Source organism: Aquarana catesbeiana, linkage group LG03 (genome assembly GCF_042186555.1).
Source record: "Aquarana catesbeiana isolate 2022-GZ linkage group LG03, ASM4218655v1, whole genome shotgun sequence".
Classification (NCBI taxonomy): domain Eukaryota; kingdom Metazoa; phylum Chordata; class Amphibia; order Anura; family Ranidae; genus Aquarana; species Aquarana catesbeiana.
In genome coordinates this window covers 707,706,609-707,812,040 of record NC_133326.1, presented here as the reverse complement: position 1 = coordinate 707,812,040, position 105,432 = coordinate 707,706,609, and the positions used below count along the sequence as shown (strand labels likewise).

Here is a 105,432-nt window from a genome sequence, read left to right as displayed (position 1 = left end):
TTCTCTCTCTCCTCTTCATTTTCTCTCTCCTCTCCTTTCCCTCCTTCTTCTCCTCCATCTTGCTCCCCCCCATACACACTCTCTCTCTGTCCTCACTCTGTATATATTGGCACCTACCCAGCCACATGACTGTCAGAGCGTGTTAACCCTTTCCGGGGTCAGCTGTGCACATTCTGGTATATCTAACATTGATCAGACCCCCTGACTCCCATCCAGGACTGTCACCGGAGGATCTGCCTGTCTGTGGGGTCCGATCAGAGATCAGCTTGTAGGTGTCGGAGCCATAACAGGCGGCACTCCCAGGTGGAATCGTCTTATCAATCACTGACCCTTGCCCGGGTATATAGGCGTGACAGCGAGCCATTATATACCATTTATACAGCAGAAACACTCATTAAATATCAAGTCAAATATCCTGTGTATACCCTACATTACCAAAAGTATTGGGACGCCTGCCTTTACACACACATGAACTTTAATGACTTCCCAGTCTTAGTCCGTAGGGTTCAGTACTGAGTTGGCCACCCATCAGAGTCCACAGAGTTCCCCTTTTACATCAGAGTCCGCAGAGTTCCCCTTTTATATCAGAATCCGCAGAGTTCCCCTTTTATATCAGAGTCCACAGAGTTCCCCTTTTATATCAGAGTCCACAGAGTTCCCTTTTTATATCAGAGTCCACAGAGTTCTCCTTTTACATCAGAGTTCACAGAGTTCCCCTTTTATATCAGAGTCCACAGAGTTCCCCTTTTACATCAGAGTCCGCAGAGTTCCCCTTTTATATCAGAATCCGCAGAGTTCCCCTTTTATATCAGAGTCCACAGAGTTCCCCTTTTATATCAGAGTCCACAGAGTTCCCCTTTTACATCAGAGTCCGCAGAGTTCCCCTTTTATATCAGAATCCGCAGAGTTCCCCTTTTACATCAGAGTCCACAGAGTTCCCCTTTTATATCAGAGTCCACAGAGTTCCCCTTTTATATCAGAGTCCACAGAGGTTCTCCTTTTACATCAGAGTCCACAGAGTTCCCCTTTTACATCAGAGTCCACAGAGTTCCCTTTTTATATCAGAGTCCACAGAGTTCTCCTTTTACATCAGAGTTCACAGAGTTCTCCTTTTACATCAGAATTCGCAGAGATCCCCTTTTATATCAGAGTTTGCAGAGATCCCCTTTTATATCAGAGTCCACAGAGTTCCCCTTTTACATCAGAGTTCGCAGAGATCCCCTTTTATATCAGAGTCCACAGAGTTCCCCTTTTATATCAGAGTCCGCAGAGTTCTCCTTTTATATCAGAGTCCACAGAGTTCTCCTTTTACATCAGAGTCCACAGAGTTCCCCTTTTTATCAGAGTCCACAGAGTTCTCCTTTTATATCAGAGTCCGCAGAGTTCCCCTTTTATATCAGAATCCGCAGAGTTCCCCTTTTATATCAGAGTCCGCAGAGTTCTCCTTTTATATCAGAGTCCGCAGAGTTCCCCTTTTATATCAGAATCCGCAGAGTTCCCCTTTTATATCAGAGTCCACAGAGTTCCCCTTTTATATCAGAGTCCACAGAGTTCCCTTTTTATATCAGAGTCCACAGAGTTCTCCTTTTACATCAGAGTTCGCAGAGTTCTCCTTTTATATCAGAGTCCGCAGAGTTCTCCTTTTACATCAGAGTCCACAGAGTTCCCCTTTTACATCAGAGTCCACAGAGTTCCCCTTTTATATCAGAGTCCACAGAGTTCCCCTTTTACATCAGAGTCCACAGAGTTCCCCTTTTACATCAGAGTCCACAGAGTTCCCCCTTTTACATCAGAGTCCACAGAGTTCCCCTTTACATCAGAGTCCACAGAGTTCTCCTTTATATCAGAGTCCACAGAGTTCTCCTTTTACATCAGAGTCCACAGAGTTCCCCTTTTACATCAGAGTCCACAGAGTTCCCCTTTTATATCAGAGTCCACAGAGTTCTCCTTTTATATCAGAGTCCGCAGAGTTCCCCTTTTATATCAGAATCCGCAGAGTTCTCCCCTTTTATATCAGAGTCCGCAGAGTTCTCCTTTTATATCAGAGTCCGCAGAGTTCCCTTTTATATCAGAATCCGCAGAGTTCCCCTTTTATATCAGAGTCCACAGAGTTCCCCTTTTATATCAGAGTCCCACAGAGTTCCCTTTTTATATCAGAGTCCACAGAGTTCCCCTTTTACATCAGAGTCCACAGAGTTCCCCTTTTACATCAGAGTCCACAGAGTTCCCCTTTTACATCAGAGTCCACAGAGTTCCCCTTTTACATCAGAGTCCACAGAGTTCCCCTTTTACATCAGAGTTCGCAGAGATCCCCTTTTATATCAGAGTCCACAGAGTTCCCCTTTTATATCAGAGTCCACAGAGTTCCCCTTTTATATCAGAGTCCACAGAGTTCCCTTTTTATATCAGAGTCCACAGAGTTCTCCTTTTACATCAGAGTTCACAGAGTTCTCCTTTTACATCAGAATTCGCAGAGTTCCCCTTTTATATCAGAATCCACAGAGTTCCCCTTTTATATCAGAGTCCACAGAGTTCCCCTTTTATATCAGAGTCCACAGAGTTCCCCTTTTACATCAGAGTCCACAGAGTTCCCCTTTTACATCAGAGTCCACAGAGTTCCCCTTTTATATCAGAGTTCGCAGAGATCCCCTTTTATATCAGAGTCCACAGAGTTCCCCTTTTATATCAGAGTCCGCAGAGTTCTCCTTTTATATCAGAGTCCGCAGAGTTCCCCTTTTATATCAGAGTCCACAGAGTTCCCCTTTTACATCAGAGTTTGCAGAGATCCCCTTTTATATCAGAGTCCACAGAGTTCCCCTTTTATATCAGAGTCCGCAGAGTTCTCCTTTTATATCAGAGTCCGCAGAGTTCCCCTTTTATATCAGAGTCCGCAGAGTTCTCCTTTTATATCAGAGTCCGCAGAGTTCCCCTTTTATATCAGAGTCCGCAGAGTTCTCCTTTTATATCAGAGTCCGCAGAGTTCCCCTTTTATATCAGAGTCCACAGAGTTCCCCTTTTACATCAGAGTTCGCAGAGATCCCCTTTTATATCAGAGTCCGCAGAGTTCTCCTTTTATATCAGAGTCCGCAGAGTTCCCCTTTTATATCAGAGTCCGCAGAGTTCTCCTTTTATATCAGAGTCTGCAGAGTTCCCCTTTTACATCAGAGTCCACAGAGTTCTCCTTTTATTTCTGAACTCGCAGAGTTCCCTTTCACTGTAAGGGGAGACTCTGCAGACTCTGATGTAAGGGAGAACTCTGGGGACTCTGACATAAGGGATGCTCTGGAAACCCTGATCTAAGGGGGGACACTGAGAACTCTGATATACGGAGAGGACTCTGATATAAGGGGGGAACACTGTGGCCTCTGGTATAAAGGGAAACTCTGATGTAAGGGGTGCTCTGAGAACCCTGATTTACCTTAGTGTACTCAGAGGCAGGAGAGAGAAGGGGGGAGACTTCAGTCACAGACAGGGATGGATGGTGAGCTCACTCACCCCTTGGCAGTCAGCACCTCTCATCCAGATGTATCTCAGGCTGCTGGACTTCAAATTTCTGGCCCCCATTTCCTTTTCTGAGACACAGCGCCGGGGATTGGAGTGTGGGCAGACACAGAGGGGGAGGGGCGGGATGAAGAGGTGCAGATCGATCCCTCTCTCCTCTCCCGTCTGTGTGTGTATAGGGGGGGGATCGTTAGTGTTGGCTTTGGACAGTGTGATGGAGAATGCAACAGACACTCTCAGCTCAGACAACTGCAGCCAGCAACCCTGCTGGGAAGTCATAGTCCGGTCTGAATAATGTGTCCGGTTTCAGACAGTCCAAAACCCGGACACATGATTCCAAACCCGAACTGTCTGGGTGATTCCTGGACAGGTGGCAACCTTAATATTAGGGCACCGGACCATGGATTCCAATGGGGGGGGGGGGGGGTTTTGAAGCACCTGATTAGAGACAAAGGCTCTAATAGGCTTCAAAAAGGGGCGGCATCGGGGCGCAGAGCACTGCACTCCGAGGCCACCCGGTTGTGTGACCATAGCGAATTAATTTTCACTATTTTCACAGTAAATTTCCTCCCCGCCAATCAGGAGGTAGGTCTGTGAGATCTGTTTCCCGCTTCGGCGGAAGAAGAGACACGTGGCGGAGGAAGCCGTTGGAGGAGCGGACACCGGAGTCACCGCGGCCGCTGCCCACACACCAGGAGAGGACACCACTGCCCCATGGGTAAGTGCCCGGGGGGGGGGGTTTGCCATACCACGCCGTCGGGAGTGGGGGGGGGGGTGTTCTTTGTTTGCCGCCTCCCCAAAAGGAGAACTCACCAGCTGCCACTGTTGGGAATGTTTAACCATTCTTCCAGAAGTGTATTTGTGAGGTCAGGCGCTGATGCTGGATGAGAAGGCCTGGCTCGCAGTCTACGCTCTAACTCATCTCAAAGGTGTTCTATCGGGTTGAGGTCAGGACTCTGTGCAGGCCAGTCAAGTTCCTCCACTCCAAACTTGCTCATCCATGTCTTTGTGGACCTTGCTTTGTGCACTGGTCCAAATCATTTGGTGGAGGGGGGATTATGGTGTGGGGTTGTTTATCAGAGGTGGGGCTTGGCCCCTTAGTTCCAGTGAAGGGAACTCTTAAGACGTCAGCATACCAAGACATTTTGGACAATTTCATTCTTCCAACTTTGTGGGAACAGTTTGGGTTTGGCTTCTTCCTGTTCCAACATGACTGCCCACCAGTGCACAAAGCAAGGTCCATAAAGACGTGGATGAGCAAGTTTGGGGTGGAGGAACTTGACTGGCCTGCACAGAGTCCTGACCTCAACCAGATAGAACACCTTTGGGATGAATTATAGCGGAAACTGCTGCACATTTGCAGTGTTTCTGAAGCACTGGTCATGTAATAACAGGAAGGGGCCATCCCCAAACTGTTCCCACAAAGTTGGGAGCATGAAATTGTCCAACATGTCTTGGTATGCTGATGGCTTAAGAGTTCCCTTCACTGGAACTAAAGGGTCAAGCCCAACCTCTGAAAAACAACCCCACACCATAATCACCACTCCACCAAATGAGTTGGACCAGTGCACAAAGCAAGGTCCATAAAGACATGGATGAGCGAGTTGGGGGTGGAGAAACCTGACTGGCCTGCACAGAGTCCTGACCTCAACCCGATGGAACATGTTTGGAATGAATTAGAGCGGAGACAGCGAGCCAGGCATATATATATATATATACACAGTGTCTATCTTTTCATGTGACAACACTGAAGAAATGACACTTGTCTACAATGTAAAGTAGTGAGTGTACAGCTTGTATAACAGTGTAAATTTGTTGTCCCCTCAAAATAACTCAACACACAGCCATTAATGTCTAAACCGCTGGCAACAAAAGTGAGTACACCCCTAAGTGAAAATGTCCAAATTGGGCCCAATTAGCCATTTTCCCTCCCCGGTGTCATGTGACTCGTTAGTGTTAGAAGGTCTCAGGTGTGAATGGGGAGCAGGTGTGTTAAATTTGGTGTTATCGCTCTCACTCTCTCATACTGGTCACTGGAAGTTCAACATGGTATCTCATGGCAAAGAACTCTCTGAGGATCTGAAAAAAAGAATTGTTGCTCTACATAAAGATGTCCTAGGCTATAAGAAGATTGCCAAGACCATGAAACTGATCTGCAGCACAGTGGCCAAGACCAAACAGCGGTATAACAGGACAGGTTCCACTCAGAACAGGACAATATATATCTATATTCTTCAATAGAGTCTTCACTTACGATCCTCGCTATGTGGCCTTGCCTGGGGCCAGGCAGCCTATCTTCCAGAAACAGACACAGCCCCAATTCTTCGTATGGGAGGGTCGTACTCCCCCGGAGGAGGCCAAGAGTGCAGCTCTCATGTAGGGATCAATGGGATCGAACACTGGAGATGGCTGTAGCAGAGAGGAAGCGAGTGTGTAACCAGCTGGACTGCATTCAGAGGGGTTTATTAAAGGACATCTTATAATATAGGCGTGGGCATAGTTGCCCTTTAAGTGGCCCCCGGTATAAGAGCTGCGGTTTCAAATCAGGCAGTAGGGATCATCTCACGGTTCGGTCCAAATATTGCTTGTTCAGGTGCTTCTAAATGGGGGGTTCGGCCAAGCCGACGGTGCTACTTTACTAGCACTATGGGCCCCCCGGGGGCAAGTAAAGCACTGGGACCCCCTACCAGTGAGATCGTCACCTGCAGCACCCGTACTGTAACTATGTGTGCCGTGGCAAACAGTGGTTGTGGCTAAATGATGCTACATATTGGACGCAGCTTTTTAGTCTGATGTTTTACATTTTCTTTTTTATTTTTACACATTTTTTAAATAATGTTTTACATTTTCTTTTTCACAACTCTGGTGTGGGGGGAGGGGGGGAGGGGTGTCTTTGGTGAAATATCAGGGGGTCTAAACAGACCCCAGAAGTCTCACTTTTGAGACAGAGAAAGGGACTGTGGAAAACACACTTTCTTTAACTGTAGCCTCAGCTGCACTGCAGATGAATGAACAGGAGACAGAGGCCCCTATTCATTCACAAACGAAAGCATAGTAAACACAGTTTACTATTGTTCAATTATGAATGAACACCGTAAGTGATCTGCACCAATTCCATGTTCATGTAGAAAACGAAGGGGCTGGTAAATGACATATTTACCAGCCCCTTCCCTGCTGTGCATCCTAACGATTCCCTATGTGCCTGCAGCTGCTGCCAGCAGGAGAGGAGAGCAGGGAAGCCTGCAGCGCTGGGGAGGGGGGCACACAGGGGGGCCCAGGCAGTAGGGGAATCTGATAGCAGACAAGAGGTGGGTGATCAGTGTGGGAGGTGGGGGGAAATAACTTGAACCAATCTTTTGTTGCTCGCCTTGCAGCAGCTGAAAGCCGGCAGGAAAGGAGAGGAGGGAAGCCTGCAACGTTGGGGAGGGGGGCACACAGGGGGGCCTAGGCAGTAGGGGAATCCAATAGTGGACAGGTGGCGGGTGATCAGTGTGACAGGTGGGTGAAATAACTTGAACCAATCTTTTGCTTCTCACCTTGCAGCAGCTGAAAGTCAGTGGGAGAGGAGGGAAGCCTGAAGTGCTGGGAAGGGGGGCACACAGGGGGGCCCAGGCAGTAGGGGAATCTGATAGTGGACAGGAGGTGGTTGATTAGTGTGGCAGGTGGGGGAAATAACTTGAACCATTCTTTTGCTTCTCACCTTGCAGCAGCTTAAAGCCAGTGGGAGAGGGGAAGAGGGAAGCCTGCAGCGCTGGGAAGGGGGGCACAGGCAGCAGGAGAATCCGATAGTGGATAGGAGGTGGGTGATTAGTGTGGCAGGTGGGGGGGGGGGAATAACTTGAACCAATCTTTTGTTGCTCACCCTGGAGCAGCTGAAAGCTGCCAGGAAAGGAGAGGAGGGAAGCCTGCAACGCTGGGGAGGGGGGCACACAGGGGGGCCTAGGCAGTAGGGGAATCCAGTAGTGGACATGTGGTGGGTGATTAGTGTGACAGGTGGGGGAAATAACTTGAACCAATCTTTTGCTTCTCACCTTGCAGCAGCTGAAAGCCAGTGGGAGAGGAGAGGAGGGAAGCCTGCAGTGCTCGGAAGGGGGCACACAGGGGGGCCCAGGCAGCAGGAGAACCTGATATTGGACAGGAGGTGGGTGATTAGTGTGGCGGGTGGGGGAAATAACTTGAACCAATCTTTTGCTTCTCACCTTGCAGCAGCTGAAAGTCAGTGGGAGAGGAGAGGAGGGAAACCTGAAGTGCTGGGAAGGGGGGAACACAGGGGGGGCCCAGGCAGCAGGAGAATCCGATAGTGGACAGGAGGTGGGTGATCAGTGTGGCAGGTGGGAGAAGTAACTTGAGTCAATCTTTTGTTGCTCACCTTGCAGCAGCTGAAAGCTGGCAGGAGAGGAGAGAAGCCTGCAGCACTGGGGAGGGGGGCATACAGGGGGGCCCAGGCAGTGGGGGAAATCTTATAGTGGACAGGAGGTGGGTGATCAGTGTGGCAGGTGGGGGGACTAATAACTTGAACCAATCTTTTGCTTCTCACCTTGCAGCAGCTGAAAGCCAGTGGGAGAGGAGAGGAGGGAAGCGTGCAGTGCTGGGAAGGGGGGCCCAGGCAGCAGGAGAATCCGCTAGTGGACAGGAGGTGGGTGATCAGTGTGGCAGGTGGGGGGGGAAATAACTGGACCCAATCTTTTGTTGCTCACCTTGCAGCAGCTGAAAGCAGCTGGGAAAGGAGGGAAGCCTGCAGCATCCATACCAGACCCTCATCAGGGATAAGGATTTTTAGGGGGGAACCCCACACCGCTTTTTTTTTTTTTGGTGGGATCCCCCATTAACATCTATATGAGACTCTCATCTAGGATAAGGGTCTGGTATCAATGAATAGAATTCCTGTCCGCTTTGTTTACAAACAGGAGTAAGTGGCCTGGAACTGTCATTTACCAGCAGAGAACTATCACTTACTAGCCAGTTCTACAACATGTCTTTCTTTTGTAAATGTCTTGCCTTAGTGAACTGTATACATCACACAGACGTGTCATTTCAGTCCCCATACCTGTCAATTAACCAGTTCCTGCCCAGGAAAATTATGACTAGTCTTCTATATGTAAAATACTGCATTTTTTTTTTTTTTTGCTAGAAAGCAAATTAGAACCCCAAAACATTATATATATTTTTTTAAGCAGAGGCCCTAGAGAATAAAATGGTGGGTGTTGCATATTTTTATGTCACACAATATTTGCGCAGTCGTTTTTCAAATTTTTCGGGATAAAATGCACTTTATTGAAACTTCATGCACAAAAACACAATACAATACCCAGAGTAATGAGATACATAACATTGTTTCAAAATTGCGTACACCCGTAGAATGGCGCCAAACTACAGTACCAATGAATCCCCAAAGGTGATGCTTTCAAAGCCCTTACAGGTTACCAGTTCGGAGTTACAGAGGAGGTCTAGTGCTGGAATTATTGGTCTCGCTCTGATGTTCGTGGCGAATGCGGCGGGACCTAGGTGTGCATCCACATTTGCGCTTGAGCAAAATTTGCTTAATTTTATTTAAATGTATTTATTTTATTTCTACATGGTACCTTTAATTTTTCTGGATCAACTTTATTGCTATCACAAGTTGGAATGCCACCTTTTCTTCAAGCCAAACCCGAACACTTTAGCGGCAGCATTTTTTTTGGGAGGGTATACACTATAAGATTGTAAAAGACCTGGGGCACTATTGGTGGCCTGAAAGAGAGTAGTAATGTGGCGCATAGCTCGCCGCAGCAAACAGTGGGCGTGGCTGAATTGTGAGCGTTCTGCACGGAATGCAGGGGTCAGATATGTCCTGGGGAGAGGGCTAGTGCTAGCAGGGGGGTGGGGAGAGTTAGATATGTGCGGCTGGTGCTTAACGTTTTTTGGGGGGGTGCAAACAAACTGAAAAATTATGGAAAAAAAAACATCATTCGCAGCCTCACTGTGCCCATCAAATGCAGCCAATGTGCCCATCATTTGCAGCCTCTGTGCCCATCATATGCAGCCTTTGCCCGTCATACAGCCTCTGTGCCCATCATACAGCCTCTGTGCCCATCATACAGCCATTGTGCCCATCAAATGCAGCCTCTGTGCCCATCTAATGTAGCCTCTGTGCCCATCATATGCAGCCTGACCCCGTCATACAGCCTCTGTGACAATCATACAAAGAGAAGCTGTACTGAAAGGAAAGATCTGTATTAGTATGCAACAATACTGGGGAGATCTGTACTGGGGGGGATCTGTACTGGGGGGGAGATCTGTACTAGGGGGGGATCTGTACTGGGGGGGAGATCTGTACTGGGGGGGGATCTGTACTGGGGGGGAGATCTGTACTGGGGGGGATCTGTACTGGGGGGGAGATCTGTACTGGGGGGGATCTGTACTGGGGGGGAGATCTGTACTGGGGGGGATCTGTACTGGGGGGGAGATCTGTACTGGGGGGGATCTGTACTGGGGGGGATCTGTACTGGGGGGAGATCTGTACTGGGGGGGGGGGATCTGTACTGGGGGGGATCTGTACTGGGGGGGAGATCTGTACTGGGGGGGGAGATCTGTACTGGGGGGGAGATCTGTACTGGGGGGGAGATCTGTACTGGGGGGGGATCTGTACTGGGGGGGAGATCTGTACTGGGGGGGGTCTGTACTGGGGGGATCTGTACTGGGGGGGGGGGATCTGTACTGGGGGGGGAGATCTGTACTGGGGGGGAGATCTGTACTGGGGGGGTTCTGTACTGGGGGGGGGGGGATCTGTACTGGGGGAGGGATCTGTACTTGGGAAGGGGGTAATCTGTACTGGGAGAAGCTGCACCCTATACTGGGAGGGGTGGGAGTCTGTACTTGAAGGGTGGGGGGGGATTGTGGGTAACAATACTGGGGGAGATCTGTGCGGGGGAGGGGGCTGTATAGTGGGAGGGATTAATTTTAGGTTTGGTTGGTTTTGGATTTTATTTTTTACGTTTAATTTTTTAAATTAATTTACCTTTGATTGCTTTCGTTTTTTTTTTTTGGTTTGTATTTGGATTGTTTTATTTACTTTCATTTTTTTTTCTTTTTACTCTTCACTGCTTTTTGTTTTTTTTTTTATATAGATGGTTTTGGATTTTTTATTTACTTTATTTTTTTTTCACTTTTGATTGGTTTTGGATTTTCCTGTTTACTTGTCATTGGATTTGGATTCTCTTATTTACTTTTATTACTTTAAACTTTTAAATTTTGAGCGTTTTTGGATTTTTTTTCCTCTACTTTTAATTTGTTTGGATTCTTTTTTTTTTTTTTTTTTTTTTACTTTTGATGACTTTTTAATGGATTTTTCTTCTTTTTTGCTCTTTTTTTTGGATTATTTTAAATTTTGTTTTATTTTACATCAAACTCAAAGTGCTCGTGCAACTCTTTTTTTTTTCATTTGTTCATTTTTATTTTAATGTCAAATGAAACTCTTTTTTTTGTTGCTTTTTTTAAAATTTCTTCTGTATTTAAAAAATGTAAAGTTTGAAGTTTAATTTGCCTATATTTTACCTTACCTGGTTCCCCTCCCCCCTCACTAACATGCTAATAACATTTTTAAATGCAATCTTTCTGTTTTTATTATATACTTTATTTCGGTCTCTGTGCTTCTCTATGCAATGCAGGCAGATCATGGCTGGTGGGAGGGGCCAGCAGTGGGCTGTAAATAGCTTCCTGAAAACATCACAGCACTCCCCTAAAGACCACTCAGCCCTGATGCAAGCAGTGGGAGGAGTTATGCAAATATCAAATTGCCTTGATATGTGTGTAGTTGTCAGTCTGGAGGAGTGGGCGTACCTAAGCAGGCCTCATTTGCATGCACACCACCCCCATATGCTGAACCTCCATGATTGAAAGAACTGAATTCCAATTAGTGAAAGGGGCGGGGCCAGGGACACTCAGGAAAGGAAAGGGGTTGGACATCCTCCAGCCAGGAAATAAGGCGGAGCTCTGTCTGTCTGACTTGCTGCAGCTTCTAATGCACATTGTGTGATCTGCATTGGCATTGAACAGCAGACTACTATGCAGGAAACGGGAGAAATCTGAGCCAATCACGTTTCCCTAGATACACAGCCCGCCCCCTATAGATGTGTGATCCAATCAGCAAGACCAGTAATAATAGAATGTTACCTCTAGAGGGCAGACTATCCCCTCCTTCTATGTCAGAGATGTCACATTGACCCTCTCCTGACACAATGCCACCTGCTGTCACACTATCCCCCCTCCTATCATACTGCCCCTCCTGTCACACTGCCCCCCCTCCTGTCATACTGCCCCCCCTCCTGTCACACTACCCCCCTCCTATCACACTACCCCCCTCCTGTCACACTACCCCCCTCCTATCACACTACCCCCCCTCCTGTCACACTACCCCCCTCCTATCACACTACCCCTCTCCTGTCACACTGTTCCCCCTCCTGTCACACTACCCCCCTCCTATCACACTACCCCCCTCCTGTCACACTATCCCCCCTCCTGTCATACTGCCCCCCCCTCCTGTCATACTGCCCCCCTCCTGTCACACTATCCCCCCTCCTGTCATACTGTCCCCCCTCCTGTCACACTATCCCCCCTCCTGTCATACTGTCCCCCCTCCTGTCACACTGCCCCCCTCCTGTCATACTACCCCTCCTGTTACATTGCCCCCTCTCCTGTCACACTGCCCCCTCTCCTGTCACACTGTCCCCCCTTCTGTCATACTGCCCCCCTCCTGTCACACATCCCCCTCCTGTCATACTGCCCCTCCTGTCACACTGCCCCCTCCTGTCACACATTCTCCCCTCATATCATACTGCCCCCCTCCTGTCATACTGCCTCCCCCTCCTGTCACACATTCCCCCTCCTATCATACTTCCCCCCTCCTGTCACACATTTGCCCCCTTCTGTCACACTGCTACCCTCCTGTCATATTGCCCCCCTCCTGTCACACTGTCTCTCCTCCTGTCACACATCGCCCCCTCCTGTCATACTGCCCCCTCCTGTCATACTGCCCCCTCCTGTCATATTGCCCCCCTCCCGTCACACTGTCTCTCCTCCTGTCACACATCCCCCCCTCCTGTCACACTGCCCCCCACCTGTCATACTGCCCCTCCTGTCACATTGCCCCCCTCCTTTCATACTGCCCACCCTCCTGTCACACTGCCCCCCCTCCTGTCATATTGCCCCCCACCTGTCATACTGCCCCCGTCCTGTCACACTACCCCCCCTCCTGTCACACTATCCCCCTCCTATCATACTTTCCCCTCCTGTCACACTGTCCCCCCTCCTGTCACACTGTCCCCCCTCCTGTCATACTGCCCCCCTCCTTTCACACAGCCCCCCTCCTGTCTGGCCCTTTATAGTTTTTGCACCGGAGCCCTGAAGGTTCTAGTTTTGCCTCTGCTTGTCGCTTCCAGTTTCTGACATCACACAGTGGGAAGCTCAACATCAGTTCCTCTGACTGTGTCCCAGGATGCCGATGCTGTCGGTCGCACCCTTACTGGGCTCCCCGATCTCATGGGAAAGACCAGTAAAGGCGGAGGCTTGGGGGGGACCACCTCCCACTGCCTGTAAAAGTTATCCACCAGTGGCTCAGATCACTTTTATATAAAAGGGGAGCCTCCTGATGCTGTCAGTCAAGGAAGGAGCCGGGGGGGGGGGGGTTAGGTGCACGCGACCGAGCTGGACTGTGTGTGTCTATAGATGCATAAAGCCCAGCTCGGGAGCACGAAGGAGTCTCCCCTCAATTTTCTGAAGGCACACCCACAAGAAAGGAGGAGGGGACAGGAGATCTGTATTGGTGGTTAACAATACTGGGGGAGATCTGTACTGGGGGTGGGAGGGAACTGCATGGGGGGAGGGGTGTCTGTACAGTGGGAAGGATTCTAAACTGGGAAGAATAATACTGAGGGGGGAGATCTGTACTGGGGAAGAGGTAATCTGTACTGGGAGAAACTGCACTTGGGGGAGGGGGGGGGGGGTGATTTGTACAAAGAGAAGCTGTACTGAAAGGAAAGATTTGTATTAGTATGCAACTATACTGGGGGAGATCTGTACTGGGGGGGGGGTCTGTACTGGGGGGGGGATCTGTACTTGGGAAGGGGGTTATCTGTACTGGGAGAAGCTGCACCCTATACTGGGAGGGGTGGGAGTCTGTACTTGAGGGGGGGGGGATTGTGGGTAACAATACTGGGGGAGATCTGTGCGGGGGGGGAGGGGGCTGTATAGTGGGAGGGATTTATTTTACGTCTGATAGGTTTTGGGTTTTATTTTTATTGTTTAATTTTTTTCATTAATTTACCTTTGATTGCTTTCGTTTTTTTTTTTGGTTTGTATTTGGATTGTTTTATTTACTTTCATTTTTTTTTCTTTTTACTCTTCACTGCTTTTTGTTTTTTTTTTTAATATAGATGGTTTTGGATTTTTTATTTACTTTATTTTTTTTTTCACTTTTGATTGGTTTTGGATTTTCCTGTTTACTTGTCATTGGATTTGTATTCTCTTATTTACTTTTATTACTTTAAACTTTTAAATTTTGAGCATTTTTGGATTTTTTTTCCTCTACTTTTCATTTGTTTGGATTTTTTTTTTTTTTTATATACTTTTGATGACTTTTTAATGGATTTTTCTTCTTTTTTGCTCTTTTTTTGGATTATTTTAATTTTGTTTTATTTTATCAAAACTCAAAGTGCTTGTGCAACTCTTTTTTTCATTTGTTCATTTTTGTTTTAATGTCAAATGAAACACTTTTTTGTTTATTTCTCCTGTATTTAAAAAATTTAAAGTTTGAAGTTTAATCAGCTTTTTTACCCCACCTGCCCCCCCCCCCCCATTAACATGCTAATAACATTTTTAAATACAATCTTTCTGTTTTTATTATATACTTTATTTCAGTCTCTGTGCTTCTCTATGCAATGCAGGCAGATCATGGCTGGTGGGAGGGTTGTATAAAGCTTCCTGAAAACATCACAGCACTCTGTGACTATGTGATTGGATGTGTTTTGACAGATTTAGCCATTCATGTACAGCAATTTGAAGCTGGCCACACAAAATAAAATAAAAATTAAAAAACAATAAATTAATTAAAGTAAAAATAAACTATAACAATAAAAAAATATAATATAAACATGAAAACAAAATATTATTTATATATATATATATATATATATATATATATATATATATATATATATATATATATATATATATATATTCAAACAATTAAAAAATAAAATATAAAAATAAAACAAAATATGTGTAAAAAATATATTAAAATTATAAAATGTAAAAAACAAAATAAAGTATAAAAATAAAATAAAGTATAAAATTAAAAAAGATATATATAAAATAAAATATACAAATATAAAATCAAATACAAAAAATTAAGTATAGAACCAAATATAAAATGTTAAATAAAGTATAAAAATATATATATAGAAAAAAATAGAAAAAAATCTCATTTGGATTTACAAAAAAAAAAAAAATTATAAAAAATAAAAAAAATAAAGTATAAAAATAAAATATAAAAAATTAAGTATTAAAATTAAAAAAATAAAAGTATAAAAGTATTTATTTTGCTTTTGATTGGTTTAGGATTTTTGTTTACTTTTAATGTTTTTATTTTTTTTACTTTTGATTGTTTTCTATTTTCTTTTTAATTTTGTATGTTTTTGGATTTTTTTAGTTACTTTTATTTATTTATTTTTACTCTTTATTGCTTTTTTGTTATTGTTATTTCATTTTATTTGATTTTTGGATTTTTTTTACATTGATGGTTTTGGATTTTGAATTTAATTTATTAATTTACTTTTGATTGTTTTCAGATTTTTTTTTTGTTTGGATTGTATTTGGATTTTGTTATTTACTTTAATTTCTTATTCTTTTTTACTCTTCACTGCTTTGGGGGTTTTTTTTTCACTTTTTATTGGTTTTGGATTTTCTTATTTTCTTTTATTACTTTCAGATTTTTTACATCTTGAGTGTTTTTTTTTCTACTTCTCATTGGTTTGGATTCCTTTTTTTTGGATTATTTTAAATTTTGCTTTATTTTACAAACTCAAACTCAAAGTGCTTGTGCTTTTTTTTTTCATTTGTTCATTTTTATTTTAATGTCAAATGAAACACTTTTTAATTTTTTTTTGCTTTTTTTTTATCTCTTCTGTATTTAAAAAACGTAAAGTTTGAAGTTTAATTTGCCTATATTTTACCTTACCTCGTTCCCCTCCCCCCTCACTAACATGCTAATAACATTTTTAAATGCAATCTTTCTGTTTTTTTTATATACTTTATTTGGGTCTCTGTGATTCTCTATGCAATGCAGGCAGATCATGGCTGGTGGGAGGGGCCAGCAGTGGGCTGTACATAGCTTCCTGAAAACATCACAGCACTCCCCTAAAGACCGCTCAGCCCTGATGCAAGCAGTGGGAGGAGTTATGCAAATATCAAATTGCCTTGATATGTGTGTAGTTGTCAGTCTGGAGGAGTGGGCGTTCCTAAGCAGGCCTCATTTGCATGCACACCACCCCCCCATATGCTGAACCTCCATGATTGAAAGAACTGAATTCCAATGGGTGAAAGGGGTGGGGCCAGGGACACTCAGGAAAGGAAAAGGGGTTGGACATCCTCCAGCCAGGAAATAAGGCGGAGCTCTGTCTGTCTGACTTGCTGCAGCTTCTAATGCACATTGTGTGATCTGCATTGGTATTGGACAGCAAACTACTATGCAGGAAACGGGAGAAATCTGAGCCAATCACGTCCGCCTAGATACACAGCCCGCCCCCTATACATGTGTGATCCAATCAGCAAGACCAGTAATAATAGAATGTGACCTCTAGAGGGCAGACTGTCCCCTCCTCTTATGTCAGAGCTATAGAAATGTATAATAATAATAATAATAATAATAGTGTGAGACTGTGGGGGAGGGGACATTAGAGTGTAAGCTCCTCTGGTACAGAGACTGATGAAGATGTATGAGCAGCTGTCATTGGTTGTACAGTCTGTCTGTAACATGCACGGCATGTGGGTGGCTACGTGATTGGATGTGCTTTGACAGATTAAGCTGTTCATGCTCAGCAATTTGAAGCTGGCCACACAAAATAAAATAAAGATAAAAAAAAACAATAAATTAATGAAAGTAAAAATAAAATCTTACAATAAAAAATACAAATAAAATAAAATATATATTAAAAAAATAAAGTATAATAATAAAAAATATAAAAGATTAAAAATAAAATATAAAAAAATAAAATAAAGTATAAAAATAGAAAATATTTAAAAAAAGTATAAAATATAAAAATTAAAAATAAAAGTATAACAATAAAAATATAAAAAATAAAATTTAAAAAAGTATAAAAATCAAAAGTATTCAAAATAAAATATAAAAAGTAAAATAAAGTATAAAAATCAAAAATATATATAAAAAAGTATAAAATATAAAAATTACAAATTAAAATATAACAATAAAAATATACAAAATAAAATGTAAAAAAGTATAAAAATCAAAAATATTAAATATTAAAAATAAAAGTAAAATAAAGTATAAAAATAAAATATCAATAAAAAAATAAATAAAAATAAAGTATAAAAATCAAAAATATAAAATATTAAAAATAAAATAAAATATAAAAAGTAAAATAAAGTATACAAATCAAAAATATATATAAAAAAGTATAAAATTTAAAAATTAAAAAATAAACGTATAACAATAAAAATATAAAAAATAAAATTTAAAAAAGTATAAAAATAAAAAATATTAAATATTAAAAAAAAATATAAAAAGTAAAATAAAGTATAAAAATCAAAAATATATATTAAAAAAAGTATAAAATATAAAAATTAAAAATAAAAGTATAACAATAAAAATATAAAAAATAAAATTTAAAAAAGTATAAAAATAAAAAATATATATAAAAAAGTATAAAATATATAAAAAATTAAAAATTTAAATATAACAGTAAAAATATACAAAATAAAATTTTAAAAAGTATACAAATAAAAATATTAAATATAAAAATAAAATATAAAAAGTAAAGCAAAGTATAAAAATAAAATATCAATAAAAAATTAATAAAAATAAAGTATATTTATAAATATGTAATATGTAATAAATGTATAAAAACAAATATAAAAACATAAAATCAAATATAAAAAACAAAGTATAAAAATAAAAACTAAAAATAAAATCAAATATAAAAAATAAAATAAAGTATATATAGATATAGATATATATCTATATCTATATATATATATATAAAAGATCCGGGGTGATTATGCTCAAGTGGTGCATGCGGTTTCAGGAACACGAGGGCTAGGATGACCGGAAATCTGTTGCTTCTCCCTGTGATCGCATGGGGAAAGGCGCCAGGAAAAGCTCTACAGGGAAAATGGGGTCTCCCAGAGCAACCGGTAAAAATGTTTGTGGTAAAGTGCCTGCCGTTACCATTGGCAACCTGTTTGGCCTGCAATGTTGCCCTGCAACCAGGTGGGGGCATTGGCCTGTGAGAGCACAACCAAGGAGGGATGACGCCCTCAATTGAAGTTTCAGACACCTGTTGCCGGGATTGGTAAGACTGTTTGGGTTTCTTATGTGAAAGAGGCTGATCATGTGGTGGGGTGGTGGTGGCAAATCCGGTAAGGAGATCCGCTTCTGAGAAGGACTTGTTGCTGTGCAGTGCAACAGATGAGCTACTGCAATGTGATGTTGAGAAGTGTAAATCTGACCAGAGCGGTGTTTCAGATGCTAGTGAGCCTCTTGGTCTGTCTAGATCTCTTTGGGCGGATGTAGTGCGACTGAGCAAAACCTATTGGGACGATTGGGCCAAGAGACTGATAGCAATGCTGGAAGAAGCTTCTGTGGCTAAAGGTGTGGTGGACACAATGGCTGCTGTGCCAAGAGAGGCGTCTGCTGAACAGCCTATAGGCCAGGGTGAGCTGGCTGTTTCAGAGATTAACCCTCTCGTGTCTGAAGGTCCAACTGAGCTTAAATGCACAGCAGAAATCTTGCCCGCATCCTCCACCAATTGTAAAGATCCAGGGTGATTATGCTCAGGTGGTGCATGCGGTTTCAGGAACACGTGTCAGTCCAGACTGTATTTTTAAGGGCATGGCAGCCCAACTTTATTTAAAAGAAAAGTTCACACAAACGGTAATCTTCAATCACAGGGGGTTCCACCATCACTGTATAACCTAAACGTCAGCCTCCTGGCTCCTCACTGTTACTTAATCAAACTCCCTCCTGGAGCTTATTTGCTTAGCTTTGTGCTGCTCGGTCGCGGGACACATCTGCCACCTGCAGACATACACGCTCAGAGTGCCTCCTGCAGACATACACGCTCAGAGCGCCTCCTGCAGACATACACGCTCAGAGCGCCTCCTGCAGACATACACGCTCAGAGCGCCTCCTGCAGACATACACGCTCAGAGCGCCTCCTGCAGACATACACGCTCAGAGCCCCTCCTGCAGACATACACGCTCAGAGCGCCTCCTGCAGACATACACGCTCAGAGCGCCTCCTGCAGACATACACGCTCAGAGCGCCACCTGCAGACATACACGCTCAGAGCGCCACCTGCAGACATACACGCTCAGAGCGCCTCCTGCAGACATACACGCTCAGAGCACCTCCTGCAGACATACACGCTCAGAGCACCTCCTGCAGCCTTAGACTCCTAGAGACCTTCTTGTCTCTCTCTCTCTCTGTCTCTCTCTCTCTCTCTCTCAGAAACCGTCTCCACCTGGAACCCTCCCGACTCCTAGTCCAGGCCTCCTGCAGACATGCACGCTCAGACTGCAGCCTTAGACTCTCTCGCTCAGGGATCGCTCATACCTAGATCGCTCAGGGATCTCTCATATCTGGATCACTCAGGGATCGCTCGTACCTGGATCACTCAGGGATCGCTCGTACCTGGATCTCTCAGGGATCGCTCAGGGATCGCTCGTACCTAGATCGCTCAGGGATCGCTCAGTGATCGCTCGTACCTGGATCGCTCAGGGATCGCTCAGGGATCGCTCGTACCTGGATCGCTCAGGGATCGCTCATACCTAGATCGCTCAGGGATCTCTCATATCTGGATCACTCAGGGATCGCTCGTACCTGGATCACTCAGGGATCGCTCGTACCTGGATCTCTCAGGGATCGCTCCTACCTGGATCGCTCAGGGATCGCTCAGTGATCGCTCGTACCTGGATCGCTCAGGGATCGCTCGTACCTGGATCGCTCAGGGATCGCTCATACCTAGATCGCTCAGGGATCGCTTGTAACTGGATCGCTCAGGGATGGCTCGTACCTGGATCGCTCATACCTAGCGATCCCTGAGCGATCTCCTATCTAGATCACTCAGGGATCGCTCGTACCTAGATTGCTCAGGGATCGCTCATACATAGATCGTTCAAAGATCGCTCGTACCTAGATCGCTCAAGGATCGCTCGAACCTGGATTGCTCATACCTGAATCGCTCAGGGATCGCTCGTATCTAGATCGCTCAGGGATCGCTAGTACCTAGATCGCTCAGGTATCGCTCGTACATAGATCATTCAAGGATTGCTCAGGGATTGCTCGTACCTGGATCGCTCCAGGATCGCTCGTACCTGGATCACTCAGGGATTGCTCGTACCTAGATCGCTCAGGTATCGCTCGTATCTAGATCGCTCAAGGATCGCTCATACCTAGATCGCTCAAGGATCGCTTGTACCTGGATCGCCCAGGGATCGCACGTAGCCAAATCGCTTGGGAATCACTCGTACCTAGATCGCTCAGGGATTGCTTGTACCTAGATCGCCCAGGGATCGCACGTACCCAGATCGCTTGGGAATCACTCGTACCTAGATCGCTCAGGGATTGCTTGTACCTAGATCGCCCAGGGATCGCACGTACCCAGATCGCTTGGAAATCGCTTGTCCCTAGATCGCTCGGGGATCGCTCATACCTAGATTGCTCGGGGGATTGCTTGTACCTAGATCGCTCAGGGAATCGCTCGTTGCCAGATCGCTCAGGGATCACTCATACCTAGATCGCTTGGGAATCGCTCGTACCTAGATCGCTCAGGGATCGCTCGTACCTAGATCACTCGTACCTAGATCGCTCAGGGATCGCCTGTACCTAGATCGCTCAGGGATCGCTAGTACCTAGATCGCTCAGGTATCGCTCATACATAGATCGTTCAAGGATTGCTCAGGGATTGCTCGTACCTGGATCGCTCCGGGATCGCTTGTACCTGGATCGCTCCGGGATCGCTTGTACCTGGATCGCTCAGGGATTGCTCGTACCTAGATCGCTCAGGGATTGCTTGTACCTAGATCGCTCAGGGATCGTTCATACCTAGATCGCTCGGGAATCGCTCGTTGCTAGATCGCTCAGGGATCGCTCATACCTAGATCGCTCGGGAATCGCTCGTACCTAGATCGCTCAGGGATCGCTCGTACCTGGATCACTCGTACCTAGATCGCTCGGTAATTGCTCGTACCTAGATCGCTCGGGGATTGCTTGTACCGGGATCGCTCCTTCCTAGCTTGCTCGGAGATCGCTCGTACCTAGATCGCTCAGGGATAGCTCAGGAATCGTTCAGGGATTGCTTGTACCTGGATCGTTCAGGGATCGCTTAGGGATCGCTCAGGGATCGGTCGTACCTGGATCGCTCAGGGATTGCTCAGGGATCGCTCGTACCTGGATCGCTCAGGGATTGCTCAGGGATCGCTCGTACCTGGATCGCTTGTACCTGGATCGTTCAGGGATCGCTCTTACCTGGATCGCTCGGGGATCGTTCGTACCTGGATCGCTCCGGGATCGCTCGTTCCTTGGATCTCTCATGGATCGCTCAGGGATCGCTCGTACATAGATCGTTCAAGGATTGCTCAGGGATCGCTCGTACCTGGATTGCTCAGGGATCGCTCATACCTAGATCGCTCAAGGGTCGCTTGTACCTGGATCGCCCAGGGATCACACGTCCCCAGATCGCTTGGGAATCGCTCGTACCTAGATCGCTCAGAGATCGCTTGTCCCTAGATCGCTCAGGGATCGCTCATACCTAGATCACTCGGGAATCGCTCGTTGCTAGATCACTCAGGGATTGCTCGTACCTAGATCGCTCGGGAATCACTCGTACCTAGATCGCTCAAGGATCACTCGTACCTAGATCGCTTGGGAATCGCTCGTACCTAGATCGCTCGGGGATTGCTTGTGCCTAGATCGCTCAGGGATCGCTCGTACCTGGATCGCTCATACCTAGATCGCTCCGGGATCGCTCGTTACTTGGATCGCTTGTACCTAGATTGCTCAGGGATCGGTCATACCTGGATCGCTCAAGGATCACTCAGGGATCACTCGTACCTGGATCGCTTGGGTATTGCTTTACCTAGATCTCTCGGGAATCGCTCGTACATAGATTGCTCAGGGGTCGCTCGTACCTGGATCACTCCGGGATCGCTCGTTCCTTGGATCGCTCATGAATCGCTCTGGGATCGGTCGTACCTCGATCGCTCATTCCTTGGATCACTCATGGATCTCTCGTGCCTGGATCGCTCAGGGATCGGTCATACCTGGATCGCTCCGGGATCGCTCGTTACTTGGATTGCTCGTACCTGGATCACTCATACCTAGATCGCTCAGGGATCGCTCAGGGATCGGTCATACCTGGATCGCTCAAGGATCACTCGTACCTAGATCGCTCAGGGAACGCTCGTACCTAGATCGCTCGGGAATCGCTTGTACCTAGATCGCTCGGGGCTCGCTCGTACCTAGATCGCTTGGGAATCACTCGTACCTAGATTGCTCAGGGATCGCTCGTACCTGGATCGCTTATACCTAGATCACTCAAGGATCACTCGTACCTAGATCGCTTGGGAATCGCTCGTACCTAGATCACTCAGGGATCGCTCGTACCTAGATCGCTCAGGGATCGATCGTACCAAGATCGCACAGGGATCGCTCGTACCTGGATCGCTCAGGGATCGCTCGTACCTAGATCGCTCAGGGATCGCTCGTACCTGGATCGCTCAGGGATCGCTCGTACCTAGATCGCTCAGGGATAGCTCAGGAATCATTCAGGGATCGCTCGTACCTGGATCGCTCATTCCTTGGATCGCTCATGTACCCTTCAGGGACCGCTCGTGCCTGGATCGCTCGTACCTAGATCGCTCTGGGATCGCTTGTTACTGCTCGTACCTAGATTGCTCAGGGATCGGTCATATCTGGATCGCACAAGGATCGCTCAGGGATCACTCGTACCTGGATCGCTTGGGGATTGCTTTACCTAGATCGCTCGGGGATCGCTCGTACATAGATTGCTCAGGGGTCGCTCGTACCTGGATCTCTGAGGGATAGCTCAGGGATCGTTCAGGGATCGCTCGTACCTAGATCACTCAGGGATCGGTCGTACCTGGATCGCTCCGGGATCGCTTGTTCCTTGGATCGCTCATGGATCGCTCAGGGATCGGTCGTACCTGGATCGCTCGTTCCTTGGATCGCTCATGGATCGCTCGTGCCTGGATCGCTCAGGGATCCGTCATACCTGGATCGCTCCGGGATCGCTCATTACTTGGATCGCTTGTACCTGGATCGCTCATACCTAGATCACTCAGGGATCGCTCAGGGATCGGTCATACCTGGATCGCTCAAGGATCACTCGTACCTAGATCGCTCAGGGAACGCTCGTACCTGGATCGCTCGGGAATCGCTTGTACCTAGATCGCTTGGGAATCGCTCGTACCTAGATCGCTTGGGAATCACTCGTACCTAGATCGCTCAGGGATTGCTTGTGCCTAGATCGCTCGGGAATCGCTCGTACCTAGATCGCTCAGGGATAGCTCAGGAATCGTTCAGGGATCGCTCGTACCTGGATTGCTCAGGGATCGCTCGTACCTGGATCGCTCAGGGATCGTTCAGGGATCGCTCGTACCTGGATCGCCTGGGAATCGCTCGTACCTAGATCGCTCAGGGATCGCTCATACCTAGATCGCCTGGGAATCGCTCGTACCTGGATCGCTCAGGGATAGCTCAGGAATCATTCAGGGATCGCTCGTACCTGGATCGCTCGGGAATCGCTCGTACCTGGATCGCTCAGGGATAGCTCAGGAATCATTCAGGGATCGCTCGTACCTGGATCGCTCAGGGATCGCTCGTACCTGGATCGCTCAGGGATCGCTCGTGCCTGGATCGCTCAGGGATCCGTCATACCTGGATCGCTCCGGGATCGCTCATTACTCGGATCGCTTGTACCTGGATCGCTCATACCTAGATCACTCAGGGATCGCTCAGGGATCGGTCATACCTGGATCGCTCAAGGATCACTCGTACCTAGATCGCTCAGGGAACGCTCGTACCTGGATCGCTCGGGAATCGCTTGTACCTAGATCGCTTGGGAATCGCTCGTACCTAGATCGCTTGGGAATCACTCGTACCTAGATCGCTCAGGGATTGCTTGTGCCTAGATCGCTCGGGAATCGCTCGTACCTAGATCGCTCAGGGATAGCTCAGGAATCGTTCAGGGATCGCTCGTACCTGGATTGCTCAGGGATCGCTCGTACCTGGATCGCTCAGGGATCGTTCAGGGATCGCTCGTACCTGGATCGCCTGGGAATCGCTCGTACCTAGATCGCTCAGGGATTGCTCGTACCTAGATCGCCTGGGAATCGCTCGTACCTGGATCGCTCAGGGATAGCTCAGGAATCATTCAGGGATCGCTCGTACCTGGATCGCTCAGGGATAGCTCAGGAATCATTCAGGGATCGCTCGTACCTGGATCGCTCGGGAATCGCTCGTACCTGGATCGCTCAGGGATAGCTCAGGAATCATTCAGGGATCGCTCGTACCTGGATCGCTCAGGGATCGCTCGTACCTGGATCGCTCAGGGATCGCTCATACCTGGATCGCTCAGGGATCGCTCGTACCTGGATCGCTCAGGGATCGCTCATACCTGGATCGCTCAGGGATAGCTCAGGAATCATTCAGGGATCGCTCGTACCTGGATCGCTCAGGGATCGCTCATACCTGGATCGCTCAGGGATAGCTCAGGAATCGTTCAGGGATCGCTCGTAACTGGATCGCTCTGGAATCGCTTGTACCTAGATCGCTCAGGGATCGCTCGTACCTGGATCGCTCAGGGATAGCTCAGGAATCGTTCAGGGATCGCTCGTACCTGGATCGCTCAGCGATCGCTCGTACCTGGATCGCTCAGGGATCGCTCGTACCTGGATCGCTCAGGGATCGCTCGTACCTGGATCACTCAGGGATTGCTCGTACCTGGATCGCTCGTTCCTTGGATCGCTCATGGATCGCTTAGGGATCGCTCGTGCCTGGATCGCTCGTACCTAGATCGCTCCGGGATCGCTCGTTACTTGGATCGCTCGTACCTAGATTGCTCGTACCTAGATTGCTCAGGGATCGGTCATACCTGGATCGCTCAAGGATCGCTCAGGGATCACTCGTACCTGGATCGCTTGGGGATTGCTTTACCTAGATCGCTCGGGGATCGCTCGTACATAGATTGCTCAGGGGTCGCTCGTACCTGGATCGTTGAGGGATAGCTCAGGGATCGTTCAGGGGTCGCTTGTACCTGGATCGCTCGTATCTAGATCGCTCAGGGATCGGTCATACCTGGATTGCTTATAACTAGATCTCTCAGGGATCGCTCGTACCTGGATCTCTTAGGGATCGCTTGTACCTAGATCGCTCAGGGATCGCTTGTTCTTTGGATCGCTCAGGGATCGCTCGTACCTGGATCGCTCAGGGATCGCTTGTTCTTTGGATCGCTCAGGGATCGCTCGTACCTGGATCGCTCAGGGATCGCTCATACTTGGATCGTTCAGGGATCGTTCGTACCTAGATAGGTAAGATACGATTTGTTGCCCTGTCACACACACAGGTAGCCCCCTCCCTCGCCGTCACACACGCAGCGATCGCCGTCCGCCCAGTGAGACAGAAGAAGGTTGGGTGTCACGCTCGCCCATAGAACGCGTTGCTCCCGCACACCCAATAGACGCTTCTGGTGACAAACACAGGCAGAGCGAGATCAGACAGCCGCAGTGTGCTCCCCCCTCCCCCCCCTCCCCGCACACACAGACCCCCTCCCACCCTCTCCGCTCATCCCAGCTCTCCGCCGCCCGCCCGGTAACCGAGGTAAGAATGGAGGAGGAGGAGGGGGGGGGGACACCGAGACACGCTCAATGGAGGAACCCAACGCCACCGACATCCCATATCACACACACCGCCATCTCCATCCATAGACAGGCCTGACCTCCCCAACCTGTCCTACACCGGGGGCCACCGGGGGCCACACCGCCTTATTATCTGATCAATAATCACCAATATTATCATTGGGAGGGGGAGGGGAAGAATGACAGCCATCCGTAATACAACCGAGAGAGCGAGGGGGGGGAGGGGGGATTATTTATCAGAGATTATACCTACAGGAGAGAACGCGAGCAACTGGGAGGGGCCTCACCGTACCGTGCTACTGCGTATTATATATCCGTGTGTTCTATATACTCCATTATATATATTATATATATCCGTGTGTTCTATATACTCCATTATATATATATATTATATATCTGTGTGTTCTATATACTCCATTATATATATAATATATCCGTGTGTTCTATATACTCCATTATATATATTATATATATCCGTGTGTTCTATATAGTCCATTATATATATAATATATCCGTGTGTTCTATATACTCCATTATATATATATAATATATCCGTGTGTTCTATATACTCCATTATATATATATATTATATATCCGTGTGTTCTATATACTCCATTATATATATAATATATCCGTGTGTTCTATATACTCCATTATATATATAATATATCCGTGTGTTCTATATACTCCATTATATATATATAATATATCCGTGTGTTCTATATACTCCATTATATATATATAATATATCCGTGTGTTCTATATACTCCATTATATATATATATTATATATCCGTGTGTTCTATATACTCCATTATATATATAATATATCCGTGTGTTCTATATACTCCATTATATATATTATATATATCCGTGTGTTCTATATACTCCATTATATATATTATATATATCCGTATGTTCTGTATACTCCATTATATATATTATATAAATCCGTATGTTCTATACACCCCATTATATATATATTATATATCTTACATACATTGTATGGTATACAGTATATACATCCCTGATGTATACATTACTACCATATGGATGATGTGTAAAGATACAACAATGCTACTATAGGTTGGTGTGTACATTGAATCAATCATCTGATACATCCAGAGATGTTCCATATTTCCCCTTTTATATCACCCCCTTTTACTCCTCTATTTCTATTGCAACTTTTCACCTTATTATCCCTGATAACTCCTCTATATCTACCCCGACCTCCCTCCTTGTTACCCATTTTTACTCCTCTATATCTACCCCGACCTCCCTCCTTGTTACCCATCTTTACTCCTCTATATCTACCCCAACCTCCCTCCTTGTTAACCATCTTTACTCCTCTATATCTACCCCAACCTCCCTCCTTGTTAACCATCTTTACTCCTCTATATCTACCCCATCCCCCCTCCTTGTTACCCATCTTTACTCCTCTATATCTACCCCGACCTCCCTCCTTGTTACCCATCTTTACTCCTCTATATCTACCCCAACCTCCCTCCTTGTTACCCATCTCTACTCCTCTATATCTACCCCATCCCCCCTCCTTGTTACCCATCTTTACTCCTCTATATCTACCCCGACCTCCCTCCTTGTTACCCATCTTTACTCCTCTATATCTACCCCGACCTCCCTCCTTGTTACCCATCTTTACTCCTCTATATCTACCCCGACCTCCCTCCTTGTTAACCATCTTTACTCCTCTATATCTACCCCGACCTCCCTCCTTGTTACCCATATTTACTCCTCTATATCTACCCCGACCTCCCTCCTTGTTACCCATCTTTACTCCTCTATATCTACCCCAACCTCCCTCCTTGTTAACCATCTTTACTCCTCTATATCTACCCCGACCTCCCTCCTTGTTACCCATCTTTACTCCTCTATATCTACCCCAACCTCCCTCCTTGTTACCCATCTCTACTCCTCTATATCTACCCCATCCCCCCTCCTTGTTACCCATCTTTACTCCTCTATATCTACCCCGACCTCCCTCCTTGTTACCCATCTTTACTCCTCTATATCTACCCCGACCTCCCTCCTTGTTACCCATCTTTACTCCTCTATATCTACCCCAACCTTCCTCCTTGTTACCCAGCTTTACTCCTCTATATCTACCCCGACCTCCCTCCTTGTTACCCATCTTTACTCCTCTATATCTACCCCAACCTTCCTCCTTGTTACCCATCTTTACTCCTCTATATCTACCCCGACCTCCCTCCTTGTTACCCATCTTTACTCCTCTATATCTACCCCAACCTTCCTCCTTGTTACCCAGCTTTACTCCTCTATATCTACCCCGACCTTCCTCCTTGTTACCCATCTTTACTCCTCTATATCTTCCCCAAACTTTCTCCTTATTGCTCCCTATTACTTCTTCATATCTGCCCCGATACCTGCCTCTCTCCATACCCCACCTCAATTTTATTTCTTCATTACTCTCCTTACTGCTGTCCTAGACTTCTCTGTATCTACCCCTCCTGTCTCCACACACTGCCTTTTGGCTAAGATCAAGTGTAGTATCTGTTCTTATCAGTTGCCAGAGGAGGCGCTGTGCTAACTGTCCCGTGGTTTAGGGAGGCGGCTATGCAAATCCAATGGTGTAATGGTAACCCAGATGGTTAGGACTGGTGGACCCAAACCGGTGCGGTCTAATGAACTTGGAGGCCGAGGGTCCATCTGGGAAAGCTGGAAGGGGAACCCCTGGTGAAGATGGGTGCTGCGCTGGTCTGGCCGAAGGCTGGGTCTTCCCGGCCTTTTGGCTAGGATTGGTGTGGTCTCTGTTCCTGTCAGTGTCCGGTGGAGGAGCTGTCACCTTGACCTTTGGGCGGGTCGGTGTGTTGCCATGCAAATCCACTGGTATGATGGGGGCCTGGAAGGCTAGTATTGGTGGGAGTCAAATCTGGACGAGGTTCTCCCTGAGAAAACTTGAAGAGCTCACTATCCGGCAGGGATGGGGGCTGCACTGGTCTGGCCGAAAGCCTGGTCCGAAAGAAGCCTGTGGTGTCCCTCTTGAGTGGCAGTCCAGGGGTGCCGTAACTTCACTGTGAGTGAGGGTCACATTGATTTATGGCACCAAGGTCACTGCACTACCTTACACTTTTTTCACACCTGCCTCTTGGGCCGAGCCTTTTGGCTAGGACCAGAGGAATTTTTTATTCCTGGTCGAAGGGCCGGTCATTGTATTGCACAATGGCACTTTCACTTCCTCTCTCCACTTCCTTCCACCACTTTATTATTCATTGCCTGTTTTGTCACATTTTTGTCTTTTTTTTGTTGTACACGGTTTTGCACGTGTGACTGGTAGGGTGTAGGTCCTCGGGCCTGCCCTGAACGTCTTGGGAGGGGGTGGACATGGCCTTCTGGCTTAGTTTGCCCTCTCTCATGGGGTCTCCCTTCGGGGGGAGCCCCACCTAGTACTTGGGTGGGTCTGTCTCGGCAGACCTTCCAAAGAATGGGGTCCGTCTGGTTTCGGCCAGATGGACCAAGTGTAAGTACCTCAGTCCCCGTCTGGAGCCTAACGTCCCGATGAATCAGGGTCAAGGTCCTTCTCCTTTGAAGGACTATATGTACACCCGTTGCACGTTTTGTGTGTCACGCTTTGTGTGTGTGCACTTGTTTTGGCACCAGTGGAGTTTTTGGAGTGTGTTCACACACCACGGGCTTTAAAAAAAAAAAACCTGTCTCCATACTTATGTACTGCTCTATATCTAACCTTACTGCCCCCTATTACTCCTCTATATCTACCCTACCTATCTTCCTATATCACCCCTCTATGTCTTCTGCCTCCACTCCATAATGCTCCACCTTGATGCTTTATCCTTGTTTCATCTCTCTGTCTGTCTCCTGTTGTTCATAATGCCCCATTTCTACCCCACCCTGTGCCTACCACTCGTATCTACCGTGTTCATTTTGTTTATCTGCCCCACCTCTCTTATTATCTTATCTCCATTGGCCCCACCTCTGTTCTTACTGACTACTGTTAACTCTCTTTATCCTTCCCACCTTTCTCCTTACTCTCCCTTTTTTTTATTCTTCATCTGCCCTTGATTACTATTCTTTACCCCTCACAACTTTCATCTTACCCCTTTTTATCTACTCAGTTCGTTTCATTACTGTTTAGAAGTACTCCTCTTTATCTGTCCCACCTCATTCTCCTGCCCCCTAATATTACTCCTTAGCTAACCCCTCCCTGCTGTCTAATATTACTCCATTTTATCTGTCCTGTCTCTTTACTGTCTCTTATTTCTCCTCTTTTTTTTCTAGCCCACTCTGTATCTCTCCCACCCCTCTTCTTACTGACTACTATTGCCCCTCTTTTTCTATCCCACCCTCCTCTTGCTGACTACTATTGTCGGTATGTATCTATCCCACCCCTCTTCTTACTGACTACTATTGCCCCTCTGTATCTATCCCACCCCTCTTCTTTCTGACTACATTTGCCCCTCTGTATCTATCCCACCCTCCTCTTGCTGACTACTATTGCCCCTCTTTTCCTGTCCCACCACTCTTCTTACTGACAACAATTGCCTCTTCTTAGCTATCCCACCCCTCTTCTTACTAAATACTATTGCCCCTCCTTAGCTATCCCACCCCCTCTTCTTATTGACTACTATTGCCCCTCTTTTTCTATCCCACCCCTCTTCTTACTGACTACTATTGCCCCTCTTTTTCTATCCCACCCCTCTTCTTACTGACAACAATTGCTGCTCTGTATCTATCCCACCCCTCTTCTTACTGACTACTATTGCCCCTCTGTATCTATCCTACCCTCTTCTTACTGACTACTATTGCCCCTCTGTATCTGTCCCACCCCTCTTCTTACTAAATACTATTGCCCCTCCTTAGCTATCCCACCCCCTCTTCTTACTGACTACTATTGCCCCTCTGTATCTATCCCACTCCTCTTCTTACTGACTACCATTGCCCCTCTATATCTATCCCACCCTCTTATTACTGACTAGTATTGCCCCTCTGTATCTATCCCACCCCTCTTCTTACTGACTACCATTGCCCCTCTTTATCTATCCCATCCATTTTCTTACTAACTACTATTGCCCATCATTAGCTATCCCACCCCTCTTCTAACTGACTACTATTGCTCCTATATTTCTATCCCACCCCTCTTCTAACTGACTACTATTGCTCCTATATTTCTATCCCACCCCTCTTCTTAGTGACTACTATTACCCCACTTTATCTATCCCACCCCTCTTCTTACTAACTTATATTGCCCCTCTTTATCCCGCTCCTTTTCGCACTGACTACTATTGCCCCACTTTATCTATGCCATCACCCTTTTTACTGACTACATTATACCCCTCTTTATCCCACCCCTCTTTTTACTGACTACTATTGCCCCTCTTTTTCTATCCCACCCTCCTCTTGCTGACTACTATTGTCGGTATGTATCTATCCCACCCCTCTTCTTACTGACAACAATTGCCCCTCTGTATCTATCCCACCCCTCTTCTTACTGACTACTATTGCCCCTCTGTATCTATCCCACCCCTCTTCTTACTGACTACATTTGTCCCTCTGTATCTATCCCACCCTCCTCTTGCTGACTACTATTGCCCCTCTTTTTCTGTCCCACCACTCTTCTTACTGACAACAATTGCCCCTTCTTAGCTATCCCACCCCTCTTCTTACTAAATACTATTGCCCCTCCTTAGCTATCCCACCCCCTCTTCTTACTGACTACTATTGCCCCTCTTTTTCTATCCCACCCCCTCTTCTTACTGACTACTATTGCGACTCTTTTTCTATCCCACCCCTCTTCTTACTGACAACAATTGCTCCTCTGTATCTATCCTACCCTCTTCATACTGACTACTATTGCCCCTCTGTATCTGTCCCACCCCTCTTCTTACTAAATACTATTGCCCCTCCTTAGCTATTCCGCCCCTCTTCTTACTAAATACTATTGCCCCTCCTTAGCTATCCCACCCCCTCTTCTTACTGACTACTATTGCCCCTCTGTATCTATCCCACTCCTCTTCTTACTGACTACCATTGCCCCTCTATATCTATCCCACCCTCTTATTACTGACTAGTATTGCCCCTCTGTATCTATCCCACCCCTCTTCTTACTGACTACCATTGCCCCTCTTTATCTATCCCATCCATTTTCTTACTAACTACTATTGCCCATCATTAGCTATCCCACCCCTCTTCTAACTGACTACTATTGCTCCTATATTTCTATCCCACCCCTCTTCTAACTGACTACTATTGCTCCTATATTTCTATCCCACTCCTCTTCTTAGTGACTACTATTACCCCACTTTATCTATCCCACCCCTCTTCTTACTAACTTATATTGCCCCTCTTTATCCCGCTACTTTTCGCACTGACTACTATTGCCCCACTTTATCTATGCCATCACCCTTTTTACTGACTACATTATACTCCTCTTTATCCCACCCCTCTTTTTACTGACTACTATTACCCCTCTTTATCTATCCCACCCTCTTTCTTACTGACTACAATTGCTCCTCTTTATCTATCCCACCCCTTCTTCTTACTGACTTATATTGCCCCTATGTATCTATACCACCCCTCTTCTTTCTGACTACTTTTGCTCCTCTGTATCTATCCCACCCCTCTTTTTACTTCTATTGCCCCTTGTTATCTATCCCACCCCTCTCCTTACCGACTACTATTGCCCCTCTTTACCTATCTCTTCCCTCTTCTTGCTGACTACTATTGCTCCTGTTTATGTACCCCACTCCTCTCCTCACTACCCTCTATTACTCATTGTCATCTGCCTCTCCCATTTCTCACTGACTACTGATACTCCTTTTTATCTGCCCCGCCTCAAGTCCTCCTTGTCTACTATATCTACTAAATCTTCTGAATTAAGGTAGCTTAAATTATTATCTATTCACCCAAAACTAAAAAAAAAGGGTTTGGCTTTACACACCTAAAATATTTGACCAATATCATTATGTTTTATTCTAGACGTCTTCCATCCTCTATGTCTCAGAATCCCACGCCGATGTGACCGAGACCAGCAAATCAACATGTTGCCATCATTGGGTGAAGATATTAAAATGGGGTACCAAGAGGTTTGTTACGGTCTACAAAGCGATGATGTGTCCTTATTCCCAATGAAATGGTTTATATGAGCTTTCCATTTGGTGTTCACCAGCTCCTCCTTATGGTTGTCGGCTTTGGACCTAAATACCACATGCCCCAGCATTATGAAACAAGATCTTCCATCTTCTATGAAACAAAATAGGAGAGTATTCGTGGAAAACAATCACCACCATGTCCAAGATGTGATATCATTCCGTCCCTGCTATAGGAAAAAACTGGTCGGATCAATTGTTCGGTTGGCTTCTTAGAAGCCCCTATTGGTTCCTGGTTAAACAAAAATCCTTCGTTGGAAATGTCTTCTCCTTCACAAACCTAAAAGGACTATTTTCCAGGGACACCACAAAGTTCCCTCACTATATTCTTCTTTTGCTAAAAAAAAGACCCCAAAGGATTCCGGGGAACCATGGGTTTCAGATGCCTATAACTTAATAATAGCAAAGCTACGTTGGCCTAAGGAAGAAAACTGGACTACAAAAACCCGAACTCACCGTGGATTCTTAGGTTCTCATGAATTCTTTGGATAGTTGTCCAGTATAGAAAAGGGTTCTAGATCTGTGGACTAAAACTCCATTCATGCAAAAGACCTATGGTCTGATTTGGTCCGTCGCTCTTGGAGGGTTGGGAAAGGGTCTATGTGAATGGAGGAGGATGTGGTTGGTGACCTTCTAGCTACAGCTGGGGTGGTTGGTTGATTCTACGTTAGACCAATGCGGTATCAGGGGATATGGCTGTGGGATGAAGATGCCAGACTGAGACTCCAAAAGGTGGGTCAGTTTAAATGTTATCCCTGAGTAATGTATGGATACACTGTACATCAACCAACAGAAATGAGAGATAAGAACTATTGTAGCTAATTGGGCTAAATTTTGACCTTCAGCTCACCTCCAACTCCATTGTGAATGTGCCAGGCCCAATCACTTTACAAATAGGGGTTGATTTACTAAAACTGGAAAGTGCAAAATCTGGTGCAGCTCTGTATGGTAGCCAATCAGCTTCTAAAGTCAGCTTGTTCAATTAAGCTTTGACAAAAAAAAACCTGGAAGCTGATTGGTTTCTATGTAAAGCTGCACCAGATTTTGCACCCTCTAGTTTTAGTAAATCAACCACACCATGCCCCAGGCACATTCATGGGCTGAAAAAAATGAATGCATACTAAATGGATGAATGCATTTTTTACTTGGATGTTTTACATCAGTCACCATTACAGTCCTCCTTGTATCAGGGTCCCTATCAGAAAACCCCTTACATCAGAGGCCCCATGCATCAGGGTTCCTATCGGAGCCCGTCTTACATCCGAGTCCTCATCAAAGTTCCCCTTGCATCTGGTTCCCCGTCAGAGTTCCTCTTACATCAGGCTCCCCTATCAGAGCCCCCCTTACATCAGGGTCTCATCAAAGGCCTCCTTACATCAGGCTCCCCTATCAGAGCCCCCCCTTGCAGCAGGGTCCCATCAGAGCCCTCTTATATCAGGTTACCCATCAGAGCCCCCCCCCTTACATCAGGTTCCCATTAGAGACCCCTTACATCAGGGTCCCATTAGAGCCCCCTTACATCAGGGTCCCATTAGAGCCCTACTTACATCAGGTTACCCATCAGAGCCCACTTAGATCAGGTTACCCATCAGAGCCCCACTTACATCTAGTTCCCCAACAGAATCCCCCTTACATCAGGGTCCCATCCAGATCCTCCTTACATCAGGCTCCCCTATCAGAGACCCCTGACATCAGGGTCACAACAGAGCACCACTTACAACATGTTCCCCTATCAGAGCCCCCCTTACATTAGGGCCCCATTAGAGCCCCCTTGCATCAGGGTCCCATCAGAGCACCCCTTACATCAGGGTCCCATCAGAGCACCCCTTACATCAGGTTACCCATCAGAGCCCCCCTTACATTAGCATCCCATTAGAGCCCCCTTACATCAGGCTCCCCTATCAGAGCCCCCCTTGCATCAGGGTCCCATCAGAGCCCCCCTTACATCAGGTTACCCATCAGAGCCCCCCTTACATCAGGTTCCCATTAGAGCCCCTTACATCAGGTTCCCAATAGAGCCCCTTACATCAGGTTCACATTAGAGCCCCCTTACATCAGTGTCCCATCAGAGCCCCCTTACATCAGGCTACCCATCAGAGCCCCACCTACATCAGGGTTCCATCAAAGGCCTCCTTACATTATGTTCCCCTATCAGAGCCCCCCTTACTTTAGGATCCCATTAAAGCCCCCTTGCATCAGGGTCCCAACAGAGCCCCCTTACATCAGGGTCCCATCAGAGCACCCCTTATATCAGGTTACCCATCAGAGCCCGCCTTACATCAGCATCCCATTAGAGCCCCCCTTACATCAGGGTCCCATCAGAGCCCCCTTACATCAGGGTCCCATTAGAGCCCCCCTTACATCAGGGTCCCATTAGAGCCCCCCTTACATCAGGGTCCCATTAGAGCCCCACTTACATCAGGGTCCCATCAGAGCCCCCCTTACATCAGGTTCCCATCAGAGCCCCCCTTACATCAGGGTCCCATCAGAGCCCCCCTTACATCAGGTTCCCATTAGAGCCCCCCTTACATCAGGGTCCCATTAGAGCCCCCCTTACATCAGGGTCCCATTAGAGCCCCCCTTACATCAGGGTCCCATCAGAGCCCCCCTTACATCAGGTTCCCATTAGAGCCCCCCTTACATCAGGGTCCCATTAGAGCCCCCCTTACATCAGGGTCCCATCAGAGCCCCCCTTACATCAGGGTCCCATCAGAGCCCCCCTTACATCAGGGTCCCATCAGAGCCCCCTTACATCAGGGTCCCATCAGAGCCCCCCTTACATCAGGGTCCCATCAGAGCCTTCCTTACATCAGGGCTGCCCTTACATCACATTCCCTAACAGTGACACCCCCATCCTTACATCAGGTTACCCATCAGAGCCCCCCTTACATCAAAGACAGAGTCCCCATAAGAGAACCCTTACTACAGAGTCCCCTTCAGAGACCCACCTACATTAGAGTCCTCCTTTACATCTGGGTCTCCATCAGAGCCCCCCTTACAATACAGTCCCCTTCAGAGCTCCTCTTACAACAGAGTTCACCTTAAGAGTCCCCCCTTACATCAGACCCAACCAGAGATCTGCCTTACATCCCTTACATCAGAGTACCCATCAGAGCCCCCTTTACATCAGATTCACCATCAGTAGTCCGCCCTTACATCAGGGTCCCCATCAAAGTCCCCCTTTACATCAGAGCCCTCCTTATATTAGAGTTCACCTTCAGAGTCCCCCCCCCCCAACCCCTTAGATTTTAGTGGTTCTTTAGAGGTTCTAGTGGTTTCTCAGTCTTAGAATTCAAGGCAGGGGGGCATGGAATGTTTCCTGAGTCCTGTCCAGCTCGGTCACTCACCTCCTCCATGTGAGGGACAACCGCGGGCCCAAATCAGCACTCATTGGCAGCAAGTCTATTTAGAGGGTCCCTCCGGGGAGGGAGGATCCTTGCAGCTCTCCAGACTCTTAGGCCCTAAGTCCTTGGACAAACAGGTGTTACACTGTCACCCTTAGAGGACAGGAGCCTGGAATGGAGGACCATGTAGCAGAAAGTGCCTCAATTCCTACTGACATGGGCACACCCCCCAGAACTACATCTCCCAGGAGCCCTTTCCATACACACATTGTCTGGACAAGTTTTTGGGAGTCAAAGCAGCAGCATTGTTTTACTGGGAAAGACATCAACATGTGTATGTGGAGGGGGGGCCGAGAAGTGGTCGGGATAAGTGGACCTCAGCAGGTTTTGACAACAGTAGTTGGAATTTCAGCTCTGTGTTGTCAACTCCAACAGGAGGCCTCGTTGGATTTCTGGCAGACCAGCAGGTATTTTCCTGCAATTGCAGTGTTTTCAAAGGGGTAAAACTTCAGGAGATCAGCATTACATTGGGAAATACAAATACAAGGGGGCTGTCAAAAAGGTTTGTGCTTCTGTTCATCCAGTCAGTGTCAGAAACCATGAAATCAGGCCGAGACAGTTAAATCACACTAGTTTAATAATAAAAGTAAAAAGAACAAATGTAGTCAAAACATAGCCAAAGTTCAGTAACCGGAACAGATAGTCAGCCAAGCCAGAAGTCAGGGATCAAGGTAGTGGAAACAGCAAGCAGGATCTGGAGCCAGAAGGGAGCAAAGCAAGTCTTGAACAGGATCGCAGAGTTTCTGTGATGATGACCAAGGCGAAGGCAGAGATCATCTGGACTGGACGGCTTAAGTAGGCAGGATTGACGAGCAGGATATCATCAACAGCTGAGTGCCTGTGGAGAGATAGGAGCTGGCAAGTATCCGACAGCTGAGCAACCAGCTCAGAGAAGGAAGGGCTGAGCCCAGCCCTGACGGTCAGGAAATCTTTACAGCTCTGCCACATAGCACAGCCCTGTCTGACACGGCAGTATACGTGATTTTGTTCTGCACTGCAGTTCAGTATTACTTATAAGTCCTGTCCCTCCCCCCAGCCTGTGAAAGGAGAAACAACAGATGATGCGCATCTTTCTGTCACTCTGCTCTTTCTTCCTATCAGCATGCTCCTTGCATAGCAGAATAACTGATTTGCTCCTTGTTCTACTTCCTCTTCTTCTGCCCGTCTGAGCTCTGTTGCACAGGATCAGACATACTGCTTGCATTAGAAAATACATACTGATAATTCTAGTTTTAAGTGCAACACAATCCCAATTTCTCATGACATGTTGCATGTTCCCCTACCCTGACACCAGGCAGCTCTTCCGAAGTCTTTGTTCTCTATTTCTTCGCCACTTCTCTGAGCTGGACGGTGTTTATTAATGCATTATGTCAGCTCTGCTCTCTGCATCATTATATGAATGAAGGGTGCTTCCTCAGGGGCGGGTCCATACTGCCCTGCACTCACAGTATATCCTCGGTCTTCCAGGTTAAATGATGCTGGGCATCATTTAACCTGGAAGACTGAGGACATCTAGAGGAAACAAATGGTACTGCAGAGAGCAGCTCTGGATTGAAGGAGGACATTGAGCATTATCTATCACTTTCCTCCCCAGACTGACAATCACTGGCCTGCCTCTTTCAATCATGGAGGCTCAGCATCACATATAGGCTTTACCTAGGACAGTCTGAATGCAGTTCGATCCACAAAGAAAAGCCGGCACATTGGTATAAATCAGCAAAGTGGTTGTCTTGTATTTTACAGAGTGGAACACAGCCATGTCCATCCAACGCGTTTCGTCTGTTTTGGGCCTTTATCATTAAAATGTCTTACTAAACCCACAACAATAAAATGAGTCTGTATATGCAGTAAAGCATGTTTGGTATACTCACTGTGTAGCCTAAGGGTTTAATCCTCTGCATTGTGTAAAAAGTAGGGATGGTCGCAATGTTCGAGTCGAACGCAAGTTCGACTCGAACATCGGGTGTTCGTTTGCTCACAAAAACGAACAGAACATATGGGGCGTTGTCATTGTTCTCTTTTTCTTCGCCTTTTCTCTGAGCTGGGCGGTGTTTATTAATGCATTATGTCAGCTCTGCTCTCTGCGTCATTATATGACTGAAGAGTGCTTCCTCAGGGGCGGGTCCATACTGCCCTGCACTCACAGTATATCCTCAGTCTTCCAGGTTAAATGATGCTGGGCATCATTTAACCTGGAAGACTGAGGACATCTAGAGGAAACAAATGGTACTGCAGAGAGCAGCTCTGGATTGAAGGAGGACATTGAGCATCATCTATCTTTTTCCTCCCCAGACTGACAATCCCTGCCTGTCCCTCTTTCAATCATGGAGGCTCAGCATCACATGTAGGCTTTACTTAGGACAGTCTGAATGCAGATAGGAACACCCACTTATCCGGACTGACACCCACCCAATTAGGCATTTTCATATTTGCATAACTTTTCCCAAGAGGAAGACCACTGCTTGCATCAGGACTGAGGGCTCTTGAGAGGAGTACTGAGGGAGGGTGCCATGACATTTTCAGGAAGCCATGTACAATACACGGCATTGCATAGAGAAACACAGATACCAAGTGGCTTATTTATAAATTTGAGGGGTGGGGGGCAGGGAAGGTAAAATATAAGCCGATAAATCATCTAACTTTAACTACTTTGTTTCTGCCAGTCAAGTTCTGAGAGCACCATTTTTCAGATTGTACCGTGTTTTTTTTTTTTGTCCCACAGTCTCCGTCATCTGGGGGGTCTAGAGGTGAGACTCCAGAAGATGACCCCAAGCTCCCCTGACACTGTGACACATCTTGGGAAAGAAAAGGCTGGAGAAATGAATCTGCTGTACAGGAAGAGCCGGGTGGAGTGGAGACAGAAAGAAGAGGAGCCTAAGAAGAGGTAGGACGGGTCCAAACTCGTATCATGTGCTAATTTTTCTCTCTCTGCAAAGTTGATGTCAGAGGTCAGGCTCGAAGACCAGTAGCTATAGCAATAGGAGAGGCTCCTACAGACCAGCTAGATAAGTACACAGGCAGGTCACCCTGTCGGATGACGTGGGCTCACCCGAGGTGCGGGGTCTAAGCACTAACCGGTATTCACTAGAGCTCCTGATGGTGGAGATGGGCTTTGCTGCGTGTTAGCACCAGGTCATGGTCCTCAGGATCGCACCACCAGGAGGTGAGCAAGCCGGGGGCCAGTAGCAGGTTTAGCAGGTTGGGATCAAGCAGAAGCATAGTCAGTAAATGAGCCAAAGGTCAGTAACAAGTGGTTGCAGGTTGGGATAAAGCAGAAGTGTTGTCAAGAGTTTGGTAATGAGTGGTAGTGGAGATAAGGACAGCTGCAGGTACGCAAAGGAGCAAGATATCTGTTGGAGGGAGCACAATAATCTGGCAAACAGTGCAGAGACATGGCCTAAATAGGAAGTTAATGGGAGGAGCAAAGAGTTTGAGGTTCACCAGGAACAAGGTACAAGGCAAGATTGTTCAAGGAATCAGAAAGGGTGCTGTCTAGCATCTCAGGTGGCTCCGCAGTGAAATTCTGATCCTGACAGTTGATTCAGAAAAAGAAAAGGCAGCTCACTATTTACTGCCCTTGATATGAAGAAAAGCCTTCCTGGTCTGAGCTAATTTCTTGGATTAGTCCAGTCTTTTCAACCATTTTTACCATGGAGGAACCCTTGAGGTCCCAGGGAACACCTCTTACATATCTACACCTCTTTAGCCTGAGTTAAAGCTGGATTAAGTCTAGCATGTCCTAAATGGATCCAGATGGGAATCGGCATTGCTGTTAGGACACCCTAGCCATAATTCAAGTGTATTTCAAAAAACTTTGTCTAAGCCCTCAAGAAGCAATCCTTTCCCTCTGAAATGCATTGGCTGTATCTAATGCCCTTAGCCAAAAAATGCTTAAAGCACAACTCCAAAAAAAAAAGGTTTATCCACAAAGAAAAGCCGTCACATTGGTATAAATCGGCAAAGTGGTTGTCTTGTATTTTACAGAGTGTAACACAGCCATAAACATTCAACGCGTTTTGTCTGTTTGGGTGTTTGGGCCTTTATCATTAAAGTGTTACTAATTCCACAACAGTAAAATTGGTCTGTATATGCAGTAAAGCATGCTTGTTATACTCACTGTGGAACCTAAGAGGTTAATCCATTGTGTAAAAAGTAGGGATGGTCCCAAGATTTTTTTTTTTTTTTGAAAAGCCAGTGGCGTGCAAAACACACCCAAAAACTTCCACCCGGTGCCAAAAAAAAGTGCACACACATCGCTTCTCTGCCTTTTGGCTAAGATCAAGAGTAGTATCTGTTCTTTTGTTTCTAGGAGGTGGCGCTTCCTTCCGTCCCTGATCTACGGCGAGGTGGAGATGGGATGGCGGTTGCTATGCAAAACCTGCTGGAGTAAAGGTGACTTGGAGCGGTTCATAGCCGAAAGGGAAGCCTTCTGATGAGGATGGAGAACCACTGGGTCCGGCTGAAGGGTCGGGTCCCTGGCCTTCAGGCCTAGATTTGTGTGGTTTTTGCCCCTTTCAGTTTTTCGGTTGGGAAAGCCTGCCCCTTTTGCGGTGTTATTGAGGGGAATTGGCCGGTACCACCGAATATAATTAGGTGGGAGTACTGGGGCCCATGGGGAGATTTTGCCAATTAATCTCCCTATGAGGCCCTCACTATGTTCTGATAGCTTCCTGGCTGGGGCGGGGCTTCATCGGCCTGGGCTGTTGGTCCAGGTTGAGAGAAAAAGCCCGTGGTGAATGTGCCCCTGAAGTGGCAGTTCAGGGGTGCCATAATCTCACAAGTGTTAAGGGGGCACTTTGAGTGTTGGCACCAAGGTCACTTCACCATACACACTTTTTTCACACCTGCCTCTAGGGCCAAGCCTTTTGGCTAGGACCAGGGGAAATTTTTATTCCTGGCTGTATTACACAATGGTCACTTTTCACTCTCCCACCTTCCTTCTCCCCACTTTCTTTTTATATATTCCCGTGTTTGTCACTTTTTTGTATTTTTTCGTTTGATGTGCATACACGTTTGTCACTGTGTGATGAGTAGGGTGTGGGTCCTCGGGCCTACTCTGAAAGTCCTGGGAGGGGGTGGATAATAGGCCGTTTGGCTTGGTTCACCCTCTCTCATGGGGTCTCCCTTCGGGGGGAGTCCCACCTAGTACTTGGGTGGGTCTGTTTCGGCAGACCTTCCAGAGAACGGGGGTCCATCTGGTTTCGGCTAGATGGACCCTAGTGAGGTACCTCAGTCTCTGTCTGGAGCCTAACACCCCGGGGGATCAGGGTAAGGTCCTTCCCTAGTGGAGGATCAGTGTAAACACCCGTTGCATGTTTTTGTGTTTCACTCTTTATGTGAGTAGGGATGGTCCCGATGTTTGAGTCGAACATCGGGTGTTCATTTGCTCACAAACGAACAGAACATATGGGTCGTGCATGGCAAATTTGAGCGCCCCATGATGAGATCGCAGTGCATTGATAACTGCTGATTGGCCAAAGCATTCACCTGACCTGCATGCTTTGGCCAATCACCGTGCGATCTGCTGTGAGAGCCATGATTGGCACAAAGTCCACGCCCCACACTATATAAGGCTGCTTACACGACAGCCGTGTATAGTGTGATAACCTGGAGAGGAAAGTTTGAGCTAGATTAGGCAGGTTAGTTAGTGGCGTGCAGGCAGCTTAGTGTATATATATATATATATATATATATATATATATATATAATGCATTCACTGTAGATTATATATACAGTGCAGGCAGTCTAGTGTGTGTGTGTGTGTGTGTGTGTGTATATATATATATATATATATATATATATATATATATACACACACACACACACATACACACACACAGTGAAGTCAGTGCAGAGTATATAATATTGCATTGAAGTGTTTAAAGGGAACCCTAAGACAGAATTAAGAAAAAAATGGCATGAGGTCCCCCCAAAATCCATACCAGGCCCTTTGGGTCTGATATAGATTTTAAGGGGAACTCCACACCAAAATTTTTTAAAAATTGGCATGGGATCCCCACAAAATCCATACCAAACCCTTATCCAAGCAAGCAGCCTGGCAGGCCAGGAAAGGGGGGGGGGACCAGCGAGCGCCTCCCCCTCCTGAACCATGCCAGGCCGCTTGCCCTCAACATGGGGAGGGTGCTTTGGGGTCCCTCCAAAGCACCTTGTCCCCATGTTGATAGGGACAAGGGCCTCGTCCCCACAACCCTGGCCCGGTGGTTGTGGGGGTCTGCGGGTGGGGAACTTATCGGAATCTGGAAGCCCCCTTTAACAAGCGGGCCCCCAGATCCCACGCCCCTCCCAATGTGAATGGGTATCTGGTACATTGTATCCCTACCCATTCACCCAAAAAAGTGTCAAAAAGTAAAAACCACAATAGACAGTTTTTGACATTTCCTTTTTATCAAAAAATAAAAAACCCTGAAAAAACTCTGCCTCCTTGGGAGGCCTCCCGGCGACTTCTGTCTTTCGGGTCCTTTCCTGGCCTGCCAGGCTGCTTGCTCAAATAAGGGTCTGGTATGTGTTTTAGGGGAGACCCCAAGCCAATTGTTTTTTAAATTTTGGCGTGGAGTTCCCCTTAAAATCTATGCCAGACCCTAAGGGCCTGGTATGGATTTTGGGGGGGGACCCCACGCCAATTTACATTTTGGCATAGACTGGGGGGGGGGGACCCACGCCAATTTTTTTCCCTTGATTTTTCATCTATATTGCCGGGAGCCAGTAATACATTACAGCCGCGAGCAAGTTTAACCACTTCCCACCCGGCCTATAGCGGATTGACGTCCGGGAAGTGGTTCCGTTATCCTGACTGGGCGTCATATGCGGGGGGCGCGCATCGCGGCGATCGGTGGGTCAATCTGACCCACCGCTCCACCGATCTTGGTAAAGAGCCTCCGATCAGCCGTGTTCAAATCACGGCTGATCACCATGTCAATAGGAAGAGCCATTGATCGGCTTTTCCTCACTCACGTCTGACAGACGTGAGTAGAGGAGATCAGATCAGCGGCTCTCCTGACAGGGGGGGGTCTGCGCTGATTGTTTATCAGCGCAGCCCCCCCTCAGATCACCACACTGGACCACCAGGGATCGCCACTAGGACCACCAGGGAAGGGGCAACATGTGGATGGCCAGGTATGTACCCCATGGCCATCCACATGTGCCCAATGTGCCCAGTCAGTGCCCAATCTGTGCCAATCAGTGCCCAGAAATGGGCACTGATTGGCACCATAATATTGCCTAGATGCCCAGCAATGCCACCCTTAGGAGGATCAGTGCCACCAATCAGTGTCATCAGTGCCACCCATCAGTGTCCATCGGTGCCACCTGTCAGTGCCCATCCGTACCCATCAGTGCCACCTGTCAGTGCCCATCCGTACCCATCAGTGCCCACCTATCAGTGCCCATCCGTGCCACCTATCAGTGCCACCCATAAGTACCCATCGGTGCCACCCATAAGTACCCATCAATGCCACCTACGAGTGCCCATCAGTGCCGCCTATGAGTGCCCATCAGTGCTGCCTATGAGTGCCCAGTGCCACCTATGAGTGCCCATCAGTGTCGCATACCAGTGCCACCTATCAGTGCCCATCAGTGCCACCTATCAGTGCCCATCAGTGCCCATCATCAGTGCCCGTCAGTGCCACCTCATCAGTGCCACCTTATTGGTGCCACCTCATCGGTGCCCATCAGTGCCGCCGTATCAGTGCCCGTCATTGAAGAAGAAAACGTACTTATTTACAAAAATTTTTAACAGAAACAAAGAAAAAGTTGTTTTTTTTCTAAATTTTCGGTCTTTTTTTATTTGTTGCGCAAAAAAAAAAAACAACCGCAGAGGTGATCAAATACCACCAAAAGAAAGCTCTATTAGTGGGAACAAAATGATAAAAAAATTGTTTGGGTACAGTGTAGCATGACCGCGCAATTGTCATTCAAATTGCGACAGCGCTGAAAGCTGAAAATTGGCCTGGGCGGGAAGGTGTCTAAGTGCCTGGTATTGAAGTGGTTAAATGACATTTTTTTCCTTTAGAAATGTAATTTTGCTGTGGCATTGTTCTACACATCAAACAGATGCGCCACTTTACAGGCAGACTAAGGGGACCCCTTAGGCACAATATTTCAGCCCGGGTTCACACCTATGCGAATTAGATGTGCGTTTCCCCGCATCTAATTCGCATAGTAGGAGAATGTGACTGGCTCCCTATGGAGCCGGTTCACATATCTCCGGGGCGGCTGCGGAGCGCACTGCACAAAAACGCTGTGCGTCTTTGGCTCCGTTTCAGGGCCGAATTCAGGCATAGAATCGGCCCTGATTCGTCCCTGAAACGGGGAACAGGGACGCACAGCACTCATGGGCGATCCGCAGCCCGGTATAGTGTGAACCCGGGCTAAAAGAATATTTCATTTTTATTGTTTCACTTTAAGCATTATTAATATCACTGCTCCTGAAAAACCTGGGGCAGTACCCGGGATCCCATACACTTTTTTTATGGCAATAACTTGCATATAAGCCTTTAAAATAAGCACTTATTTCATGTTCGTGTCCCATAGACTTTATTAGGGTTCGCATGTTCGCAACAATTTTGTGCATGTTCGCATGTTCTGGTGCGAACCGAACCGGGGGTTGTTCGGCCCATCCCTAGTAAAAAGGCTGCTTGATCTTGTATGTATAGATCCGCCCCTCCCTGCGCTGTCCCCCTGGACAAGTCCGGATAAGACAGAACCTTTGGAGTCAGGCTGCACATGCTCAGTTGGGTGTGTATTGCTAGAGAGGTTGTTTTTTTTTTTTCTTGGGAGAGTGCATGTGATCAGCACAGGGCCAATCGGCACTGCCCAGACAGAGGGTCGGGGGTCCTGCTTCCTCATAGGACAGCTCAGTGCAGTATGAAAACTCCTCCTACAAGCTTCACCAGGAACTGAAAGAAATCACAAGACTGCTATATACTGCTGATGAGAAAATGTATTTAGCTGTTTATATTTACTAAAATAATTGCATTTCCATGTTCTGTGTACTGTGGGAGACCAGATATAGTGAATGCAGGCTCCTGGGTTTAGTAACACTTTAATATAATTAAGTCTTCAACGACCGAAATGTCTTGCCATTTTTATGGCTGTGTTCCACTCTGTATAATGAAGGACAACCGTTTTGCTGATTTATACCGGTGTTCTGGCTTTTCTTCGTGGATTAAGAATTGGTGAGATTCCAGATACCTTTCAGCCAGAGCTGTGATCTAAAAGTGGTTTTAGATCCACTTTTAGATCACAGTAGAGGTTGTAGCACTGTCCCATTTGTTTCTAAAAAAGTTTTCCCTTTGCAATGCGGAGAGAGTGCTTGTTTTGTCCAGTGGAGAGGAGGAAGCTTTTACACTCACGCGATCCTCCACTCCACCGGAAAATGGCGCTCCCCACGATCCAGCGGTGGACTGTTCCTGACGTTCTCACATCCAGAACAGGTCTATGGAGCCTGGTATGGCTTGATGACATCATGACTACAGTAGTTTACTGCTCTCAAGACCAGTAGACCTCAAGGGGTTTTAAGCAGGAGCTACAGGGACACTGGTATTGTGTGAGGAGGGTCACAGGGTCAAGTAAGTCCATTTCCCTTAATCTCTCATCTCGACAAAAATGAGCAATTAACCTCTACAGTGCGGGCACAGCACCATTGTATTTGCCGGGAGATGGAAAAAAAAGCAAGCAAGATGAATGTTTGTACTAGGCACTCCTAACCACCTTATAGTAAAGAGTTCACAATCAAACTGCCCAGACATAAGACCTTCCATAGCCTGACTATACCTAAAAAAGCGGATTAAAAAAAATATTTTTTGATAGACTGGGGAAAAATCTCCCCAAAGTGAAGAGGAATCTCACCTTTGATAGTTGTCACCAAACAGGTGTTCTCCTTGGAAGACTGTACGGACAAATGTGGCATCATCTGAATGGCCAGCTAAGACCTGAATTAACACCTAGCTGACAAAGAGTCTCCCATCGGTGGTCCCTAACATGATCCTGTAGGCATGTGGTTATAGATACAGATCAGTGGTCCCCAACTTCAGTCCTTAAGTAGCCCCAGTAGGGCATATTTTCCTGATTTCCTTAACCTTGCACAGGTGTTTTACTGTAAATCAATGTCAATGGCTTGGTATTTTATCTAAAGGAACATTTTCCAAAACACGGCCTGTTGGTGGTACTTGAAGAGGTTGGGAAGCAGTGATATAGAAAATATTCTTCAAAGGTGGACAGTTAGCGGCCAAAGTTTCTGTAGAGAATGGAGAAAGTGATGAAGTTGTAAGGCATTCCAGAATGGTAGGCGGAAGGAACCGAGCGGGTCTGTTAAAGAAGATATGGAGGGCCCATTTCCTGACATCAGGAAGTGTGAAGCCTGAACATAGTAGTTATGTCGTAGAGTGTGAAAACGTGGATTTTCAAGGCCTGGGACGAACCTAGGGTTCCCGAGAATAGGAAGTAGGGGTGAATCCATCGTTGAAAGAGGGGTCTGTGTGAATATTCTTGAGCATGCAGTGACCGTGGGACCGATTGAGGGGTGCGTTTTCAGTGCCGGCGGTAGGTCGGTTATGCACCAAGGTGCTCCCTTTAGAGGAATATTTGTTTGGGCTTGTTCAATTTGAACCCATAGTTTGCCTGGAGAATGTCGGTTCCAATCTATGAGTCTGCCTAGGTGTATTGCTTGAAAATATTTCAGTATATCTGGAAGAGCGATGCCTCCATACTGTTTAGGTAAAGGTAATTGGCATCGGGGAATGCAAGGTCGTTTGTGTGCCCATACAAATTTGATGAAGAGGGAGTGTACTTGTTGAAAATAATTAGCAGTATCTTGATCGGTAAGGCTTGGAAGAGGTACAGATATTTGGGTAAGATACACATCTTAAGAAGATTGCATCTACCAAACCATGAGTGTAGTCCTCGATGCCAGGTCTCTAGTGAGATGCGGGTTTTAGTGAGGAGATGGGGGGAGTTAAGTTTGAAGATTTGCGACAGGTCTAAGGGGATGTATGTCCCAAGTAATTTAGAAAATAACACCTCGCTGGAGCAAACCATCAAAGAATCCTCTCAGGCTTCGTGACTGCGGGACAGACAAGCAGGAAAGAGTCATTCAAAATTGGCACCAAACTGTCTGGGATCACCATCTCCACTCATTCTCCTAGATCGGAGGGAATATGTTTCAACTCTTATCAGAGCCAAAATATTAGTCATGGGTATATGAGTTATTCTACCTGCTAATAATCTCAAACTCAATCTATCCAAAACCGAGCTAATCATTTTTCCTCCCCCACGTGCCCCTTCCCCTGATTTCTCTATCATGATCGATAGCACAACTATCAGCCCATCCCCACATGCCAGGGTGCTAGGTGTAATCCTGGACTCTGAAGTATCCTTTTCGGCCTCACGTTCCATTCACTGTCCAAATCCAGCCGCCTTAACCCCTGCAACATCTTCTCCAAAATATTCCCCTTTCTAACCAATGACACCACTAAGCTCCTAGTTTACTCTCTGGTCATCTCTTGCCAGAGGATGGGAGAGGCTCTGGAGAAGTCCTGGAGGTGAGCATGAGAGGAGGTGTCAGGGAAATTTTAAGCTTCTCCCTATAAGCATATAATTTCTTTGCGCTTAAAAGCACAAGTCCCCTGGTGAGGCATCCATACTGATATAAAAAGAACAAAATATTACAGTGCACACATACAAAAATGACATGTAACTCCTGCAAATCTATTGCAAAAATATGGGGATTTAGTCACACCATATGGCTATACGGTTCTTAAGCCCACTTACTTAAAGTACCCTATTGTCAGTGCGTCCAACGCTATCCATAGAATGGAAGATCCAGCTTCTCTGAACCATGGGAGAAATACACTCCTCTATATGGGAGAAATAAAGAATTCCTAAAAAAACACAGGTGGACACTAAGAGGTAATGGTGGGGGGTGGGATGCTCCATCCCAAGGGATCTAGTCGGGATCCATACAATAGACAAATAAATACTTGGAGGGCACATACTTTATTTCTCCCTTATAGAGGAGTGTATTTCTCCCATGGTTCAGAGAAGCAGGATCTCTCATTCTACGAATGGCGTAGGACCCACTGACAATGGGGTACTTTGATGCAGAAAATGGACTTAAGCCATATGGTGTGACTAAATCCCCATATTTGTTTGAAAATGTTCAGGTGTTTTAAATAGCCTTGCAGGAGTTAAATGTCATTTTTGTATGTATGAGCTGTAATATTTTGTTCTGTTTGTATGGTCTTATGGCTGCACCATCTTTATTGCATTTTTTAGGGTGTGCCCCCCAAGTATTTGTTTATCCATACTGATATGTCGCTCATGTAAATTTGTGATACGTGAGGGGGTGAGTTGAGGGGTCAAGAGATAGATCTGGGTGTCGTTAGCATAGAGGTAGTATTGGAAGCCATGGGAGGTTATCAACTGGCCCAGGGAAGAGGTTTAGAGAGAAAATAGGAGGGGCCCAAGGAGGGAGCCTTGGGGTACCCCAACAGAAAGAGGACAAGGGGCGGAGGAGATGGAGTTGTATGTGACACTGAAAGTGCTCTGAGATAGGTAGGAGGAGAACCAGCATAGAGCAGAGTCACGGAGGTCCAGGGAGTGGAGTTTATTGAGGAGGAGTGGGTGGTCAACTGCGTCAAAGGCAGCAGAAAGATCTAAGAGTATGAGTATGGAGTAATGGCTGTTGGTTTTCAGCAGTTAGTACGTTATTGTTGGTTGAGGTTTTAGTAAGGCAGTTTTAGTGGATTGTTGTGGGCGCAAGCTGAACTGTAGGGGATCGAGAAGATTGTTGTCAGTGAGGTAGCAACAAGCTTAAAGGCAAACGGGAGCAGGAAGCTAAGTCTTAAGTTATTCAAACAGTTGGGGTCCAGTAAGGGTTTTCTAAGTATGGGGAAACCAGTGAATGTTTGAGCGAGGAGGGAAAGGTGCCAGAGGAGATTGAGATGTTGAAAATGTGGGGTAGAGAGTTTATTATAGATCAGGAAGGTGGCCGCAGTAATTATGAGGGAACAGGTAGTGAGGTGGGCCATAGAAAGGAGCTTGGAAACTTGAAGGAGGAAAGTATGGTGTGAGGGTGGTGTTGGAGCTGGTTTGTTGGTTGGGGGAGAAAGCTGGACGCTGGGCAGTAAGCAAGTTGGTGGGTGGAGGAAGTAGGGGGTAAAGTAAGGAATTAAGGGTAGAAAAGAGTTAACCAGGTTTGGATGAGAGTTATGAGCTGCATGCAGATATAAAATGGTAGTGTCCTGGCCTTATGGAACCACCTAGGGACTGACTAAATGGGTCAGTCTGATCGGGATGATGTGCTTAACTTAGAAATCCTTACTCTGACCCAGCTATCAGAACTGGCTTGTCCAACCTTTAGAGGCAAATACATTTCTTCCTACCCAGCAGGCTACCATCTCCAAAGGTGATTGGTCTAAGACAGTGGTCTCCAGTCATCTCCAAACTGTGGCCTCTGGGCCAAATGCAGCCCTTTGCTTTCCTTAATGCCCTTGGAGCACTGTTCCTCCTATTGATACGAGGCACTATTCTTCCCACTGAAACCAAGGATGGGGCACTATTCCTTCTATGACACTAATGACTGGGCCTTATATCTACTACTGACACCAATGATGGGGCATTATTTCTTCCACTGACACCAACACTGGGGCACTATTTCTCCCACTGAAACCAATGATGGGGCAGAATTCCTCCCATTGAAAGCAACGATGGGGCGCAATTCCTCCAACTGACACCAATAACGGGGTACGATTCCTCCCACTGACACCAACATTGGGCACTATTCCTCCCACTGACACCAACATTGGGCACTATTCCTCCCACTGACACCAATGATGGAGCTCTGTTCCTCCCACTAACACCAATGATGGAGCTCTGTGCCTCATACTCACGACAATTGTGGGGCACTATCCCTTCCACTGACACCACTGATGGGGCACTATTCCTCCCACAGACACCAACGATGGGTCCACATTCCTTCCACTGAAACCAACATTGGGGCACTATTCCTCCCACTGACACCAACATTGGGGCACTATTCCTCCCACTGATGGGGCACCATTCCTCCCACAGACACCAACGATGGGGCACTATTCCTTCCACTGATACCAATGATGGGGCACAATTTGTACTCTTACTGACCACAGGCACTATGTAAGCTTTTTATTTCCACTGACACTGGGGTATGTTTGTCTCCCAATGGCCACAGTTCAGGCCCCCTAAAGTCTGAAGTACAGTAAACTGGCCCTTTGTTTAGAAAGTTTGGAGACCCATGGTCTAGGCTGGGGAAGAGCCTTAAAGTAAAAGCTCAAAAGTTTGACTGCAATTACAGTAAAGTATCAGGCAGCTGCTGGAAAATAAATGTGTTGGATAATTTGTTTTTGTTATTACATTTCATTGAGACTCCTTCTTGGTGAAAATTGTATAAACTCGTTTATCCGTATTCTTTTGCAGCTCTGGTAAGGTTCGGGACATGGCTTCCTTCCGCCGCCACTTTCGAATGGGCTTCATGACGATGCCAGCCTCTCAGGAGCGGGCCCCTCTCCCTTGTGCTAGTGCCATGGCCCCTCGATCCCTTTCCTGTCACTCGGTGGGCAGCGCACCAGAGGAGAGCGGAAATGAAGGGGGTCCACCTGGGAGGAGGGCCCCGGCTAAACCCAAGAGGAACCCCAGCACAAAACTCAGCTTTGGTGGAGATGGGAGGACAGCAGAGGAACGTAGGCTCAGAAAAGAAGGTAAGAGCAGGCAAATACGTAAAACCAAGAGTACCTGCAGGTATTCCATCATTTTATCCACATAAAGACTTTTACAGGTTCCTCCATATATGTTCTAAAGTCTCCTGTCCAGGCTATAGAAGAGCTAAACCAGGCCAATCTATGAAATAGATGTATAAGCGTTCTAGTCCAAAGACTAGTATTTGAAAACAAAGCATTGGTTGTTGAGAGTTAGGCCTGGTAGTGGCTGCTCCAAGGAACAAAAAAACCTTTTGGGTATAGTGCTCATTGTTTTATGAAGAGCTCTTCTCTTTTCTAAACAGGGGGAACATACACCTTACCAAGCATGCATCAGGTCCCATGGTCGGGCAAATCGGCATGAAACCACCATCAGACAAGCTGATTCTTCACCTATAGTAATCTGCCAGCTTAACACTGGCCTAGATTTCTAAGGGCACATGTACGCTTGCTTTGACTGTAACAAACATTAAAGCGCCTACCGCTTCAACCTGCTTTTTTGATGTGTTTTTGATGCTTTGTGATGCTTTTTTGAGGCTTTAATGAAGCTTGGCAAAAGCCCTGTGTGTTGCTATTCTATTTGCTTTAAATGGGCCCAGTAAGACCCTGGCTCAGTAGTATCCCCACTCAGCAGATCCCCAGCTTATTAGTACCCTTGTTTAGCAGCAGGGCCATCTTAATGCAAGGGCACGCCTGGGCATTGCCCAGGGGCCTCAGGGGCATGGGGCCCCACAATAATCTTGCATTACATCATATTTGCCAACTGCCTGGGACATTCATGCTTTTTACTAAACTGTCCCGAGATGGCCGTGTCCCGAGAAGCTTCCCAGAACCTATACTGTGCCCTCCTGATCCTAGTATTGTGCCCTCCTGCCCCCTTCTGTACTGTGCCCTTCTGCATTTCCCCCTGTACTGTGCCCTTTGTGTTGATTAGTCTTTGATTTATGGAATGTTTTCCTTTTGTAAAATTGATTTTATTGAAAGTACTAATGAATCCATGTTTAATTCTATCAACTATTTATACTTTATTTCTTGAAAGTAGGTGCGTAAATTGGGGCAAGCTGGTAGGGGCCCCAGTGCATTACTTTGCCCAGGGGCCCATGATGCTATTAAGATGGCCCTGTTTAGCAGATACCCTGCTCAGTAGTACCACTGGCTTTGCTGATACCCCACTCAGTAGTACCTCTGGCTTTGCTGATCCCCACTCAGTAGTAACCCCCAGCTCTGCTCATCCGCCACACTCAGTAGTAACCTCCAGCTCTGGTGATCCTCTGGTTTGTTGACCCCCCTCTCTCTCTGGTTCCCACTCACCTTCTGCTATACTGCTACCATGCTGCTAGTTTCTCTTGCTGTGGTCCCCCAGCTCTGCTGATCCTCTGCCGCTCAGTCCTCTTTCTCTAGCATTCCCATGTTGCACACCACATCTACTGCCTGCTGGTTGTTCCGCTCCAGTCCCGACCCTGCTCACTTTCCTGCTGCTCCACGCTGCACGCCAGGTGTGACGTCTGCACCAGGCACTTCCAGAATATATACACATGAACTGGAAGTGACTGCTCATGACGTCTTTGCGGTTCGCTTGTTGATTTCCCAGTGCATCCTGGGATGTCTCATACCTGTAATACATCCAAAACAAAGCAAAGCTATCGCTGAATAAAAGCCTTTCAAAGAGCGTTGCCATAGACTTCTATGGAGGCTTTAGAGACGCTTTGAAGCACCAAGAAAGCGACACGGGGTATAGTTTTTTAAGCAAAGCAAATGCAGCATGTGAACAGGACTGTAAGGTAACCATTTTTTTTAGTGTAGGGGCTTTGGTTGGCATTCAAGGTGCTTTAAAAAAATGTGTCCAATGCAACATTTTGAAGCACGTGTAAACAAGTCCCAAAGGGTTGTTGGGCATATTCTACGAAATAACTGGGCAGTGTGGTGGGATCTACTCTGAGTAGGGTCGTTGCTCAAGTTCAGAACAGCTAGTTGAGGTGCTATGGACATTTACTAAGCACCAGAAAGCTTCCTGATGCTGTATTAACTATGTCTAACTAGGAGGCCACACAAGAAACCCAGAAAACATTGAAGGGATTTTGACATTTACAGTAGCTGGCCAAGGAACACTTTCAGATTGCCCAGATAGAGCTTGAGCTGGAAAGGGAAGTCCAGCCTGAAATGAACATAGTAAAGCAAACTAAGTTAAACAATTAAAAAAAAATTAAAATCCTATGAAAATCTTATGTTTATTTCTTTTGTAGGGTCCCTAAAAAGTGCCTCTGACTCTCGCCGGTTGCCACCGCAGAAGCCACAGCGCAGCCCACACACGCATCTCTCCGCTTCATTTGATGAGGCCTATGCCAATCGTCCAGCCTCTTCATCTGCCATTCTAAATCCCAACACTCGCGCCTCGTCACCTTCTCCCGAAGAACCTGTCTACATTGAGATGGTCGGCAATGTCTCCCGGAGACCTCCACCCCCTCCCACCCCAGCTCCAACAGAAGAAGAGTCAGATGGTGAAGAAGAGGCTATATATGAAGAAATGAAATACCCAGTCCATGAAGAGCACCCATCCATCCCTCGTCATCCTCAGCGTCGCCGACCACCGCCACCTCGAACTCCTGAGGTTGACATTCCTCCGCCATTTCCAAATCTTCTGCAGCACAGACCTCCTCTTCTGGGTGAGCCTTCTGGCAAAGGCCAAAAAGTCACAAAGCCGTCACAGCCTGTGTCATCCAAGCTGCCAGTGCCCCACAAAGAGGTGCCTTCCATAGCATCATCATCTGTTCACCTGCCACCATCCGGTCGTGCCCGTAGCCACTCAACCCCACTACCACCTCAAAACTCTGTCCAACGCAGGCCAGACTCTGAAATCCCACGTGGGTCAGCTTTCTTACAAGAAAAAGGGGGATCCATGTTGCCTATTCCTCATGGACATGCTCGGGACAAAGCTCTTTCCTACACCATGGTATATTCTTCCGTCAAGGTGACACATTCACTCCTACCAGCCTCACAATTAGAGGAAAAGACTGAGAGGGAAATTTCAGTCTTGTCCGGACTCATCTGCCCAGCATCCCGTGCAGGAGCAGGGACGCCAATCCCCAGTCGACCTCCCTCAGCACACCTCCACCAGGTACAAGGGGAGCAGGCTTCTCCTCCTGTCTGGACGTACCCTGCAAGCAAGAGACCACCAGCATATGAGAACAGCTTAAAGGGCTCAAGAACACCCATCGTTCAGGCCTCAGAACCTCGTGGAAGTGGAACAGGACAGATGGAAGATAACCGAGCAGGTTCAGTGTGGGAGTTACAAAGAAGGATGTCATGTGGCCGTAGAAGTCAACTTGGAGAACGTAAGTCAATAAATCTAGATTTGGTGGCATCTGTGCTCTAAATAGCCATGTCGTCTTTGCCAAGCTAGTGAAATTATTCTAGGCCAGGGCCTTTTTTTCCTTGTATGCGCCCCGCCAGTTAGCAAATGACCACAAGGAAGGATGCTATGATACAATATGTTACCAAAAGTATTGGGATGCCTGCCTTTACACGCACATGAACTTTAATGGCATCCCAGTCTTAGTCAGTAGAGTTTAATATTAAGTTGCCCCCTCCCTTTGCAGCTTTAACAGCTTCAACTCTTCTGGGAAGGCTGTCCACAAGGTTTAGGAGGGTGTCTATGGGAGTGTTTGACCATTTTCCAGAAGAGCATTTGTGAGGTCAGACAGGCACTGATGTGGCCTGGTTCGCAGTCTGCACTCTAATTCATCCCAGAGGTGTTCTATTGGGCTGAGGTCAGGACTCTGTGCAGGCCAGTCAAGTTCCTCCACCCCAAAGTCGCTCATACATGTCTTTATAGTCCTTGCTTTGTGCACTGGTGCGCAGACATGTTGGAGCAGGAAGGGGCCATCCCCAAACTGTTCCCACAAAGTTGGGAGCATGAAATTGTCCAAAATGTCTTGGTTTGCTGACACCTTAAGAGTTCCCTTTACTGGAACAAAAGGACCAAGCCCAACCCCTGAAAAACAACCCCGTACCATAATCCCCCCTCCACCAAATGATTTGGACTAGTGCACAAAGCAAGGTCCATAAAGACATAGATGAGTAAGTTTGGGGTGGAGGAACATGACTGACCTGCACAGTCTAAGCCCTGACTTCACCCTTCAAACTTTTGGGATGAAATAAAGCTGAGACCGTGGCCTAGACATTCCCATAGACACCCTCCTAAACCTTATGGACAGCCTTCCCAGAAGAGTTGAAGCTGCAAAGGGTGGGCCAACTTAATATTGAACCCTACAGACTAATGCCCCGTACACACGGTCGGATTTTCCGATGGAAAATGTCCGATCGGAGCGTGTTGTCGGAAATTTCCGACCGTGTGTGGGCTCCATCGGACATTTTCCATCGGATTTTCCGACACACAAAGTTGGAGAGCAGGAGATAAAATTTTCCGACAACAAAATCCGTTGTCGGAAATTCCGATCGTGTGTACACAAATCCGACGGACAAAGTGCCACGCATGCTCAGAATAAATAAAGAGATGAAAGCTATTGGCCACTGCCCCGTTTATAGTCCCGACGTACGTGTTTTACGTTACCGCGTTCAGAACGATCGGATTTTCCGACAACTTTGTGTGACCGTGTGTATGCAAGACAAGTTTGAGCCAACATCCGTCGGAAAATATCCTAGGATTTTGTTGTCGGAATGTCCGAACAAAGTCCGACCGTGTGTGCGGGGCATAAGACTGGGATGCCATTAACGTTCATGCGCTTGTAAAGACAGGTGTCCCAATACTTTTGGTAATATAGTATAGTTAACCACTTGCCGACCGCACTATAGACGAATGACGGCTACAGTGCGGCTCGATAACCCTGGGGCACGCACACGGGAGTATCCATGGCATCACGGATCACGGTAAATGGCCGCTGACATCGGCCATTTACCACGTGATCGCTCCGTCAAATGACGGAGCGATCACATGTAGACAAACCGGCATCATGTCCGGTTCCTCTCTCCCCTCTCTGTACCGATCAGTACAGTGTGAGAGGAGAGGGGGAGAGATCGGATGCAGCAGTGCTGTGGGCTGGATGTGTAGTGCCCACAGCGCTGTTCAGTGACAACTGCAGCCTAATCCAGCCATCCATCCATCCCTCTGTATGAGCCATCCACACTCAGCCATCCCGCCATCCACACTCAGCCATCCCGCCATCCACACTCAGCCATCCCGCCATCCACACTCAGCCATCCCCACTCAGCCATCCCGCCATCCCCACTCAGCCATCCCGCCATCCCCACTCAGCCATCCCGCCATCCACACTCAGCCATCCCGCCATCCACACTCAGCCATCCCGCCATCCACACTCAGCCACCCCGCCATCCACACTCAGCCATCCCGCCATCCACACTCAGCCATCCCGCCATCCACACTCAGCCACCCCGCCATCCACACTCAGCCATCCCGCCATCCACACTCAGCCATCCCGCCATCCACACTCAGCCACCCCGCCATCCACACTCAGCCATCCCGCCATCCACACTCAGCCATCCCCACTCAGCCATCCCGCCATCCCCACTCAGCCATCCCGCCATCCACACTCAGCCATCCCGCCATCCACACTCAGCCATCCCGCCATCCACACTCAGCCATCCCGCCATCCACACTCAGCCATCCCGCCATCCACACTCAGCCATCCCGCCATCCACACTCAGCCACCCCGCCATCCACACTCAGCCACCCCGCCATCCACACTCAGCCATCCCGCCATCCACACTCAGCCATCCCGCCATCCACACTCAGCCACCCCGCCATCCACACTCAGCCATCCCGCCATCCACACTCAGCCATCCCGCCATCCACACTCAGCCACCCCGCCATCCACACTCAGCCATCCCGCCATCCACACTCAGCCATCCTGCCATCCACACTCAGCCACCCCGCCATCCACACTCAGCCACCCCGCCATCCACACTCAGCCATCCCGCCATCCACACTCAGCCATCCCGCCATCCACACTCAGCCATCCCGCCATCCACACTCAGCCACCCCGCCATCCACACTCAGCCATCCCGCCATCCACACTCAGCCATCCCGCCATCCACACTCAGCCATCCCGCCATCCACACTCAGCCATCCATACTCATCCATCCCTCTGTCATACTTATCCACCCATCCATGCTCAGCCATTCATACTCAGCAATACTTATCCATCCATCCATGCTCAGCCATCCCATCCACCCCCAGCCATACTCAGACGTAGGATCACTTTTCATTTGGTGCATTTACCCAAGTAAAACAGAACAAAATAGGATAGAAGATAAAAGAGAATAGAATTAAATAGATTATAACCATCTTCTGAAATTTGAATAGAATAGACAAGAATGTAATTAAACAAACAATAGAATAGAAATAATATAACCATTTTCCAAAATTCAAACAGAATCAATTCGAATTTGAATAGAATAGAGTAGAATAGAAAATAACACAATAGTATAGAAAAAAACAACAGAATAGAATGAATATAACCATCTTCCTATTCTAGTCTATTCTTTTCTATTCTATTCAAATTCGAATTGATTCTATTTGAATTTTGGTAAATGCTTATATTCTTTTATTCTATTCTATTTTATTGTGTTTTTAATTGTATTCTTTTTTCTATTTGTTTATTATATTCTTTTCTATTTTATTATTTTATTTTATTTTATTTTATTTATGTGTTATTTTCTATTCTATTTTAACCTATTTTTTTCTATTCTATTCAAATTCAAATTGATTCTATTTGGATTTTAGGAAATGGTTATATTCTTTCTATTCTATTATATGCTATTGTTTTTTTTAAGTCTTTTCTATTCTATTCTTTTTATTCTATTCTATTCTTTTCTATTCTATTCTTTTCTTATGTATTCGAATATAAATGTATTCTATTTGAAATTAGAATTTCAGAAGCAGGTTATATTCTATGTTATTCTATTCTATTTGTTTCTATTATATTCTAGTATATTCTGTTCTTATATTTTATATTTTATTGTGTTCTGTTTTACTGTTTTTACTTTATTATATTCTATTCTTTTATTTTCTGTTATATTCTTTTCTATTCTATTATTTTTTTTTTCTATTCTATTTTATTCTCTTTGGAAATTCGAAATCTATTTGAATCGAAAATTATTCGAATTTGAAAACTTTTCGAATTCTAATTTGAAAACTATTCGTAAAGGATTCGAACTTCGTCCAAATTTTTTTTTCATTATTTTGGATTTGTTTAAATTTGGTACTATTGTAATTCGGAAGTTTGGATACATCTGAATTTCAGAAAAAAAACGAAAATTCGTCTGAACTTTAATCGGAAATGAGCCGCACATGCCTACTCTGGATGTGTGAGGTGCACATAGACACCAGATGTGCAATGATATACCTTATAACACCCGTGCCCCTAGACAGAGGTGCACACCAGCCATGGCTCTGTGTGGAGGAGAGCCACACACTGATGCATGTGCAGTTTCTCATGTCTTTTGGCAAACTTGTGGAGGAGTGCGGCGTGGTGTGCGACGGCAAGCAAACACTCTGAGTTTGGTTGAAAAAGATCAGAACTTGTATTAATGTCACAGTTTAATAATTCACAACATGCCTGGCTGGACGCCCAACCTGGAACACTCACAGAACGTATCGGTGATGTGTAGTAGAGCAGGTCTCAGGGGTGCCGACAGCATCTGTCTTGAGGGGAGCGGAATGGGGCCGGGCTGGTCCGTACCCAAACGGGGAGGTCTCCAGGAAGGATGGCGTGTCCCTATCCTTTCCCTATTAGTCTGGAACCTCTCCCTGCCACTAATCGCTGTCCCTGTCAGACGGGTGACCTGTCCCTACAGTATCGACACGGGGGAATGTGCGCCAAGCCGGGGGTCTTAAATTAGCTCTGCCTGACCCAAGATGGCTGGCCAGTTACATGGGGCGGAAGAAACCTATTGGATAGCTTCCCCAGTGACCCAGGAAACCATAGAGGAACCAAGTTCCTCTTGACTTCTCTTCCAACTGCAAAGCTGCTGTAGTCGAGTGCCACCCACCGTGGAAAAACATAGACTGCACCTGCCTACAAACTAGGCCTTTCGTACACATGTTGATTGGGTGGCTGTGTGATTCCCTTGACAGTTCTGCCAGCGTAGGCCATGGCCTGCGTGGGCTAGGTTGGTAGAGCTCTAGCTGCAAATTCGGGAATATGTTTGGGATGCGTCTAGTGGTATCAGCAGTGTATGATAACTATCAAAAGACACCTAAAAGAGGAAAATGCATGGCAATTGCACAAGCAACCATAAGATTAACACCATTTGACTTCCCCACCATAAGGCATGAATGATCGCACAATGAACAAAGTTTAGTAAGTTCTGCATCTGATGTCCAGTTAAAAGTTGAATGACTCTAAGAAATGGATATTATGATGGATAACCATAACCTTACAACCAAGGATTAAAGACCTGCTTGTCCTCCCTCGTATCTCCACACCACTAGGACCCACCACAATCTTGGCCAACAGTCATACAGTATGGAGATAAGGGTTCCCCAGTTCTCCAGTGGGTATTGGATAGTTTCCCCAGTGACCCAGGAAACCATAGAGGAACCAAGTTCCTCTTGACTTCTCTTCCAACTGCAATGCTGCTGTAGTCGAGTGCCACCCACCGTGAAAAACAGACTGCACCTGCCGACATACTGGGCCTTTCTTGCACATGTTGATTGGGTGGCTGTGTGATTCCCTTGATAGTTCTGCCATCCTAGGCCATAGCCTGCGTGGGCTAGGTTGCTAGAGCTCTAGCTGTGTAAATTCGGGAACATGTTTGGGATGCGTCTAGTGGTATCGGCAGTGTATGATAACTATCAAAAGACACCTGAAAGAGGAAAAATTCATGGCAATTGCACAAGCAACTGTAAGATTAACACCATTTGACTTCCCCACCATAAAGCTTGAATGATCACGCAAGGAACAAAGTTTGGTAAGTTATCCATCTGATGTCCAGTTAAAAGTCAAATGACTCTAAGAAATGGATATTATGATGGATAACCATAACCTTACAACCAAGGATTAAAGACCTACTTGTCCTCTCTCATATCTCCACACCACTAGGACCCACCACAATCTTGGCCAATATTCATACAGTATGTAGATAAGGGTTCCTTCCTTACTTCCATAGAAAGCTTGACCTGCCACACAAATATTTCACTCTGAAAACGTGGGTCTTTTGCAAGCACTTCCAACCTTTTGTTGACTTTTTAATGAGCTCCCTACACTTATAAGTGGCCACAAGCAAGGACTGGGTCTGCTTAATGGCTTGCTTTTATCAGGCGATGCATGATGACCACCTTAAGGACAGGACAGTGCGGTCCATTGATGACAACTAAGACTTTTTCTTTCCAGCAATTACAGATGGCTCCCGCATCTGGAATGGGAACGCTGGGAGGTCGGAGAAGGGGGCCCATACACCTATAGTGTCCGGAATTCCTGTTCGGAGTCAGCAGAGCCTGGACAGTGCGATGGCCCGAGGGGTGACCAGGACGGGGCTTCCTGTGCCATGTCAGACCTTCCCAGCATGTCATCGGAGTACAGGTAATCCTTATAAATTTTATGGGATAATTGGGATATTGCTAAGCTGGCAATTTTATAGCTCATAAAGTGAATCATAAGCTGTTCTTTCAGTCAGTCCTTCCAGAGGATTTCTATGGTCTTGGATACTATAGATACAGTACCCTCGGGGGCTCTCAGTTGCTTGGATATACAGTGCCTTGAAAAAGTATTCATACCCCACATGTTGTCATGTTACAACCAAAAACATAAATGTATTTTATTGGGATTTTATGTGATGCACCAACACAAAGTGACACATAATTGTGAAGTGGAAGGAAAATGATAAATGGTTTTCAACATTTTTTACAAATAAATATGTGAAAAGTGTGGCGTGCATTTGTATTCAGCCCCCTTTACTCTGATACCCCTAACTAAAATCTTATATATTGGAACCAATTGCCTTCAGAAGTCACCTAATTAGTAAATAGAGTCCACCTGTGTGTAATTTAATCTCAGTATAAATACAGCTGTTCTGTGAAGCCCTCAGAGGTTTGTTAGAGAACCTTCATGTATAAACAGCATCATGAAGACCAAGGAATACACCAGACAGGTCAGGGATAACATTGTGGAGAAGTATAAAGCAGGGTTAGGTTATAAAAAAATATCCCAAGCTTTGAACATCTCACGGAGCACTGTTCAATCCATCATCTGAAAATGGAGAGATTATGGCACAACTGCAAACCTACCAAGACATGGCCGTCCACCTAAACTGACAGGCCGGGCAAGGAGAACATTCATCAGAGAAGCAGCCAAGAGGCCCATGGTAACTCTGGAGTAGCTGCAGAGAACCGCAGCTCAGGTGGGAGAATCTGTCCACAGGACAACTATTAGTGGTGCTCTCCACAAATCTGCCCTTTATGGAAGAGTGGTGAGAAGAAAGTCATTGTTGAAAGAAAGCCATAAGAAGTCCCGTTTTCAATTTGCAAGAAGCCATGTGGGAGACACAGCAAACATGTAGAAGAAGGTGCTCTGGTCAGATGAGACCAAAATTTAACTTTTTGGCCTAAAAGCGAAACGCTATGCGTGGTGGAAAACTAACACTGCACATTGCCCTGAACACACCATCTCCACCGTGAAACATGGAGGCAGCATCATGTTGTGGGGATGCTTTTCTTCAGCAGGGACAGGGAAGCTGATCAGAGTTGATGGGAAGATGGATGGAGCCAAATACAGGACAATCTTAGAAGAAAACTTGTTAGAGTCTACAAAAGACTTGAGACTGGGGCGGAGGTTCACCTTCCAGCAGGACAACGACCCTAAACATACAGCCAGAGCTACAATGGGATGGTTTGGAAAGCATGTTCATGTGTTAGAATGGCCCAGTCAAAGTCTAGACCTAAATCCAATTGAGAATCTGTGGCAAGACTTTAAAATTGCTGTTCACAGACGCTCTCCATCCAATCTGACAGAGCTTGATATATTGTGCAAAGAAGAATGGGCAAAAATGTCCCTCTCTAGATGTGCAAAGCTGGTAGAGACATCCCCAAAAAGACTTGCAGCTGTAATTGCAGCGAAAGGAGGTTCTACAAAGTATTGACTTGGGGGGGCGCTATACAAACGCACGCCACACTTTTCAGATATTTATTTGTATAAAATTTAGAAAACCATTTATCATTTTCCTTCCACTTCACAATTACCGTATATACTCGAGTATAAGTCGAGGCCCCTAATTTACCACAAGAAACTGGGAAAAACTTTTTGACCCGAGTATAAGACGAGGGTGAGAAATGCAGAGGGTCAACAATGCCCATCTGCAGCTGCATGCCTCCCTGTGTCCTGTGCAGCCTACCTGTATCCTGTGCATGTGTCCCTGTGTCCTGTACATGTGTCCTGTGTCCTGTACATGTGTCCTGTGTCCTGTGTCCTGTACATGTCCTGTGTGCATGCGTCCTGTGTGCATGTGCAGCCTACCTGTGTCCTGTGCAGCCTCCCTGTATCCTGTGCATGTGTCCCTGTGTCCTGTACATGTGTCCCTGTGTCCTGTACATGTGTCCCTGTGTCCTGTACATGTGTCCTGTGTCCTGTACATGTGTCCCTGTGTCCTGTACATGTGTCCTGTGTCCTGTACATGTGTCCCTGTGTCCTGTACATGTGTCCTGTGTCCTGTACATGTGTCCTGTGTCCCTGTGTCCCTGTGTCCTGTACATGTCCTGTGTGCATACGTCCTGTGTGCATGTGCAGCCTACCTGTGTCCTGTACATGTGTCCTGTGTCCTGTACATGTGTCCTGTGTCCTGTACATGTGTCCTGTGTCCTGTACATGTGTCCTGTGTCCCTGTGTCCCTGTGTCCTGTACATGTCCTGTGTGCATGTGCAGCCTACCTGTGTCCTGTACATGTGTCCCTGTGTCCTGTACATGTGTCCTGTGTCCTGTACATGTGTCCCTGTGTCCTGTACATGTGTCCTGTGTCCTGTACATGTGTCCTGTGTCCTGTACATGTGTCCTGTGTCCTGTACATGTGTCCTGTGTCCTGTGTCCTGTACATGTCCTGTGTGCATACGTCCTGTGTGCATGTGCAGCCTACCTGTGTACTGTGCAGCCTCCCTGTGGCGATCTCCATCCTCAGACGGCGGCCGGCGTGTGATGATACTGTTTGGCGGCCATTCCACTGTTCAAAAGCCGCACCTCCTCCTCGTCTGTAAAAGGCAGTCAGCAGTCAGCCTATCACGGACATTCTCTCATTCTCATACCACGGACGAGGATGAGAGAATGTCCGTGATAGGCTGTACACTGACAGCTGTTCAGCCTATCACAGACGAGCAGGAGGCGCGGCTTTTGAAAGCTGGAATAGCCTCCGAACAGTATCATCACATGCCGGCCGCCGTCTGCCTGCATGACACGCTGATCATGCAGACAGACGGCGGTGACTCGAGTATAAGTCGAGGGGGGCACTTTCAGCCCAAAAAAAAGGGCTGAAAAATTCGACTTATACTCGAGTATATACGGTATGTGCCACTTTGGGTTGGTCTATCACATAAAATCCCAAAAAAATACACTTACGTTTTTGGTTGTAACATGACAAAATGTGGAAAATTTCAAGGGGTATGAATACTTTTTCAAGACACTGTAAAACAAACTACTTTTAGGTGCTCTCTACAGTTTTAGACGGACAGCACAGTCCTTTCAGAAGGTCTGTGTAGGCTTAGATGGAGATTACGGTGTTTTCAGAGGATCCCTATTGGCTGAAATGGACAGCACAGCCCTTTCTTCCAAATAGATACAGGGTATGTTTAGTGGGAGATTATTTCATCTATGTTGTATGAACAAAAAAAATTTAAATCTAAGAGTGTATGGCCAGATTTACATGTAGAGCATAGTACTTCTAAAGGCTGTCTATAGGCTTTGACAGACAAACACAGCCCTTTCCCAGACTTTCTGGATGGAGAGTACAGTCCCTTCAGGGTCCCTCTGTAGGCTTAGATTGAGATCATAGTCATTTTAGAGGTTCTCTGAAGGCTTAGAAGGAGATCACAGTCCTTTCAGGGTCTCTCTGTAGGGTTAGATTGGGAGCATAGTCATTTTAGAGGTTCTCTGAAGGCTTAGAAGGAGATCACAGTCCTTTCAGGGTCTCTCTGTAGGCTTAGATTGAGAGCATAGTCATTTTAGAGGTTCTCTGAAGGCTTAGAAGGAGATCACAGTCCTTTCAGGGTCTCTCTGTAGGCTTAGATTGAGAGCATAGTCATTTTAGAGGTTCTCTGAAGGCTTAGAAGGAGGTCACAGTCCTTTCAGGGTCTCTCTGTAGGCTTAGATTGAGAGCATAGTCATTTTAGAGGTTCTCTGAAGGCTTAGAAGGAGGTCACAGTCCTTTCAGGGTCTCTCTGTAGGCTTAGATTGAGAGCATAGTCATTTTAGAGGTTCTCTGAAGGCTTAGAAGGAGATCACAGTCCTTTCAGAAGTTTTTTGTAGGCTAAGATGAAAAAGTCGGTCCTTGCAGAAGTTCTTTCTTTGAAGGCTTAGATGGAGTGCACAGTCCTTTCACATGTTCTTTGTAGACTTAGATGGAGTGCACAGTAGGGTTGCCATTTTTTACTCAAGTCAAACCCGAACACTTTAGGAGCGCACAGTTAAAATATTTTTTTTACATACACTATAGGATTGTAACAGTCCTGGGACACCTTTGGGTGCTCCAAAGTAAAATAGTAATGTGGCGTGCATAATGTCCCCTCATACTCCTATGGGGCCCTGTTCTGAGCCACATTTCTGTCTGAATATTGTGTCCGGGTTTCAGGTGGACTGAAACCCGAACACATGATTCAAAACCCGAACTGTCCGGGGTGAATCCTGGACAGGTGGCAACCCTAGTGCACAGTCCTTTCACATGTTCTTTGTAGACTTAGATGGAGAACACAGTTCTTTTAGTGGTTTTCTGACCTGTTTAGAGACAATCTGTAGTCTTAGATGGAGAGTACAGTCCTTCCAGTGTTTCCCCTATATGCCTCAGATGGAGAGCACAGTCCTTTCAGGCAGTGGTGTTGCTATGGGGGTGCGGCCCGCACCCGGGTAACACCCGGCTCAGACTGGCACCGGATTGAGAGGGGCGCCACCGCCTCGGCTCCCTCCTTCCCTTCCGGGATCTCCTCTGCTCTTTGCAGGCAGAGTGGGGGAGGAGGAAGTGAGGCAGAAATAGACTGGCTGCCCGGGATCCGACCGTCCCCACACACACCACCACACGGCGCGGCCACGGCTGCACTCACTGCAGCTTCCTCCTTGGCTGAGTTGGCTCTGACATGTACACGGGCAGGGAGGAAGACCCGAGGATGTGGAGGGATAACATCATGCTACAGCACCTGCCCTGAGGTATGCAACAGGAGTGTTGCAGAGGAGGGGGACATAGTGGTTGGGGGCATTGGCAGGTAACAACTATGCTGCCAGGAGTGCTTTTAGGGGGGTTAGAGAATAGGTGCTAGGGGGTGCTCTTTGTTTTGGGTTGGAGAGGACTTGTACTAGAAGTAGGAGAGGGCAGATTTGAAGTTTGACCCCCCTCCCCCCAGCGCAATTCCTCTCCCCTCCCAAAGCACCCCCTAACACATATCCTTTCACCCCCCCAAATCAAAGATCCTATCTCGGATCCATCCACCCCCAAATCCCATTCTGGCTCCATCCACCCCCCAATCCCATCCAGCTCCACCCACCCACCAATCCCATACCCGCTCATCCATCCCCCTGATCCCATACCCGCGCATCCATCCCCCTTGATCCTGATCCCATCCCAGCTCCATCCATCCCCCCGATCCCATACCCGCTCATCCATCCCCCCTGATCCCATCCCGGCTCCATCCATCCCCCGATCCCATTCCGGCTCCATCCATCCCCTCTGATCCCAACCCGGCTTCATCCGTCCCCCCTGATCCTATCCCGTCTCCATCCATCCCCCCAATCCCATTCCAGCTTCATCCATCCCCTCTGATCCCATACCTGCTCCATCCACCCCCCTGATCCCATCCCCAGTCCCATCCTGGCTCCATCTATCCCCCCCGATCCCATCCCCGCTCCAGCCATCCCCCCTGATCCCGATCCCATCCCGGCTCTATCCGTCTCCTCAATCCCATCCTGGCTCCATTCATCCCCCCCTGATCCCATACCCACTCCATCCATCCCCTCTGATCCTATTCCCACGTCATCCACCCCCCTGATCCCATCCCCGTGCCATCCATCCCCCCCCGATCCAATTCCGGCTCCATCCATCCCCCCAATCACATCCCATCTCCATCTATTGTGGTAGGTTAAGGGGAGGGGAGAACCACACCGACCCACTAGCCTGCTTAGTGCAGGGGAGTGGGGGGGTGACACCATGTATTACCGCACCAGGTGACACCAACCCTAGTGACGCCACTGCTTTCAGGGTCTCTCTGTAGGCTTAGATTGAGAGCATAGTCATTTTAGAGGTTCTCTGAAGGCTTAGAAGGAGGTCACAGTCCTTTCAGAAGTTTTTTGTAGGCTAAGATGAAAAAGTCAGTCCTTGCAGAAGTTCTTTCTTTGTAGGCTTAGATGGAGTGCACAGTCCTTTCACATGTTCTTTGTAGACTTAGATGGAGAACACAGTTCTTTCAGTGGTTTTCTGACCTGTTTAGAGATAATCTGTAGTCTTAGATGGAGAGTACTTCCAGTGTTTCCCCTATATGTCATAGATAGAGAGCACAGTCCTTCCAGTGTTTCCCCTATATGCCTTATGCCGCGTATACATGGTCAGAATTTCCATCAGAAAAAGTCAGATGGGAGCCTTTGGTCGGATAATCCAACCGTGTGTATGCCCCATCGGACTTTTTCTGTTGGCATTTCCGACCGACTCAGATAGAGAACATGCTCTAAATTTTTCCGTCGGAAATGCAGACGGAGCTTGTCCCGTTGGCAAGTCCGACCGTGTGTTCGCGACATTAGATGGAGAGCACAGTCCTTTCAGAAGTTCATTAGGCTTAGGGGGAGAACTCAGTTCTTTCAGAGGTTTTCTGTCCTGTTTAGAGACGTTCTGTAGGCTTAGATGGAGTGCACGGTTCTTTCAGAGGTTTCCTGCAGGCTTAGATAGGGGAACACAAATCTGTTTAGAGACATTTGTAGGCTTGGATGAAGAGCAAAGTCTTTCAGAGGTTTCCAGCAGGCTAATGCCGCGTACACACGATCGGACTTTACGGCAGACTTTGCCCGGCGGACGGGATTTCGTCGGACAATTCGATCGTGTGTGGGCTCCAGCGGACTTTGTTATCTCAAAAGTTGGACGAACTTAGATTTTAAACATGTTTCAAATCTATCCGATGGACTCGAGTCCGGTCGAAAAGTCCCCTCGTCTGTATGCTAGTTCGACGGACAAAAAGCCACGCTAGGGCAGCTATTGGCTACTGGCTATGAACTTCCTTGTTTTAGTCCGGTCGTACGTCATCACGTACGAATTCGTCAGACTTTGGTTGATTGTGTGTAGGCAAGTCCGTTCATTCAGAAAGTCCGTCGTAAAGTCCGTCGAAAAGTCCGCCGGGCAAAGTCTGCCGTAAAGTCCACTCGGCATTAGACTGAAAGCATGGACCTTCTAGAGTCTTTTTGTAGCTTCAAGCTGGTCATAGATGGTTCGAATATCAGCCAGTTCACCAGGAGCCAGATGAGATTTGAACCGTGTATTGGCAGGCTGAATGTCCCCAAGTTGATTGCTCAATCAACTTGGGGACAACCAGCCTGTCAGATTTTACAATGCGATTATTGCCTTCAGCTGTTAAAGTCACTAGCAACAGACACTGGACGGGGATTTCTAAAACTGGTGCACTCGGAATCTGGTGCAGCTGTGCATGGTAGCCAACTAGCTTCCAACTCCAGCTTGTTCAATTAAGCTTTGGCAATAAAACCTTGAGGCTGATTGGTTTCTATGCAGAGCTGCACCAGATTTTGCACTCTCCAGTTTTAGTAAATCAACCCCAATGTGTTCTCCGGGAAAACACAATGGCTCTGCGGGAGGGCTTTCTCCATCATCACAATGTCTATGCCTTCGAGCAAAAGCTCTGTACGGACCTGGAGCTGGTCGGCAGACCTTTTTCGGTCATGCTCCTTCGACAGAAGCCGGCCAAACCATACACATGGGCTGAATGTTGACCAGTATCTATGGAACTGGGCCAAATAACACCCCAACATTTGGCCCGTGTGTACTAGGCTTTAGTTGTTTAACCTTGGGTGAAGAGAACATACAACCTTTTACGATCTCAGTAGACTTCATATGAAGAACAAAGTTTTCCAAACTCGAAAGTACAGTTTGTTCATCTGGTTTTCTATGGCTTTGATGGGTCCAGCTGCTGGCCTATCTCTAGTTCCCAGAAAAGGGGCCCAGTCCATCAGCCTCATAGTCTTGGAACGAAAAAAAAGGACTATGGATGGTTATTCGTAGTCTTGAATTAGAAATGAAGACCGTGCTGTTTGCCTGGAAAAAAAATTGCACAGTCCATTTGCCAAGCCTGCTCGCTATTCTTGGAGGAAAAGCATAGAACAAGTGACATCATTTATTATTTTCGGGTAAATGACTAAAAAGTATGAACAAAGCCGTTCCATTGTCCCGACTCCTGACCGGGCTTTCTGGGTGAATAACAAACCGTAATGGTAAACTCTTAAATATCTTTTTTATAAATGGCTCTGATATTGAACTGTAAATAGACCTTTGAAAAATAACCCATTGGCCAGCTCTCCTGCTCCTGGTCTCTACCGCCCCCTAGTGGTTACACACAGTAATGCTTTAAAAACTGCCATTTACTTCTTTTTTGTCCTCCGTTTGTCCCTGCAGATTTTGGAGGTAGTTATCGCCTTGGCAGATCCGCCTCCACATCTGGAGTTCGTCAGACCTCCGTTCAGAGGCAGAATCAGGTATTCTATGTAAACTTGCCTCACTTGTGCTGCCGAATCCCTGCAGGACCGTCTCTGACCTCTGCAGAACATCACGCTTTGTGTGTCATGTGTCCGCAGATCATCATGCATGTGGCGCTTCCACTGCTCCGCTGCAGAGCATTGCTTCATTTCATAATGCAGATCATTGCGCCGCCCGCAGAGCATTGCTGCTGCTGTCTTTGCTGCTTTTGTTTCACTTTGCATGCAGATCATTGCTCCGCTTCATTATGCAGATTGCTGCACCACCCTGCAGAGCGTTGCTACGCTTATTGGAACCACTGCACCTTGTGTGCAGAGCATTACTCTGCTCCCTCATGCAGGCCACTTCATCTGTCTGAAGGGCATTTCTTCACTTCATTGTACTGAGCAGCACTCCCTTGTCACGCTTTGTAATGCAGATCATTTCTCCTTGCTGCAGAGCAATGCCTTGCTTCATTATGCAGACCATTGCTGCTGTGTGCAGAGCATTGCTTCACGTCATTATGCAGACCATTGCAGCTGTATGCAGAGCATGGCTTCACATTGTTATGCAGACTATTGCAGCTGTGTGCAGAGCATTGCTTCACTTCATTATGGAGACTATTGCAGCTGTGCAGAACATTGCTTCAACTCATTATGCAGACCATTACAGCTGTGTGCAGAGTATTGCTCCACTTCATTATGCAGACCATTGCAGCTGTGTGCAGAGCATTGTTTCACCTCATTATGCAGAGCATTGCAGCTGTGTGCAGAGTATTTCTCCACTTCATTATGCAGACCATTGCCGCTGTGTGCAGAGCATTGCTCCACTTCATTATGCAGGCCATTACAGCTGTGTGCAGAGCATTGCTTCACTTCATTATGGAGACTATTGCAGCTGTGCAGAACATTGCTTCAACTCATTATGCAGACCATTGCAGCTGTGTGCAGAGAATTGCGTCACTTCATTATGCAGACCATTACAGCTGTATGCAGAGCATTGCTTCAACTACATTTTGCAGACCATTGCAGCTGTATGCAGAGCATGGCTTCACATTGTTATGCAGACTATTGCAGCTGTGTGCAGAGCATTGCTTCACTTCATTATGGAGACTATTGCAGCCGTGCAGAACATTGCTTCACCTCATTATGCAGACCATTGCAGCTGTGTGCAGAGCATTGCGTCACTTCATTATGCAGACCATTACAGCTGTATGCAGAGCATTGCTTCAACTACATTTTGCAGACCATTGCGGCTGTGTGCAGAGCATTGCTTCAACTTCATTACGCAGACCATTGCACCTCTACAAAAAGGGGTGCCCCGCCACCTGTCACAGGTCATTGCATCCTCTGCAGAGCATCACTTCACATTCGTGCCTCTCTATCCATCTGTAGCCACTACAGCTCTCATGCAGAGCATCTCATCCTTCCGCTCAGCATTTCACCTCATTCAGTGTGCTAGGCATTTACTTCTCTGCAGAGCATCAACGCTTTTTTTTTATTCTATTTTTTTTTGCATGCCTATAACTGCAGAGCATTGCTGCATCTGATTGCTTTCACCTGAAGAGCATCACACCTGTACCGAGCATTGCCCCCCCTCCTGCTCCTTCTGCTTTTTCTGCCTCCGCTTGCTGTCTGTTCCCCCCCCCCTGCAGAACATTACATCCCTGTGCAGAGCATTGCTGCATTTCTTGGATGCAGATCATCTCCCCCCTGCAGAGCATCACTCAACAGTGGACGGGGGGGGGGGGGATATAGAGGTAGAAAAAATAAGGGCCGGTCGCCCTGTTTTTTTTTTGGTTTTTTTTGTACTGTCATGCTGCTAATGAACGTTTCCTGCCTATTATCGCTTTGTTGACCTCTGTAGTCCTGGATGGCCACCACCTTTCCTAATATCTACCCGTCCACAGAGTTCCCACCAGGTCCTCCCCTCTGCTGCAGAGCGTCACACATAGAATTCATCTATCCTGGGGCTGTTTTAAACCAGGTGTTAAGGTAGAACTCCAGCCAAAAAAAATAAATTAGCTCTTTGTGCTGCTTCTCCCTCCCCTACTCGGTGCTCGGCTGTACAGGGACTGTAAAGAGCTGATACCAAAGTCACATTTGGGTACCTGGCACTGCTTTAAGAGCTGAATCAATGTGTCCCATTTTTATTCGAAAGAAAAGAAACGGGACAAATAGAGAATTTTTTGCAAAAAAAAAAAAAAAAAAAGAAGAAGCATATTAGTGCAGTCATTGGTCCAAATGGAGGGGGGCGGGGCAAGAAACGGCCCCAAAGGGTCTTCTACACATTCATACCGGAAAGGTGGTACTCAGTCATCAGTCCGGATGAATACACAGTGGGTGAGTTATGATATTATTGCAGCAGGGGGTTAGAGCATGCATGGAGCAACAGTGATGGTGGAGCAACAGACAAGTGTATGGGTCTTCACCGGTTGGTGGTTTAGTACACATACACTATATTGCCAAAAGTATTGGGACACCTGCCTACCATAGAGCAGAAACAGTCATTTAACTTTTTGGACATTAAATATCAAGTCAAATATACTATGTATACACTATATTACCAAAAGTATTGGGCACCTGCCTTTACACGCACATGAACTTTAATGGCCTCCCAGTCTTAGTCCGTAGGGTTCAATATTGAGTTGGCCCTCCCTTTGCAGCTATAACAGCTTCAACTCTTCTGGGAAGGCCGTCCACAAGGTTTAGGAGGGTGTCTATGGGAATGTTTGATCATTCTTCCAGAAGAGCATTTGTGAGGTCAGGCACTGATGTTGGACAAGAAGGCCTGACTCACAATCTCCTCTCTAATTCATCCCAAAGGGCTGAGGTCAGGGGTTGGGCTTGGCCGCTTAGTTCCACTGAAGGGAACTCTTTTAGGGCTTCAGCATACCAAGACATCAGGGGCGTTGCAAGGTGGCAAGAAGACCAGGGGCTTCAGCCCAAAGTCCAAGGCCGGCACGGGGGTGGGGGGCGGGGCGTCGTTAGTGGCCCGGGGTTTTTTGGCTGGGCGGTGGGGTTGCGTGGTGGTGGTGGTGGGGGTAAGCTCACTTGCTGGTTGCTGTCTGGCTTACCAGTGCCCATCAATGCAGACCACTAAACTCACCTGCCTGACACACTGACCTACCTACCTGACACGCACTGACCTACCTGATATACATACACTGACCTACCTCTCATACACTGACCTATCTGACATACACTGACCTACCTGACATACCTGACATACATACACTGACCTACCTGACATGCACTAACCTACCTGATATACATACACTGACCTACCTACCTCTCATACACTGACCTACCTGACATACACTGACCTACCTGACATACCTGACATATATACACTGACCTACTTGACATACATACACTGACCTACCTACCTGACATACATACACTGACCTACCTGGCTTACCAGTGCCCATCAATGCTGACCACTAAACTCACCTGCCTGACACACTGACCTACCTACCTGACACGCACTGACCTACCTGATATACATACACTGATCTACCTCTCATACACTGACCTATCTGACATACACTGACCTACCTGACATACCTGACATACATACACTGACCTACCTGACATGCACTAACCTACCTGATATACATACACTGACCTACCTACCTCTCATACACTGACCTACCTGACATACACTGACCTACCTGACATACCTGACATATATACACTGACCTACTTGACATACATACACTGACCTACCTACCTGACATACATACACTGACCTACCTGACATGCACTAACCTACCTGATATACATACACTGACCTACCTACCTGACATACACTGACCTACCTCTCATACACTGACCTACCTGACATACACTGACCTACCTGACATACATACACTGACCTACCTGACATACATACACTGACCTACCTGACATACACTGATCTACCTGACATACCTACACTGACCTACCTGACATACATACACTGACCTACCTGACATACACTGATCTACCTGACATACCTACACTGACCTACCTGACATACATACACTGACCTACCTGACATACCTACATACACTGACCTACCTGACATACCTCACATACATACACTGACCTACCTGACCTACATACAGCACACTGACCTACATACACTGACAGTAGTGACACACACTGACCTACCTGACCAGGAGACTTCATGTGTCCTGCAGCAGCAGCTCAGCTGTGATGTGCGGTGCGCACCCGTCATCACAGCAGAGAGGAGTGAGGAGAGCCGAGTGCTGAGTGGGGATCGATGTGGTGGTGCGGCGGCATTGTAATTCCCACCTTCTGGAGCCTGCAGCGCCTATGATGGACGTAACACATCCTGCGGTCCCACCATTGGACCAGTGGGACGTCCATCATAGGCGCTGCGGGGCGCAGAAGGCGGAACCTGCTATGTGACTCGGCATCAGATTGGTCGGCGCTCGGGGCTGTTAACAGAACCTTGCCCACTCGAGACCCGGGGCCTTTTGGGGACCCACTCGGGGCTTTAGCCACAGTCAGCCACCCCCTGCCGACGCCACTGCAAGACATTTTGGACAATTTCATGCTCCCAACTTTGTGGGAACAGTTTGGGGATGGCCCCTTCCTGTTCCAACATGACTGCGCACCAGTGCACAAAGCAAAGTCCCTAAAGACATGGATGAGTGAGTTTGGGGTGGAGGAACTTGACTGGCCTGCACAGAGTCCTGACCTCAACCCGATAGAACACCTTTGGGATGGATTAGAGCGGAGGCTGCGAGCTAGGCCTTCTCGTCCAACATCAGTGCCTGACCTCACAAATGCTCTTCTGGAAGAATGGTCAAACATTCCCATAGACTCGCTCCTAAACCTTGTGGACGGCCTTCCCAGAAAAGTTGAAGCTGTTATAGCTGTAAAGGGTGGGCCAACTCAATATTGAACCCTACAGACTAAGACTGGGATGGCATTAAAGTTCATGTGCGTGTAAAGGCAGGCGTCCCAATACTTTTGGTAATATAGTGTGTATTTAAAAAGATGTATTTATATAAAAAATAACATAGTTATTCATCTAGTGAAACTGCTGGTACATATGCTCTGTCCAAAATTAAATGTTTTCCTTATTTTCTCTACAAGTTGAATGTTGTCCATTCATAAAAAAATAGAATGGTTTGGAAAAATACCACATTATGGCCACTAGATGGAGCTAAGGATCACAGGAGATAAATGCTTCTTATCTGTGATCTTTAGCTCCATCTAGTGGGGTTGGAGATGGGGGAGTTGGAATAGGTAAGTGGGTACAGGATGGGATGAGGGCCTAGGAAGGAGGAGGCAATAATAGGAGATGGGAGGGGGGTGCTTGGGGGAGATGGAAGAGGTGGATTGGTATAGGAGGGAGAAAGGGCCTGGGAAGGGGGTAAGAGGTGGGGAATGGAAGATAAATGGGGGGGGGGGGGATAGGAGAGGTGGGTAGGTAAGAGAGAAGGGCAGTGGTTCAGGAGTTGGAGAAATGGGTAGGTAAGAGAGAAGGGCAGTGGATGGGGAAGTTGGGAGAGTTGGGTGAGTACTGGAGGGGGAGAGGGCCTAGGAAGGGAAATAGAAGTAGGGGGGGGGGGGGGATGGGGGTTATGGGAGAGGCGGGTAGGAGAAGAGGGCCTGGGAAGGGGTTAAGAGAAGGGGAGGCAATAATAGGAGGGGGTTAATTGGGGGAGATGGGAGAGGTTGGTTGGTATAGGAGGGGGAAAGGGCCTGGGAAAGGGGTAAGAGGGGGGGGGAGATAAATGGGGGGTGGGGTGGAATCGTGGAGTTTGGAGAAATGGGTAGGTAAGAGAGAAGGGCGGTTGACGGGGGAGTTGGGAGAGGTGGGTGGGTATAGGGGGGGGGGGGGGGGGGCTAGGAAGGGGCTAAAAGGAAGGAGAGGGAAAGATAGAAGTGGGGGGGTGGGAATGGGGGGAGATGGATGGATAGGAGAATAGGGCCTGGGAAGGGGGTAAGAGAAGTGGAGGCAATAATAGGATGGGGGAGGGGGTGATTGGGGGAGATGGGAGAGGTCAGTTGGGTATAGGAGGGGGAGAGGGCCTGGGAAGGTGGGTAAGAGGGGGTGAGGGAAGATAAATGGGGAGGGGGGATTGGGGAGATGGGAGAGGTGGGTGGATAGGAGAAGAGGGCCTGGGAAGGGGGTAAGAAAAGGGGAGGCAATAATAGGAGGGGGAGGGGGGTGATTGGGGGAGATGGGAGAGGTCAGTTGGTATAAGAGGGGGAACGGGCCTGGGAAGGCGGTAAGAGGGGGGAAGGGAAGATAAATGGAAGGGGATTGGGGAGATGGGAGAGGTGGGTAGGTAAGAGAGAAAAAGGGCAGATGGGGAGAGTTGGGAGAGGTGGGTGGGTAGGAGGAGAGGGCCTGGGAAGGGGGTAGAAGAAGGGGATGATAGGAAGGGGGGAGGGAAATAGATGGAAGAGTTGGGTGGGTATAGGAGGAGAGCGGGCCGGGGAAGGGGGAAGGAGAAGAAGTGGGAGGGAGTTGGATCAGGGATTTGGGGGAACTGGATGGGTAGGAGGGGGAGAAAGGTGGGAAGAGGGAAGGGTAGGTAGGAAGGTTGGGGGGGGGGCTTGTGAGTGTTTAAAGTACCTGCCAGCTCAGGGTGCCCTTGGTGTGCCATTCCAGGGCTTCTTAAAGGGGATACCTGGAAGTCAATTGGGGAAAAGTGGATTGTGGGTACAGTCACCTGGCCACCTAGCCCATATTAGTGATGAGCTTGGGTTTGGTCCGAACCAAGAAATATACCTTTTTATTGTTGGGCCAATCAGCCCCGCAGCCGCACGTACACAAAGGGAAAGGGGCAGGGATGCTCGTGACGTCATGAACCCAATATGGCCACATGGTCATATAAGGTCAATGTCATTATGGGCAAAATAGGTCAGTCATGTCAATAGCATCTTCCTCCCCATGTCATTGGGCTTGTAAATCTGGTTATATTCCGTGCTTAGGTGTGGGTTGGGCTGCTGCCTCCCTTGTGGTGGTCCCAACTGGAACCCCCTTGAAAATAATTTTTTGCAGGTATAGGGTTGGTGGAGCTGCCCGTCACCCGAAGAGTGATCCTCCACAGTGAATCACTCTTTCCAGGTGAGTGTGCGAGCAGGGAGGGTGTTTTTCACTTCCGTCACCTGAAAAGTGAACCACTATTTGGTTCGCTTATCCCAGGTGAAAAGTGGGGGTAAGGAGTGTTTTTTCCATGTTCTCTTTACCAAAGAATTTTTTATATGTATTGGTTTGTGCTCCTTTATTTAGTGATATTTTATCCCTGTGATGACTTTGCGTTTTTTAAAAATAAATGTGCAAGTACAAAAACAAGATTGTGATATTTTCTTATCTAGTCTGCGTGTGCTTTCCAGTTAAATCGGCAATCTCCCACATGAAGACCCTGAACATACGTGACTAGTAATTGCTTGTGAAAGATAAAAACACAATCTTCAAGGTAATGGTTAATAAACTTAAAAAGTTCCAATAAAGATAAAAAATTTAATGAAATGAATAATGAAAATCCATTGAGAGAGTCCTTAAAAAGCGGAGTCTGGTACATTTAAAAATGATGTTTCTATTTTGAAGTCCAATAAAAAATATTGCATGTAGTGTCAAAATTTCCATCGACTTTTGTGCTTTAACCAGAGTGATTTGTGCCTAAATTTGGCCACGAATGAGCCATAGAGCAAGTGACTTCCGTGCTCCCCTTCAGTTCCCCACTCACCAGAACCCTGTAGGGGTAGAAAGCGTGTAGTGAGTGTCTAGGCAGTTCACGGGATGATCACCTCCTCCTTGGCTCAATAGAGTACTGGGGTATCTGGACACCTCAGCCCCTCCAGGGGCTCTTCACCTTGAGTGGACACCTCAGCCCCTCCAGGGGCTCTCCACCTTGAGTGGACACCTCAGACCCTCCAGGGGCTCCCCACCTTGAGTGGACACCTCAGCCCCTCCAGGGGCTCTCCACCTTGAGTGGACACCACAGCCCCTCCAGGGGCTCTCCACCATGAGTGGACACCTCAGCCCCTCCAGGGTCTCTCCACCCTGAGTGGACACCTCAGCCCCTCCAGGGGCTCTACACCTTATGTGGACACCTCAGCCCCTCCAGGGGCTCTACACCTTGAGTGGACACCTCAGCCCCTCCAGGGGCTCTACACCTTATATGGACACCTCAGCCCCTCCAGGGGCTCTACACCTTGAGTGGACACCTTAGCCCCTCCAGGGGCTCTACACCTTGAGTGGACACCTCAGCCCCTCCAGGGGCTCTCCACCTCAAGTGGACACCTCAGCCCCTCCAGGGGCTCTTCACTTCGAGTGGACACCTCAGCTCCTCCAGGGGCTCTACACCTTGAGTGGACACCTCAGCCCCTCCAGGGGCTCTACACCTTGAGTGAATATGTTGCAGTAAACACCTCTGTGGCTCCCTATAGGGCAGACCTTCTCAACCTTTTTAACATGGCGGAACCCTTGAAATAACCTTTCGGTCTCAGCGAACCCCTGTTAAAAATGTCTATATCTACAACTCATGATACATTGGTGTGATGGTCAGTGGAAGAGTGCTTCTTACGTCTGTGGTATTCTGGAAGAATCCCCCCCTACGGATAGCTAAAAAGATCATTGGTGTCACTGGGAACTTATCTGAGAGGCAAAAATTGGTCATTGCTCAAGGAACCCCTAGCAACCATTGGAGTAACCCTAGGGTTCCACGGAACCCTGGTTGAGAAACCCTGCTGTAGGGTATCAGTTGTACAGGCCCCCCCGAATTAAGCAGTAAGTATGCAGTATATAATCATGACTTGTCTGGCAACACATTTCTCCCATAGTAAATACTCACACTTCACTCGAGGTGGAGAGCCCCTGGAGGGGCTGAGGTGTCCACTCGAGGTGTAGAGCCCCTGGAGGGGCTGAGGTGTCCACTCGAGGTGTAGAGCCCCTGGAGGGGCTGAGGTGTCCACTCGAGGTGTACAGCCCCTGGAGGGGCTGAGGTGTCCACTCAAGGTGGAGAGCCCCTGGAGGGGCTGAGGTGTTCAGATACCCCAGTATCTATTGAGCCAAGAATTAGGTGATCATCCTGTGAACTGCCTAGACACTCGCGCTTTCTACCCCTGGTGAGTGGGGAACTGAAGGGGAGCACGGAAGTCACTTGCTCTATGGTTCACTCGTGGCCAAATTTAGGCACAAATCACTCTGGTTAAAGCACAAAAGTCACTGGAAATTTTGACACTACATGCAATATTTTTGATTGGACTTCAAAATAAAAACAGTCATTTTTAAATGCACCAGATTCCGCTTTTTAAGGAATCTTTCACTGGACTTTCATTATTCATTTAATTTCATTTCTTATTTTTTTATTCTAATCGGTATTTTTTACGTTTTGTTCTCCATTACCTTCAAGATTGTGTTTATCTTTCACAAGCAATTACTAGTCACGTATCTTCAGAGTCTTCATGTGGGAGATTTTCGATTTTAACTGGAAAGCACATGCAGACCAGATAAGAAAATATCACAATCTTGTATTTGTACTTCCACATTTATTTTTAAAACGCAAAGTAATCACAGGGATGAACTATCACTCAATAAAGCACAAACCAATATGTAAAAATTCTTTGGTAAAGAGAACATGGAAAAAACACTCCTTACCCCCCACTTTTCACCTGGGATAAGCGACCCAAATAGTGGTTCACTTTTCAGGTGACGGAAGTGAAAAACACCCTCCCTGCTCGCACACTCACCCGGAAAGAGTGATTCACCATGGAGGATCACTCTTCTGGTGACGGGCAGCACCACCAACCCTATACCTGTAAAAATTATTTTCAAGGGGGTTTACTTTTCATGTGACTGAAGTGAAAAACACCCTCCCTGCTTGCACACTCATTGGGCTTGTACCAGCAACCTATAGAAAGGGGTGATGGGGCTGTATTATATAGGAAAGTTAGCATGTCCTTTATCATATCCTACAGTGCGATGCAAAAGTCCTTGAGGATCCACCTTGCATTGGGGGATCTGACAGGGTTGGCTCATTTTCACAATGACCTTTGCATATTTCAGGTGCCTGGATGGGGGGGATCCATAGAGAATCCCACAGCTGCATTTTTGCAGCACTGGTTGAATCCTAACTTTGCCTACGTGGTCAGTTGTACAGTTGTAATGCATCTGTGCGACAGAATGATAGGTAGGCCTTAATACCGGGCTCCCAAATCCACAGTATGAGCCCATTGGGTTCCAGTGCTACCACCTCCCCTGGTAATAATCCACAGCTGCTCTAAAATCGGTGCTCTGACCAAACCATTGCTGAAGCTTCACAGATTTTGTTCCAGAAGAGATGGCACAGAGGTGTAAATCAGCAGAGTGATGACTTTATTGGATGCAGAGGAATACAGCCACAAACATGCCAAAGCGTTTCAGCCACTTAGGTCTTATTCATGAACATGGCCTAAATGGATGAAACGTGTTGGCTTGTATGGCCTAAATGGACGAAACGCGTTGGATTTTTTGTGGCTGTGTTCCTCTGCATCCAATAAAATCATCACTCGCTGATTTTACACCGCTGTGCCGGCTTATCTTCTGGAATAAAGTTCCTGTCTACATGCACTCACTCCAGCTTCAGCAGCACATCATTGTTCTGGACCAGCTTCCTGATGATAACAATGGTGGACTATGGCTGGGCAATGTTTATTGGGCACAGCCACTTGTGGTCTCCACCAGGGAACGCATATGACAGGGTGACAATGCAAAAGTACAACGGAAAGGCAGTTGTCACCCCATAAAAGGAACAAGGACCTTCATAGAAGGATCACCAGGGATTATATTAACCTCTAGACGCCAACTGCACACATATACGCGGCCGCTCAGTGGGTGGGCCTTGACGCCGAGCGGCTGCATATATGCGGCCCTGTTAAAACTACTTACGGTAGCCGGCTTGTACCGGAAAGCTCCTGGATGCATACTAGCGATTGTGAGCTTCCCAATCATGTGACCAGCCAATCACAGTGGTCACATGACCCAAATGCACACTTCTGCCTTCTGGCTTTTAGAACCTTTAAAGGGCCAGGCGGCGGTCGGCTGCAGATTTTTAAAAAATTAAATATCTTTTAAACTAGATGGCACTGATAAAAAGCATAAGAAATGCCTGGTCTTCCATCTCCCCCTTATCTTTCAATGTGTGTGTTCCAGCTGAAGATACTGGGTTAGAGCTTACACGAGGTTAAGGACAAACCCCCGCGTTCCACCTCACATCCCTCTAGCCTGGTGGTGGGCTTGTTGGCCAATGAGTGCTAGTTAGGGCCTACTGAAGGCACTGGGGGATGGGGTTGTTTTAAGGGTGTTTCAGGCACTTGGAGAGAATGAAAAGGGATGTGGGTACTGCCTGCTGGAGGACAAAATGTTTCAGGGGGCTTAAGATATGCAGGGAACGCTCATTTTTAGTTCACTGGGCAGGCAGGAGGTGGGAAAACGAGACATGAGGATGCAGGACCTCATTAGTGGTTAAACCCCCTGGGGTAGTAACATAACAAAATTAGGACTATTTTGGCCGGTACAGCAGTTCCCATAATTGTGTTTTCTCATTCCATGCAATGCAAAAGAGTTCTGCTTTAACTTACCTTTTACTCCCATTGAAGCTGGGGCATTTTCTACTCCCACTGGGCATGGCCCGGCCCCCTAAAGTCTGAAGGACAGTAAACTGGCCATTAGTTTAGGAAGTTAGAGACCCTTGCTCTAAGCTTGAGTAAACCCCTAACATACATCTAAAAGAAGGTGCATGGGTGGACCCTCATTATGTCTCTTTCCTTCTACCAGGCCGTCCTGTCCCCTACCCCCAATGTGGTCCCTGGGGGCCGTGAACGTGATGGGAAGCTGCAAGAGGTCATCGAGAGGAAAAGGTTCCTGTGTCACGAGATCAAATCTCGCCAGCCGCGGTCTGAGCGGGGCCTCTGCAAGCAGGAAAGCCTGCCCATCCTGCCAAGCTGGCGTCGGGGATCGGAGGGCCGCAAAGGCGGGACCCCGCCGTGCCATCGGCAACAGGCTGTGCTGTGGGACACTGCTATCTGACTGCAGCCACCTCACCCTCTCTTCACCCGGGGGCGCTGGCCGACACCCTGTGGCGAGAGGGCATGAGGAAAAGAAGGTGCGATGGGAGCGACGGTCTACAGGGAATACGATTAAGAGAGGAAAGACGAGGCCCTCTGCAGATGCCAAGGCAGCGTGCGGGGCAAGCAGACAGAACATCCAAAAGATGAGAGTGGAATTTCACATTGGGACAAGAAATGTCTTCTGCAAAAATGGACGATGGGAGTGGTGCAAGTCAATGAGGGGGATTAGGCTCCTCGAGGCGAGTGAGGGTCCAGTCCCAACCAGGTCCTCCAAAGTCATGTAAGATGGACTGTGGAAATCCAAGCCAAGAGGCTCCTCCCAGAGATACACCACACAACCACCGCTCTAGAGTCACTTCGGACAGGAAAGAGACCCTGCAAATCCGGTCAAGGGCTAAACCAGCAGGAGGCACTACCCTGTACAATGCCCTATTCACTCTCCCTCCATAGATAACGGGGTAGTGTGGTCTTTCCGTCCAAAGAGAACATTTAATATCAGAATTGCTACACTAAGCAATTACACTCTGTAACCCTCTTTTAGGATAAAATATCATCCTTAAAGATTAATTAATACCCCCCCTCCCCCAGAGACTTATAGGAAACCACCGTGTGTATGTAGGCCACAGGGGTCTGTTTATAAAAATCAGCATTTCATCTTGTAGAATTTTGCCTTATTTTACCTTTGCCTTCCGACCCCTTGCCAAATGAGTGTGTTGTTGCCTTTTGGGCAGGATGATGGTTGAGGCTTAGATGTAGGCGCCTTATTGATGGGGAGGCAGTTCCACGGGGAGGGCTTGACCCCAAAATCAAGTCTTTACTACCAATGATAAACCAGGGTCAAAGCCAATTAGTGGATGGGGTGGTAGTTCTAGGGACAGGTCTTGACACCAAAGTCAAGTCCTTAGTAACAAAGTGAAACCAGGGTCAAAGCAAAGGCTCTACTGCCCCATTAGTGGATGAGGTGGTGGCTCCAGGGTCAGGGCTTGACCCCAAAGTCGAGTCCTTAGTAACAAAATTAAACCAGGGTCAAAGCAAAGACTATATTTGCCTCATTATTGGATGGGGTGGTAAGTCCAGGAGCAGGGCTTGACCACAAAGTCAAGTCCTTGGTAAAAAATGTATACCAGGGTCAAAGTAAAAGCTCTACTGGCCCCATTATTGGATGGGGTGGTAGCTCTAGTGGTAAGGCTTGAGCCCAAAGTCGAGTCCTTAGTAACAAAGTGAAACCAGGGTCAAAGCAAAGGCTTTACTGCCCCATTAGTGGATTAGGTGGTGGCCCCAGGGTCAGGGCTTGACCCCAAAGTCGAGTCCTTAGTAACAAAGTGAAACCAGGTTCAAGGGAAAGTCTCTGCTGGTCCCATTGTTGGATGGGGTGGTGGCTCCAGGGGCAGGGCTTGACTCCCAAAGTCAAGTTCTTAGTAACAAAGTGAAACCAGGGTCAAGGTAAAGGCTCTACTGGCACCTTATTGGATGGGGTGGTAGCTCCAGGGACAGGGTTTGACCCCAAAGTCAGGGAAGTCAAGGCTTTAGTGATTAGGTGAAATAAGGATCAAACTTGTGCATGCTTTTCTGGCTAATAAAGATAGTAGGGGCTGTTTCTTGGTAGGATTTTTAAATTTAAATCTTTAAAATGAGTGTGACTTTCAAACCCCCCCCCCTCCACAGTCCTTCCCTGAAGACCCCCACATCATGACAACCACATGGTCCTTTTTCTTTGAGCCTCACCTCCAGCGCTGGGTAGTTCTTCAGAGGACAGGGCTGGGGGCAAAGTAAGAACTTACATTGAAAGCTGTTTTATATATTTGCAAAAAGGCTCTGCAATTTTTATTTTATTTATTTTGAATGTTTGCAAGCTTATAAACATTTTTTTATTTTTATTTTTGGAATATGGCAATTTTGGCAAGGCCAAATTTGGAAATAGAATTTGGCTTTAAAGGGAAACTTTTTTTTTTTTTGCATTTTATAAATATTAAATGTTTGCAAGTTTATAAACAGTTCTTTGATTTTAAGGCAATGTTAGGGAAGGCATTTTTTTCTGCTAAAATTTATTTGAAATTAAATAAGGGAATCTATATGTTTCTTAATTTTTTTTATTTTATTTTATTGATTTTGAATGTTTTTTGTACAAAATCTTTATTTAGAAAAAAGGCAATGTTTTTCTAAAAGGAAAATTGAAAGTAGAATTGCAAGGATCTTCCACTTAATTCAGGGAGCTTCCATGATACGACCTTCGAAGAATGTACTGAGCCATCTCATGGAATTTTCAGCAGTTGCTGCTTGCTTTCTGACTGCCTCTCTCTAAGTGAAGCTTCATACAAAGTCCTACAAGTAGGGAAAGGGATGATGCATCCCTCCTTTGATCATTCAACAGCTCCAGTTAGAGCCCATTATTTTATCTATAGAAATTGGGAAAATGTCTCAGCAAGGAAAGGAAAATGGATTGGCGTGCACCACATACTGCAGAAATTAAAGGAGTTAAAAAAATAAATAAATAAAAAAAAAACTGGACCCAAAAATATACAACAAACACTTTCTTTTCAAAATTAGCTTTTGCCATTGACGTCCCAATGTATGGCTGCTGCAACCTTAGTTCACATGACCTGCAACCAGAGGGTGAAAGTGCCCAGGAAAAATTTGAGGAAATTAAAAATTAAAAATTTCTGTAAAATTTTGGCAAAGCTCTTTTGGAATTGAAATACTGATTGTTAATATTTTATAAATTGACCCATGTGTGTGTGTCTGTGTGAGTGTGTGTACATAGGTGCCCATGTGTGGGTGTGCAGCACTATTACCCCATCAGAAATTTAGTTTCTGACCCCATAATTTTCTTAAATATCCCATTCCTAATAGACAATATAAGAAAAAATTCAGACTATCACTTCAAAAACACTTAAAAAAAAAAACAATTCAGTTCTAGGACAAATCCTGCATTTTCAGTAGCATTGTCCACCCAAGGTAAAAACGTACCTAGGAAGACATACGACCTATTAAATCACACTTTATAGAGGAATTCCTTTTCTGAGCTGTAACAAACGAAAAAAAAAAAAATCTATTATTTATTCATGTATATAAACATTTTTGTATATAGGAGGACACTGGAAAGGACTATGGGATTGTAATGATTGTAGCTTCAATGTTATTCTAGTGTTACGATTAGAGGTTACATTTTAATTTAAGTCCATTTTTATATCACCATATATTTATTTTTTATTTTTGTGAAATTGGTTTTGTGTTTCCGTTTATATTTATATTTTTATGTTATTTTTGTGAATTTGGTTTCATGTTTCCTTTTTATATATACTGTATATTTTTTTTTTATTTTATGTTTGGTTACTTTTCCTTTTAATACTGTTTATTTTATTTATTTATTATTTTTTTTTGCTTTATTTTTGTGAAGTCGATTTCATGCTTCCTTTATTATATATTTATTTATTTGTTTATTTTTCATTTTTGTGAAATGGGTTTTGTTTTCCTTTAGTGTACTTAATTTGTGAAGTTGGTTTCATGTTTGCTTTTCTATTTATTTTTTTATATTATTTTTGTAAAAATGGGTTCATGTTTCTGGAAAAAAAAAAAAAACATTGCTCTTGTTTTGGCAGATTGCTATAAAGGGAATGTATGTTTTTTTTACTATGTTGTCATACTATTATTATTATTATTATTACTCATGCTTTTTAATGAATTTTAATATATGGTCTTGAACAGGAAAAGGGGTCATTAAAATTCATATATTTATTCACTCCCCCCCTTTTTTTTTTCTTTTTTTTTTTTTTTTTTTTTAGAAAGCAGCAACTTTTTACATTCTTTTTACATATGCATTAAGTTCTATTAACTATTTATCAATATTTGTTTAACTACAAGTATATATTTCAAGTGCATTATGGAGCCTTTTCATAGCATGGATATTTGCTTAGAGGTAGATACTAGATGGATTTTTCTTCTGAATCTTGTGGCCTGTGCTTTTTTGCCTAACAATTCAAACCAAATTTTATAAAAATGCTCATGCAATTTTTTTTTTCTTTTGAAAGGATGATTTTATCCACACTTCCCTGCCTTCCCCCTTCTCTCTTCTGGCTTCCCATCTTCCCTATTTGTTGCTACCAGAATTTCTTCCTTCCTTCCTTGTTTCCTCAGAAGTTACTCCTTTAAAAAAGTCACTTCCTTAATTTATTTTTTGTATAATTCCATTTATGTTTTTTTTTTAATCAATTATTTTTTTGTTATTATTATTACATTAAAGAATGTATTTATTGTTATTAAGCACCTTGGATTAACATCAGAAAAAAATATCCTTTATTCTGAATGTATTTGAACGATTAATTCATTTTATTAGTTTGTTTAAAAGAAAAAAAAATATGGTAAATGACCATTTTTAAAGCCCATTTAACTCATCAGAATTAAAGAATGTACCAAATTCAGTTTTTTATTATTTATATTCTTACAGTTAAATATATTTGTGTCTGTGGTAAAGTATTGGGATGTTAAAATGAACAGAAATATTTTTTTTTTTTTTGAGTTTCTGTTAGTAGAATTATTTTCTTCTATCATATTCTTATGTTTCTCGAGGACGAATACGAAATGCACCGCGTAGGGCCAAAAACAAACAAACAAAAAAAAAAAGAAATGTGGAAGAATGTTGTACCAAGATAAGGAATAAAATAGAGTTTTACAGATATAACCCTGACAAAAAGTGTTTGTGTTTTTTTTTCTAGTCTAGAATGCCTCAAATAAATATTGTTTTCCTATATAGGATGTTTTTACCTTTTATATAAGTATTGCAACAGTAGACAGTAAACAGAATACAGTCCGTATTTACCAACTTCAATAGTGACTGCCGAAACCCTTTGTTACCGCATTTACCAAAACAAATCGTAAACAAAGTTTCGGCTGCTAGATGTAATCTAAGTTACTACTGACCTCTGTATTCTGCCCTACATACTACTGACCTCTGTACACTGCTCTACATACTACTGATCTCTGTACACTGCCCTACATACTACTGACCTCTGTACACTGCCCTACATACTACTGACCTCTGTACACTGCTCTACATACTACTGACCTCTGTACACTGCCCTACATACTACTGACCTCTGTACACTGCTCTACATACTACTGATCTCTGTACACTGCCCTACATACTACTGACCTCTGTACACTGCCCTACATACTACTGACCTCTGTACACTGCCCTACATACTACTGACCTCTGTACACTGCCCTACACACTACTGACCTCTGTACACTGCTCTACATACTACTGACCTCTGTACACTGCCCTACATACTACTGACCTCTGTACACTGCCCTACATACTACTGACCTCTGTACACTGCTCTACATACTACTGACCTCTGTACACTGCCCTACATACTACTGACCTCTGTACACTGCCCTACATACTACTGACCTCTGTACACTGCCCTACATACTACTGACCTCTGTACACTGCTCTACATACTACTGATCTCTGTACACTGCCCTACATACTACTGACCTCTGTACACTGCCCTACATACTACTGACCTCTGTACACTGCCCTACATACTACTGACCTCTGTACACTGCTCTACATACTACTGATCTCTGTACACTGCTCTACATACTACTGACCTCTGTACACTGCCCTACATACTACTGACCTCTGTACACTGCTCTACATACTACTGACCTCTGTACACTGCCCTACATACTACTGACCTCTGTATTCTGCCCTACATACTACTGACCTCTGTACACTGCCCTACATACTACTGACCTCTGTACACTGCTCTACATACTACTGACCTCTGTACACTGCTCTACATACTACTGACCTCTGTACACTGCCCTACATACTACTGACCTCTGTACACTGCCCTACATACTACTGACCTCTGTACACTGCCCTACATACTACTGACCTCTGTACACTGCCCTACATACTACTGACCTCTGTATTCTGCCCTACATACTACTGACCTCTGTACACTGCTCTACATACTACTGATCTCTGTACACTGCTCTACATACTACTGATCTCTGTACACTGCCCTACATACTACTGACCTCTGTACACTGCCCTACATACTACTGACCTCTGTACACTGCCCTTCATACTACTGACCTCTGTACACTGCCCTACATACTACTGACCTCTGTATTCTGCCCTACATACTACTGACCTCTGTATTCTGCCCTACATACTACTGACCTCTGTACACTGCTCTACATACTACTGACCTCTGTACACTGCCCTTCATACTACTGATCTCTGTACACTGCCCTACATACTACTGACCTCTGTATTCTGCCCTACATACTACTGACCTCTGTATTCTGCCCTACATACTACTGACCTCTGTACACTGCTCTACATACTACTGACCTCTGTACACTGCCCTACATACTACTGACCTCTGTACACTGCCCTACATACTACTGACCTCTGTACACTGCCCTACATACTACTGACCTCTGTATTCTGCCCTACATACTACTGACCTCTGTACACTGCCCTACATACTACTGACCTCTGTACACTGCTCTACATACTACTGACCTCTGTACACTGCCCTACATACTACTGACCTCTGTACACTGCCCTACATACTACTGACCTCCTGTACACTGCCCTACATACTACTGACCTCTGTACACTGCCCTACATACTACTGACCTCTGTATTCTGCCCTACATACTACTGACCTCTGTACACTGCCCTACATACTACTGACCTCTGTAGACTGCCCTACATACTACTGACCTCTGTACACTGCTCTACATACTACTGACCTCTGTACACTGCCCTACATACTACTGACCTCTGTACACTGCCCTTCATACTACTGACCTCTGTATTCTGCCCTACATACTACTGACCTCTGTATTCTGCCCTACATACTACTGACCTCTGTACACTGCTCTACATACTACTGACCTCTGTACACTGCCCTACATACTACTGACCTCTGTACACTGCCCTACATACTACTGACCTCTGTACACTGTCCTACATACTACTGACCTCTGTACACTGCTCTACATACTACTGACCTCTGTACACTGCTCTACATACTACTGACCTCTGTACACTGCTCTACATACTACTGACCTCTGTACACTGCTCTACATACTACTGACCTCTGTACACTGCTCTACATACTACTGACCTCTGTATTCTGCCCTACATACTACTGACCTCTGTATTCTGCCCTACATACTACTGACCTCTGTACACTGTCCTACATACTACTGACCTCTGTACACTGCCCTACATACTACTGACCTCTGTACACTGCTCTACATACTACTGACCTCTGTACACTGATCTACATACTACTGACCTCTGTACACTGCTCTACATACTACTGACCTCTGTACACTGCCCTACATACTACTGACCTCTGTACACTACCCTACATACTACTGACCTCTGTACACTGCCCTACATACTACTGACCTCTGTACACTGTCCTACATACTACTGACCTCTGTATTCTGCCCTACATACTACTGACCTCTGTACACTGCCCTACATACTACTGACCTCTGTACACTGCCCTACATACTACTGACCTCTGTACACTGCTCTACATACTACTGACCTCTGTACACTGCCCTACATACTACTGACCTCTGTACACTGCCCTACATACTACTGACCTCTGTACACTGCTCTACATACTACTGATCTCTGTACACTGCTCTACATACTACTGACCTCTGTACACTGCCCTACATACTACTGACCTCTGTACACTGCCCTACATACTACTGACCTCTGTACACTGCTCTACATACTACTGACCTCTGTACACTGCCCTACATACTACTGACCTCTGTATTCTGCCCTACATACTACTGACCTCTGTACACTGCCCTACATACTACTGACCTCTGTACACTGCTCTACATACTACTGACCTCTGTACACTGCTCTACATACTACTGACCTCTGTACACTGCCCTACATACTACTGACCTCTGTACACTGCCCTACATACTACTGACCTCTGTACACTGCCCTACATACTACTGACCTCTGTACACTGCCCTACATACTACTGACCTCTGTATTCTGCCCTACATACTACTGACCTCTGTACACTGCTCTACATACTACTGATCTCTGTACACTGCTCTACATACTACTGACCTCTGTACACTGCCCTACATACTACTGACCTCTGTACACTGCCCTTCATACTACTGACCTCTGTATTCTGCCCTACATACTACTGACCTCTGTATTCTGCCCTACATACTACTGACCTCTGTACACTGCTCTACATACTACTGACCTCTGTACACTGCCCTACATACTACTGACCTCTGTACACTGCCCTACATACTACTGACCTCTGTACACTGCCCTACATACTACTGACCTCTGTATTCTGCCCTACATACTACTGACCTCTGTACACTGCCCTACATACTACTGACCTCTGTACACTGCTCTACATACTACTGACCTCTGTACACTGCCCTACATACTACTGACCTCTGTACACTGCCCTACATACTACTGACCTCCTGTACACTGCCCTACATACTACTGACCTCTGTACACTGCCCTACATACTACTGACCTCTGTATTCTGCCCTACATACTACTGACCTCTGTACACTGCCCTACATACTACTGACCTCTGTAGACTGCCCTACATACTACTGACCTCTGTACACTGCTCTACATACTACTGACCTCTGTACACTGCCCTACATACTACTGACCTCTGTACACTGCCCTTCATACTACTGACCTCTGTATTCTGCCCTACATACTACTGACCTCTGTATTCTGCCCTACATACTACTGACCTCTGTACACTGCTCTACATACTACTGACCTCTGTACACTGCCCTACATACTACTGACCTCTGTACACTGCCCTACATACTACTGACCTCTGTACACTGTCCTACATACTACTGACCTCTGTACACTGCTCTACATACTACTGACCTCTGTACACTGCCCTACATACTACTGACCTCTGTACACTGCTCTACATACTACTGACCTCTGTACACTGCTCTACATACTACTGACCTCTGTACACTGCTCTACATCCTACTGACCTCTGTACACTGCCCTACATACTACTGACCTCTGTACACTGTCCTACATACTACTGACCTCTGTACACTGCTCTACATACTACTGACCTCTGTACACTGCCCTACATACTACTGACCTCTGTATTCTGCCCTACATACTACTGACCTCTGTATTCTGCCCTACATACTACTGACCTCTGTACACTGTCCTACATACTACTGACCTCTGTACACTGCCCTACATACTACTGACCTCTGTACACTGCTCTACATACTACTGACCTCTGTACACTGATCTACATACTACTGACCTCTGTACACTGCTCTACATACTACTGACCTCTGTACACTGCCCTACATACTACTGACCTCTGTACACTACCCTACATACTACTGACCTCTGTACACTGCCCTACATACTACTGACCTCTGTACACTGCCCTACATACTACTGACCTCTGTATTCTGCCCTACATACTACTGACCTCTGTACACTGCCCTACATACTACTGACCTCTGTACACTGCCCTACATACTACTGACCTCTGTACACTGCTCTACATACTACTGACCTCTGTACACTGCCCTACATACTACTGACCTCTGTATTCTGCCCTACATACTACTGACCTCTGTACACTGCCCTACATACTACTGACCTCTGTACACTGCTCTACATACTACTGACCTCTGTACACTGCTCTACATACTACTGACCTCTGTACACTGCCCTACATACTACTGACCTCTGTACACTGCCCTACATACTACTGACCTCTGTACACTGCCCTACATACTACTGACCTCTGTATTCTGCCCTACATACTACTGACCTCTGTACACTGCCCTACATACTACTGACCTCTGTACACTGCTCTACATACTACTGACCTCTGTACACTGCCCTACATACTACTGACCTCTGTACACTGCCCTACATACTACTGACCTCCTGTACACTGCCCTACATACTACTGACCTCTGTACACTGCCCTACATACTACTGACCTCTGTATTCTGCCCTACATACTACTGACCTCTGTACACTGCCCTACATACTACTGACCTCTGTAGACTGCCCTACATACTACTGACCTCTGTACACTGCTCTACATACTACTGACCTCTGTACACTGCCCTACATACTACTGACCTCTGTACACTGCCCTACATACTACTGACCTCTGTATTCTGCCCTACATACTACTGACCTCTGTACACTGCCCTACATACTACTGACCTCTGTACACTGCCCTACATACTACTGACCTCTGTACACTGCCCTACATACTACTGACCTCTGTATTCTGCCCTACATACTACTGACCTCTGTACACTGCTCTACATACTACTGACCTCTGTACACTGCTCTACATACTACTGACCTCTGTACACTGCCCTACATACTACTGACCTCTGTACACTGCTCTACATACTACTGACCTCTGTACACTGCCCTACATACTACTGACCTCTGTACACTGCTCTACATACTACTGACCTCTGTATTCTGCCCTACATACTACTGACCTCTGTACACTGCCCTACATACTACTGACCTCTGTATTCTGCCCTACATACTACTGACCTCTGTACACTGCCCTACATACTACTGACCTCTGTACACTGCCCTACATACTACTGACCTCTGTACACTGCCCTACATACTACTGACCTCTGTACACTGCCCTACATACTACTGACCTCTGTATTCTGCCCTACATACTACTGACCTCTGTACACTGCCCTACATACTACTGACCTCTGTACACTGCCCTACATACTACTGACCTCTGTACACTGCCCTACATACTACTGACCTCTGTATTCTGCCCTACATACTACTGACCTCTGTACACTGCTCTACATACTACTGACCTCTGTACACTGCTCTACATATTACTGACCTCTGTACACTGCTCTACATACTACTGACCTCTGTACACTGCCCTACATACTACTGACCTCTGTACACTGCCCTACATACTACTGACCTCTGTACACTGCTCTACATACTACTGACCTCTGTACACTGCCCTACATACTACTGACCTCTGTACACTGCTCTACATACTACTGACCTCTGTACACTACCCTACATACTACTGACCTCCGTATTCTGCCCTACATACTACTGACCTCTGTACACTACCCTACATACTACTGACCTCCGTATTCTGCCCTACATACTACTGACCTCTGTATTCTGCCCTACATACTACTGACCTCTGTATTCTGCCCTACATACTACTGACCTCTGTACACTGCCCTACATACTACTGACCTCTGTACACTGCTCTACATACTACTGACCTCTGTACACTGCCCTACATACTACTGACCTCTGTACACTGCCCTACATACTACTGACCTCTGTACACTGCCCTACATACTACTGACCTCTGTACACTGCTCTACATACTACTGACCTCTGTAGACTGCCCTACATACTACTGACCTCTGTACACTGCCCTACATCTTACTGACCTCTGTACACTGCCCTACATACTACCGACCTCTGTATTCTGCCCTACATACTACTGACCTCCGTATTCTGCCCTACATACTACTGACCTCTGTATTCTGCCCTACATACTACTGACCTCTGTACACTGCCCTACATACTACTGACCTCTGTACACTGCTCTACATACTACTGACCTCTGTACACTGCTCTACATACTACTGACCTCTGTATTCTGCCCTACATACTACCGACCTCTGTATTCTGCCCTACATACTACTGACCTCTGTACACTGCCCTACATACTACTGACCTCTGTATTCTGCCCTACATACTACTGACCTCTGTACACTGCCCTACATACTACTGACCTCTGTACACTGCCCTACATACTACTGACCTCTGTACACTGCCCTACATACTACTGACCTCTGTACACTGCTCTACATACTACTGACCTCTGTACACACAGGATCCATTAGAGAATACATTGTATACATACAGGATCCATTATATAATTGTCAGGGGACTTCGGTCACCCCCGTCCGATGCGGCGCATGCGCGGTGGACTGGCGCTTCGGCGCACACCCGTTCGCGGCCTGATGGTGCGGCGCGTGCGGGTGCACGGTGGTCCCCGTGTGCGCGCCGTCGCCCGTGCGGGTGCTCGGTAGCGCGTCACGCTGACAGGGAGCTGCTGGCTATAAAGTTCGCTCTAGAGGAATGGAGGTACTTACTGGAAGGCGCATTACACCCGGTGATGATCTTTACGGATCACAAGAATCTGGAATACCTCCAAACAGCAAAACGGCTAAAACCTAGACAAGCACGTTGGGCCCTCTTCTTTTCTCATTTTAATTTCCATATATCCTACAGACCTGGTGCAAAAAAATGGAAAGGCAGATGCACTGTCATGAGAGGGTTTACCCGTTGGTGGTGCTATCGGCCTCTTGGATCGCAGTACCAGTGTCCATCAGCGGGTGTCTTCCAACACCTGGGACCTGCAGTAAGAGGTCTCTCCTGCTGGTGGCACTGTTGCATCCTTGGGCCGTACTACCGGTGTCCACCAGCGGGTGCACTCCGGCAGTGTGGAGCAAACAGCACACTCTGCGATCAGCTGTGACATGAGGTCAATTACCACAGCCTTATAAATACCCGGCAAGCCCTCATAGGCTTGCCTTGGTATCTTTCTTCCTTGTGCCCTGACCTGTTATCCCGTATCCCGTATCCCGTATCCCGTATCCCGTATCCCGTATCCTGCAACCTGTATCTGAACCTGAACCTGAGCCTGCTCCTGAGCCTGTATCCGATCCCATCCTGATTCCATCCCTCCTGTGTTCCTATTCCCTTGTATCCATATCCCATCCATTATCTCCCTCTCCTATCCTGCCCTTGTTCAGTTGCTGACTCCCTGTGTATGACCCTGGCCTGGCTTACGTGTTTGATTTTGGTACTTCCCTTTGGCTGTATATATTATCTGTTGTCTGTGGGTTTCTGTTGGTTGGTTGAGCACTATTTGTATTTGGGGTGTTTGTTTATTTATATCACTTATCTTAAATAAACATTATTCTTATTTCACTTTACATGCGTTTTGGTTTCCTCTTTGCAGTCCGCACAATCTGGTCACACCTGTCCATGACAGTATACCAAGGCCATCTCTGACCAGAAGTGGCTGCACAGGGGAACCATCTTGGTTCTGTTTCACCTTGCTGGGATGAATTCAGATATAATTGTTTATTATGCTCTGCTGGCAACAGAGAGTTCTGAATATCTCCGCCAGACATTGGAAGGTTGGTCCAGTGATCAGCTGCTGGAGATTATCCGTTTAGCTCACTCTGTGGTCGATCAGGGCAGTATACGGTTTGAGGATGTTCAGCCTTTGATTGGAATGTGTACAGAGCTGGCTCTGCCTTGTATCCCAAAGGGCCATGATGACTTTTCTCCCCCCTTCAGCATTAACCAGGTTGCGTCCTTAGTATGGCTGTTGGAGGATGACTCTGCATCCTTTTTTGAGCATTATTCGGTTTGTCCCAAACAGTTGTTGAAAGATTGTATAGATGAAGTGCAGTCGCTGGTCAGACAGAGGGAATGTGAGCCCACTTTTGTGCTACCTGTACTTCAGGCATGGTCAGACATGTTATGCCCAGCTTCTGTCAGCTCTCCACAAACCAGACCTGCTACTAAACACCTGCCTGCTCAGATGTCCTTTCTCCCATCACCCCTGGCAACCTCAGCTGCAGTCCAATATACCCTGCTCCCCACCAAGTATCAATGCCCTGTTTCTACTTCCTGCACCTATCCTGCATTTAACCCACCTGCCTCTTCTCTAATACCTGCAACTTCCCCACAAGAACTTCCTCTGGCCGCTGTTCCCCCTTACTTGCCATATCCCAGCCCTTCCTTTCAGTATGCCTCACCTCCTGTCTACAGTCCTACAGCCACCTACAGATCTCCAGCAGTTAAGCCAAAGAAGAAACGGAAGTTCTTCCCCACTCACACAATCCTGCCAGTAACCCAACCTGCTCCCACTTCCCAGCCTGATGTTCCAGCTTCCCAGCCTGATGTTCCAGCTTCCCAGCCTGATGTTCCAGCTTCCCAGCCTGATGTTCCAGCTTCCCAGTCTGATGTCTTGATGCCTGCCTATCAGCCTGATGTTCCAGCTTCCCAGTCTGATGTTCCAGCTTCCCAGTCTGATGTGCCAGCTTCCCAGTCGGATGTGCCAGCTTCCCAGTCGGATGTGCCAACTTCCCAGTCGGATGTGCCAACTTCCCAGTCGGATGTGCCAGCTTCCCAGTCGGATGTGCCAGCTTCCCAGTCTGATGTGCCAGCTTCCCAGTTTGATGTGCCAGCTTCCCAGCCTGATGTCTTGCAGCTTGCCTTCCAGCCTGATGTCTTGAAGATTGCTTCCCAGTCTGATGTGCCAGCTTCCCAGTCTGATGTGCCAGCTTCCCAGTCTGATGTGCCAGCTTCCCAGTCTATTGTCCCTGTGCCTGCCTTCCAGCCTGATGTCTCAGTGCCAGCTTCCCAGACTGATGTGCCAGCTTCCCAGACTGATGTGCCAGCTTCCCAGACTGACGTGCCTGCTGCCCAGCTCGAAGTGCCCATGCCTTCTGCCCAGCCTGATGTGCCTGCTGCCCAGCTCGAAGTGCCCATGCCTGCTGCCCAGCCTGATGTGCCTGCTGCCCAGCTCGAAGTGCCCATGCCCGCTGCCCAGCCTGATGTGCCTGCTGCCCAGCTCGAAGTGCCCATGCCCGCTGCCCAGCCTGATGTGCCTGCTGCCCAGCTCGAAGTGCCCATGCCCGCTGCCCAGCCTGATGTGCCTGCTGCCCAGCTCGAAGTGCCCATGCCCGCTGCCCAGCCTGATGTGCCTGCTGCCCAGCTCGAAGTGCCCATGCCCGCTGCCCAGCCTGATGTGCCTGCTGCCCAGCTCGAAGTGCCTGCTGCCAAGCTCGAAGTGCCCATGCCCGCTGCCCAGCCTGATGCGCCTGCTGGCCAGCTCGAAGTGCCCATGCCTGCTGCCCAGCCTGATGTGCCTGCTGCCCAGCTCGAAGTGCCCATGCCTGCTGCCCAGCCTGATGTGCCTGCTGCCCAGCTCGAAGTGCCCATGCCCGCTGCCCAGCCTGATGTGCCTGTTGCCAAGCTCGAAGTGCCCATACCTGCTGCCCAGCCTTATGTGCCTGCTGCCCAGCTCGAAGTGCCCATGCCTGCTGCCCAGCCTGATGTGCCTGCTGCCCAGCTCGAAGTGCCCATGCCCGCTGCCCAGCCTGATGTGCCTGCTGCCCAGCTCGAAGCGCCTGCTGCCAAGCTCGAAGTGCCCGTGCCTGCTGCCCAGCCTGATACGCCTGCTGTCCAGCTCGAAGTGCCCGCTGCCCAGCTTGGTATGTTCCTGCCCGCTGTCATCTCGGATGTGCCCGCTGTCATCTCGGATGTGCCCGCTGTCATCTCGGATGTGCCTGCTGTCATCTCGGATGTGCCCGCTGCCTGCTCGGATGTGCCCGCTGTCTTCTCAGACGTACCCACTGTCCAGTTTGATGTACCCGATGCCCAGCCTGATGTGCCCTCATCTGTTCGGATGGAGGCCATGAACTTTGGACAATTGCACCTTGTTAGAGCGTCCGGAGGCCGCTCCTTTAGGGGGGGTACTGTCATGAGAGGGTTTACCCGTTGGTGGTGCTATCGGCCTCTTGGATCGCAGTACCAGTGTCCATCAGCGGGTGTCTTCCAACACCTGGGACCTGCAGTAAGAGGTCTCTCCTGCTGGTGGCACTGTTGCATCCTTGGGCCGTACTACCGGTGTCCACCAGCGGGTGCACTCCGGCAGTGTGGAGCAAACAGCACACTCTGCGATCAGCTGTGACATGAGGTCAATTACCACAGCCTTATAAATACCCGGCAAGCCCTCATAGGCTTGCCTTGGTATCTTTCTTCCTTGTGCCCTGACCTGTTATCCCGTATCCCGTATCCCGTATCCCGTATCCCGTATCCCGTATCCTGCAACCTGTATCTGAACCTGAACCTGAGCCTGCTCCTGAGCCTGTATCCGATCCCATCCTGATTCCATCCCTCCTGTGTTCCTATTCCCTTGTATCCATATCCCATCCATTATCTCCCTCTCCTATCCTGCCCTTGTTCAGTTGCTGACTCCCTGTGTATGACCCTGGCCTGGCTTACGTGTTTGATTTTGGTACTTCCCTTTGGCTGTATATATTATCTGTTGTCTGTGGGTTTCTGTTGGTTGGTTGAGCACTATTTGTATTTGGGGTGTTTGTTTATTTATATCACTTATCTTAAATAAACATTATTCTTATTTCACTTTACATGCGTTTTGGTTTCCTCTTTGCAGTCCACACAATCTGGTCACACCTGTCCATGACATGCACTCTCTCGGATGTTTTCTGCAGATCCCCAAACGACGGAACCGAGCACTATTCTCTCTCCACAAAACTTTCTTGGACTCAATATCATCTATCAGGTCCTCATCCAATTTGTGTACTGAACCAGAGGTACATTCCTTGAAGGAATGTGAGGATCTCTTTTGGGTCCGGGGAAAAATTTTTGTACCTCAAGAGACACGGCCTTTAACCCTTAAAATGTGTCATGACCATAAATTGGCAGGTCACTTTGGGACGAAGAAGACGTCTGAGCTGATCTCTCGCTCCTTTTGGTGGCCTGGGTGGAGACGGGATTGTAAAGAGTATGTGGCCTCCTGTCCCCTGTGTCAACGGAGCAAGGGCCAAAACGCCAAGTCCTGGGGCTTGCTCAAACCCTTGCCCATCCCGGAACGGCCATGGGCTGATGTGTCCATGGATTTTATTGTGGACTTGCCAGCCTCGGAAGGCTTTACCACCATTTTTGTTGTGGTTGACCATCTCTCCAAGATGGCTAATTTTTTGCCCATGAGGGGCACTCCTTCTGCCGTAGACACAGCCAATATCTTTTTGAAAGAGATCTTTAGGCTCCATGGGGTGCCGAAGAGTATTGTGTCGGATAGGGTTGTGCAATTTACGTCTAAATTCTGGAGGGAACTCTGCAAAACCCTGGATATCAAAGTCTGCCTCTCTTCAGCGTATTACCCTCAAAGCAACGGCCAAACGGAGAGGACAAACCAGACCCTGGAGCAATACCTCCGTTGTTTCTGCTCAGGCTCCCAGGACGATTGGGCAAGTCTTCTCCCGTACGCTGAATTTGCCTATAACAATTCTGTTCATGCGGCTACCAACCAAACACCCTTCTGGGCAAACTGCGGGTTGCATCCTACGTTTCTATCCAATGACATCCCTGAAATGGCAGTTCCTGCAGTTCAAGACAGGATAACCTCTTTGCAATCCAACTTTCGGAAGATCCAAGACATGCTACTTAAAGCACAAGAGGATTACAAAAAACAGTATGACCGGGGCAGGAGGGAGAATCCAATGTTTAATATAGGAGAGGAGGTCTGGTTATCCACTACTAACCTTAAATTACCTTTGCCATCTCGAAAACTCGGACCCAGGTTGATCGGACCTTTTCAAATCAAGAGAATCATTAATCCTGTGGCTTTTGAGCTAGCACTACCAAAGACGTACAGGATTCATCCTGTTTTCCATGTATCCTTGTTGAAGCCTGTTGTGCCCAGCCCTTTTCCTGGAAGAGGAGAACTTCCTCCCCCGCCAATCAGGGTGGATGGGGAGAATGAGTTCGAAGTGGAGTCCATCCTAAACTGTAGAAAGAAGGGCAGGCAGCTGCAATACCTGATCCAGTGGAAGGGATACCCACCTGAGGACAATTCTTGGGAATCTGCGAAGAACCTGCATGCACCACGCTTAATTCAAGCTTTCCTTTGAGATCACCCGGAGTTGATGTCTAGTCTGGGCGTCCAGTGTCCGCCCTTAGGAGGGGGGCACTGTCAGGGGACTTCGGTCACCCTTGTCCGCCGGGCTCCGGGGCACATGCGCGGTGGACTGGCGCTTCGACGCACACCCGTTCACACCCGTTCGAGGCTACTTCTGATGACGCCAGCACCCAGTCGGGTTGCTGGTTTGTCGTCAGCTGTCCTTGGTTCCCTGTTTCTCTGTGATCCCTGTCTGCTGTTTAACCTGTGCTGAACCCCCGGCTAGTTATAATGGATACCGCTTCTTGCCTAATACCTACTGACCTCTGCTTGGCAAACGGACTTTGCTCTGCCTGATCACCTGGTTCTGATCCCTGGCTTGTTTAACGGACTTCCTGCTACTCAGTCCCCTGATCCTGCACGACACCTTCCTGTGCACCTCCAGTCAGCAACCAAAGACTTATACCAGTCCTTCAGTCCTACCTTCGGATCTCCCAGCTACCAGAAGCCCGTGCCTCTGCGTGCCCCTGGCTCCCTGTATCATTTCCAGGGGTCCGGGTGCGCGTGGTCGTAAGGGTGAGCCGCTCTTGGCCTCGGTGAGTATTAGTCGTGACAATAATACATCATATACAGGATACATTATAGTATACATTGTATACATACAGGAGACATTATAGACTAGGAGGTGTGTCACACAGGACCCCCTCCTCCATATATCCTCCCATTATTACACAGGACCCCCTCCCCCATACTACCCCCATTATTACACAGGACCCCCTCCCCCATACTACCCCCATTATTACACAGGACCCCCTCCCCCATACTACCACCATTATTACACAGGACCCCCTCCCCCATCATTACACAGGACCCCCTCCCCCATACTACCCCCATTATTACACAGGACCCCCTCCCCCATACTACCACCATTATTACACAGGACCCCCTCCCCCATCATTACACAGGACCCCCTCCCCCATCATTAAACAGGACCCCTCCCCCATCATTACACAGGACCCCCTCTCCCATCATTACACAGGACCCCTCCCCCATACTACCCCCATTATTACACAGGACCCCTCCCCCATACTACCCCCATTATTACACAGGACCCCTCCCCCATACTACCACCATTATTATACATTACCCCCTCCCCCATGCTACCACCATTATTAAACAGGACCCCTCCCCCATGCTACCACTGTTATTACAAAGGACCCCTCCCCCATACTACCCCCATTATTATACAGGACCCCTCCCCCATACTACCACCATTATTACACAGGACCCCCTCCCCCATCATTAAACAGGACCCCTCCCCCATCATTACACAGGACCCCCTCCCCCATCATTACACAGGACCCCTCCCCCATACTACCACCATTATTATACATTACCCCCTCCCCCATGCTACCACCATTATTAAACAGGACCCCTCCCCCATGCTACCACTATTATTACAAAGGACCCCTCCCCCATACTACCCCCATTATTATACAGGACCCCTCCCCCATACTACCACCATTATTACACAGGACCCCCTCCCCCATCATTAAACAGGACCCCTCCCCCATCATTACACAGGACCCCCTCCCCCATCATTAAACAGGACCCCTCCCCCATCATTACACAGGACTCCCTCCCCCATCATTACACAGGACCCCCTCCTCCATCATTACACAGGACCCCTCCCCCATACTACCACCATTATTACACAGGACCCCCTCCCCCATCATTACACAGGACCCCCTCCCCCATCATTAAACAGGACCCCTCCCCCATCATTACACAGGACTCCCTCCCCCATCATTACACAGGACCCCCTCCTCCATCATTACACAGGACCCCTCCCCCATACAACCACCATTATTACACATTACCCCCTCCCCCATGCTACCACCATTATTAAACAGGACCCCTCCCCCATGCTACCACTATTATTACAAAGGACCCCTCCCCCATGCTACCACTATTATTACAAAGGACCCCTCCCCCATACTACCCCCATTATTATACAGGACCCCTCCCCATACTACCCCCATTATTACACAGGACCCCTCCCCCATACTACCCCCCATCCTAGCAGTCTCACCTTGATAGTGTCCAGAGGATGTCAGGTGAACACCAGACAAACCCTCCAGAGAAGAAGTTCTTCAGTGGGACCGAGTGACACTTCATTCTAATCCATGGACGACGGCCACGCTGCCACTCTCTGCAGAGCACGACACGTGTTGTTGTGCATTGATAAAGCAGCATGTGGGCACATGTAAGGTGTGAGCAGAACGCCTACAAAACAACCTCATAGCTATTCATCCCGTGTACCTGTATGTACATTCCTTCCTTGCCAATGGGGAAAAAAATCGAATGTTATTGGGATATTTTCTCTCCGGGCTGACTGTCATTAATTTATACAGAATAGAGTAAAGCAGGAAAACACCACATTACGGCCACCAGATGGAGCTGACAGCCATAGGAAGTATTTACTGTAATCGCTAATGTCGGCTCCATCTAGTGGCCATAATGTGGACTGCTCTATTTCAATTCATGAAAAAGAAAAACCACATTAAAAAGGAAAATACTGCATTATGGCCACTAGATGGCGCTGACCGCCATTGGAAGTAACTACTGCAAATGCTATTGTCACCGCCATCCAGTGGCCATAATGTAGACCGCTCTATTTCAATGAATGAAAAGGAAATACTGCATTAAAAGTAAAATATCACATTATGGCCACTAGATGGCGGTGACAATAGCATTTGCAGTAGTTACTTCCAATGGCGGTCAGCGCCATCTAGTGGCCATAATGCAGTATTTTCCTTTTTAATGTGGTTTTTCTTTTTCATGAATTGAAATAGAGCAGTCCACATTATGGCCACTAGATGGCGCTGACAACAATGATACTGTAAATGCTATCATCAGCTCCATCTAGTGGCCATAATGTGGACTGCTCTATTTCAAAGAATGAAAAAGAAATACTGCATTATGGCCACTAGATGGTGCTGACAGCCATGGGAAGTAAATACTGTAATTGCTAACGTCAGCTCCATCTAGTGGCCATAATGTGGACGGCTTTATTTCAAAGAATGAAAAAGAAATGCTGCATTAAAAGTAAAATATCACATTATGGCCATTAGATGGCGATGACAACAATGGGAAGTAAATACTATCATCAACTCCATCTAGTGGCCATAATATGGACCTCTCTCTTTTAAAGAATGAAAAGGAAATACCTCGATATGTCCACTAGATGGAGCTGAAAGCCATGGGATATAAATACTATAAATGTTATTGACCAATCCACCTAGTGGCCATAATGTGGACCACACTATTTCAATTCATGAAAAAGAAAAATCACATTAAAAGAAAAATACTGCATTATGGCCACTAGATGGCGCTGACAACAATGGGAAGTGAATACTGTAAATGCTATCGTCAGCTCCATCTAGTGGCCAAAATGTGAACCACTTTATTTCAAAAATAATGAAAAGGAAATACCTCATTATGTCCACTAGATGGAGCTGAAAGCCATGGGATATAAATACTACTGACAGCTCCATCTAGTGGCCAAAATGTGGACCTCTCTCTTTCAAAGAATGAAAATGAAAATACCGCATTATGGCCACTAGACGGCGCTGAAAGCCTGGGAAGTAAATAATGTAAATGCTATTGTCAGCTCCATCCAGTGGCCATAACGTGGACCACACTATTTCAATGAATGAAAAAGAAAAACCACAATAAAGCAGTAGTAAACCGCTGAAGAAAAAAAAAAAAACCTGCAAGACAATGGCATAATGTGCTAGTATGCATAGCGTACTAGCACATTATGAAATACTTACCTTGGAACGAAGCTCCCGCAGCCCGACCCGGTCAGCGCTGAGGGAGCTGACATATTGCCACGCTGTTTCTTCTGGGGTCGCTGGCTCCGGCGCTGTGAGTGGCCGGAGCCGCGATGACGTCACTCCCGTGCATGTGCGCGGAAGTCCTCTGTTCCGGCAAGGTCCGGCGCGATACGCCGGACCTTCGCTGTGCATGCGCCACTGACATCAGCTGCTGCATGGAGGGTGAATATCCCCTAAACCGTGCGGGTTTAGGAGATATTCATTTTACCTACAGGTAAGCCTTATTATAGGCCTTATTATAAGCTTACCTGTAGGTAAAAATGTCCAAGCGGAGTATACAACCGCTTTAAAAGGAAAATGCTGCATTATGGCCACTAGATGGCGCTGCCAGCCGTGGGAAGTAAATACTGTAAATGCTATCGTCAGCTCCATCTAGTGGACATAATGTGGACCTCACTATTTCAGTGAATGAAAAGGAAATACTGCATTATGGCCACTAGATGGTGCTGACAGCCATGGGAAATAAATACTGTATATGCTAATGTCAGCTCCATCTAGTGGCCATAATGTAGACTGCTCTATTTCAATTCATGAAAGAAAAAAAAAAAGATTAAAAAGGAAAATACTGCATTATGGCCACTAGATGGAGCTGACAGCCATGGGAAGTAACTACTGTAAATGCTATCATCACCTCCATCTAGTGGCCATAATGTGGACCGATCTATTTCAATGAAAGAAAAGGAAATACCGCATTATGGCCACTAGATGGTGCTGACAGCCATGGAAAGTAACTACTGTAAATGCCATCATCAGCTCCAAAATGTGGACCACTCTATTTCAATGAATGAAAAAGGAAATACCCCATTATGGCCACTAGATAGCACTGCTAGTCATGGGACGTAAATACTGTAAATGCTATTGTCAGCTCCATCTAGTGGCCGTAATTCTGACCATTCAATGAATGAAAAGGAAATACCGCATTAAAGGGAAAATTCCACATTATGTCCACTAGATGGCGCTGACAACTATGGGCAGCTGTAAATGCTATAATCAGCGCCACTCTATTTCAAAGAATGAAAAAGGAAATGCCTCATTATGGCCACTAGATGGAGCTGAAAGCCATGGGATATAAATACTATAAATGCTACTGACAGATCCATCTAGTGGCCATAATGTGGACCACACTATTTCAATTCATGAAAAAGAAAAACCACATTAAAAGAAAAATACCGCATTACGGCCACTAGATGGCGCTGACAACTATGGGCAGTAAACACTGTACATGCTATCATCAGCGCCATCTAGTGGCAACAATGTGGAGCACTCTCTTTCAAAGAATGAAAAAGGAAATACCTCATTATGGCCACTAGATGGAGCTGAAAGGCATGGGAAATAAAATTTGTAAATACTATCGTCAGCTCCATCTAGTGGCCATAATGTGGACCACACTAATTCAACGAATGAATAACTTCGACCTGCAGAGAAGATAAGCCTCATAACATTCAATTTTGCCCCAATTGGCACAGATCGAAGGTACATGCAGGACAATTGATCAATAATGATCCTCACAGTTTCACAGACCCGGTGGAAATGAGCCCTAAAATCGAAGGGCTTTGTAGGACCGGTGGCTAGTGGGTGGGGCCCTAAAAGTAGACAATTGAGCTTCTACCACCTACACCCACACTGGCATGTAGTTTGATTTGGGGACGTGCAACCCCCAGGTGACAACCATGCTCCTGTTAAAGGGCCGGCGTCACCAAGGCAAAGGACACATGGATGGACTTTACCAATCGGTCAGGATTTGAGCAAAGCAGACAAAATTGACAGAAGGGGTAGAGAAGGACACACAAAAAAAAAAAACGGCGAGGTTCTCAATGCTACAGCACAATAAAAATTATTTTTGATATACACTTTAAGAGTGAGCCAACTTTTTGTAGGAAATTAAAAGCTCCCTGGCCATCTGTACCTTTATACAGCCCTTGATTGCCGGTGCCCCCTAGTGGTCAGTGATGGCATCTCACCTGTATATAGACTGGTATCCCAGCTATGTGTCACCTGATCGGGGTAAACGCCATTCCCTGTGTACAGTAAACACCCTGTATCATCCGGGGTTTGTGTCCAAACACCAAAACCACCTACACCTGTCACAATATTCTATCAGTCACACAGAGACCATAAGTCACGCTTGTTTATTTACAAATTGTGTCAAAGAAACCGGGACCTTAATGTCAAAGGGCCACCCGGGGACGCCGCTTGCAGAGAACGTTCGCTCTGCTTCATTCTTTATAGGGACAACTGGATGAAATTATATATAAAAAAAAGGAACAAAAAAAAAAAAAAAAAAAAACAGGTAAAAAATCAAATAAAACAAATAAATGAATAAAATCAATAAAAAATAATAAATAAACAATACAACAGAGAAACTAAATTATTACACTAGTTAATACAATGAATCAAAAATATAAAACAAAATACAAAAATAATACTTTCAAAAAAAACAAAGCAAATGCATAAATAAATAATATGATCAATAATTAAATGAATAAATAATAAAACAAGCAAAATGTGGGGCTGTACTACAGTATCTGTTCTGTACATATATTAATATGGATTTCCTGTATATTATATATATATATATATATATATATATATATGTATGTGACCCTCAATCTGCAGGACGGTGTTCGGCAAGTTGTTGTCTCGTTTCTCACACACGAGGTGAGAAGGTGGTGGTTGGGGGGGGGGTGAAGGTCCTTATCACATTTTGTGTTGATAATAAACTTTCTTCTGTTTGTTTTACCAACAAAAACTGTTTGTGTCTGAAGTTTATTTTCCTTTAAAAAGGACAATCGCTCAGATCTGATACATGGT

The 105,432-nt window shown here is 46.7% G+C and overlaps 1 protein-coding gene and 1 pseudogene across 1 annotated transcript; both read left to right on the top strand.

Moving 5' to 3' along the window:
- Nucleotides 1-25,539: 25,539 nt before the first annotated feature.
- NYAP1 (neuronal tyrosine phosphorylated phosphoinositide-3-kinase adaptor 1) lies at nucleotides 25,540-84,691 on the top strand. Its single transcript, XM_073623100.1, has 8 exons — nucleotides 25,540-25,610; nucleotides 32,617-33,518; nucleotides 38,913-39,074; nucleotides 50,660-50,940; nucleotides 53,181-54,269; nucleotides 60,309-60,497; nucleotides 68,767-68,846; nucleotides 80,614-84,691. The coding sequence occupies exons 3-8, from the start codon at nucleotides 38,953-38,955 to the stop codon at nucleotides 80,863-80,865; spliced, it is 2,013 nt and encodes a 670-aa protein (XP_073479201.1). The 5' UTR covers nucleotides 25,540-25,610; nucleotides 32,617-33,518; nucleotides 38,913-38,952; the 3' UTR covers nucleotides 80,866-84,691.
- On the top strand, nucleotides 40,443-40,517 carry LOC141135878 (U2 spliceosomal RNA; annotated as a pseudogene).
- Nucleotides 84,692-105,432: the final 20,741 nt, after the last annotated feature.

Bases quoted from the DNA above. Each gene is read 5' to 3' on its own strand.
- NYAP1 (XM_073623100.1), top strand. From the start codon at position 38,953: ATGACCCCAAGCTCCCCTGACACTGTGACACATCTTGGGAAAGAAAAG. The intron at 39,075-50,659 runs GTAGGACGGGTC...ATTCTTTTGCAG, and splicing joins GAAGAGGAGCCTAAGAAGAG to CTCTGGTAAGGTTCGGGACA. The intron at 50,941-53,180 runs GTAAGAGCAGGC...TTTCTTTTGTAG, and splicing joins ACGTAGGCTCAGAAAAGAAG to GGTCCCTAAAAAGTGCCTCT.